The 142,765-nt window shown below is 48.1% G+C and overlaps 4 protein-coding genes and 2 pseudogenes across 4 annotated transcripts; 2 read left to right on the forward strand and 4 right to left on the reverse strand.

The window, feature by feature from the left end:
• Positions 1 to 28,051: 28,051 nt before the first annotated feature.
• Positions 28,052 to 45,772, forward strand: HJURP (Holliday junction recognition protein). Its single transcript, XM_028105371.2, has 9 exons — positions 28,052 to 28,197; positions 28,549 to 28,615; positions 31,937 to 31,992; positions 34,536 to 34,638; positions 36,965 to 37,026; positions 38,333 to 38,425; positions 39,407 to 39,485; positions 41,311 to 42,883; positions 45,488 to 45,772. Exons 1-9 carry the CDS (start codon positions 28,102 to 28,104, stop codon positions 45,522 to 45,524), a joined length of 2,166 nt encoding a protein of 721 aa, XP_027961172.1. The 5' UTR covers positions 28,052 to 28,101; the 3' UTR covers positions 45,525 to 45,772.
• Positions 45,773 to 47,619: 1,847 nt separating this feature from the next.
• On the reverse strand, positions 47,620 to 90,238 carry MROH2A (maestro heat like repeat family member 2A). Its single transcript, XM_088021946.1, has 43 exons — positions 90,163 to 90,238; positions 89,081 to 89,179; positions 88,655 to 88,836; positions 85,530 to 85,661; positions 85,146 to 85,308; positions 83,385 to 83,483; positions 82,764 to 82,915; positions 82,123 to 82,266; positions 80,705 to 80,797; positions 80,364 to 80,442; positions 80,113 to 80,226; positions 78,482 to 78,558; positions 77,397 to 77,516; positions 76,988 to 77,098; positions 76,015 to 76,201; positions 75,772 to 75,774; positions 75,192 to 75,232; positions 74,406 to 74,547; positions 74,096 to 74,148; positions 73,537 to 73,644; positions 68,860 to 68,979; positions 68,471 to 68,593; positions 67,130 to 67,282; positions 65,866 to 65,988; positions 64,841 to 64,920; positions 63,077 to 63,185; positions 62,182 to 62,277; positions 59,867 to 59,971; positions 58,633 to 58,756; positions 57,971 to 58,089; positions 57,018 to 57,170; positions 56,462 to 56,616; positions 54,194 to 54,353; positions 53,921 to 54,114; positions 53,419 to 53,556; positions 52,808 to 52,922; positions 51,533 to 51,679; positions 51,207 to 51,389; positions 50,496 to 50,651; positions 49,333 to 49,464; positions 48,587 to 48,689; positions 48,259 to 48,324; positions 47,620 to 47,741 (listed from the first exon to the last, which is right to left on the reverse strand). Exons 1-43 carry the CDS (start codon positions 90,236 to 90,238, stop codon positions 47,620 to 47,622), a joined length of 5,151 nt encoding a protein of 1,716 aa, XP_087878072.1.
• Positions 90,239 to 95,685: 5,447 nt separating this feature from the next.
• On the reverse strand, positions 95,686 to 107,953 carry LOC114210832 (UDP-glucuronosyltransferase 1A1). Its single transcript, XM_028105246.2, has 5 exons — positions 107,090 to 107,953; positions 99,951 to 100,082; positions 99,108 to 99,195; positions 98,599 to 98,818; positions 95,686 to 95,999 (listed from the first exon to the last, which is right to left on the reverse strand). The coding sequence occupies exons 1-5, from the start codon at positions 107,951 to 107,953 to the stop codon at positions 95,702 to 95,704; spliced, it is 1,602 nt and encodes a 533-aa protein (XP_027961047.2). The 3' UTR covers positions 95,686 to 95,701.
• Positions 107,954 to 112,202: 4,249 nt separating this feature from the next.
• LOC114210833 (dnaJ homolog subfamily B member 3) lies at positions 112,203 to 113,009 on the forward strand. The gene has a single exon (XM_028105247.2). It carries the CDS (start codon positions 112,290 to 112,292, stop codon positions 113,007 to 113,009), a length of 720 nt encoding a protein of 239 aa, XP_027961048.1. The 5' UTR covers positions 112,203 to 112,289.
• Positions 113,010 to 118,703: 5,694 nt separating this feature from the next.
• On the reverse strand, positions 118,704 to 119,662 carry LOC114210724 (UDP-glucuronosyltransferase 1A3 pseudogene; annotated as a pseudogene).
• Positions 119,663 to 127,753: 8,091 nt separating this feature from the next.
• Positions 127,754 to 128,752, reverse strand: LOC114210723 (UDP-glucuronosyltransferase 1A6-like; annotated as a pseudogene).
• Positions 128,753 to 142,765: the final 14,013 nt, after the last annotated feature.

Raw genomic sequence — 142,765 nt, forward strand, 5'->3', positions numbered from 1 at the left:
AAAGGGCTCAAATGTCAGAAACAAAAATAGCCAAGAGACCCCAGGTGATAACTGAGCGTGTGCCCCAAAAGTCACGTGACGGGAAAGATGTTTTCCGAGGGGAGAGTGGGCACCACGGCATGCTGGCCCCTAGAAGCCCCGTCCCCACTCATCAGGCCAGAGCGGCTGGCTGCCCGGTCCTGGGCGGGGGGCTGCCAATTCAAACACGCTGACGGCAAAGCCCGGCACATGAGGAACGCAGTCCAATAAAAATCGTGATAGGCAATGGAGAAATCGGAGTCTTTCGTGCGGTGGGATGCTGGTCTGTTTCAGTGAGGCATTCCATCCAGAGACCAAGGATAGGCTTTCCGTTAAGTTTCTTCCCTTATATCCATCCTATAATGATGACATCTCAAAAATGGAAAGTATTGGACCATTCACCCAATAAAGTAGTCCTATTTTTAACCAGTGTACAGTCATAAACTCCCTCCTGTCTGTATGTCCTGTGCACATGTCCACACACACCTGGGACATAGGCTGCCATTTATTGAGCGTCTGTTCTATGCCAAGCAAGGTTTGAAGTGCTTTCCACGTGCTGACTCACGGAACCTCCCAAGAAACCCACAGGTAGGAACCATTGGTATCATCAGCCCCATTTTACAGGGAGTAAAACCGAGGCACAGACAGGGTAAGTAATTTGCCCAAAGTTACATGACTGGCAAGTGGTAGATCAAGGTTTGAAATCCAGCCTGTTTCCAGGGTCCTTTTGTGTAACTTCTGTGCCACAGGCACACATCACACACAGACACACACACAGACAGACAGACGTACACAGAGAGACGTGAACACAGATACACACTTACCTACACACACACACACACACACACACACACACACACACACACACACACACACAGTTACTCAGATAAGAGGCACAGGGAGGCAGGTTGGCCCTAATAAAACTCAAAGAAAGGCAGGGCTGTTCGGCTGCCTTCTTCAGCCACACTTTTGTGGGACACGTTATGTTTTCAGGGATTTCCAAGGAATCTGCTTGATATCTCACTTCCGTGTCTAGTAAGCATCTCAGACTTAACAGTCCCAACCAGAGCTCTTGAGTCCACAGCGCCCCATCCCTAACCTGCGCCTCCCCCAGGATGGCTGGTGACTGTCACCCACCACCCTTGAGTTGTTCTTGGCTCTCCCTTCCCACAGGATCCAATTCGTCAGTAGCTCCTGTGGGCTCTGCCCCCAGTCCCGATTTTGTGCACCCCAAATCCAACCATTCCTCTGGTCGCTGCTGCTACCTCCTCCACCCAGGGCACCACTGTCTCTTTCCTGGAAGCCGACACGGTGTCTACCAGTCTGTTCTCTTTCGCTTGTGCTCCGTGGCCCATTCTCCACCCCTCTTCCCAAGCCATCTCCTCAAAGCCCCCGTCAGATAGCATCAGTCCCCATTGTGGAATCTTCAGAGGGCTTCCCACCGTAGCCAGGATAAAATCATGTCTGCAGCAACCTGCGAACCTCCTCCCGCAGCATCGTCTCTCTTGCCCCTCCTCAGGCTCTTGGCACGTTCCATTTGCCAGGTCTAGAACTCTCTTCCCCCGGGTCTCCTAGCACGCGGCTGCTTTGAGGAGGACTAGAGCAGAAGTTAAGAGCGCAGTCTTCAGAAGAGGACTGCCCGGCTCCACCCCAGCTCCACCATTTCACCTGTGTGAACTCACAAGTTGCTTGACCTCTCTGTGCCCACTTTTCCCATTTGTAAAAGGGATGTAATTATTACACCATCCTCATAGATATTTTGTGAGGATTTCATTAGTTAATACATGTAAGGCATTCAAAATAGTACTTGGCACACAGTAAACATTCAGAAACCATCCCCTCATTTGAGAAGCCCACCCTGATCTCCTACCCCCATCACTCTGTCACATCCCCCGTCTTGGTTTTCATCATTGTGTTGATCACTACTTACATTAGCTTCTTTACCACGAAACACAGTAGAAGAAAGCCTTGAACTTCCTTTTGAATACGTCATCTTCGATCAATTGCAAGCTGTGGATCGAGGATCAACACCAACGTATATATCTTTAGTCTTTACACAAAGAAGGCTATAACTCTGACAACAGCCAAGACTGGCCACACATTGACGTGCGGTCCTGGGAACTACAGGTGTGTTTGCTAGGTGGTTTTGCTTTTCTGGCCCCTCACTAACTTTTTCCTAATCCTAGAAGAAGATAAGATATTTAAGACTCAAATCCGTTCAATGCTTTCTTGTTCATTTTCTCATAAACTACAAACAAATGGAAAATTAGTTGCCGTGTGATGCTATATCTCAGGTGTAGAGAGGGTGATGACAGCATAATACCCGTGCTTCCCTTAGCTGCTGGTATGGCCAGCGCCCAATCCATAGTGGTTGATTGATTCATCAGCACATCCACCAGGCTCCTCTGAATGACATTTCTCTAAAGAGAAACTAAGGCCCAATAGGCGCCCTTCCTGTGCTCCCACCTCCCCAGAACACGGGCTCCTTTTCTACTTCATTTGAAAATAAGAAGTCTCAGGGCACCTGGGTGTTGCAGGCGGTTAAGCAGCCGACTCTTGGTTTTGGCTCAGACTGTGATCTCAGGGTCTTGAGATCAAGCCCAGCACCAGGCTCTGCACTCAGCCTGCAATCTCCGCTTAAGACTCTCTCTCCCTCTGCCTCTCCCCCCACCATGCGTGTGTACTCTCTCTCTCTCTAATATAAATAAATAAATCTTAAAAAAAAAAAAAAAGTCTCCTTCATCGAGAGACTCTTATCTGCAAACAACTCTATTTCTGGGCTCAAGTCATAGAAAGTCATCAGTTGTGGACTAAGAACAAGCCCATCCTATTCAGGCTGCAAAATAGAACAGAAATGCATACAGGGACTTTTCTTCCCACCATGATTCTTTCTCTGTGAAGGACATTTCCTTCTCTCTGTCTGTCTCTGTCTCTGTTTCTCTGTCTCTCCCTGCCCTTTTCACTCCTCATTTTGTACCTTCTCTTTCACCAGTGTGTTGGGACTCGGCCATTCCAGTATCACCTCTGAGCCCAACCGCTGATACTCAGACTTGAAAGTTGCTAGATCTTTCTCTACCCTCCATGGCATATCTATTATATTAGAGAACTTGGGGAAACGTTATTCACCAGATTTTCTAAAGACATCAGCCTGTTTGACTCTCTGCTACAAGTAAATGAAAACCCAGCCCAAACTCAAGTTGGCATAAGTAAGTGTGGGATTTATTGGCTCAGGAAACTGAAAGTGACAAGGTCATACCATCTTAAGGATCAGCTTGGTCAGGGGCTCAGATAACATCACCAGGATCTGGCCTCTGTCTGTGTATTCCTCTATCCAGGCTTTGTTCTCAGACATGTTTTTCTACTCATGATTCTAGGATGACCACACAGCTAGATCTACATCATCTCTTGTGCAAAGCACATAGGGGAAAGAGTGTCCACTTCCCAGACCACATAAACAGAAGTCTCAAAATGGAATCTTTAGATTTCTGATTGGCCTGACCGAGGTCATGTGTCTACCCTAGCCAATTACTGTTACCAGCAAATACAATTCAATGGTTGGCTTGTGCACAGACCACAAGCCCATTTTGGGGGATGTTGTAGAGCAGCGGTCACCAGCTGGGAGCTGGTGGGCTGAACCCAACCCAATATATTTCTTGTTAGGCCAGTACAGTGTTTTGAGATCTTCCATTCGGGCATCTTTAGCTGATTCCCCCAGTCTCTGGTTTCCTACATCTGCTCACACTGACTTACACACTGACATCATTGCCTGGTCCTGGCAGACAGTTGATTTGTGGGCACCATTGTAGATGGAACGCGAGAATTCAGTGTAGCTAAACTCATGATCTTTGGGCACCGATTCATCTTATGTCTTTAGAGCTTGTAAAAATATTGAATTAGACTCATCAATCTACCAATCAACAAACAACATTACCTTCTTAATCAAGAGTCTACAGGACTTGGGGATTGGGTCCACTTAATCAGATGTAACCATGGGCCTTGGGCATATCTCTGTGCCCCAGCAGACTTCCATGAGGATAAAATGATGTGTGTGTGCAAAAATGCCTGGAGACTATTTCTGTAATGGTAATCCCTTGTCAACATGTTCTATCTCTGAGGATTAATGAAAAAAAAAACAGTTTTTTTAAAAAATGTCTTTCTCCTTCATGCCTAAGTTACACGTGGGTGTTTAGGAGGCAGCTGCCCACACCGTGTTCAAGGACCAATCTCCATCATTCTGTGGCTCTGGCATCCACTGGGCCCTGCAGCCCTCTGTTCGATCACCTGTGAAATTCAGCAGACAAAAGGGAAGTGGGAAATCGTGAGACTGGGCCTAGACGTGACAAATATGGCTTCCAACTACATTACACCAACCAGAACCTCGTCTGTGAGCACACCTACCTTGAAGAGAACCTGGGAATGTAGTCTAGCTGTGTGACCAGGAAGGAAAGAAAATAGAGTCTGTGAACAGCTAGCCAGAATCTTTGAGAAGCCATCATGCAAATGAAGGGTTACATTCGCTTGGATCATAGTCTCCACATCCCTTATCCCTCAGGAGGACACTTTAAAAAAAAAAAGATTTTATTTATTTATTTGAGAGAGAGTGAGTGGGAGAGGGAGAGGATCTCAAGCAGACTTCCCGCTGAGCACAGAGCCTGACGTGGCTCTCGATCCCACGACCCTGAGATCATGACCTGAGCCAAGAGTCAGAGGCTCAACTGGCTGAGCCACCCAGGCGCCCCTCAAGATGACACTTAATGCCTTAAGTGCCCACTTTGGAGACAGGTCTTCTCAAAATGACCGATTTCAATTGTCCTGATTGGTTGTCAAATACCAGCTTTTAGTCACTGTACCAAAAGCTTTGGCTGTTTCAGTTCATTTGGTCTCTGATTCACCCCATGGAGTGGGCATCATTATTGCACTTCACAGATGAGGAAATTGAGGCTCAAAAATATGAGGTAATGTGCCCACGTTTGGCTACAAGTGTCAGAGCCAGAAACCGAACCACAGTCTGTCCAGCTCCAGAGACTGTGCTCTTCACAACAAAAGTCAGTTTCCAGATCAGGTCCGGGTGTTGGTTGTTATTGTTTTGCCTGAATAATTGTTCTTAATTGTTCTAAATTGCAGTTAATTTAGAACACTAGCTGAAGTCTCAACCACTGCTTAAAATGTTCATTTCATTGTGAAATCATATGTCTATGCTGGACCCAGTGGAACCGTCAGTCGGTTTGGCTGTAAACTTGTCCTCGTGCCAACCCCGGCCTTAGCTCCCACAAGCTTCTGAAGCAACAACATTCCCCCCCGAGGCTTGATGAGAGCCTCATTCAGAGCTACAGTCACCTGAAGCGTGTGCCACAGGTGTTCCTGGGCATCCCAAATCCCTTCTTTTGCACCGCTATTCCAGGTGAGAGCCAGGCAGGATCAGAAGATAAGATAGGAACACCCAAATCACAGGCTTCTCTGATGCCCATTTTGACAGAGAAGCTCAGCCATTTGAAAGCAGTTGAAAGCAATTATTGAAAACAATTTAAATTCTAAATACACTGAATTTTAGGAAAAAAAAGACTGCAATGAAACGACACTTTTATGAAAAATAGATGAGGTTGCTTCCAGTAATTATAGATCAGTGCGGATATGTTTCTTTCATTGGCCATTAATTTATATCAATTATTTATCAATTCCTCTGATGCTGTGTGCTTAAAACCACTTAGGACTGGGTGCTTTAATGTGTTCTTTAAAGGGACAGACTATAGATTCCACTTCAAGACAGGCTTTCTCTCTTGTGACTGGCATGGAAAGAAAGAATAAGCTGTTGGGATCAAAATCAACCTCATCCTTACAAGGAACTTATTTCTCCTGCCCTCCACCCCCTAAAGTTATGGTGAGAATTTTTACAACTTTTTTGGGAGGGGGAAAGGGGGAAGCCATTAAGTTCCTTGATTACAGAGATGATGCTATTCTTAAGAATTGGTGGTCCGACACAATGGGCATCTTAGGCAGTGTCCTGGCTCAGATAGCATCCTGATTAGATGGCCCATTGGATGTCCTGGCCACACCCACGAGCATGAGATCAGACTTGTCCCTGGTTTCTTTATGACATCTGGTCAACCCCCCCACCCCGCCCAGGGAACATGAACTCAGAACTCAAGTCCAGGTAACGGTATTTAACATACGGCTGTTCTAGTCTCTTTTTGCCTTTGTGCTGTTTCCTGTTCTGGGATCTCTAGTGGTAACAACAGTGCCAGCTGTATACAGCACAGAAACCTCCCCAGTGCCAGGGGAGAGGTAGGAAAAGTGGTGAAGGTGACTCAGGATAGAAGTAGTGGTGATGGCGGGGAAGATGTTTTCACTCCAAGACAAACTCAGCTGCAGGTGCCAACTCATTGGGAAAACCATTTGCCAGCCTGGCTCAACCTACTAAACTCCAACCTGCCTTCTTATTTAAAAACCAACAAGCTGGCTGGCCAGTGCATCCCTTCCCTTTTTTCTCATGACTGCCTTTGATCTCATGCCCCCATCCGGCTGAACAACCATGACCTGATGCCTTCTCTCCTCCATGCTTTTCATGTCGGCTTGCTCTCTTATCAGGGCATTTTCTCTCTCACCTTCTCTGCCTGGCTAAGGCCTACACAGCCTTGAAAGGCCCAACTCATTCATTTCCTATTTCAAGAACCTTGTTCTCAGTTCCCACCCTTTGCTTCCCTGAGTCACACCTCATGTGACCATCACTGCCGCTACCCCTGTCCCCCACTGTGTTGTGACTTCTGTGAGGACAGGGCTGATGTCTTCTGGCATTCTGGGACACCCAAGACAGTCAGAGAGTGCTTGGTCTCTGTTGTGTAACTGATGCACCGCCCCAAAAACTAGCGAGCAATTCCTAGGGGGAAACTGTTCCTGTTGACTAACTTAGAAATGCCTCATCCATTTCAAGTCTTGGGATTTGAATTCTTTTCTTCTGTATAATTCACATGCTAGACTCTTTCCCCAGACATTCTCACCACTGCGGTTTCATCTCAAATTTAGATAGTTGGTAAAAATAATCTACTAAAAGAAGAGAAGATTTTAAGGCCTTATTTCTAAAAAAAGGATGAAAAACCTGATATTGGTCAAATCATAGATACCATTCAGTAAAAGAATAAGATTTCAAATGGGAAATTGTATGACCCTAAATAATAATTTCTCACATTTAAATAGTTCCTTATCAGTTTATAAAGTACTTTTGAATAGACTGTACCTTTTTAGTTACCCATATTTCAGCTAAATGCTGACCTGGATGGGATGAAACCCAGGTATCTGGCATGCCAGCATGGCACATAGCCAGATAGATCTCATTTAAGAGGGTCGCTTTAAAGCCAGGCTGCCTCTGTTCCAGTCACATTCATCACAGACAAGCTGTGTGACTTTAGGCAGGTTGCATAATTTCTCTGAGCCTTAGTTCCTTCATCTATAAGATGAAGATAATAGTTGAATCTTCCTTTGAGGGTTGTCATGAGATACAAAATTAGTTAATGCTGTGGTTCTCAACCTGGGATGCATATTAGAGCCATCGGGAAGGGTATTTTTTAAGATTTATTTATTTATTTGAGAAAGAGAGAGGGAGAGAGAGAGAGCAAGTAGGCAGAGGGGCAGAGGGAGAGAGAAAGAGAATCCTCAAGCAGACTCCCCACTGAGTGTAAAGCCGGACACAGGGCCCAATCCCACGACCCTGAGATCATGACCTGACCCGAAATCAAGAGTCAGCTGCTTAACTGACTGAGCCATCCAGCTGCCCCCGTCAGGAGGGTTTTTAAAAATACTGATGCCCAGGCACCCAGGGCCAATGATAGCAGAATATCTGGGGTGGAGCCTGGCCATCCAGACACCAGTATTTTAAAAGTTCCCCGGGGTGATTCAAATACACAGGCAGCATTGAGACACCCCTCCCCCTAAGTTAAGTGACAGAATCACCTAGCACAGTGCCTGGCACACATTCCGGAGTGTTTAGTATGTGTGGCAGATGTGTGCAATCACCAGCAGGTTTACCTGCATCATCGTGGCACGGGGCTGCCAGTGACTTTTGACTTCCACTTTAATTATTGATTTTCCTTGCCTTTTAGCTATTCTTGCAGGAAAGGTCTTTAAAATATGCTGCATACTTTCCCTTATTCTTTTTTTCTATTAATAACTTTTTAAAATTCACATAGGTAATTAGAAATTAGAAAAGAACAGTCCATAAAAATGCATTTAAATTTCCTATAATCCCACACTAGAGAAAACTACTATTCGCATGTCATTGGATACTTGTCCAGATTTTAGTAACCAGGTATATGTTCCAAAAGTAGAACATTCAAGGGGAGCCTGGGTGGCTCAGTCGGTTGAGCAGCTGACTCTTGGCTTTAATTCAGGTCAGGTCATCATCTCAGGGTCCTGGGGTCACCTCACAGCAGGCTTCCCACTCAGCGGGGAGTCCGCTTCAGGATTGTCTTCCTCTGCCCCTCCCCCTGCCCTCTCTCTCTCTCTCTTTCTCTCTAAAATTAAAAAAAATAGATCATTCGAGGTATACTGTTTTAAAATCTACATTTTCTACTTTAACATTTCAGGAATATTTTCATGTTGATAAATAATATTTCTAAGATTTATTATTCTATTCTAGAAGCTACCATAATATATTTAGTCATGCCCTCTCTTTTTTTGAACAAATAATCTGTTTCCAGTTTCTGTATGTTATAAACAGCATTGCAATAAACATTCATTCATGTGTTTATTCATTCTTTGATTTAAGAAATATTACTAAGTGTCTGCTTTATGGCAGGCATTGTTCAAAGCAATAAGGGTATAGCAAGGAGCGAGAAAAATCCCTTCCAACCGGGGAAAAGTGACAGGAAAAAAACAAACATAAAATCTGTGGGACAGCGACAAGGGCTATAAGGGAAATCGAATGAGAGCAGGGGGGAGGTTGGTATGTTAACCGGGTGACCAGGTGAGGAACTTACACCTGAGCAGAGAAATATATGTGGTGAAGGAGGGAGCCAAGCACATATACCCAGGGGAAGCACATCCAGACAGAAGGACAGGTGCTCAAGTTACACCAAGGTGGCCCCCGTGTCTGGAGTGGAGCAGGCAAGAGGCAGAGGGGATGGGAGAAGCAGATGACACAGGACATTGGAGAACGCAGGTCAGTACTTGGGATTTTACCCTACGTAAGAGGGGAGCCGCAGAGCGTTCCTAACAGAGGAGGGACAGGACTGAGTTGTGTTCTTCGCAACTGCTGCTTATGGAGAGCAGAGCCACAGGAAGGCAGGGATAAAAGCATCATCACCCGTGGGAAGGTAATTACAAAATCCAAATGAGAATGGTGGTGGCTTAGCCAAGGTCAGGAAAGTGGGCATGGAGAGTTCTTGCAACCAAATCTTTGTTCACACCTTTACCTTCTGTTACGGGTTGAACTGTGCCCTGCCCCCACAAAATTCCTTTGTTGAAGTCCTGATTTCCAGTATCTTAAAATGTGACCTTATTTGGAAAGAGGGTCAGTGCCAATATAATTAGTTAAGATGAGGTCATACTGGAGTAAGGTGGGTCCCTCATTCAATATGACCGATGTCCCACAAAAGGGAAAAATTGGGGGACAGAGGTACACAAGGGAAGGACACCATGCAAAGAAGAAGACAGAGAGCAGGTGACGCTTCTATAAGCCGGGGAAAAGCCTGCTAGCAAATCACCGGATGCTAGGAGAGAGGTGTGAAACAAGTTTTTCCTTCAGAGCCTCCAGAAGGAACCAACCCTGCTGACACCTTGACCTTGAACTTTCTAACCTCCAGCGCTGTGAGACAATACATTTCTGTTGTTTGAAGCCACCCAGCTTGTGGTACTTTGTTACAGCAGCCCTAGCCACTAATAACACCTCCCTAGGATAAATTCCTACAACAGAATTGCCACTTCATAGGAAACATCTATTAAGGTTTTTGATACATATTGCTATCACAAAGGTTGTATCTATTTACATTTCCAACTGCAACATCTACAAGAATCCATTTTATCATATTCTTACTAATCCAGGAAATTAGAATTTGTCTTTTTTTTTTAAAAGATTTTATTTATTTATTTGAGAGAAAGAATGAGAGAGAGAGAGAGCACATGGGAGAGGGGAGGGTCAGAGGGAGAAGCAGACTCCCAGCTGAGCAGGGAGCCCGATGCGGGACTCGATCCGGGGACTCCAGGATCGCCTGGGTGGCTCAGTCGGTTGAGCGACTGCCTTCGGCTCAGGTCATGATCCTAGAATTTGTCTTACAACATTTCACAGTACGATAGGTAAACCTATCTTATTGTATTTTAATCTGCCTTATTTGATCACTAGTACTTGGAAATCCTTATATGTTCATTGATTCGTTTGTGAATTACTTGTTCCTATCCTTTACCCATTTTTCTATGGGTCTACTTGCCTCATACACACGCGAAGAAAACACCTTACCTTTCCGAGTTTTCATTTGGCTTTTAATGTTTAATAGTTTATACTTGTACTATCTTGTTTTAAGATTTTATTTTTAAGTAATCTCTACACTCAACCTAGGGCTCAAACTCACAACCCCGAGATCAAGAGTGACGCGCTCTACCCACTGAGCCCACCAGGGGCCCCTGTATTTGTGCTACCTATTACGGTAACCTCTAGAGCTGCATATGGCTATTGAGACTTCACATACGGCTGTTCCCATGTGAGATGTGCTGCTTGTATAAAATACATACCAGATTTTGAAGACTTGTCATGAAAGCAAAGAACATAAGATATTCCATTAATAATGTTTTCTTTAGCTTCTTATTTAAATTCAATTTTGTTAACATATAGTGTATTATTAGTTTCAGGGGTAGAATTCAGTGATTTGTCAGTTGCCTATAACACCCAGTGCTCATCACATCACGTGCCCTCCTTAAAGCTCATCCCCCAGTCACCCCATCCCCCCACCCACCTCCCCTCCAGCAACCCTCAGTTTGCTCCCTATGATTAAGAGTCTCTTATGGTTTGCCTCCCTCTCTGATTTCGTCTTGTTTGATTTTTCCTTCGCGTCCCCTATTTCATCTGTTTTGTTTCTTAAATTCCACATATGAGTGAAATCATATTGATTACATGTAGAAATGGTAATATTTTAGGTACATTGAATTAAATGAAATATGTCATTGAAATAACGTCACCTGCTTTTCACTTTCTTAATGTATCTACTAGTAAGCTTACAATTACATATGTGGCTCATACATGTGGCTCCCATTGTATTTCTGTCAAACAGAACCATTCTATATCATAAAGATGTAATGTTTTGTGTATATAAGTTCTTAATTTTCTTTACTAAAGTAAAATCTATCTGGTGTTTCCTTTGTGGTTTTGGTTTTCAGTATCAGGCTTATATACTCCACACCCCACAGTTATATTAATGCTGGCCTATAATTTGTCCTAATACATTTTATATTTAAATATTTACTTAATTTGAAATGTATCTTTTGCTCGTGGTGAGAGATTAGAATCTAACTTCAATTTTTTTCTAAATAGTTATTTTGCTTTGTTTCTGAAACTTGGCTTGTCTACCCATATTCTAATCATTATAGCTTTAGAAGGTATTTTAACACCTTGTAGGACAAATATCCCACGTTGGTTTTCTCTTTGAAATATTTCCTGCCTAAACTTGTACATTTGTAATTCCAGATGCACCTTCTGTCCCTTTTATAAATTAAAAAAAAAATCCACTAGGATCGTGTTTGGAATTATGAAAAATATATAAACTATTTAGTATGTAGCATTTTTAATTACAGAAAAGAATAACGACAATGCCCAAGAATAGAGAACCACTTGTGTAAATCTTGGTACATCCCAAGGGAATGCTGTGATGATGTGGTTGTATACTTATTTAAACTGGAAAGATGTCCGTGATGTATTATTGAATGAAGAATACAGGTTCTGAAATATGAAGTTCAGTAGTATTCTCCTAATGTGAGCTTGTATACATAGATCTATATATGTCATATTCAGAGACACCTGTCTGAAAGAGTATTAAACCTATTATAATAATTATTTCTACATAATTCCCTTCAGCTTCTTTCTCTTTTTTGCACTTTCTACATTACTTGACTAATTTTTTATAATTAGCCATTGTTTAAAAAACAAAAAGTTAGGGTGCCTGGGTGGCTCAGATGCTTAAGCATCTGCCTTCGGCTCAGGTCATGATCCCAGGGTCCTGGGATCGAGTCCCGCATCGGGCTCCCTGCTCCTTGGGAGCCTGCTTCTCCCTCTGCTTCTCTCTCTCTCTCTCTCTCTCTCTCCCTCTCTCTCTCTCCTCCTCTGTCTCTCATGAATAAATAAGTGAAATCTTTAAAAAAAGTTATATAGTTAAATATCCAATTGACCAGTTAGTTCATTAATCCTGAATTAACAGTTGTACTATACCACATTTTGTCTAGCCATTCAAGGACATGGTATATCACTCAATTTTAAATTTTTTGCCTCCTTCAAAAAAATTTTGCAGTTACAATCATATAGACTTTATATATTATTATTTATATTCCAATTTTTCTATTTTTCTACAATATATTATAGTTAGTGGTTGATATGTGAGAAAACTAGAAAATTTTACTTATGTATTTAATTTTTTTTTATTTCAGTTACGTAGAAAAGGAGGGAGACTAGGGGGAAAAAATTCAGTCACTTGATAAAATCTTTAATTCTACGTGTTTCTCAGTTGATTTATTCTCTTGAATTTTCTCAGTAGACAATTGTATCATCTGCGAATCATCGGTTTATTCTTTCCTGGTGTTTAAACTCTTTCTTTTTTTACACACAATACACTGGGTAGTTCTTTATATTAATGTTGATATAATCATATGCTGCATAGATATAATTATAATGTTTCTAACACACAGACCTGTCCCTCTAAATAGTAATACCCCTGTAATTTTGTCATAGTTACCGCTGTGGGCTCCTGGCTCCTTTTGGAACATGCTGTCTTGGTGTTGCAGCCTGTGGCATACCCAGCGCAGCACCTGCTAGGTTTTGTTTTGACTTAGCCCTAGTTACAGCCAAGCGCAGGAGAGGCTCCCGCTGTCCGGAGAGGCTAAAGACTGCATCGTCTCCAAGTAAAAGGGGAGGGGGTCCTCACTCATAAGGACCAGTGAGCTCTTTCCAAGGCTCTGGGAATGCCAGGTTGCTGGAGACACCAGCCTGAACGTCCCATTCATTCCCAACCAGAGGCCTGACCTGGGCACAGTACACCTGCCTTGTTTGGGGATTTCACTTTTTCCAGAGCTCAGCCACACTGAGCACTCAGTCCTGGGCCTGGACCTCAGCTCTCTCTGCCTTCCTCCTGCAGGAGATGAGCCTCTTTCCATGCTACCAAGGAGACCTCTGCTCTCAGTTTATTATCTATGCCCAGAACATCAGTCCAGTTATCATAGCCATCCTGTTCCATTGTTCTTAGGGCTGCTACTTCCCGCCATATGTCCCGACTGCCTGAAACACTGCACCAGTTAACACATTCCCTTCCAACACTGCACCTTCCTCATCCACCGCCAGAGAAAGAAGCAACAATTAGACCTCCACTTGGTACCCGGCTCCCATCAGGACAAGGTCCAAAACCCCATCTTATCACCTATGTAGTGGGTTGAGCAGGGGTCCCTCAAAAAGACATGTCTCCCGGAACCTGTAAATGGAACTGGATTGGAAAAATCTTTGCAGTTGTCACTGCGGTGAGGATCTTGAACTGAGATCATCCTGGATTAGAGTGGACCCTGGATCCAAAGACATGTGTCTTTATCAGAGAAGGCAAGAAGACAGAGGTGAAATGAGGATGGAGACAGAGACTGGAGCTGAGCCAAGCATCTACAGGCCAAGGACACCAAGGATTGCCCGCAGATTGTGCTCCAGAGCCTAGAGGAGGAGCCAACCCTGCTGACACACTAATTCAGAGTTACAATCTCCAGACTGCTGTTTTAAGCCATCCAGCTCCTCGTCACTTATCAGGGAAGCCCTAGGAAACTGATACAATCTTCTTTGTAGAACCACCTTGGAAATAACTATCTCAAATTGCGTCCCCGAGGAGGCTGACTTTGAGATGGAGTTTAGAACACAGAATAATTATTGAAGACTGTCCTTGGAACCAGTACCTGTGCAAGGGAAGATTGGGGGCAGAAGCAAGAGTGGACAGAGGGTTGAGCCACTGCTCAGGTCCAACTCCAGCCTTGGTTGACCCTTGGAGTTGACTCAGATTGGGTCAAGATGGGCACAGTGATCAGTCATGGGTGTGGACCACCCTGGCTGGGTGTGTCCTTGGCTGAGGCAGCTTTCTATAACTGAGGCGACCCCTGGAGGAGCTGCCTGCCCCGGGTGTGTCTGCCAACCACCTTCCCAGTGGCTGAGGCATGGAGCCCTTCATCACAGAATCTAAGTGGCACGTCACAGTGTGCAACACAGCTTCTTTGGCCCAATACTGTTTTTGTAAATTTTAAATATTGTAAAATTCAAAAAATACTGTTTTATAAAAATCCCTTGGCTCAGCACTGTTTTTGTAAAAATTCATCTGTTTTCTCATTATGTGTAGTTCAGCTCTTTGTACTGCAATAGGTGTCCGTGGTATGAATATGCCACGTGTCTACTATTGATTGACATCCGGTTTCGGTTATGAGATGAACTGTGTGTGTCCCTCCCCACCCCACCCTGCCCCCGCCCGAATCCAAATGTTGTAGTCCTAACCTCCAGTACCTCACAAGGTGACTGTGTTTGGAGATAAGGCCTTTAAAGAGGTAATCACGTTAAAGTGAGATCATTAGGGTGGGTCCTAATCCAGTTAGGAAGAGGAGATTAGGACACACACACACACACAGAGATGATCCTGTGAAGACACGGCCACACCTATAAACCAGGGAGAGGGGCCTCAAAGAAAACAGTCCTGCCAACACCTTGACCTCAGACTTCCAGGCTCCAGGACTGTGACAAAATAAATTTCTGTTGTTTTAGCTACGCACCTGGTCTGTGGTCCTTTGTTATGACAGCCTAAGCAAACTGATGCAGTATGATTCCAGTTTGGGGCTGCTACTAATATTCTCCTATGTGTTCCTTTCTGCACATGTTCACGAGCTTCTCTAAGGGTATATATACTTCCTCTGGGGCATACACTCCTTAGGCATGGAATCGCTGGTTGAAAGTACGTAGATAATGTCCAAGTGTTTTCCAAAGTAGTGGACCTAATTTACATTCTCATCAGCAGGGTGTTCAAATTCTAGTTGCTCCATATCCTTGCCAACACGTGGTATTATTACCAGACTTTTAAATTCTTACCAACGCAATAGTGCATAATGGTATCTTATCGTCATTTTATTTTATATTTCCCTATGAATGAAGCAGAGCGCTTTGTCATGTGTTTATCGGCCATTGAGAGTTCTGCTGTTGAGAAGGGCATGTTCAAATCTCTGCCCCATGTTTGACTGATTGATTCATATTGATCTAGAATAAATACACTATATATTATTGTGTCATTAAATATGCTTTTGTTTTAGCTTCTCCCACTCTGTTTCTTTACTTTATGGTATCTTTTGATTTATCTTAAGTTTAATGTAGCCAAGTGTATCCATTTCTTTTTACTGTTAATATTTTTCTGTGCTTGGCTTAAGAAGCCCTTCTGTCCCCACTCAACTCTTTCGCCCCTCAGCTTTGCTTCTCTGAGTGATGCCCTCATTCTCCCCTAGTGCACATGGTTTCCTGGATGCCAGAGGGCAAAGCCTGGGCACATGTGAGCCACAGACAGCTTTGGGGGCTGGCAACTCTAGAAGGAAGGAGGCTTCTCTCCCAGCGTCCTTCCATAAAGGAATGTCACTGGCCCATCCTAAGTAACACCCTCACCTCTGCAGCAGAGGTGAGGCCATGTGATTGACAGCCCCACCAGAATAACAATTCATTCTGAAATAACGGGTTGCTGAGCTCATCCACTAGAACCGGAGGGAGAAGCCAGACATTCAAGGACCTGGAAGAAGGCCAGTATAGCTGGAGCACTCTAGAAAGAGAGAAGAGTCTTCTGAGATGAGGCTCGATATGTAGGCTGATCTAGATCACACAGTGTCTCATGGACCATGCTAAGGATTTTGGATTTTTATCACTAAAGCAATGGGCTATACCATATCTGTATGATGGCTTGGGCCAATGCACATTAACAGAGCTGCCATCAAAGCATTCATCAACTAAAGTATCATTTGAAGTTCTGTTGTGAGAAGTTATCTCTGGCTCAAATGTAATGACTTGCCTTTGTGAACTCCATCATCTTGAAAATTAATCATTAGGGTAACAAATTTTTATGACATGCTTAGGCCATGGGCACGAAGATGTGGTCCTTGTCTATAAGCACTGACAGTCTTGTGGGGAGATAAAATTAATCTTTAAGGCATTTAGAAAGTAAATTCTTACTGGGTCTGAAACTGTTCACATCAAACATTGTTATGAAATTGAAATCAGGTCCTCCCTTATTGGATAAACAAATCTGCCTGCCTCTACTTGGAGAATTTATTTCAGAAAAGTGAGATTCAATGAGACTAAAACATTAGTTATCATATAAGACCATTAGTACATACTCTTCCAAGTTAAGTTAGGAGTCCTGGTTTAAAATACAGATTCATCAGTTACCTGTCATGATCAACCATCTGGAACAGCCTGTCTAACAGAACTTGATGATGATGGATAGGCCCCTATCTGCTCTGTCCAGTATGGTAGCCAGTGACCAGGCCACATTTGGCTATTGAGCGCTTGAAATGTGACTAGTGTGACAGAGTGACTGAGATTTAAATATTAATTTTGATTCTAATAGCCAGATGGCTATATGCAAGAGCACTGGACAGCTCAGGTCTAGAACATGGCCAAGAACCCAGGAAGAAGTGATTGCTCAGCAGCCAAAATAGGTATTCCAATATTTATGTATAAAAACCATTTCATCCATGGAAAATTACCTCAAGCTCTCATGGAGATCATAAAGAATCAGTGTATGATTACTTTTGACACACTTCTAATAAGTTTTACTACATGGTTTCTAGTCTGCCAAAACAATTAAAGTGGCATGTTGACAACAACAAGGAGTAAAACCTAAAATTTCTAGGGAAGAGACCAAAAAATGAACATATTTTAGTATTCCTTAGATTGTGCTCTGCAGGACATGAGGGTCTTACAATTTTGAGAAGCGAGGAATCTGTTAGTGCCTCTTAAAGATGTAATTAGAATACAAATGCTCTGAGAATCTTGTAAAGAAAGTGGTTTAACTTAGCTTAAACCAGTGTTTTCAACCAGGGAAACATTTTTTTTTTTTCTAAGATCTTGCAAAACAAGTTTTCCATGAAGCACCGTTTGGGATTTATAACCTTAAAAAACCAGGCAGGAGACATTTATTGCACGCTAAACACATCTCAAATCTCACAGAGCTTTATCATAAAGTTTTACCAATTTTGCTAAACAGATAATCCCCGTGTCATTTATGCTTTTTCAAAACACACACACACACACACACACACACACACACACACAAAAGATGGAAAGTTTCCCAATTTATTCAACCAAACAAGGAGTTGCTAAGACAACAAAAACCTGACTAGGATAGGACAAAGACAGAAAATTATGGAACATGCTCATTTACAATGACGGATAAAAACGAAGTCCAGCAGCAGGAGAAGGGGCAAAGCTCTTTGACCGAGTGGGATATATTCTGGGAATACTTAACATTGGGAAATTAATAAGGACAACTCACAGTACTAGGTGGGTGAAGGTAAAAACCAACACTATCATATTGATAGACACCAAAATGGCAGTTGAAAAATTAAAGATCAGGGCGCCTGGGTGGCTCAGTTGGTTAAGCGACTGCCTTCGGCTCAGGTCATGATCCTGGAGTCCCGGGATCGAGTCCCGCATCGGGCTCCCTGCTCAGCAGGGAGTCTGCTTCTCCCTCTGACCCTCTTCCCTCTTGTGCTCTCTATCTCTCATTCTCTCCCTCTCAAATACATAAATAAAATCTTTAAAAAAAAGAAAAATTAAAGACCAAAATGTTGATAAAATTAAAGATCCAAATGTTCAGCAAAATTGGGGCATGGGGCGGTGAGGAAATTTCTTAATAAAATAAAAGAATTATCTGGTGCCAAAAGCAAATGCCATGCTCACGGACTGCAGGGGATGCTGTGCTGTACCACCCAGACCCCTGTAACCCAGGACCCAACAAGGCAGCATTATGACTTTCATGTGCCCTAGGTAATGTTGCTTTCATGATGGGCCTCTTCCCCTATTAAAAAAAAAATACATATATATTAAAATTTATATTTTTATGGCTGCGTGGGTATAAAGACTTATATAATTCAAGCTGGACTATATCCATTTTTTTTCTTCTGATTTTAAAGGAAATTTAAACATTTTTGTGGCCCTTGAAAGTATGGTGATCCTAAGCAGCATCTTCCTGTGCTGATGGAGAAGCCACCATTTGAGCTCCTTGGTGTGTAAGTGCCTTTAGCTGCAGCCTCTTCTTGGCTCACCTCAGCTGTAGAGAGCGACCACCTGGCCCAAGGTTGTGCTCCTTCCTGGGGGGTCCAGATCCAACAACCGATCGATGTTGAAAGGCCTGGCTATTTTGGTCCAACTCAGGGCAATCCAGAGACCCATCTAGCACCAGAACTGCCCCAGGGGCAGCTGACTTCTCCCTCTGTCCACCCCCATTGCCACCCCCTCCCTCCCACAGGGGTCAATCCTGAGTACCCCAAATAAACCTCCTGTCTCAGACTCCATCTCAAAGTTCTCCTCCCAACCTGATAGGACAGCACATTACAAAGGAAACCATACTGCACATTTTTAGCTCAGAAACAGGCCAAAAGAACCTATCATTTAGGGGTGCATTCCCAGTCTGCAAAACTGCAGGAGAGCGAGGGTGCTATCACCACAACATCAGAACAGAGGTCACCTAAGTGGGAGGGGGCACACAGTGAGTTTCTGGGGGGGGGGCTGGAGATGTCTCATTTCTTGATCTTTGTGGGGTTCCAGTGGTGTTTGCTTTACAAGTATTCTTTCCACTGTACATGGATGTTTTATGCAGTCCTCTGTAATGTTAAATCTCACATTAAAAAAAGAAGAGATTTAACAACAAAAAAGTAGACTTACTCTCATCATTACTGTCACTGTTAACATTTATTTGTGGCGCTGTCCACTGTTCTGGATTCTGTCCCCTCCAATAGGCAGGAAGAAAGAAAGACCATTTATTCAGGCTTCCCTGTAAATATAACATATAGCCAAGGCTGTGTGACAACTGTGTTCCCAAACGTTGGCATCCAAGTTTCCTAACAGAGAGGAATTGTAAGTAGAATCAGTGTAGGTGAGTAGCAATGAGGGTTTTTTTTCAGGTGGTCTGACAAAGTCATGCCTGCCTTCTTGACCTGCTTCCACGAATGATGAGATCGGGTCTCGTGTTACCTGCTCTTCCCAGCAGAAGGATGTATGAGCCCAACCCCAGGATGTTAGTTTCACATCAGTTGACCTTCTCTGTGACATTAATGGACATTCTCCCCTTCCTGAGACTTGTATTCAATAAAAGAACAAGTAGACACCAAGATGGATGTAAAAATCCCCAACAAATGGAAGACAGCTGAACCTCATCATTCCAACAGATGAGCTGCTAGAGGAAATGCAGCCCAAGGAAACACCACGGCTTAGAAGTTTCCTTGCCATCATCCTCAAAGCCATCAGAAAGCTTAGTACAAGCCTCACACTCCAATAAGGAAGAAAGCCACAGCCTGAAAGCAACACTGCCCATTCACAGCCATTCAAGCTTGCGGCAAAGAAGTGTGATATTGTTAGACCTTTCTGAGGCAAAATGGTCCATTAGGCTCCATCCACAACAGGGTAGGTGTCCTGTAAAAGCCAAGAAAGCAAGCACAAAGTAGATACCTGGAAAATGCAAAAGGGCTGCCCTCCAGAAAGGGGAGAAAGAAAGTAATTTAGCTAAAGCCCCCGCTCCAGAGCCATTTAGAAATCTCTGTCTTTATACTTGCGCTAATACTTATTTGGTTTCCATTTGGCTCTTCAAAACCTTAAAGCTAGATCCAAGAACTATTCTCTGAAATAAATTGGTAGTTCTTTCCTGGCCTGAGATTCGGGATGCTAATTGGAAAATGGCGCCTCCACCCAGATTCCACTCTAACTACGTACCTTGGATCAACAGGCTTCTGTCCCTGCCACTCAGGGCATTGCAAGGAGACTTAGAAGTAGCCCCTCTCTTCTGCCTGTTCCCCAGCCCCACTCCTGCAAGTCAGCAAACTATGCTCCTTAGCAGCCATCGCAGTTCAAGTCAAGCACTGGATCAGCTGCTTTTACATAGCTTGTCTGATTGAATTAACACAACTCCATGAAGTAAACACTATTTCCATTTTTCAGATGATGGAACTGAGGCTCAGATAAATCACCCAAGGTGGTCTTATCACAAGCAGAATTGGGACTTCAACATGGGTTGTCCTCTTCCTTTGCCGAGATGGTTGAAAGACACAATGTAAGCAGCTTAGCCCCGTCTGCTCCATGACCAGGATTATTGTTATTAGTAATTTATAGGAAATGGATTGCCCCAGGACCCACCTCCCCATCCCCTTACATTACCCTTTCAAAGAGTCATTCAGTCAGGGCCACCCTTGAGGTCCACTGATCCCCTAAGCAGAGACTATCATGGGCAAAAGGCCAAAAAAAGGACAGTTTACAGAAAAAGAAAAAAACAGTGGCCATTAAACCTGTAAAAATATGCTCAACATAATAAGGAAAACTAACATGAGCTAAAAGTTTATCTAGATCAGCAGATTGGAGGAGCAAAGGTCAAAGATTTTGATAACACTAGACATTGAGGAGTACATTTCTTCTCAGACTGTCAACTGGTAGACCCCAAAGTCGGCAGTTTGGCAAGGTCTATCAAATATTACGTGCAATCACCGATTCATTATCTCTGAATTAACTCTGCTCACTTCCACGCACTTCTCAATCTGTGGCATGCAGGGACAAGGAAAGGCAGAGCTCTGTTTTTTTCAATAGTTAGAGATCAAAGATGAGAACCATCTACTCATCAGTAGCGAGCCAGTTAGACAAAGGGTGACACATGCATGCTATGCCATTCTCAGCAGCTGTTAAAGACCCCATGAGAAGGGTGCTTTTCCTATCCCCAGATGAGAAAGCAAAGGCACAAAAAGGGCAAATACTTTCCCAAGCTCACACAAAACTAGGAAGTGACAGAGGCAGGCTCTGAATCAGGCAGACTGGCCCAGAGTCCCACACACCTGCTACACTATGCTGCAGACCCCATCAAAATTATTTTTCACACTGAAGACCAAACGAAGAGCTTTTCAGACCCCCCACAAAAAAGCCTAGAAAAAACATATACTTTTTAAGGCCAAGAAATGTTATTGCCAGTAGTCATATTATAAGAAATGTCAAGGGGAATTCTTTAGGGAGAAGGACAATGATAACAGATTAAAAAAAGAATAAGATCTCCAGAAATGGTAAAAATGGAAGTACATATAAAAAAATAATATTCTCATTTGCTCTAAAAAACAATTAACTGTCTGAAGCAAAGATAGAAACAATGAGTTATAGGGTTTATAATGTGTAAGTTTTACTTTTACATGATAATAATAGCACAAAGGATGGGACGGAGGAATTGGAAGTATACCATTTTAAGGCTCTTATGCTATATTTGAAGTGATATGATATCATTTGAAGGTAGACTGTGAGAAATAAAAATTATGTTGTAAACCATGCACAACCATTTAAAAAAAAAAAGGCTTATGCCAGTAGCTGGAGATAAAATGGAATAATAGAAAATAATTAATCTAAAAGTAAGCTGAGCTAGAGGAAAAGAGAACAAAAAGAAGATGGGACAAGAGAAAACAACCAGGAAGAAGGGAGATTGCATTCCAACCATATCAATAATTACACTAAATGTAAATGATCTAAACTAACTGAATAATAAGCAGAGATACCAGATTAAATTTTTTAATGCAATATCCTACTACAGTCTGTCTATAAGAAATCTGTCTTAAACATAAAGACATAAATAAATTAAAAGAAAATGAATGGAAAAGGATATACCATTCAAACACTAATCAAACCTAAGATGGTATGGTTACATCAATAACAGACAAGTTAGACCTCAGGGCAAGGATGTGCCACAAATAAAGAGGGACATTATAAAATGGTAAAGTGATCAATTCACTGAGAAGATATAATCATCCCAGATGTAGATAGCAGCAGAGTTTCAAAATACACAGAGTGAAAACTGATAGAACTGAATGAAGAAATAGACAAACAATTTTAGTTGAAAAATTCAAAACTCTTCTCTCCATAATTGATAAAGCAAGTAGACAGAAAATTAGTAAGGGTATGGAAGACCTGAATAATCCAATCACACTGGACTTAACTGACATATAACAACAGCAGAATATATATTCTTTTCAAGTGTGCAATCACCAAGATTGACCATATTTTGGACCATAAAGAAAAGTCCTCAACAAATTTAAAAGAACTGAAATTATGCAAAGTGTGATTCTATGACCATAACAGAATTACACTTGAAATCAATAACTCTAAGGTGGTGGCCTGGGCCTGGGGGTGGGTAAGGGTTTGACAACAAAAGCACAAGGGAATTTGGGGAATTGATGAAACTCTTCTATATCTTGATCACTGGGGCTATTACATGACTATGCTTTTGTTAAAACTCATAGACCCTACACTGAATCAATAAATGCTACTGTATATAAATTATACCTAACCAAAACTGACTAAGATTTTTCATATGATGACAGAAAAACTCTCTAAAGGTCTGATATACAAGGGAAGTCATTTTAGATTTCTTTCCAAGTCAACAGGACTGCAAAAAATTTTGTTCAAACCAAAAGCCTGGTTTATGCCCTGCCACAAAATAGTACAACTGCTTTGTGAATGAGTTGCCTTAAGGAAAACCATCTTGTCCTTGGGATACAGACTGATGCTCCTACTCCCTGCATTTCTTGACAGGGAAACTCCTAATTCCTGCCTATGTGTTAATCTATAATCTTTTGAGATTTTACAAGATGTAAAACATAAATAACCCTGTAAAAACTGTTCATTCCCTGGAGCACTTTCTTCCTGTGAAGAGTGTATTTCCCAGGCAGCTGTCCTAACTTGGCCTCGAATAAAATTCTCTTTCCCACTTTTAGAGATTCTAAAAGGTTTGCTCATTTCGTGTCGACATCTTCATGATATGAGGAATTCGCAGTTCCTTCAGGGATGGACAATCAGGCTCAAGGACACTTACTGCAAATAACTAATGAATGTTCCAAATAAAGGAGACAATGGTTTCTGTAGTTTCTCCTCCTCTGAACAGTAGCAGATTATATCATTAATTTCAGAGGAATGACTTGCAAATGAAGAACATAACATTTTCATAATGAACTCAATGTGTGGTAAAAAAAACAAAACAACAACAACAACAAAAAAACACTACTCATGGACCATGGAAAGGAGTAGGAATTGAAATGGGAGTTACTATTGTTTTTGTCAAATACTTCCAAAACAATAGAATTAAGAAAATTCATAAAGAGTTCTAAAATACACATTCCACTCAGCAATAGAAAAAAAAAACCTGGGATATTAAGCAAGACATTTAAAATATGGAAGATGAGAAAACAGGTGAGAATTCTTAAAAAGCCTACATTCTGCACATTTTACAACAATGTTAAGAAATCATTGTGATAAATGAGAGAGACACAGAAATAATTCTTATCTCCTGCAGGAAATAACCTTACAAGAATGGTGACAGTAGTTAAATATAAAAAGGTAAAGGTAGTTGAGAGAAGAGCTACGCTATGAATGAACGTAAAAGTTCACTTTAAGTAAGGACTGGATGCACCAAAACTTTGCAAAAACCAGAACAGGGTGTTTTCTGTGCAGAGGGGACTGCCTTCGACCCTGGGAGGAAAGAGAATTGCAATGACTTGTCAAAGAAGAGAGATAATCCTGGAACACTTCTAAGGTAAGTAATTTTTTTTAAGTATCTAGCAAGTTATCAATTAACCTGGTGCCTCCTGTTTTAAAACTATTCACACATAATGACAGAAGAGCTGATCCTTGAATGTTTCAGAGAAAGATGTCCTCAGAGTTTTCAGATCCATAAATAATGGGGTTGATTAAAAATAGGTCATCCAAATCAATCTAATTGCCTTCTATTTTTACTATAAATTCTTTTCATTGATTTTTAAAATGGATAGTCCATTAAAACACATTTATCATGACCCTAAAAGTGTGCTTGTATTGCAAAAAGCCTAAGGTGAAGAATAAAAAGCAATTTCCCACCACATGAAGCTGAGGCGGGAATATCACCAAAGAGAGCTGGAGCCCTACTTTTCCCGGGGAAAAAAACCATTTCCGGGTAAAAGCTGGGAGGTGAGGTATCATTATGATAAAACATTGTCCAGCTGTATGATAGCAGTTTTAGAATGTTTGGAGCCACGGCATGTCTTGTTTGGATAAGTGGTCTCTAACTTTGTAGAGCCAAGGCAAAAACCTATGACTAGATCTGCTGTGTTTTCTATTACATGCACGCTCATAATTGCAGAATACCCGTTTGTTCTAGAAAATGTAGCTAAGGAAAACTAATATTAAAAATAATCCATAATGCCATCATCCAGAAGTAACACTAGAAACATTTTGATACATAGCCAAAGTTTTAAAATATACAATGTATATTTTAAGTGCAGATATATAATACCAGCCTATAACCTTTTATACTAAAAAATAACATACATTTCAGATGCCAATATACAGTTTCTCAAAATTGTTGTGAATGGAACACACTGCGTATCTGTGACCATTTATTCAGCCACCCATCTAGGGTTGGACTTTATAAACAGTGCTTCACTAAAGGTCCTACAGCTAAATCTTTGCCAACATCCTTAATTACTTAAAATAGATTTCAAAAAGTAGACTCATTAAATCAAAGACAAAGCACCATTTGTGAACTTGGACTGACACCTTTTGGAAAGCCAACTTGTCAGCCACTACAGTCTCTTTCCATCAGCTCCAGAGCCACCTAAGAGAGTGAACCTTTTTCTTGGCAGCCTAACGGATAGAGCTTTGACGCTTGTGGTTGATAATTCATCTCGGACCGATGTTTTCACTGGTACATAGCAGTTGCTATATCAACTTTGGGACCAGCCCAAAACTGCTTCTCCAACCACAGATGGTGGTGACATTTCCACACCTTTCCAACACAGAATTATATGCATGAAAACTCTGAAGAACAAATACCCATCTACTATATAAAAATTTTATAAAATTCAGACACATTTTTTGAGAGCAGTCATAAAATAATTCCGGTGAGAATTATTTCCTATGCCCATAATTTTAAACAGCACTTGGAGGCTTGAAAATTCTGGCCAGGCCAGCAGAGGGCGCTATGCAGGTGCAACCAGAAGCGGAGATCCTGCGGCAGGGCTGAGCACGCCTTCATCTCTGTTGCTATGGAAACCCTGTGAGACCCTGGGTGCTGCACCCAGCCAGTTCTGCTACCAGGGAAGGAGCTGACTTGTGATCCTCCCCCGTTACATGGAAGCGGTGCGGGGTGGAGTTTGCGTAGCCACTCTGGAATCCTGAGGTCACATGTTTAGGCGGGTTACATAGGGGCAGGTTGTTTGTAGGGAATGGTATCAAATAAGAAGCATCTTGCAGGGCTCCTTGCTTAGCCGGGCCACCATTTTGGACCATGGGATGGGTAAAACTCCCATCAAAGATCTCCGCTTCTGGCCAGAAGGAAAAAAGCCAATGCCCTGGCTTTGGTTGGTTCACAGGGGATTGGCTAAGGGTGGGTGTGTTTGGGGAATTTCAATTAAAGACATGAACTTGAGATTAAGAAATTGTTCCCCTGAAGCTGCCCATGAATCCCTGGGATGGAGGCAGATCTTTGGACAGTCAGTGCAGTGAGGGAGGTTAGCCCTGAAATCTGGGAGTGGTTTCCTAGGAGTGGGCACCAAGCCCCAGGAGAGGCCAATTTTGAAGTCTCAAATCTCTAAATGCGATGAGTTAAATGTTTGAAACTAACTTGTGTGTTAACAGGGAAGAGCATGTTAAATTTCTGAACACTCCCAAGGGAGGGGGAGGAAGAAAATGTAGCCTATCTGCAAAAATTCAAAAAGCGAGAAATTGAATGTGTAGATTCAGCGGCCACTTGGGGCAAGGTCCTTGTTACGGCAGAGATCAGACTGGAAGACTGAGTTATTGTGCAGGGTGTTTGTTAGGAAGTGCCCTTCAGGTTGACAACTGTCGAAGGGAGGGAAGGTATCAAGATGGGACAGGTTGCCTCCACGGATCCCATGGAGAGTTCAGGAGCTGGAATGAACCATCAGAACTCCATTGGAGTGAAATGGCCCACTGAAGTCCTCCATTGGAGTGAAATGGCCCAGCCCTCATATGCCCATCTAGATCGGTCAGTGAATTTGGGCCACCCTCGGCTACACACCATAGGTGAGGAGGTCCTCTGCAACTGAGGGGCAATCCCTGAAAAGGCTGACAGCTGAGAGTACCTGCAGACAGCCCTCCCAGCAGCTGAGGCATCTCGAAGGCAGATCCAGGTGGCATATCTCTGTGCCCATCACAATACATTTCCTGGACACTTAACACTCCATGCTCTCCAAAGTTCTCACCCCCTACTTCTCCCTTAATCTCTGCCCGATGTCCTGAGAGGATTGGGGTGCAGGCTGAGAGGAGGTGAAGAGCCCCATCTAAGGGACCGAATGGTGCTCAAAGTTACGGAATTTTACGGTGTTCTCCATGGAATTGATTTCTAGTTTCAGTGGTCAGAATAGGTGCTTGTTGATTTCAATATTCTTGAATTTATGAAGACTTGTTTTCTAACTTGTTTTCTAACACACAATCTGTCCTGGACAACGTTCCATGTGCACTTGAGAAGAATGTGTATTGTTGCTTTTGGATGGAAGGTTCCATACATATCCAAATCCATCTGATCTAACACATCATTTAAGGCCAATGTTTCCTTATTGATTTGTGTCTGGAGGATCTATACATTGACGTAAATGGAATATTAAAGTCCCCCACTATATTATCATACTGCTATTTCTCCCTTCAAGTCCGTTAATATTTGCTTTACGTGTTCGGGTGCTATGTTGCGTGCATACATATTTACAAATGTAATGTCTCTTATTGGATTGACTCCCTTATCATGTAACACCCTTGTCTCTTATTACAGTCTTTGTTTTAAAGTTGACTTTGTCCAATATTAAATTTAGCTACCCCCCCCCTTTTCAGTCACACGCTGCGGTAATCACGTCGGCACAAGCACATAAATATGGCCAACCTATGAAGCTGAATAAAACATCTAAAATGTCAATCATAAAACAAATTCTATCAGCTATGCAAAAGACTGAATTATCTTTCCATTCTCTCTGGAGAAAATACTACAAAATTAGTATCAATGAAGAGGCTGAGTAAGCACTCGAAAATATGCAGGGGAAAAAAGGTGCGCCAGGACGTTAATAAAAATATTATATTTTCTTGGATCCTGTGACATTTATGGTATTTCTTCTTAAACATACGTTCGCTCTCCTCCTTCTGTAATGGTAATTTGGTGGTGTCTTTCTTGGACTCCCCCCCCCGCGGGGTCCTAACTGCGCACGGCCCTGAGAGGGGCGGCCCCCACACTGCGGCGAGACCCACCCCGCAAGTCACCCAGACGGCTCATGTGCACAACGGAAGAATCGTACGTATTTCGCAGGATTCTCGAGTAGCTCCGCGGATTAACAGGCACTTCACCGCAGACCTACCCCCGGGCCACCTCGGAGCGCAGGCGCGGTGGCAGACCCACCCCTCTCCTTTTGGCCCCGGCGCGTTGGCGGGGCGGGGCCGGAACTCGGGCGCGGATTGGCCGGGAGTAAGATGCGCAGATACGTTTGAAAGGCCCAATCAGCGCCCGGCCTCTCCGCGCCAGCCAATAGGCAGTCGGAGGGGCCGACAGAAAGGGCGGGAGTCGCTATTTGAACCGGGGCGCGGGACGGGCTGCGGTTCTGCTTCCCGCTGGAGTCGGGTGTGCGTCTCGGTGAGCCATGGAGGACCAGCTCCTGGGGGAGGACGCGCTGCTCTGGAAGCTCCGGGACAGCCGCCGCCGCTTCCAGAGGCACATGCAGCGACTGATAGAAAAGGTACGCCCCCCCCCCCACACACACACACAGGCCCACTGGAGTGGGGGAGTCGGGGCGCGAGGCCGATGGAGGAAAACGGGGTTGGGGGCTGGGGTAAGGATGGAGGCGGCCGAGCGCGGGGCCAACAGGGCGGGAAGGGTAGGGGAGACGGGTATGGAGAGGAGGAAGCGCGGCTGGGGAGATGGGATTGGGGGGTTGGGGTGGAGGGGGGAGGTGGTTGGGGGGCGAGAGGGAGGGAGCGGGGTTTGGGGTTCCTCCAGACTTCCAGCCTCGCGCTGGCGCCTCCTGCGCCCGGGTCAGGACCCCCTCGTGGCCCTCGGACCTGAGGGGACGCCCCTGTCTCTCCCGCAGTACGACCAGCCCTTCGAGGATGCCCCGCTGGTGCAGATGTCCACGCTGACCTATGAGACACCCCAGGGTACGGAGTCATTCCCACCTTCTGAATATTTACAGTTAAGAGTGTGAACAGAATAGCGTCTTCCCTGAGTTTGAAATGCTGTCCTGGCCCTCTTACGAAAATAAACTTTGTTCACCCAGTAGGAACTAAAACATTACTAATTCCCTCGAACCTATAAGATACTTAAATTACTAATTTCCGGCAGAATTACTTGTTAAAACAGATTTCTGCAGACCCATAGATGCATGCTGGTTAAAAATGCCCCTGCCTGGCCACTTATCCTGTCAGCTTAGGCTGGTTGCTTTAACTGTGGGCCTGTCTCTTTTTCTTCGTTTGTCCAATGGGTTATTTGATGGGGATGTTGTAAGTCACATAAGCATGTTTGTGGAGCTCTTGGAACGGGGCCTGGCCCTAGTAAACACCCCTATTGACTGTTATTTGACCTATCTGACTTGGAGTATTAACTGTCCTCTTCGAGGTTCTGAGCACTTGGAACTTGACCTGAATGTAGGGAGAAGGAGCCATTCCGTTTAGTGGTTGATGCTGTAAGCTGACTTAAATCTCATGGATTCTCTTTGGTAACTAGGTTAAGAGGTCAGTTCCACCCACTCAGTCTTATTACCCGCTCATTCTGACCTACTAATGAAGGCAAATCTCGGATCCAGTTCTGTGCACGGGACAGACAGGCACTAAAAGTTTCATAGGATCAACTTCTGAAGTTAAATAAAGTGTTAACTGTCTGCCTTTTTAGGTGAGCCAGCTGCACCTTGTGTAAAAAGTTCATGAAGACAGAAGCTAAGATATTCAGCTCCAGGTTTCACTTACTCTGTGGTCTCTGTCGGGCGATGACAATCGCTTCTCGGCCCTTTGGCTGAGATCAAGTGTAGTATCAGGCGATGAAAATCTAACCAGAGGGCAGGACACAGGGCCACGTAGGAATCATTCCTGAGGGTGCCATCAGCAGGCTTCACTCTGATCTTATGCACTGTCTCCCGCAAGGATGGGCGGTGCCAGGAATATTTTGGCCCCTCCATATACCTAGAGCACCACTAACTCCACCAGTGAAACTCACTCTGACTCTGGTTTGAGGAGCACGGTAATTGAAGCATCAAACAGCTTGAGGGCACTCGGACTTTAGAGCACCAAGGCCTCCTGGAGAGCTCATTAAAACACAGATTCCTGGGGCCTCGGGCAGCAGTGCTGGGTGTGGATTCAGTAGATCTAAGGAACTCCTGGCTGATGATAACGCAGTTCCACTGACCTGTTGCTTAGCCTGGAGAGGTACTTTCTGCTTAGAGCTAGCAGACCACCTTGTGGCAGGAATTCCCGATTTAAAAGCAACGCCATAGGGTGTAGAGTGTGGCTAACTCCCACACCGCTGATGATGAAGACAGTAGGGGAATAATAGTTGTCCACATGGGTTGACAGCCAACCGTGTGCCCTATGCTTCTGAGAGTCTCATGTTTTTGATTCTTAGCAACACTTTGAGGTAGGTACTGTTCTTAGGATCATTGTTTCCTAGCAGAGATGCAGCAGAAAGAGGTTTGGGAACTAGCCCCATGTCACTTAGCCACACCGGCAAAACCTTGACTTGACTCAGCACGGTTGCTCAGCATCACTCTGTTCTGGAAAGGCCACATGGCACAGTGGGCAGGAGCACAGAGAGTCACTCCCCTGGGTTCACAGCCTGGCCCCGCCACTTGGCTAAGCGGCCTGGGCTTGGTGACTTGACCTACTTCTTACCTCTCTGTCTCCATCTGTACAATGAACTTGGTGAGTGCCTACCCCCTAGGGAGTTAGGAGTAGTCCACAAGTTCCATAGAAGTGAGTTGTAAATACTAAATGTGATATACATGAGAAGTGTTTAGAATAGAGCCTGGGACATTGTAAGCACCATGCAAACGTTTGCTGCTATTATCATCAGTAGCAACCATCTCAACCCAATGATCCCTCTTATTCACTTTGAATTTACCTGGGAGCAAAGGGAGGTTTAGGGAGAGATTAAGTATTGTTTCGGGTTTTTTTACTTTAAATTTTTATTGTTATGTTAATCACCATACATTACATCATTAGTTTTTGATGTAGTGTTCCATGATTCATTGTGCATAACACCCAGTGCTCCACGCAGTACGTGCCCTCCTTAATACCCATCACCAGGCTAACCCATCCCCCCACCCGCCTCCCCTCTAGAACCCTCAGTTTGTTTTTCAGAGTCCATCATCTCTCATGGTTCGTCTCCCCCTCCGATTTACTCCCCTTCATTCTTCCCCTCCTGCTATCTTCTTTTTTTTTTCTTAACATATATTGCATTATTTGTTTCAGAGGTACAGATCTGTGATTCAACAGTCTTGTACAATTCACAGCGCTCACCATAGCACATACCCTCTCCAAAGTCTATCACCCAGCCACCCCATCCCTCCCACCCCCCACCACTCCAGCAACCCTCAGTTTATTTCCTGAGATTAAGAATTCCTCATATCAGTGAGGTCATATGATACATGTCTTTCTCTGATTGACTTATTTCACTCAGCATTACACCCTCCAGTTCCATCCATGTCATTGCAAATGGCAAGATCTCATTCCTTTTGATGGCTGCATAATATTCCATTGTGTATATATATCACATCTTCTTTATCCATTCATCTGTCGATGGACATCTTGGCTCTTTCCACAGTTTGGCTATTGTGGACAGTGCTGCTATAAACATTGGGGTGTACGTACCCCTTCGGATCCCTACATTTGTATCTTTGGGGTAAATACCCAGTAGTGCAATTGCTGGATCGTATGGTAGCTCTATTTTCAAGTGTTTGAGGAACCTCCATACTGTTTTCCAGAGTGGTTGGAGATTAAGTATTCTTGTCCAGGTCCTGCTAGCTAGTAAGTGGCAGGACTCCCATATCTCAGTGCTCACCTGCATGCTTGGGCCGTGCTCTGTACATATAGATTGCCCTCAGAAAGCACTCCGTACACGGGATAGAGAGATTGCCTTCAAACAGTGCTTCCAGTCTATACGTAATACATAGTTTGCTCTCAATATATCTATTTTAAGGACAATACTTGGCCTATGTGTGTTCCTTGTTCGCGTTTAACTCTGGTTTAATGACAGAATTGGACAAGCTGCTGCCTACATTAATGACAGGTTTTTGTCTAATCTTAATTTAAAAAAAAAAAACCTTCAACCTCACAAAGATGAAAAACAACAGAATATCAGAAGTAGGGCTTTCTTTCAGTGTTACATCTGTCTTTTGCCCGTCACTTCAGTTTTCTTTGACATAGATTGAACAGAAATTCAGCAGCCAGGATTGCTTAAGTGGTAATTTTTATTTTATTTCTTTTCTGAAGGATTGAGAATTTGGGGCGGAGGACTAGTAAAGGAGAGAAACAAAGGACACATCCAGGTATTTAATGTCAAATGTTATCGCCAACACATGCTGCCGTGCAGGAGTATCAGTGTGAATAAAGGTGTGGCTCAGCTGTGACCGCGCCGGGAGCCTCCGGAGGTCACCGCAGGGCTCCTGATCTCTGGTTTCTCGCCCAAACTACCCCATTTTCCTCTAAGGATTTACTGAGAAGCTTCACTTCTGTTGCTTGTCAGGACCAGTCCCCTCTGCTGTAGGCCGAGGGGCTCTTGACAACAGCCCCACGTTCAGGGCTGGCCGGCGGGAGAAACCCACTCCTGCCCCAGCTTCAGCCACAGCTGCGAGCTTACTTTGTTGGGTCCTTAGAGAAAAGACCCGACCCAGTTCCTCTGAGGAAAGAAAGTGGCCTCTTTTCTCTCCTGCAAGGGGAAGAGATTAGGGAGAGGGTGCAGGATCACGCTTCTTTCTCCCATGGAGCTACCTTCCAAAACCCGGGTGTGCTTTTCCCCGAATTTATCCATGCACACCGCAGCAGCTTGCCTTCCTGCTGGGACACCCACGGAGCCTTGCTACAGTAATTTTTGCAAGGACGTCCGGTATCCCCTTAATGACTGTTTCTCAGCCAAGAAGCCTGTACCCTGGAATGAAAACATCGGGTAGGATTCCCAAGTCATTAACAGCAATTCTGAAACAAAATTTCTTCCCAATTATTTTCATCACACACATCATGTATTTAGTTGCAGAAATGTTAGAAATACATATAACTATTAAAATCAACCTGACTCCCATAGTCACTAATGACATTTTAGTATAATTCCTGCTCATGATACACGTTTTTCATCCTCGTTTTTCCACATAATATACATTGTGAACATTTCTTTTCATCATCCACTGTATAATTCAATTACCTTTTTTAAAAAACTGCTCTCGTGGATAGGCATTTGGCTGTTTGCACCTTCCTTTATTATAAAAAATTGGGATCAGCACACTTCTGACGAAGGGCCAGGTGAGAAGTATTTTAGGCTTGGTCTGCCGTGTGGTTCCAGCTACTCTGCTCTGTATTATGAGAGGAAGGCTCCCATATGCCATATGTGAACGGGCATGGCTGTGCTCCTGTGAAACTTTATTTATAAGACCCCTGTTAGAAATGCTCCTCGGAGGACCATCCTTGGCTCTTCCCAGCGCCAATATTATCCCTTATATAATAGCTGCCAAGAAGTGTGATTATCAGGTCAAAGGATACACACTCTAAATTATGCGTAATAGTGATGCCCACCGATCAGACCAGTGCTTGAATGGCTCCGGTAGCCAAGTGTTTTCATCTGGACATTTATTTAAGGTTTTTGCTTGAAGTGTAGGACCACCCCTGCCTGGGGTATATAGAATTTTAAGCTCCTCTCCTAGGATTAGAAAACTGGGCATCATCTGTGCTGACCACTCAGATGTCTGCAACCCCCCCGAAGTTACTCTGTGTGACTGTGCCCAAATCTGCCTTCTTTCCCCAGCCAGCCAGATACTCAGCTGGCCCCCCACCGCACCCCCGAGATGGTGCCTGGAGGCTGTGGGAGGCAGTAAGCCCCAGTGGGCTGTGCGTGTGTTGACCTGTTGGTCTGGTCCTAACACAAGGCCTGCGCTCTCTTTGTAGCCTCCAGAGCTTCCAGTTGCTGGGAGGTCGGTGTCCATGGCTCTGCTTCCCCCTAGTTCTCAAATCAAGTTTGGCCTCACCTCCAGACACAGAGGCCCCTCTAGTCTCCTCTCTGTTCTAGGTGGTTCAGTCCCTTATTACCTGAGGCAAAGGAGGCGACATTCCCCAAGGCAAGATTCAGTTACCACGCTGTGTTCACAGCCAGCCACAAATGCCCCCTGATGACAGCTCAGGATCATCCCTGAAGGGACAGGCTTCACCATGTTCTCACTCCTGTTCTTGCAGGGCGGGGGAGTTCCTAAGAAACTTTAGCCAGTCTGGTGTCTTGAATTCTCAGGTTTTACTAATGAGAACCCATTGAGGGCATTTGTCAGGATTGTTAGCGAGGCCAGTGGTAGAGACCAGGCTGTGGAGAGAAGCTCGTGGCCTGCTGGTCGCCCCCCCGTGGCGTGAGTCCTGGTCAGGACGGCTGACTGCCCCCGAGAACTGACTTCACATGCACGGGGTCACAGACGAGGTCACAGGAAGTCCCACAGGGCCTCTCAGATTTCTGGGTTCTACCTGCCGATCTAGCGACAAGGCTGTCCTGTGGCGTCTGGGTTCTGTGTTGCCACCACACCTGGGCCGCGGTCTGGCCCCTGCATTCCCGCCTTTTCTCCTCGCTTCCCCTGCTCTGCCCCTCACCATCCGAGTGCCTCTGGGAGCAGTAGCCCAGGGCACACCTGGAGGAAGAAAGCCGTTCCTTCTCTGAGGGGGGCCCCTCCAATCGACGGGGAGTCTCGAGGCCCTTTATGCGGGAAAGTACTAGAAGAGAAGCACGCAAAACCCTGTTCTCTCACATGCTAAAGGAAGGACTATAGGGTTGTTACTTCACAGCGGCTTTGAGGTGTGTTATTACTGAATCAAGGCTGTCTTGATCCACTTCTGTGCTTTTGAGGACTCCCTGGTGGAGACGGTCGGCAGGAGTGGTGGCAGCCCCACGGAAGCGAGCGCCAGCGGTCCGGCACCTCCAGTGCCCGGCACACGGGTCCTGGCAGTGGGTGAGTGTCCCTGTGCTGGGTGGCGGGGTTGGGAGGGGCACGGGTCCCTGGTACAGCATCTAAAGTCCAGATCCCTCACTAGGACTTCTTCCAGGGCTGTTTTAAAAACCAGAGGGTCCTAAAGTGCCTGCTACTTCCTTCTGTCTTACTCAGTTACATCTGTGGCACCTGACACCTAAACAGCACTCAAACCTTCTTGAAGAATGGACGTGCACCCCCCCGTTCGTTTCTTAACTTATCGCCCCCCCTTAAAAAAATTAATCTCAGGAATTTCATGAGACTTCAGATTTGCGCCATGGGGCAGTGTTTGAACTGCTGACTTCTGTGTGACATCTTCCTGCCTCTGCACCGCCGTGTCCTCCTTCCTTGTCCTCAGAGGGGCCTCGTTTCCTTTCTCAGGCCAGTCCTGCTGCCCAAACCCCGACCCAGCCGGTTTTCTGGGGAATCTGTCGATCTCCGCCATCTTTTTCTCTTTGGTGTCTCCCTCTGCTCTGGGTGCAGCCCGTCGGTGTTGAACGTGCTCACATTTCACCTCAAGCACACAGAGCATAGTTGACCAGTCTCCCCGCCCCGTGCCCCTCTCTCTAGTCGCCTGCCTTTGTTCGACTTCCCTTCACAACCCAACGTGTAGGGCCTGCTCATGCTTACCACCTGCCATGCACTCCACCAGCTCCGTCTGGCTCCCGACTCCATCTGGAAGGCCTAACGCTCAGTGGTCCCAACCACCCCATTGCTGACCCATCGGCATTCTGTGGCTTCTATCCCATTGCCCTCTTGGTAGCATTTGAAGCTTCTGGAAATCCTGGCATTAGCCAGTGGTCCTGTTCTCTGTGGATTTTCTTCCTTCTCCCCTGTCCTGCCAGCCCACCTTTCCTCTCCACCAGATGCCCTTTCTTGAGATTGGTCTGAGCCCCTCAATCTGGTGGAACCCCCAGCCCAGACCCTGTCAGCTTCTCTTCTTGAATACTTTGTCTAAACTTGGCACATCTAAACTGAAAAGGTCAACCCAGCAGAATTGCCCTCGGCACATCTGTAGGATGAGCCAGAAACCCAGCCCCTCCCTCCCTCCTACCCAAGACATCACCCTCCTGTGCCTGTCTCCCCCCCCCCATCCCTTGTGCGGCTCTGCCCCCGTGTCCCACTGCACCCCCGACAGTACCAGCTCTGCCCCCTGGCATCTGTGACCGTGCCCATCTGGTCACGCCACTTCTCTGCTCAAAGCACGGCAGTGACTTCCTGTTGCTCTTAGGATAAAGACCAGAATCCTGACCTGCCTGCCATGTTTCACTGCCCCCAGGAAGCCCCCTGACCCCCAGATCCGAACAGACTCCCACCTTCACCCAGGCTCCATACACCAGCTCTTCTCCGGGTAGCGGTTAACTAGACTCTATGTCTGTAATGTCAGACTTTGTAACGGGTCCAAAACCCCCATCTCCTGCCGGCACTCGTCCTCCCCAGGCTTTGTGTGCTCTGCCCAGCCCGCCGGGCCAGCTGTACAACGGGTTCAGTCCTTCGGGGAAACACTGGGTAGTCTTGCCAAGTAGAACTAGAAAGCCCTAAATGAAGGTGTTTACTCTTTGATCCCGATTTCAACTCCGTAAATCCTTAGGTCCATGAGTTTCTGGACCATTTGAAATAATTAGAAATCGTTTATCCCAGAGCTGCACTGTCCAGCATGGTGGCATTCGTTGCCTGTGGCTATTCAAATGAATTGAAAATTAAATAAAATTTAATCATTAAGTTCCCTGTCCTCATGAGCCACATTCCGAGTGTTCACCAGCCACATGTGGCCAGTGGCTGACATACCAGACAGCAAGTAAGGAACTTTACATCATCACAGAGTAGGACAGCCCTGGGCCAGGGCGACTCAGCTCCTAGAATCAGAGGCCACTGAAGGAGCTCGAGGTGATAGAATGCTCTTCCAGGGGCACCTGGGTGGCTCAGTCGGTTGGGCGTCTACCTTCATCTCAGGTCATGATCTCAGGGTCCTGGGATCGAGTCCTATGTCCGGCTCTGCGCTCAGCAAGGAGTCTGCTTCTCCCTCTCCCTCTACCCCTCCCCCTGCTGCACACACTCTCTCTCTCTCTCTCTCAAATAAATAAATAAAATCTTTAAAAAAGAAAAAAGAAAAAAGCTGCTTCTCCCGTCGTATTCCTGTTCTGATGGGTTTGTTGCATTCCTAGTAATCAGGACAGCGACAGATAGCTGTGTCCTTATCAAAGGGAGCACTCTAGAACATACTCCAGTGGTGCGAAAACTATCCTTAAGAGGAAAATGCAAGCATTTCTTTAAAATGCTAATTTAGATTTCCTTTTTTTGCTTTTAGATTCAAAAAGCAATGATGATACATCTTTATATCAGGAAGATGTGGTTGCTGGGTCCTTCATGGTAAGACCTGCCTGTTGGAACGAAGGGGCTGAGCCAGGGCGCGGAGGTACAAGGGCACACCCTCGTTTCCAGGGTCTGTCTTGTGCTCTTTGGAGGCTCGCTCTTTGCTGATACTACCCCTCATGTCTGGCCCCCCTTCAGATCCCCCAAGGCAACGAGGGGCTCCTTCTGTCTAGCATGCGGCAACCACTACTGCCCCCGGTTCAAGCCCGGTTTACTGAACTTTCATACACGTTGGATGATGTTCCGTCTGCACACAGACCAGTCACAGTTCACAGGGTGCCCATGCCTTTGATCGAGCACGCAATACTGAAAGTTAGGTTCTAAGTTGGCCTTTGCCCGAAGAGGCAATGTCATAAGGAGGCTGTTTCTGGGAGGTATTTCCAGACCAGCCCTTGGAAGCCTGTGTGGTCATGAGGTCATGTCTTCAGGCCGTTGTTCTGTCTGCCTCCCCCGTGGCCCTAGTGGGCCCAGAACCACCTGTCCCCTCCCGATCCGTCAGGATCGGACCTCACCTTCCCTCCACTGGGATACACGAGAACACACAAAGAACATGGTCTAAAGGAGCGTCTTTCCTGGCCCCAGTGTCAGATGCTGGAATAGCTAGTGTGTGGGTTTTCTCTAAAATTGCTCTTTTCATGCAGAGTTTGCCCATATACCCGATGTGTGACTTTCTAGTGCCTAACTAGAGTGGGTCGTGACCCTGGGGGAGGAGGGGAGGCACTTTGTGAAGTATTACATAGGGGCGGCAGTGAAGGGGAAGTAGGTGGCCCCAGCAATAAGGAACATTCTGGACAAGGTATGTTTGTGTTATGCCCCATCTGCATCCCACTCGGGTGCAGAGTGAAGGTCGAGACGCCCTCTCCCCGGCGCGAGGCAGAAGGGGCATGGAGAGGCGGCTGTTTTCCCTCCTGAGCCAAATGCTGAGCGTCTTATAAACGTACTGATCGGGGCCGATTCTCATAGTTGAGTCCTGAACTCACCTGAGGATATTCAGATTGTTTTAAATTATTTTCTGTTCTAGTAATTCTGTCCTAAACCTCCACAGGCTTCTATTTTTTTTTTTGTCTTTTTTTACTTTCTTTTGGATGGTTGCCACGGGGTAAATTATCTCAAGTTTGATTTCTGGGTCAGGTGGCTTTTCAGAGGGTCTGGACCGCTTTGCACTAACAGCAAGGAGCGAAAAGTGACTTTGAGGAACTTCATTTACCGATGTGTAATTAATGAACTTGCCAGTTTGCTCCAGAACCCAAGAGCTCAACCAGACCCAAAAGCTCTTACGAATCCTGATTCTCTTCTTTACCAGCCTGCAGTGCCTTGGAGCCCTTTGAAAAATGAGTTAAGGAGGAAATACTTGACCCAAGTGGATGCACTGCTCCAGGATGAAGGGTGTTCAGAGGTAATGTGCTTCCCGGCATGCATCTGCTGATAATTGAAGGTCCATTAATCAAGTTCTTGTTCACCTTCCGTGGGGCCCAGAAGGAGCCTCCTGAGCAAGTGTATAAACCATTTCATTCCCGGGCTTGCAGACTTCCGCTCTTGAGGAAGCGCTTGGGTCCCCAGGGTCAGCGACCATCAGGGAAACTCGTGGGGTGCGCCCTCCGTTGCCCTCTGTTCTGGGGCAGCTCCTAGAAATGTAAGGGGCCCCACCTTGGGGGCAGTGATGGGGAAGCGAGAGCTCCCACCTCCCCGCGGCTCTGGGGTGACCGGGTATCGGCAGCAAGGTGCCCGCTGCACCTGATCTGCGGTTGTGTGGCGGGGGGTTCACGCTGGGGTCTGGGCTGCCCCGCCGGGCCCTCGCCCGGGGGGGGGTGCCCACTGCGCTCCTCCACAGCCAGTCTCCCAGAGCTTGGCCCGACAAAGAACCAGGACTCCATCTCTAGCTTTTGAAGTTCTGTCAGGGTCTTCTCATAAAGAAAGGACATTTTCATATCCAGTAACTAGGAGGTACAGGTGGTGGATTGAGTCCTTTACCTCAAAGGCAGCAAACTTCACAGGAACATATACCTTATCTTATTGGGCTGCTGACCAGTGAGAAGGCCGTGGCTGAGGACCATTGAATGGGTTGATGTACTGGAAACGGCCTTTCCCTTAATCCTAGAGCAGCGGGGGGCGGTCCATGGCGGCGGTGGCCCTCTGGGGGGTCCCTGGGGACCATGTGGAGCAAGCTCCCAGATTTTACTAAGACACCTCTTCCGACCACCGCTGGAGGCTATAGCCACTGTGATTGTGGTCACACTTGTCACGTCTGCTGCCGAGCTCAGATGCACAGCCTGTGGTTGGGGAGGAGCGGCTCACACCATCCTGCGGGGCACGGCGCTGGCGGTGGGGGGCATCTCAGGACGCCCCCACATGTTAAAATCATGTGCTTCGATTTCAGTGTACTGATGACGGAGATGGAGAGGACACCCGTGTGACACTGACCCCTTCCTTGGCCTCGCCTGCCAGGCCTACCCATGGTGAGTGTGACATAGAAACTTTGCATGAACCGTGTCCCTTTTGCTTACGTGCATGTTTCATTGACATAAACAGTTAGAGACACCAGCACTTAATAGGTAAATAATTCACATTTAACCAATGAACTGCTTTTTTTCCCTAAGACTCCGGCATGCTAAGTTCTGATTAGCTCTTTATCCCAACCTACCGTTCTGAAACTTTTTGAATCTCTGGAAACTCAGGGCTCCTACAATAAACATCCTTTGCTGGCATGTAACAATCCACATTTTGTGGCATTTGCTTATCCGCCCGCTGCACCCACACACGCATCCCGTGTACATCGACTTGCTTTCACATATGTGCGGTCCCTAAGTGCCCCCCGGTCTCCTAAGAACAGGGAAACCCCGGCACAGGCCAGGGTGTAGCTGTCCCTGAAGGCTAGAGGGCTCCTGGGCTGTCTCCTATCACGACTTTCCTGAATAATCCCAGCCACCGGTAGTTTTGCAGAACGTCCCTCAATTTGGACTTCTCTGGACTTTCTCAAGGTTAAGTTCATGTTAACCATTTTTGGCAAAAACACTGCGTAGACGACGATGTGTTCTCCGAGGATGGCCCATCACTCTGTCCCGTTGTTGGTGACGCTCGAGCCTGAGCACTTAGCTAAGGGAGGACCCTCCAGGTTCCTTGCTTCCTCAGAGTCGTCTGTGGGTGCCCCTCTGAGATTGCCTGGTTCCCCACAGACCCCCCACCCTGTGGTTTTGGCTTCGGGCCCTAATACCTGCCTGAGTCCATGCAGCAAACCCTCCCTCTGCCAGTCCTGCCCTCCCTCCTCGGGTACACCTGTTGGCATTCTCCCTTAAACAAGCACAGTCTCACTTCTTTCCTGAATTTTGTTCCTTTATCCCCACATGGTCTTACTTTAAAAAAAAAAAAAAAAAAAAACTTTTCTAGAATCAATACAAATCCCTGAACTTTTTCTTTTTTTTTAATTCACACGTGTTAGAAGCCACTGATGCTCAAGTTGTCCCACATGTAGGCTGCAGGAGCCCTTCTCACTGGCTTCCGCGTGCTTTGGCCCGGCCCGGCAGTTTTGAGCACTTTGTGCCCTCACCCTGACTCCACAGCTGCCCCCAGCCCCCGTGATCGCCGGCACCACAACCCTCCGCTTGTCTGGTTGGTTGTGCGGCACGAAGCCGTTTCAGAGTCACGGCCCCTGCTACCACGTGCTTGACAACCTGCTAAAGAAGGTTCCCGAGTTCCAAGCCGCTCTTTGATCCTCAGTAACCCACTGAGGCTACGTGTTTTGGGTATGGTGTTCAAAGTCATTGGGCTGCTTTGCCCTCTTTCCGTTACCCTCAATTTGATAAGCACTTGAGTTCTTTCTGGGTCTGTTTTCACTTTTAGAGTTCTCCCTTATCCTTGTTGGTTTAATTTTATTTTTTAAATACATAAAACATTGCACATGATGTGAAAGTCAAATCTGCCCAAAGGGGTGTATCCGCAAGTCCTGTGTCTTCCGCAAGTCCTGTGTCTTCCCCACGCCCCAGCCCCGCAGGTAAACAGTGTCATTGGTTTCTCCTGAGACTTTGAAAAGGCATCCAACGTGTACACCATCACCTGGGGAGGAAAGACCTCATTGGGGAAATTTGGGTGGAAAGTAGAAATTTAAGTTTGATAGCTAGAAAGAAATCTCCGAGAAGAATCTATTCCCACATTTTCATGGAATTTTTCTCTTGCTGTTTTGTATTGCTTAAAAAAGCCTCGTCACCCTCCACCCTTTAGTTCTGGGGTCTCTGCAGATGACAGTCTTGAACAGTGGCACTTTACCTTGTGTGTGTTTTCCTCCAGGAAGCCGTGGCCGTGTGCCTGGAAGGAGTCCTGGCGGCCCAGTCAAGCCGGCTTCATGTCCCAGAGAGTGTGATCCTTCACGCCCCTGCTCGGCAGACCTGGCCATCATGCCGAGGAGCGACAGTCTCTCGTTACGTGGGGCCAGGGGGAACAGCTCCTCAAGCAGCCCAGCCTTCGAGGCCGACAACATCTGTGATGTGACCATCAGTGACCTGTACGCAGGCATGCTGCACTCGATGAGCCGGCTGCTGAGCACAAAGCCGTCGTGCATCATCTCCACCAAGACATCGTTCATCGCTCACAGCAGGAGTTCCAGAAGGAGGCATAAGTATAAGAACAGAATGAACAGGACGCACTGCCAAGGAGGTGGGCCCTCTCGAAGGGGTTCCCAGGAGACACCCCCCCCCTGTTCTGAGCCACTGAGGGACGGGGAAGTGTTAAGAGATCGCGAGAACTTACTAGATGCTTCTGACTGGAAGGCAGGTTTAAAATTGGAAAAAGCTTTCCCTGAAGTAAACAAACCCGAAATCCACGAATTAGAGCCAAGTTGGAAGGAGCTTAAGGGGTTGCAGAGTTTAATGCCCCGGAGGTGTTCTTCGTTGACGTATGGAGGAGCCAGTGCGATGCATCATCGTGGTCAGGAAAATAGACTTATGGCACTAAAATGGTTAATTTCTCCTGTAAAAATCATTTCCAGACCCAGAATACTGCCAGGCAAGGGAGGGAATCGTTACAGGGAAATTGAAATCAAATTTGATAAGCTTCATCAGGAATATTGCCCACGTCCCGGGAAGGAGCCCTGCCTGACCTGCCTCCCGGGACCCTCGGCTGTGGCCGTGTACAGGGGCGGTCCAGCGAGCTTCGACGCCCGCGGGCTCAGCAGACCTTTCGGCAGAGCAGAAGCTAGGAGGTTCCATGAGGCTTTTGAAGACCTGGGTGAACGAGCTATTGGAGCGGCGAGATGCCTGCCGAAGAGGGGTGCCCCTCCCTTGCTTTCAGAGACCAGCTCCGTGCAGAGCCCAGGCTGCTCGGAGCAGACACTTGACCTCCTTTTTCCAGGAAACGATCTTGGAACACTTGGAAAGTCCATATCACCCAGCAAAGCTACTTCTGTAGCAGGCGGACAGCCTCTGCACTGTGGAAGGAATCGTTACAATGCAATAAAGGAAAAATTTGACAAGTTCTATCAACAGTATTGCCAACAGTCACTGCAGTGGACACGGGCCCCTTTACGTAGCGGAACATCTCCAGACAGAGCAAGTGTGCAAGTTCAGTATCCCAAAGGAGGCACCTTGGAAAAATCAAACCCAGACTCTGGCTTCCAGGGTCCCCCAAAGCTGTCAGCATCACCCCAGTGGAGCGTAGAAAGTCCACTGAGCTCGACCACACTTGAGGCCCAACCATCTATGCGCTTTGGGCTCACTGCCAGGAGGGGCCGCCAGTCCCCTCTGAAGAGACGCCGATTATCAGATTCCCAGCTGTACGGACAGTGGGCCAACTCCCAGGATCCACCATGTGTGCTGGGCCGAGCCATCGAGCAGCCAGCTCCCAACAGCCCCCCTGGGAAAAGAAGGTGCGTTCCTATTGGTTGAATGTGGGTGTTTTACAAGGAGGATTCTTCTGTGTCCGTTTTCCAAACTTTCTCCCAAATTCTTTCCCTTCCTCTGAAAGGAGTGTGTATATCCAGAACCTGTGCATGTGTAAGATGCATCAGGGTTGGGGCTGAAAGTGTTCTTACCGGGAACATTTTACACCTTTCCCACTGCGATGCACTTAGGGGGTTTTCTAAAAAGCCTCACTAGGGTGCTCTGTCTGTCCTTATCAAACTGTCCTTCCCAGCCTCTCCTGGTCTCACTCAGAAAACAGCTGTTGTAAAGCAGAACTGATCTGCGAATAGTGACTTTGCTTTTATTTCTGGATTCCCTAATGGGGCCAGCGGGGGCGGCCGGCTCGGGCCACACGCTGCTGCCCTGAGCACGATCTCTGCTCGGCACGGAGGTCCCACCTCGTCCCACAGTCTGGTTTGTGCGGCCCACTTAACGTGCGTGCACCATCCTCTTGGGAGGCGAGCTGCAAGAAGGTGGGGTGGAGCAAGTCACCGTGGGTTGTTCAGCGTCTTCCCATGAGCGCCAGGCTTTCCAGTGCCTGCCTCAGTGTTCCCAGGCCGGGATTCGGACGATGTGACTCTTCTGAGTGAGCGCACATCTGGGGTTTTATGCATCGGTGGCGTGGGCAGGTGAGGCCGCCTCGACAACTTCTCCCTCCTGGCCCCCAGCAGTTGGGAGGCCCCACTCAGCGGCCGTTCAGATGGACCCCATCTGCCCTAAATGTCCCGTGTTCTCTTTCCGCTGCTATGATCCCTCCCAGGGACAGTTACGTTCCTCTCAGAGATGAGCCCCGAGTTGTCACTGTCGCCACCCCTGAGTGACCCCACTGGTCCTTCCCTGCCTTTGCCTCCTCACGCTTCTCAGCGTTCAGACCCCCACGGCTCCCCTCTTGGAGAGTATTTCCAAAAACCTTAGAGCGCTTTGGGTGCAGGAGAGGATGGCTCCCTCCTGCATGGGCGCAACGCATGGTGGCCGGCGCCGGCTGCTCCCGGCCAGAATCGTGGCCTGGTCTCTGTTCCCTCTGCTTCCACGTCCTTCGGCGGCTCCCGTTTCCTTGGCCTGCCATCTAGCTTGCGCCCCACCAAAGCCACTCTCTCCACCAGCGCCTCCGTCGGCCACGTCCTGTGGCCTTAACCACGCCATAGCCTTGGTCAGATAAGCAGACCTGCATTGTGATTGGTCTTTCTGGTCAAGGAATGAAGTCAGGGACCTTAGGTGAGGCCCGACGTGGAGCTGGAGCAAAAAAGGAGGGGTCCACCTGGCCCAGCCAGACCAGGAGAGCGGCCCGCACCCCAGAAGGCCCCACCATGGGCAGGGTCCTACTGGGTTGGTGGCTCTTCCCCTCACAGCACAAGGCTTCCCCTTTTGTCTGGGCCTGGAACTCTTTGCCTGCAGCCATCTCAGACCAGACCACCCGCAGGGTAAGTCGGAGCCACATTCTGAGTCCTGTGGGGTCGAGGCTTTCGGGGATCATGGCAGGCGCTCCCAGGAGACTTGAGAGCGAAGCTCCCGTGTGACCTCTCAGGATGACCTTCCTTCTCAGTGGAGAGGGGGTTGTCACTGAAGGCAGCTCCTCAAGTGGGAGCCAGCCCCGCTGGTCTGAGCCTGCAGCTGCTCACGCGGCATTCCCCCTGACCTGTCCTCTGCATCGTCCGCTCCCTCAGGCTCACCTCTCTGGCTTTTCCCACCTCGCCCCCAGATTTGCGGCCATGTCAAGCCACCTGCTGGCCCGACCCCTGGAGCTCAGCAGGGTCACTCCCCCACCCTCTTCCGCCTCAGCTGTGCCCGACGCACCCCTCCCGCCTTCGGAGATCTACCTTCTCAATGCCTGGCAGCCTCCTCTCCTTCACCTGCCCGGCGAGGGTGCGGGGAGCAGGGTGGGCCCGCCAAGGTCACAGCCGTGAGCCATGCCTTGTGCCAGGCAGTGGAGCACCCGGAGGAGAATTCAGCCCTCTGTGGGGCCCTGCCGGCTCCCCTGGAATTTGACAAGTCATGATGGCTGCCCCCTGGAGGGTTTTGTCTTAAAACTGTGATATAAACATACTCAACCATTTTCCACATTTTTCTTCTTTTTCTACTTAAACTATAAATGTCTTGAGGAAAGGGACCAAATCTTCATGAGCTGTGACTACAGAAGGAATGTTAATGGCTGATGTCTGGGTCCCAGGCCGTGTAGAACCTTCTCACGCCCTCCTTCCTTAATCCCCACACGAACGCTTTGATGAGATAGGTCTCATCCAACGGGCAGGTTCTGTCTCTCATTTTATAAATAAGGGAGTGTAGCTGAAGTCTCATGACTCCTGAGTCCACCCAGGCATGGGAGGCCAGGCCGGAGTTGAAGCCTGGCGGCGCAACCACTAGGTGGCGCTGCTGCCGGGAGGGGGGTTACCCTCGGGTCGGTTTTTACATCCTTGACACTTAAAGCATGGTGGCATTTTCTCTAGTGGCACACAAATGCTTATATATATGCAGTGGAACAAATACAAAACAGTTAAGCTTTCGGTGGCTTGGGAATGCTAGTGGAATTTTACTGAAATCATTTTCCTTGTCTTTTTTTTTTTTTTCTAAAGGAAAGAACACACCTTTCAAGATGGAAGAGAAAAGTGACTTTGTACTTAGAAAAACTGAATGCTGAAGATGTATAACCAAGTTATTTTTAAGAGTTTGTCCCTGTTGCCCCTTACTCTGTGTGTGTGTGTGTGTGTGTGTGTGTGTGTGTGTTTAATCCTCAAGAATATGTGAGAACTGGCTTCGCTTATCTGCCCTTCAAAGCAAATTTCAGTGAAACTGGTCCCATTGAAATGACTCTGAGTTCTTGGCTTAGAAATTATTTGAATAAAGTTGCTCAATTAAAATTTTTCATGTGATCCTTTATAGGTCTATTTTCCCCATGTGTTCTTTTTAAAATCTAGACACGTCCTCAGAAAGCTCTCCATTCCCATTTGTTAGAGAACCGTGTTTGCTCTAAAACCCGTGTAAGCCCCAGATATGATGGTTTAAGGTTTGAATTCAGAAGCAGGGACTTGGTCTCTTCCATATTAGCAGTAGAAAATTGAAACATTAACTCACCCCTGAAAAGTAATTCCTAACATCTTAATGTTTTTGGCTAAAAACGTGCTGTAGTCAGACAGTCCTGGGATGGTCCCAAACCTTGCAGCCACACGGCGTCCCTGACGAAGCACTTGCTCATACCCCCACCGCCCCCCCAGCCCCCCCCCACCTCCCACCTCCTACCCAGCGGGCTTATGCTACTGTTCTCTGGCCCAGCCAGGCCTCACTGCTGGAATGTCAGGGGTTTGGGTGTCATCCAGTGGAAGAAGGCAAGGTAGATGAGCTCAGGCATGGGTCTTGGGTAATTTATAGGATCTGCCAATAAAGGACGCCATAGACTGTATGTGGGATGGTCTGTATTTTTAACATGCACAGTTTAGTACTGCACGTATTCTGCAACTTGGCTTCACCACAAGGTGTTTGCACTGGACAGGAGCTGATGGGTGTGGGTGTCTTGTTTTCCAAGAGTCTAGGTAGCTGGTCTCCACGGTCCTGCTGGGTCTGCTGCTAAGGACGCGTGCAGCCACGACCCTTGAGTGCATACGTGGGTTTACCTGTGGCATACATCTGGAGGTGAGCTGGTCGTGGATAGGTGTGTCTTCAACTTCTCTAATTATTGCCAAATCGCTTTCCCAAATGGCTATTCAGTTAGTGCTCTGTCCAGTAATAGAAGAGAGCCCCTTTCCCACATTACTGCCACAAGTGGGCGCCACTCTGGGGAGGGCGGCGGAGGGTGGGGGGCGGAGGTGTGAAACGTATTGCAGGTTGCATTTCTGGGGTACTGACTTCAAGTGTCCTCTCAGGACTCTCTCTCTCATTGGCCTTGTTTTTTCTGATCTGGGTATATCCTGGATGCCAAGTTGATTATACAAACCAATGTAGTTTTGTATAAATTGCAAGTAACTTCTTCCATCTGTGACATGTCCTTTAACTTTATGGCATCTTACTGTACAGAAGTTATATTTTAACTGAGTCAGATAGCTTAACCCTTTCGTTTTTTCTGGCATCTGCTGTTAACTTTTTAGAGAAAACCAGACAAGTCTCAGGATTAAAAATACTCTATTGTCTTGCATCTTTGCTTTTCAAATTAGGTCTAGGAACCATCTGGAGATGTTCTGCTTGGGCACCAAGGGGAGAACACCTGCTTGTATGTCCCATAGCTCTTTCCTCCGCCGCCACCCCCCCACCCCTGCACCCTGGCTGCCGCCCTCCTTACTCGGATGCCTATCACAGTCCCTGGCAGCAGACACCTCTTTTCCCTTCAAGGGTGGGGCCCTGGAGGGCCGAGGCTGGACAGCCGCCTGCCTCCCCTCACCGTCTGGCACGATGCCCGCAGCGGACTGCACCAAGGTGGATTCAGACCCTCTGGGCTGAGGGGGCTGTTGGACACACGCACACTCCGGGGAAGCATTGGGTCCAAATTCTCCCTCTGCCCCACTGTCTTGGCTCTGGCGTGTTGTCACCTTAGAGTCAGAAATCTGCACTCCCAATGGCAACGGAGGTTTATTTCAAGGGGAGGAAAGAAAGGGATGCTGATTATTTTAGAACAATGCTTTTCTTAACAAACTAAATTAAAAATGTTTTGCCTTGCTGCGGTGCGGCTTTGGTTTGGCACTCGGAGGAGGCAGTTTACACTTTACATTCGAACCATCTAGCAAAGTCCTCCGGAGGAAGCCAAAAGCGGGTGCTGGCTACATGTATCCAAGATTTTGAGAGTCTCCAGGGCCGCCTTGCGGACCCCAGGATCCAAGTCGAGCTGCAGCTCCTGGAGAGCTGAGAGTGAGCGCAGAGGAGAGAATCAGGGCCTGGCGTGGCAGCGCCCTCCCCCCTGCGCGGCTGAGCTGGTGGGAGGCCTTGCCCCCCTGCCCCCAGCCACCTGTGCAGCACGGGGCTCACGTGGGCTGCAGAGGGGAACCCCGTGTCTGCAGGCAGAGGATGGCAGGTGGAGCTGTGTCTGTACACACATCCCCCCATCCGAGCTTCCACTACTTCTCCTCTACCAGGGACAGAAAGATCACCCACAGAACCCGAGCGCCGTGGGGATCAGTGGAAGGAATCAGGGTGGAAACGTTTCGTAAATATTTATGATGGGGAGGCGGGCCGGAGGCACGGGGCACGAAAGGACTCCACGCCCAAAGAGCTGTCTTCCTGGAAAGCCCTCTGCAGGCCCATGCGTCCTTCCGTGCCCCGATTACACAAGGAAGGGTCGGCTGGCTCTTCCCCTGGCGGTTTCTCTAAGCTCCCCAAATGAGGTTAGTGGGCTCGGTATGAGTGAGCCTCTACTACTTACAATTCCTTAATGTCGGAAAGTCCAGTTTTCTCAGATGATGTGCAGACATCTGCTTCATAATAATTCCTAAAATGAGAGCCAGCGAAATGCTCATCACACAAATATTAGGTCAGCGAGACAGTCTGTTTTACCTTTTGAGATAACTGTTTAGGACTCCACTGAAGATGCCTAATTGAGAATCAGGCAGGTGTGAAGCAAAGTGGGAGAGGACGCAGAGAAGCGAACTTCCACTGAGTCTGGCCCCTACCCTGCTGCCTGTCCCCCTCCCACTCCAGGTCCGGGGCTGGCCCTCAATGTCCCTCCCGCATCAGGAGACATCCCCACTCACCTGCCAGGTTGCAGGCAGAAATTCTGATCCTTGGCAAGTTACTATTAACGTAGGTCATTGTTTCTAGCAAGAAGCTATAGAGCACAGCAGGTTTTTTCTGAGTCTGCAAAAGACAAAGGATGGACAGAGCCATGGAGGATGAGGTCCTAGAGATCGGCTACTCACAGAGTGTGTTCCCATCTGTCTGATGTGGGAGGGTCTGCCCAGAAAGGGCAAGTGCTCATCCCAGCACCACACAGCAAATTAGTAGCTGGACAACTTAAGGACCTTCAGACTCCTGTTACATTCCGTCTGACCAGAGGAGAGATGATATTGTCTGCAAATGGCGTGGCTGTCCAATACCATGGCCGCTGGCCACATATGGCCCTTGAGCACTTGAAATGTGACTAGTCTGAACTAAGTATGAAGAGCCTCCTGCATTTTGATGACAGGAACTCAAAAATGTAAAATATCACACCAATAATTTGTACATTGATTACATTTTGAAATGACAATGGTTTGGATCCACCGGGTTGAGTCAAATCTATTATTCAGTTTGGTTTCAGCTCTTTCACTTTTCTTAACGTAGCGGCCAGAAAATGTACGGGTATGTGGCTTGCATTGTGGCTCTGTTGGAAGGTGCTGGTCTTGATGCTTCACGTCCAGAAGGTGAGCACAGGGTCGGAAGTCTACGGCAGCCGCGACCCTAAACCCCAAGCCCCAGAGCGGCCAACCTCCAACAGGCCCATGGCCCTCAGCTTCCTCACCAAGATGGAGCACAGCGTTGTCTGGAACACGGTCATCTCATCAGCCGCACTGCTGTCCCTTCGGCCCGAGCTGCTCTCCAGGGCCTTCCAGCCCCAGAAGTGCACACACTGAAACATGGTGGCCATGCAAGCCTGGAGGGACACCGGGCCGAGGATGGAGGGAGGGCGTCAGGCAGACCAAGGGGGCTCACATGGCAGGGCTGACGTTCCACCGATAGGCCAGAGGGCAGCCCTGGAGAACCTTCAGGAAGCCACAGAAGGGTACCTGGGACCGGAGCCCTGCCAGCTTATATAGTGGCTGTGTGTGCATTTACGAAAGACCCCTTGGGGGCAGATGTAGCCCACTTGCGCCCTCAGCCAGCACCTCGGTGCCCTCAGCAGCCCTGCCTGGGACCCGCCCCTCCAGGATGTTGGGGTCAGGAGCCCGGCGGGAGTCGGGAGGGATGCCCTCACCAACCTACGGGTGCCACCGTCCCACCCCGCCCCACGTGGACACCCGCAGGATTCGTGGGACCCCAGAACCGGAGACCGAGGCGCTAGCTGAGCACGAGCTGCTGAGTACCCCACAGCTCACTGGGAGGCGGCAGAACAGCCCCTAATCTCAGCCCCCTCCCCGTGTCCCTCCCCAGTCCCCCCAGGAAGACGGGGAGAGAGAAGACAGACGTCAGGGTCAGGGGCCCGCACGGGGTGAGGGGCAGCCATCGGACAGGTGGGAGCTGGGGGAGGAGCTCAAACAGCAGAGGAGATGGGCCTCCGTCGGGAGGAGAACCGCGGTGTGCAGGGCCAGGCCGGGCACCCCTCCCTCGCCACCCCCAGCAGCCCCAGCACTGGCCTGCCCCCCGGGGAGCCGCTGAGGAGGGATTTAAGGTGAGCTTTAAGCGTCACCGAGTCATCACACCCAAGAGTGATGGCAAGCTCTAGAATCCACTGGAAGAGAAGGGCGCTGGGGCAGAGGATGCCTGCAGGCAGCCACCAGAGAAGAAAACTACACCGTGTGCCCCCACAGAGCGGTTTGCGGGCTGTCTGAACGGCCCCCTCCCCAGCCTGGCATGGGGAACTGGGCCGGCCAAGGGAGGCGGGGCAGAGACCCCCTCACACATTCTCCTTTTGGGGGCCAGCGGCCCCGACACTCTGGAGGGAGGAGGGGGGAGGGCACGTCTTACCTGGGCTGCGTCCGGGCAGGGGTCCTGGCAGTGCAGCATGAGGGGGATCCAGGCTCTTCTCACTTCCTCCTTGAAGAAGTGCTTCTTGGAGCTCCTGACCACCTTCGCCAGCTTCCCGAACAAGACGAAGGCTTTTAAACGCAGCAGCTCGCTCTCCTGTGGCCGAGATGCACAAACGTGTCCTGAAATCCGGGACGCAGGGAGCCCAACAAAGCCCTAGCTGCTCTCCGTGGACCCTTCCAACCACCTTGGCCCCTGCCAAGGCTTCTGGATCGTTCCACCAGCGTGGAGGCTCTCCTGCAGGGCTCTCGGGACTGGGCACCATTCTGGCAGCCGTGACCTTCTCTTCCCCAGAGGAGGGCCGAGTCGGAGGTGAGCGCACACCGCCGCCTGGCAGAGGGCCTGCCCAGTACCTCACAGGCGCCCGAAGAGCAGCTGTAGGCTGCAAGGAATTCGAAGGGGAAGCTCACACCCTAAGAGCGGGGGAGGGGGCCCATGAGTCCTAGAGCAAGAGTTTCTGGTGTTCTTTCACAAGATCCCACGATCAGCTAGCGGATGCATCGACGCCAAGGCAAACCTGCGACCCCTTCTGTCCCAGAGCATGCCTTTTCTTTAGGGGAGAAGTGCTCAGCCATTGGCTGAGGAGGCATTTGGGGAAACCCCCCCCAACCCGGAGAGCCAGGGCCCAGTGAGGCAGTAATCAAGACTCACGTTGTCAAAGAAGGCCCTGCAATGCTCACAGATGATGCCAAACGAGGACCCCATGTCTCCCTCCCGGAGCTCAGCCAGGATCTTGGCCAGGGCCTCCATGCCCTCGGAGGTCACGCTGGTGTTCACGGGCTCCCTCAGGGAGTCCAGGCACTTCTGGAGCAACAGCTTCCGGTACTGCCTCACCTGGGGCAGGGGGAGGGGGAGCGCGAGGAGCTTCAGGCTCCACCTGCTTCACCTCCCTGCTTGACCAGAACACACCAGCCCCAGACCCTCAGCCCGCCGGGCCGTGCACGCCGGGCCCCTGGGCTCAGGGTCGGGCGCAGCACCTTCTTGGGGGCACCAAGGGCCATGTTGCCGAGGGCACGCAGCGAGAGCACCCTCAAAGCCTCGTCCTCCTGGTCCGCGCCCTTCTCCAGCATCCACACCGTGGGCTTCAGCAGCTTCTCCTGGTACAGAACCGGGTCGCTCATGAACTAGAAAAGAGAACTTTTTGACAGCTATGCCCCTTGTGGGCCCCCTTCTCAGCCACAGGACCGGACGTGTGACTAGATCCAATGCACAGAGCGGTCTACTGTGAATAGGAGAGGACCCAGAGCCCCAGCTCCTCAGGACCAGCACGTGGCTCCAGCTGGGGCCCCTGGCCAGTCACTTAGAACCCCTCCGAGCCTCGGCCTCCCCACCTGCAAGAAGGGGCTTGACACCAGAGCCTGCCTCACAGAGCTGTTGTGAGGCTTCATAAGGAAATGTGTGGGGAAAGCCTCGTAAGCGTGACCTATAGGAATAGGTTCATTCGGTGAACCTGGCATAGCAGCTCCCGTGAGCAGGAGCCCGGCCCCCTGGGTCTCGGCAAGGGCATGAACTTCACTCCTCCGGGACTCAGAGAGTCACAACCAGCTCCCAGCACTCAGGGTGTCCGGACCTCAGGCCAAGGGGGACGCCTCTGGCTTGTGTGTGTGCATGCATGCACACATACGCACATTTTAAATAAACCTAAAGCAAACTAAAACTAAACACCAAATTGGTGACCCCAAAAGGAAATTTACTATCCAGCCCTTTATAGAAAATGTTTGCCGACCCCACCCTAGGAGGATGTTGGGCTCCTAAGGCATGTTGGGAATCATGCAGTCAACACAATTCCTCCTAATATTTTTCTGGCAGGACCCTGTAAGAGCCTCAACTGCTCAGGAGGGTCATTGGGCCCCAGTGGCCGTCACCACCACCACCACCCTTCCCTGGACTTCACGCCTGGCAAAGCCTTGTTGGCTCCTCAAGGCCTTCCCACAAAGCCTTCCCCAGCACCATCGATCCCGGCAAGAGCCAAGGTGCCCTCATCCGGGCCCCTGGGTGTTGCCGGCACTCAGCACAGCACGCCTCACTTAGCTGTGCACCCCAGGTCTCGGGACCACTTTCCCCACAGTGTGCACCCTGAATCACTCATGTCCCCCGAGGGGTGGGACAGTCACCTGCCCCTTGACTCAGATGGCCCTCAGAGCCTGGGCTCCTGCCCCTTGGAGGAGCCAGGGCAGGGCACTGGGGGCGGGGGGGGGGTAACAAGCAGCCCCCGCCCCAGCTCACCCAGCCCTCTGCGCCCCAAGCCTCACCTCCACGCAGACCGCCGTGCTGCTGATGCGGCAGCTGAGGACATCCGAGTCCATGCCTCTGAGCACCAGCTCCGACAGTCGCTGCCTGTACCCCTCCACGCTCCGCATGCACAGCCTGCAGGGGGGATGCAGCCGAGGGGTGGGGAAGGCCTCTCAGCTGCTGCCTTGCAGAGCTGCTCTGCGGGCACGCACCCCCCAGGGCACATCCCTTAACCTCTCTGGGCCTCTCCCTCCTCGCCAGGGGGGTTTGGTCAGGGTGTCACTGGAGTACCTACTTTTCATTATTTTTTCTAAAAAGGGACCAGAATGAGGGCCACTCATGAGTGACCAGGACCCAGGAAGTAGCTTTCCGTCCTGGCCCAGCTTGGAAGCCCCGTGTGGCCTTGGGTGAGCCCCACCCTGCCTCTGACTTCACATCTCCTGTCTTGGAGCAGAAAGCGTTGGAATAAAAGATTCCCTTTGCCCTACATGCTGCCGTCCCAGAGTCTGGAACATGGGTCAACTTGGCAATCCCTCAGAAGCCAGGCATTCAGCCGTGACCTAGACCTTCCAGCAAGAAGACGATGGCCCCGCAAGTCCCACTGCCCAGGCCTGGGAGGCTGGGTGCCCACCTGGCGAGCAGGCCCACCCCTCGCAGGAATGTGGAGCTGCTCTGCAGGAGGGCCCATACGCCCTGCTCCTCCAGGGTGTGAACCAGCTGCTCATTGTTGAGTCTTCTGAACAAAAGCTGCATGGACTTGATCGTGATCCTGGAAGAAGGTGCAACTATAGCCCAGAGAAACTGCCCCGCTGGGAGCACCCACCGCGGGGCAAACGCCGCACCCAGGTTAGAGAAACAGGGGTCCCCATGCCTGCTGGGCCTAGCTTAAGGGGCTAAGGGAGATCACATGAGGGAGTGCGTCTGCAAACAAACAAAACCACACCGTGCTGGACTCATGTGAGGGAGGGTTGTAAGATCTGCTTCCAGAAACTTCTCTCCACCAGGAGAGGACCACAAGTCCTCTTGGAGGTGGTGGAGGTCACTCTTGGGGTCCTTGACTTTGAAGAGGCAGCGTCCAGCTCAGGCCCACTGCCTTGCACCCCGTGCCCCCCCCACCCCACCGTCGAGAACACCTCTGCAGATTGATCTCCTCGGGCAGCGTCCCCGTGTGGACCAGTCTCCATGTCTTCAGGACAGGCGACACAGCTTCTGGCCCCTGGCTACTGCTGAGCTGCAGCAGGAGGGTGTACACAAGGTCTGGGAAGAGGTCCAAGAGCTTGTCGTCCATATCCATCTTCTGGATGAGAAGGTGGATGGTGCACAGGGTCTGCAGGGAGAAGGGGTAGGGTATCGGGGCTCCTACTCAGAGCCCCCAAGGAGCCCTGGGGCCTGCCTCTGTGACTCACCATCAGAGGATCCACCGCGGCCAGACGCCAGATGTCAGCTTTGGACGTCGCGTTGGCCCTGGGGGTGAACCTCGACTGCAGCCGGCCCATCAGCCCGTGGAGCATCGTCCGGGCAAAGGGCACATTCTCTGCCACAGCCAGCCACACCTCCGTCAGGTGGCTAACCAAAGACAGGAGACAAAGCCACTGTGGGTCTCCCACCTTGAGCCCTGGCAGGTAAGAGCCTCTTTGGACCCCCAGGCAGCCCCCTGAATAGCGGTTGAACTCTGGAGGCTGAACCTCAGGGCGGTGGAGTGCGTTGCCAAAGGTCACATAACCAGAACCCAGGTCCATGACTCCGTGCTCAGCTCCCTTCCTCTGCCACGGCGCCCTCGGACACACAGCCCCACTGCTAGATGACCTTAGAGGTCCCCACCAGGCCTCCTATCTGATGACTTCATAGGTCCATCCAGCAACAGCTGCCAAGTACCCAGCTTGTCAGGCTGGTCCTAAGCGGCTGGCTGATCACAAAGCACCTCCTCCTCCTGACACACCTTTGAGGAAGATGCTTTCAGCTCCGTAGCCCACACAAGAGGAAGGGGGGCCTGCAGAGGTCAGGGGCCAGATGACAGTTTGAAGCAGACCCCCATCCCCAAGTCCAAGCCCGTGGCTCTGCTGAGAAGGGAAGGTCCCCAGGACAGCGACTTCACAGGCCCCGTGTGCATAGGCACAGGGGAGTGGGGAGCCGGCGGGGGGGGGGGGCTCTAAAGGGCTAAAGCGGCAAGTCCACTGAGATCAAATCAAACAAGGAGAGGTGCATGCAGCCTATGTGAATCCACAAGGCCAAATGCACAGGTGCAGGGAGGTGAGTTTGGGGGTTCATGTGGCGGGACGCCTGGTGGTAGGAACTGAATGGACGGTGGGCCCATGAGCTCACCAGCAACCGCTTCCCATGAAGAAGCCCTTGGGGTGTAAGGAAGCAAGAAAGCAGGACCTCAGCCTGCAACAGCAAGAAATAACCACACGAGCCTGGGGGAGCCAACGCCCCAGCTCCGCCGTCCCCAGACCCCTGGCCACGGACCCTGTGAGGTGAGGACAGGGCTTGTTCTGAGCTTCCAAGCTCGGGGCAATTTGTTACACAGCGAGAGCTAACCAGTGCAGGGACAGCCAGCACCACCCGGCCACCGAGGCCATGCTGCACACTGTCCCCCACCCCAGCACTGCTCTGAAAGCCACTAACCCCCACCAGATCAAGCAATCTGCCCTGTCCTCACTCCTGATGAGAAGCCAGCCTTGCGTTTCACACAGGGCAGCCTTTGAGGTCCTTGACCTGAGGCCTCTCTGTTCGTGTCACAGCATGCTGAGTGACATCCACCACCTGTCCCTCCCCCTACAGCCTCAAGGCTTTTCTTCCCTCGGCAGCCTTGGCTGGTCTGGGGACACCTGCCCACCCCCTTCTGTGAGTCCTGGTCCCATCCTAAACACACTCCCCCAGGCCGGTGAGGTCGTGCTGGCTGCCTGAGTGACACCGGGACAGAGCCACAGGGACTCAGCCGTCTGCAGATAACACCGAGAAGCAGGGGGTCAGGCTGCTTTAATGTGAGACCTCCCTCTCAGGGCCGCCGCATGTGGAAGGAAAGAGGGACAGAGTAGGGGCGCCTGGGTGGCTCAGTCGTTAAGCGTCTGCCTTCGGCTCAGGTCGTGATCCCAGGGTCCTGGGATCGAGCCCCGCATCGGGCTCCCTGCTCAGCGGGGAGCCTGCTTCTCCCTCCCCCACTCCCCCTGCTTGTGTTCCCTCTCTCGCGGTGTCTCTCTCTGTCAAACAAGTAAATAAAATCTTAAAAAAAAAAAAAAAAGGAAAGAAAGAAAGAAAAAGAAAAGAAAGAGTGACAGAGTGGAGCTCCTCCAGAGGCCCGCTCAGGCCTTGGTGACCACATCCTCGGGTGTATCCTGGGGAAGCCCAAACTTGGAGAGGGCCCGGAGCTCTGTCCTCTGCAGGGAATGAAAGGGCTGCTGCGGGCAGAGTCCCGAAGGGATGACCAGGACTCGTGAGAAGCTACGGGATCTGGACTCCAGCTCCAGAGGACGGAACTGAGACGCTGGGGCTCTGGGTCCGTGGTTCCCAGAGGCTGTACCTCCCACAGGAGATGCAGGGAGAGGCTTGGACCCATCCCAGCTTCAGACCTGGCACTGCTCGAGGGCCCTGTCCTCTGGGACACGTCCATGGTGGTGAGGTGGGCCTGGTCTGGGGTGCAAAGGGGGCTGTGACTCCCTGTCCAGGGCACCCACCTCTCCATGGGCAGGGGCTGCCTCAGGAGCGACGTGAGGACAGTCTCCTGGTGGTAGTGCGCCAGCAGGAGGATGCCCTCAATGAGGAGACGCCGCACCTCCAGGTGATCCACCACAGGCAGCTGGACCAGGATGGCGCCCAGGATCTCATCCACCTGGGGAGGGGCGGGCATCACCGGCACAGACTGGACCCCCATGGCCCTCTGCCCTTGCCCACTGCACACCCCTCCTCCAGGGCCCCTTCCCCAACTGGATGATGGGGAGGCTAAACCGCCAGCGCATCATTTGGTCTCTTCCTGGATTTGATCAGGTTTTCTGTGTAGAAGGCAGTACGCTCCAGGAGAGCGAGCCACGGGCCTCTAGGCCACTGTCCACCTACTAACTGGGCTACCTTCACCTTGTTTCTTTCTCATTCTAGAACTCTACTTCCACCTCCTCTTTACAAGCAAGGGTTTGGGGAGACCTCAGCAAGCGTAGCTGGGCCCTTGCTTGTCCCTCTAGCCTGGGTATAGTGGACAGCCCCAGGCCCTAAGTGGCCCAGCCACGGCTCTGCCACCTTGTCCTCCAGTTCCTTGGCCCGCATCTGGAGGAAGGTGCCTATCCAGGTGACGGAGGCCTTATCATGCTGTAGGTCCAGGGCCCCGATGTTCTCACAGAGCTTCCGGATGAGCGAGACCACCTCATCGCAGTTAAATTGCATGCAAGCCACCTAGGACCAGAGCAGACCACTCCTGGGGTCCAACAACCAAGTTGCCACCACTGACATCCCCCCCACTTCTGCCCAACACCACGGCCCCAGCCCAGCCCCCCATCCTCTCTCAAACCATTGCCGGGGCCTCCTCCCCGCCTCCCTGCCCCACCCAATCGCCGACCTTCTCGGGATGTTACTCCTCTACCTCAAAGACTCAAAGCTCAGCCCAGCTTTCCAAGGCTTCTGGCATGTGCCCCCAACTTCTCCCACACCTCACTTACCTGACACCACCCGCCCCACCTGAACCCCGCTCAGGAAGCTCCACCCAAATGTTCCCCATCCTGTCTCAGGGTGCGCCCTGAGCCCTGACACCCTGCAACCTCCTCCTGCCACCCCTAAGCCCCCCTGCTCCAGAAAGCTGCCTCTGCCCCCCAAGGCAGAAGTGACTCGGCCCCTCTGCAGAGCTCGGGTGGCTCTGGGCATTCAGCCATCAGTGTGCCCATGTGCTGACACCTCTGTGCGAGGCTCTATGTTTAATTCTCCATGGGGCCCTCTACCCCAAGTGCAGCACGCCATAGGGATGGAGACAAGGTAGGCGGGTAAGTACCTACTATGTGCCAGGCACCGCAGTGGGGATCTTATACATTGCAAGCCATTTAGGTACAGAGGGCATGAGCTGGGCCAAAAGCCATGGGAACTGCGGCCTTGGGAGGAAGGGGAAGGCTGCCTGGCCAGGCTAAACAAGGTCCCACACCCCAGAGATGGTCCAAGCACCAGAGTCCAGCCCAGGAGCCCACACCACATTCCCAGCTCATCACCTTGGCGATTCTGGAAGATGCACTAAAAATCTTCTCCACATCCAAGCCCTGGAGATCCTCCTTACATTTTGCAAGCTCCAACTCCTTGGAAGGGCCCCATGAGGAGCAGGTCTGGCTTGCTGTTGGGAAAATAAACAATCAGAAGGACAAAGGGCCCATCTATAGGCCACATCAGGGTGGCCTCCTGGCCTGGCCCACAGGGCTCCCCGGCTCCACAGGCCCGGACCACCCTTCAGTGTCTGGACATCCCATCCCTTCTTGCTTTGGTTTTCATTGTCCTACCCCCCCCCCCAACCACCTCTACACACAGCTCTGGGAGGCTACCAGCCACCAAGCCAGAGACGAAGTCTCCCCCTTTGAAGCTCACCACCCTGCATTCACCCCTGAGCTCATCTCTGGTCACTTCTGCTGTGTCCTTGGTATCTGTGAGCTGATCTTTTCCCGGTGAGGCCCCTTAGTACCCAGGACATGCCCTCAATGAGTTGTGTGCCAAACCAGTGAGCCTCTCCTTCTGGAAACTTCCACGGCCTCTGAGCGAGCTCTGCACCCTCTCCACCACTCAGCCAGAATCCATGCTCCCCCAGGATGGCCCCACAGCTAACTCCCCTGCTCTCAGACCTCCCTCCCAACCTTGACGTCCTGATGTCTCGCCCTCCCCATACCATGAAGATCCAGCAGGCCGGACAGGACACCCATGGAGGCCATGCGTGTTCTTCTATGGGAGTCACAGGTACAAGGGGCGACGAGTCCCACCAGCGAGCCAAACTGCCCCAGCTTCAGGTGGATCTGAGAGACAGGAGACCTCAAGGCTCACACCCTCTGTCTGCTCACGCACACTTGGCGCTGCCCGGGGGCAGCGTAACAGGCAGCCAGAGAGAGTGAGCCCCGCTGGAAAACACCCCAGCAGCGCCCCTGGAGCCTCAGCAGCCAGGATCCGGGGAGGTTGGCTCAGGGCTTGCCCCTCTGGCCTCAGGCCCAGGCTGTGTATCAGGGCACCTGCCTTGTTCCTGTAACTGAGCCCTGGGTTCAAATCTGGCCTCCCCCACTCACTAGCTGTGTGACCTGGGCAGGGTGCAGAGCCTTGTGCCCTTATGTTCCTCATTCATAAAGGGGAGATAATTCACGGTGTTTCCTCTTCCAGGAGATGTTGAGAATTGTGTCAGAGACTCCAGACAATGCATTCTGCACAGGATCTGGCTCCAAACCTAGCATGAGGCTAGGCTCTGGCCTTGCTTTGCTGGGCCCGGGCCTCCACCTGAATGGTGCTCCCAGACCACCAGGGGTGCTGTCCATCTTGTTCTCACCAGGCACCAGTCCCCCGGCCTGAGGCCGTGCCCACACCCCAGGCCCCGTGCCCCAGGGACACCATTCTCCCAACGCCATCACTGAAGGCCAAGCCATCAAAGAGCATGAGGCCAACAAATGTACAAAGAGCGGTCTCATTGAGCCAGGTCAGAGAGTTAATCAACAAAAACACCTCATTGTTTTTCCAGATTTCGTGATGTTCGTGGTACTTGTCAAGCTCTGTAAAGTTTGTGATTACGTAGGGGTTTATTTTCTAAGTAGATATTCCCTTTCCTAACCAATGTGATATTCGTAAGTGTGTGTTCTTTTTCTTAAAAGAGGGCCCTCACCGCTGTATGAGCCTCAGGCCCCACCAAACCTGGATCCATGCTGAGCCATGGTCCACCCCTCTCTTGGCACCCACAGAGCCTCAGGGTTAGCTCCTCGTAGGGCCTCCTCTGCCATTCCCAAACAAGACAGCCTCTTCCCAAGGGACTCTGCAGGGAGCAGAACTTGATTTCAAAAGTGTTCCCTCTTCTCATGAATAGAGACAGGAACTTTTCTGTGGATGCCAGAGCAGCCGGCTGGGGGATTGGGTGCTCGGGGACTCACACAGACACCGATGCTTTGCACATAGATCTGCATGAGATGGAGATGGAGTTTCATGGCCTTCTCCCGCTCCCCTTCTTTCTCCGACAAGATCCACTTTTCCAGGAGCTACGGGTAGAGCCCAGAACACAGAAGGGGCCATTAAAATCCCAAGGCAAGCCTTTCCCAGCCAGCCATTGCCCACCTCGTCTCTCCACTCGGAGTCTGACTTTCAGAGGTGTTGGTTAGCTCTAGACACTTCTGGTTCTCTTTCCAGGCACCCCCATGAGGGAGATGAGGCTGTGGGCAGAGAGGGTATCCCCACTGTCCTCACCAAGATGGCACTTGGCAGATGTGTTTGGCCCTACTCCAAATGTTTGCCTGCAGGTCAAAGTCCAAGAGCATAACCCGCCTTGCACTCCAGGGCCTAGATGTTCATGCACACAGTAACAGAGCTTAACAATACATGAAGCAAAACTACCACAACTGAAAGAGAAAGAAACAAGTCCATGGGGAGAGTCAGAGATTTCAGTACCCCGTTCTTAGAAACTGATAGAACAAGAAGACAGAAAGTCAGGAAGGACAGGGAAAACCTGAACAGCACTACCAACCAGCTTCCTGATATTTAGGAACACTCCACCGGACACAGTACACAGGTGCGCAAAGAACATGCTCCAAGATAGACCATTCTGTGCAATAAAGTAAGCCTGGGTTGATTTAAAAGGATATAAGTATACAAAGTGTGTCCTCAGACCACGATGGATTTAAAACGGGACTCAAAAACAGGAAGATCTCTGGAAAATCTTCAAACATTTGGGATGTTCTAAATAACCCAAGCGTCCAAGAAGAAATCAGAAGAGAAAATAAGATGTATTTTGAACTGAAACAAAATGAGAACACAACACATATGAATATTTGTGGGATACAGCAGCAAAAAACAAAGTCAGTGGACTCATACTACCTACTCCTGATCACAAGACTTATTATAATGTTACAGTAATCAAGACAGGATGACATCGGTGTAAAGATAGACAAATACAGCAGTGGAGCAGAAGAGGTGCCAGAGGCAGACCCACACATACATGGTCAATTGATTTTTGACAAAGACGCAAAGATAATTCAATGGAGAAAATTCTCTCGAACAACTGGTTGTGCACAAACAAACAAAATTTGCTCCATACCTCACAACTCATACAAAACTTAACTCAAAATGTACCCTAGACTTCCTTGTGAAACCTGAAACTACAACCTCCTAAAAGAAAATCTTTGTGACCTTAGGTCAGGCACAGATTTCTTAGATAGAATATCAACACCACGATCCATAAAAGAAAATGAATGGTAAATTAGACTTCGTCCACATTTTAAAACTTCTGTTTTTCAAAAGACACTGTGAGATCAATGAAAACACAAGTCACAGACTGTGGGGAAAGATTTGTAAATCACATATCTGATAAGGACTTGTATTCAGAATATATAAAACCTCCGAAAACCCAATAATAAGAAAGCAAACAACCCAATTAAAAAAAAACAAACTAGCCAATACCTTTCAAAAATGCCAAGATTATGGAAAATAAAGGAAGACTGAGGAATTGTTCCAGATTAAAGGAGATTAAAGAGACGTGGCAAGTAAATGCACTGTGTAATCCAGTTTAGACCCCGAATTGGGGAAAATAGCTATAAAGGATATTATTGGGACAATTCATGAAATTTGAATATTGGCCATAGATTAAAATACAGCATTGTATCGACATTACAGTTCCCTGATTTTGATCACTGTACTGTTGTGTTCTTGTTCTTTTTTTTTTTTTAAAGATTTTTTATTTATTTATTTGAGAGAGAGAGAGAATGAGAGATAGAGAGCACGAGAGGGAAGAGGGTCAGAGGGAGAAGCAGACTCCCCGCCGAGCAAGGAGCCCGATGCGGGACTCGATCCCGGGACTCCAGGATCATGACCTGAGCCGAAGGCAGTCGCTTAACCAACTGAGCCACCCAGGCGCCCTGTGTTCTTGTTCTTGATGTCTGCAACTAACTCTCCATGGTTCAAGGTGTGTGTGTGTGTGTGTGTGTGTGTGTGTGTGTAAAACAAGAAAGAGAAGGGAAGAGAAAGAGAGGAAAAGAAAATGTGACAACCTATTAAGAACTGTGAATCTGGGTGAAGGGTATACAGGAGTTCTTCATACTGTTCTTGCAACTTTTCAGCAAATCTGAAATTTTACCAAAATAAAATTACTAACGCAATCTTAACACATTCCCCAGTTTTCCATAGACTCTGGCCCTCAGGCCAGCCTTCTGGGAGGGGTGGCCATCCCTAGCTCCTAGCCCTCCACCAAGGAACTCACATGTACCATCTCCTGCAGCCCCTTGGGGTCCAGCTGCCTCTGCATAAGGCTCTCCATCAGCTGCTCCAGGGCATGCTTCGCATTCGCATACAGGGTCTATGGCCAAGAGAGGAGAGCACTGGGCAGCAATGAGGGGTTGTGCACAGTCACCCACCAGGACTCTGCAAGGATCCATGCCAGGGCTGAGAAGTATGAGTGGTCTGAAAATCATCCCTTTACTTCTGCTCAGACTGGGTCATTTATACCCAGAGTCTCATGTGACATATGAGACAACCTCTGAAGAAGAACCCATTTTACAAAGGAGGAAACTGAACCCCCACAGCCCAGTTCTTCTGACTCCTCATCCGGGACCAGGACCTCAGGGCTACCTGTCCACAAAAGGTCTGTCATTCTCCTCCACATTGTTGCTGGGAAACAGCCATCCAGTCAGGAACTACATTTCCCAGCACCCCTTGCCTCTAGTCATACCATGTGACTGAGTTCTGGCCAATGAAAGGTGGGCAGAGTGGCTCATAAATCCTCCATACTCTTGCCCTTCCTCTCCAGGCTGGATGTCAGTACCCACAAGGGACCTACGGCCACGCACTGAAGATAGTGGGGCCTCTGTCAGCCTGGTTCCCAAATAACTGCCTGCAGCAGCTCCATCTCCACCCCCACCACCAACTGGACTTCACTTGAGTGAGAAATAAACTTTCTTCCTGTTAGATCATGGAGACTTGAGGGTCTAGCTGTTACAGCAGTTAGCATCACCTTATACTAACTAATAGGGCCTACTGCACTTTGCTGCCTTTAACCACTCACAGGCGGTTCAGGATGGTGGGCTCTCAGCACTGCCCAAGTTGTTGTAAACTTCGAAGTCCTGACCCAGAAAATGAGGTGGCCCCGAGGGACCTACCTGAATGGACTCATTGTCCTCTGCTGGGGGCTGGAGAGAAATTACAGAACGAATACTGATATCCATCAGTTCATTGTTTTCCTCTGTGGAGTAGAAAGGCTTCAGATTGCTAAGGAAAGAAGTGACAAGAGGAGAGGTCAGAGGGGAACTGAGACCCTACTACCCCACTGCCCCGGGAGGGAGGGAGAGGCCAGCTTCCCTGGCTGGGGGTGCAGGCCTGCATCCTTCCCCAGGGGGGCTGGGTCCACCCAGCCCCCAGTATCCAGTGACTGGGTCTGTGATGGATGGGGAGAGCCAGGGGCCCAAGGTCAGCTCTCCCACTTGCTGCCTGCTCGGAGCCTGTCCCTCTCCTTCTCAGAAACTTTCCATTGCTCCTCCCTGGCTATAACCATAGACTCCGCTTCCCAGGCTGGCCCTGGCCCAAGCATTTTCAAGTGTAATACCTGCATCAGCAGGACCATACCACCTTGGAGCTTCTTAGAAATGCAAACTCTCTGGCCCTACCTCAGAGCTACTGAATCAAAAAGTCCGAATGGAGCCCAGCCGTCTGAGCTTTAGTGAACTCTCAGGGGTGGTACTTGGTGCATGCTAGCTCATTCTTCTCCTACCTCTTCAGCAATAGTTCTCAAGCCTAGGTGCATACTAGCATCACCTACAGAAGGTCCGAGGTGCCCAAGGGCCACGTCCAGGCTCCAGGGATCCTTATTTAAAGGTCTGGGTTGGAGCCAGGGTACCGGTATTATTCACAGGTCCCCGGTTGGCTCTGTCGTGCCTCCAAGATTGGGAGCCACCGTTCTGCTTAACTTTAAATTCCTGCCCCCTCAAAGAGGTCCTATATTTTGCCCAGCCGGGAGCTTCTAGCTCCTACCCAAATCCTGCTATTTTGTGTCAGATGCCAAAACCTTCCGATCGCCCCTGTCATATCGACAAAATTGTATCTTGTTAGTAGCCCCCCCACTTTTTCTGGTCTTAGATTTTTCTTCTTGTTATTCACCCACAAACACTCAGCTCTGACCTATAATTCCTTCTGTATGCGTTCATCTTACCTCTAAGTCCCCGAAGAGATGTTTGTGAAATTTACTTAAAATCTGCCTATGTGCTGTCTCTTAAGGCAACAGGGGGGGGAAAAAATGCAACAGGGAAAAAAAGAAGTGAGGGAGTCGAGGTGGGTGTTGGTGGAGCAAGAAAAAAAAAATGCAACAGGTAGTTCTGCTACGAGCCCAAATAACTCTGCCCCACGGGTGCAGAATGCCCAGAGACCACCCAACCACCAAACACTAGTGTTACATAACTTCTTCCCCCTTCCCTGCCAGTGAATGGGCAGCTCCAGAAAGGCAAACCTGGGGTATTATATTACTTTGTATTAACTGTATCCGTACCATATCAATCAGTAAATTCCTTGACCCCGCCCAACCCAACTAGAAGGGTGCTATCTCCCTGCTGTCCTATTCAGTGTCACTGTGTGATTTCTTGCTCAGAATATCCCCTAATGGACCGAGGAACAACCCAGCCACCTGCCAGTCACCTCCCAACCCAGGAGAAGAGCCCAACTTGAACTACGGCTGAGAATTAGGGAAAAGACCTGGTGGAAGCAGACCCCACCTCCTAGGGCAGCCCACTGCCCCCAGAGCTGCCCCCCAAGAGCCCTGCTACAGAGGTGGGGAGGCAAAGTAGGTGCGACCCGCCAAGGAGCACTGAGGGGTTGTGTCAGACTTTGCCCCTACCCTTGGAGACACTTGGGGCTGGAACAGGGGCCCGGCTCACCTCAGGTGCGAGAGGGCCTCCATCGCCATGGTCCGCACCGGAGAAACCAGGCTGTCGGTGGCTTCTGCCTTGATGGTGGCCTGCCCGGCACAGCAGGGCGGTGAACGAGCCGCCCAGAGCCCGCCAGTGAGGACAGTGAGCGTCCTCGGGGTCTGGCCCTCTATGGGGGGGACACACCCCATACCACATTCTCTCTTTTTAGGATCACCTGGCCATGAGCATTTTAAGGGAGGCAGCCAAATCTGGTGTGGGAAGGAGGGGGGCTCCAGACAGCCCGGGGGCTTCTCGTCCAGGCCTGCTGCCTCCTTGCTGTGTGTCCTTGGGCAAACGCTTCCCCTGCCCGATCCATCACATGCAAAACAAGGCCTGTTTCTCGGGGCTGTGGCCAGCTAGCATGAGATGGCACACGGACAGCTTCTGGCCCAGAGCGGGAGCAGGAGTGTTCTCTCCCTTCTCGGGGCCTCCTGTTCATCCACCCCTCGCTTCTCTTGGGGTCGGCTTCCGACGCAGGGGCAGCATTTCCAGGGACCACGGCATTGGAGGGGGGTGGGGAGGGTCTGGGGCTGAAGGGCAGTGGCTGCCCACACCTCCATCCGCCTCTGCCAAGGCTTCTTGCCCTTAGTCAGTCGACGTTTTCTAGAACTTACTGAAGCTCTGTGCAAAAAGAGCTTTCAGACTTGCCTGCCGCCGAATCTGCCCCCTAGATCGTCCCTATGGAGAAACACGGGGGCTACGGAGGGGCAGACCCAGTGGACCTCCATCCCCCAGCCCTGAACCAGCCACCTCCAGGCACCACCGGATTCCTGGCCATCACACCCTTTGTCAGATAGACAAATCTCGTACTCAGAACTCCTATAGTGGGATGGAAGCAGAATCAAGACGGGGAGGGGTTTCAGGTACTCCTACAGCCCCCTTGTCCCTCAGACGCCCTGAGGGACCTCTAAAAGCCTCTGACCAAGGAGAAGTCATCCAGCAGTTAGACCCCAAAACCGCCCAAGACCAAGGAAGCCCCCCACCCAGCTTACCATTATAATGCCAGTAAGCGTCATCTTTTGGGCAAATTGAAAGTCCTCCAGGTCCTTGATGTTTTTGATGGCATTGGTGACTTGCACCACACTCTTCATGAAGGCCATTTTGAGGCAGATGTCCTGTGCCCAGACCAAGAAGAGGAAAGGGAAGGAGCATGCTGTGAGTGAGCCCGAAGACCCCAAGCCACAGCCCTCATAAGGACCCTCCGTCCGCGCCGAAGAAGAGGCAGGGTCAGGGGCACTCTGAGAGATGGCAGGCCTCATTCTGTCCTTCAGCCACCTTGACCAAGCATCTGCCACATGGCCAGGATGCCAGCCAGGAGCCGGACAAGGCATGGATCTCTGCGCCCCGCTGAAAACACCATCTCTGTCCGGCCCCCCCAACCTGTGCCCGAGGACAGCCATGCCCGCCAGGGGGAGCCTTCACTGGCCACGGACACCAAGCCCTGTGGGTCACCACAGAGACAGAAGAAGTTGAGATAAAATCGTTTTTGCTTTTAAAACATGGATGAGCCTTGAGGATGTTGTGCTAAATGAAACAAGCCAGTCACAAAAAGGCAAACACCGTGTGACTCCAGTTCCTTGAGATTCCTGTAGTCAAATTCATAGAGACAGAGAGTAGAATGGGGGTTGCCAGGGGCCGGGGAGAGGGGGCATGAGCACATGGTCAATGGGTGTGGGGTTTCAGTTCCAGAAGATGAAGAGTTCTGCAGACAGCCGGTGGGGACGGTCGTGGGGGACAGCAACGTGAGGGTACTTAGTGCCATTGAACCACGTGTTTAAAAATGATTACGACGGCAGATTTTATGGTATGTGTATCTTACCACAATTTTACAAACAATAATGAAATAACTTTTGCTTTATTCTGTGTTTCTGCCTCCTTGCCATTCCAAGAAAGCAGCAGGTCCCTCAGCCTCCCTGAGGACAGCCCCACTTCTTGTCCCTTGTTAAAGGGCTTGGGTCAGGTGTCAGGAGGGAGGAAGGCAGAGGGAGCGAGCGAGGCTGGGAAGAGGGGGTGCTCATCCTGTGACTTCTGGGACACACACTCACCTGCCCAGCAATGCGGGGAAAGGCAGTTCCCCACTCCCCCCCCCTCCACAGCAGAGAACACCACAGTTTGAGGCAATGGGCTTCCCAAAAGCTGGGTGTTGGATCGGGCTCCTGACTGTCTGCTGCGTGGGGATGGGGTGTGCAGATGAGGCAGGTGACTCTCTGCCACCCTGGCTCTGGATGTGGGGGGGGGGGTGGCATCCGGGGTTACCTGGCAGCTGCTGGAGTAGTGATGAATGATCTTCGCAGTGATGGGGTTGTCCACGTGGGTGAGGAGCATCTGGGGGTGGCAGTACAAGGCCACACAGCTATACATCACCATGAGGGTGCTCTTCACTGTCTCCCGCCTCCAGGGCTGGTCCTTCTGCGAGCCCAACAAGAAGAGGAAGGACCACTGGAGGTGCGTGTGGGAAGGGAGATCTGTTCAACTTGCCCCTCCGAGGGTGAGCAGGGCCGCCCCAGCTGCACATGGACAGTCTCTGGTCACGTGGCCAAAGGAGCCGTAGAGTCAGCCGAAAGTGCGTCAGCTGATAGTTTTCTGGGTGCCTGAAATGCTCATTCATTTACTCATTCATTCAACATAGCTTTATTGAGCACCTACAATTTGCTGGGCACTGGGTACACAGTACCCCCACGGAGGCTTCAGTCCAGCCAGATGCCAGGAGCACCCATTAGCTGGGAGCAGGTGGTTTGTGTGGACACCACTAAACAGAAGCCGCCTGGGCACTCCTCCACGCCTTCACCTGCCAGGCACCTGCTCTGGGCCAGGGGCTCTCTTGATACTGGGAATCCAGTGGGAACAAGCCTGGGATGAGGAGTTGCAGGCCACCAAACCCACCATGGAAGGTGGGCAGGGGTGCCCATGCCCTGCCAGGCCTCGAATAGAAATCCACATCTCAGGGAGAAGCTGGGCCAAAAGCCTGAGACACTCTTAGTTCTCTCCATCCAAACTACCGGACCCCCAGGGCAAGGGTCCTAGGTCAAGGCCAAAGCCTGAGGCATCGATGACTCTGGATGGTTGCCCACCGGGGCGTCAGCCAGCCTGTGGCTCTGTGGCCCGTGGCGGAGAGGGGCAGCCTCCAGAGGCCGGCCCATGGCTTCACCACTGGCCAGCTACATGCCTTTGGACAAGCTTCAGCGTTCTCTTAAATTGGAGAGTGGGCATGAAAACCCCTCCCCCCGAGGGCCATTGATTCACTGAGGCAGAGCTCCCAACACGTGCAAAGTACCCACTGAGCACTACCTGAGCAGCTTCTTCAGATCCACTGGGTCTGCGTGAGGCCTGGGACCCTGCATCCGCTCCAGCACCCAGGGGTGCCCCTGTTGCTGCTCTGAGGAGCCCACGGTGAGCACTCCTTTGTAATAGCTAGGTCCTGAAAAAGCCCACCCTGTGCTCTTGCGATTACCCAACAGCAACAGCTTTGCTGGAGGAGGCCTCCAGGTGATCCTGAGGGGAGTTGGCTCGTAAGATCGAACAAAAACTGGGCAGAGTGCAGAAGACACCAGTCTACGAGGCCCCTGGAGACTGGACTGTGGAGCGAGGGTGACTTACCTGCCAAGCACCTATCTGCCAGGACTGCTCCGACTCCTGGATCCTCTCCTCGAAGTCATGGAGCACATTCAGCACTGTCTTCACCTGGCCTCGGGCACACAGGCCAAAGCACAGAATCACGCCCTGCAGGGAGACCCAGCCAGCTGGGGTGAGGGCGGCGGGCGGTGGGCAGGGGCCAGAGGAGGAGCCCCCCCCCCATGTACCTATACACACAGGCACACACATGAACACATGTGCGCACACGCGCACACACACACACACACACACACACACACACCAGTATACACACATGCACGCATACACTCATGCACACCCAAGCATGCATGTGCCCATAACCCCTAGCGTCAGAGGGGTCTGGTGGATAGAAGGGGGCTGCAGGGCACCCTCACCTCCCGGTCAAAGTCATTGCCATAGTCTGTCTTGTACAACAGCTCCAGAAGCAGCCCCTCCACCTTATCGGCCTCCAGGCCTGTGGCCAGAGTGAAGCCCAGGGCCCGGTACAGAAAGCCCTGGAGAGGCAGAGGGACAAAAGGAGCTTCTGGCCTCTCTGCTCTGCGCTCCAGGGGTTGCCGCCGTGGGGAGTCCCCCACCTGACACTCTAGATCGTTTGTTTTAAGGCGCCGATATCCGCGCATTTCGTAGAGTCTCTAAAATAAACATTTAGGTTATTCTGGAGGGTTGGACTGCTTGCAGGCCAGCGTGTTATAAGTAGGGGAGGCCAGATTTCCTTCCCATAGCGGTTGAACCCATTTTCCCTCACACTAACAAGTCTAGGAGCACCTGCTGATGAGCCACGCTGATGACCTTTGCGTATTCTCACCGTCCAGTCTCTGAATCCTTGCTGTATTCTTGGCCCGTGCCTGTTGGCTTATTCTCCCTGCCTTTTCTTCTACTTGTAAGAGCTTCGTGTGTATAGTTGGAAAAACAAGAACAAACATATCTTATTTCATTTAACCCACGCAGCAAGTCCAGACTGTAGATGTGGTTGCTGTTTTGGGAGATGGAAAAGCAAGCAGGAGGTGGCAGAACCAGGACTTTTTTATTTTATTTTATTTTATTTTATTTTATTTAAATTTTATTTTATTATGTTATGTTAGTCACCACACGATACATCATTAGTTTTTGATGTAGTGATCCATGCTTCATTGTTTGCGTATAACACCCACTGCTCCACGCAGAACGTGCCCCCCTTAATACCCATCACCGGGCCAACCCATCCGCCCTCCCCCTCCCCTCCAGAACCCTCGGTTTGTTTCTCAGAGTCCATCGTCTCTCATGTAGAACCAGGATTTTAAATCAAACATTGTCTGGGGCACCTGGGTGGCTCAGTGGGTTGAGCATCTGACTCTTGGTTTCAGCTCAGGTCATGGTCTCAGGGTCATGAGATGGAGCCCGGCATTGGGCTCTGCGCTCAGCACGGGGTCTGCTTAAGGATTCTCCCTCTCCCTCTGCCCTCCCCCACTCACTCTAAATCAATAACAAATAAAATCTTAAAAAAAAAAAAATCAAGCATGGTCTGAGGCTCCTTTCTTAAGGATCGCGTACCAGAGGTCTCAACCCCAGATCACTCTACTGCTGTATTTCCCCCCAGAGTCTCCGTTCCTTTTTGATTTTATGTATTGTGACTTTGTTTTGTCACACAGAAAACGTTCATTTTCACAGAGGAAAGTGTCTTTCTTCCCCTTTGTCTTTCTTGGTTTCCTTTCATGCATATGAAGGCCTACCCCATGTCAAGATTAAAAAAAAAGCTATTCATTGGTGTATGCTCCTAGTCGTTCCATGGTTTTCTTTCATTTCGTACACTTCAATCTTTGATCTGTTCCCAGAGAGTAAATCCTTCCTTCTCGAGCTTTACTGTCAATACATTCTTAACAATTCAGGTGAACTTTGGAAATAATCTAGTCAAATTCCATAAAAGTGCTCAGTGTCCACAAAAACTCCTTTTGGGAATTTGATGGGGAGTACAATGTACGGCACATTAATTTGAGCAACGTGGACACCTCTCCAACATTGAGACTTCTCATCCAAGAACAAGATTGTGTCAATGTCATCCAGTTTCTTTCAGTGTCCCTGCACCTCCTTGTCATTTTGTGCTCCTCACATATGTCACGTAGTCAATAATTTATTCGATTACATATTTACGTTGTGTTGCTACTTGTAATGGGATCTTTCTTCATCAAATCATATTTTTGTTTTATTTGTATGTGGGAGAGAATGATTTCTGCATATCAATTTTGGGAGAAGACTGGCTCTGACCACTGGGGCTGCAGGTCTGGAGGCTACTGGTGATCACCTTGCCCTGTCGTAGAGGTGCCAGTTGAGCGGCGAAGAGACAGGAGGGTTCTGGTGAAGTTCCTTAAGCCACTGTATCCAACTGCGCCTTCCTAAGTTTTCTAATCCTACTTGCTGATTTACCTTCCCTAAGCTAGGTGATCTGTTGAAATATGATTGAATTCTATGCATTTGCTTATCAAATACTATATACAACTTTCTTTTTTAAGAAAGGCAGATTACCGCGTGCAGCGCCTCATTTGGATGTGTCTGGGGTCTTGGAAGCCTGACTATGCTATGTTCTCTTCTAAATGGACCTTGAGAGCTTGTTGGGAGGGTCTAGCCAGGGAAGCTACTTCTATACCCTTGACCAAGAAACGGTCCTCCTCTGCGGAGGAAGGTCATCTTCTTTTACCAGGCATTCCGCTTCAGGAGAGACACGCATGGAGCAGCGAGGGAGGACGGGATACCCAGCTAGCCAGCCAGATAATCCGAATCAACCCAGCAATCAGTGGGGTAACAAATGTCGCAGCCAGATTGCCCTCACATCCTATATACAACTTTCTTCCAAATGGACATCTGTCCTTAAATTGATATTGGATAAAATCTTAAACCTACAAATTTATGTTTAGCTATAGAAGATTGTCTGTAAGATATCCTTGCTTTTTGTTATTTTACATGCTCACCTATAAAGACTATCTATTTGAACAAACACAGTTTTGGGTTGAGACCTGTAAATACCTTTTCTTAGACATCTCATTGAGATATAATTCACATACTATAAAATTAACCCATTTAAGGTTAACAGATTCAATGGTCTATTCACAGAGTTGTGCAACCATCAGCACAATCTAAACTTAGAACATTTTTATCACACCAGCCCCCACCGAGACTCCTGTTGGCAGTCACTGCACATTTCCTGCAGCCTCTGGCAACCACTAATCTACTTTCTGTCTCTAAAAAGATGTCTATTCTGGACATTTCAAGTAAACAGAACCATATAATATGTGGTGGTTTGCATTCCTTTGTGTCTGGCTTCTGTCACTTAGCATAGTGTCTTCAAGGGTCATCCTTTCTGTACCATTAATCAGTACTTTGTTCCTTTTAATGAATAATATGCCATTGTACGGATAGACCACGTTTTGTTTATCTTTTCATCCATTGGTGGGCATTTGGGTTGCTTCTGTTTTTTGGCTTTATGAATAACACTACTGTGAATATTTATGTATACACTTTTGTATGGATGTATGTTTCCATTTCCCCTGGGCATATACAACTCCGAGCAGAATTCCTGGGTCATATGGTAACTCTGTATCTAATACTTCAAGGAACTGGTTTTCCATTCACACCAGCAGTATACGAGTGTTCGAATTTCTCCACATTCTTACCAACACCTGTTATTATGTCTTCTTTATTACAGCCATCCTAGTGGGTGTGAGGTGGTATGTCCTTGTGGCTCTGATTTGTGTTTTCCCTAATGGTGATAATTTTGAAAACTTTTTTTTCATGTGCTTATTCACCATGTACGTACCTTCTTTGAAGAAATGTCTATTCATATAGTTTGCCCGTTTCTTAACTGGGCTTATCTTTTTGTTATTGAGTGAGGAGAGCTCTTTATATATTCTAGATACAAGTCCCTTACCAAGGACTTAATTTGTAAATATTTTCTCTCATTCTGGGGGTTGTCTTTTCACTTTCTTGATGGTTTGATTTTCAACATAAGAGTTTTTAGTGTGATGATGTCCGAGTTATCTATTTTTTTCTTTCCTCACTAGAGCTTTTGGTGTTATATCCAAGAAGATTTTGCCCAAAATTAGCTGACAGCAAGTGTGAGGTTTATTTCTGCATTCTTGATTTTCTGTTACATCAACCTGTCTGCCCATCCTTATGCCACTACTACACTGTCTTGTTTACTGTAGTAAAAAGTCTTGAAATTGCAAAGTTTGAGTCCTCCAACTCTGGCCTTTCTCTTAATCATAATTACGTTGTCTGTTCTGGGCCCCTTGTATTCCCACATGAACTTAGGATCAGCTTGTCAGTCTCTAAAAAAAACAAAACAAAACAAAACAAAAAAGAAATGCCAGCTAGGGTTTATGACAGGGGTCACAATGAATCTGTAGAGAGATTTGGGGAGTGTGCCATCTTGACCATATCATCTTCCAACCTGTGAACATGGGATCCCTTCCGTTAATTGAGACCTTCCCTGATTTCAACAACGTTCGTAGTTTTATGAAGACCTTTTTACAACGAAATACACACACGTGATCATGAGCCAGTAGCTGGATGGGTCAGGTGTACACAACGACACCCAGCAATCTGCCAGTGAGGTGGGGACAGTTGAAAGTCATGCTCCAAACCTCAGCCTGCCTACTCTTTCTTTGCCCCTCCCAGCCTCATCAACTTCACTGCCGAGCTAGAACTCAGCAACCGCTTTAGGCTTCTGTGGTTCAGTGTCATCCTCATCATTTTCACTGCCAAAACCTGTTCAGACATCTTGATCCTTGCCTGTTGGACTCTGCCAGGAGACCACTTCAGGTGGAGAGTGAAGTGAGAAGATCAGGAAGACTGGAGAAGACACCCTCCGCCCCCCGCCAGCTTCCACAAAGCAGGTTCTTAGAGGAAAAACAAAACAGAACAAGACACGGAAACCCACCGGCCGGAACCCCCCACCTCTCCTACCAGGACCCTGTAGACAGCCACAGGTACAGCTGGTCTCACACACAACGTGAGCCTCCACTCCACCAGCCCTGAAGTCCCCTCCCCATCTGAACTGCCCTGACGCTGTGAGCACAAACCTTCTCCAGGGAGGGGCTGTCGAAGCTTTCGATCTGGTTGTTCAGCTCTTTGCTCAGACGCAAGCTCCAGTTGGAACCTCGGGTCTTCTTAAGGGAGTTTCTCAGAAACTGAGGAGACAGAAGACGTCGGTGGGCGGTGCCAGAGGCCCCCAGTCCTGTTCTCTCCCAGGCTCCAGGAGTGCTGTGTGACACTGAGCAGTGACTCACCCTCTCCAACCCCCTTCCCCAATCTCTAGATTGCTCGACTTGTCGAACCCCAACGCACTGCTAACAGTCTGTGGGCCTGGCGAACAGCTGTGGTTTTGGGGCTGGAGGGAGAAGGGTCACCCCTGTGCTGCTTTCTTGAACACTTGGTCCCCCAGGATAGAAGGCTCTCTGTTCTCTCCTGCTGATGGATACAGCTGTGGACATGCTTGGTACTCCCTAAGTCTTCTGTGACGGAAGAGGTGTCCTTTAGGGACTCCTAAGCTCTTCACGTGCCAACGCCACCAAGGCTCTTCCCATGCACCCCTCCCCTTTCTCCCAACCCAACCTCAGCAAAGCTGGATCACGTCTTTACCTGAATCAGCTTGTCCTCCCAGGCCTTCTGATTCCAAGTAAACTCAGTATGCTCTGCAGAAAGAAGGTGCACACATGCTGCTTTCTTCTGCTGCTCCCCTCTGGATCAACCTCCTCAGTCAGGCATGCGAAGCCCTCCGTGGATGGGCTCAGCACATGGTGCATTTCCCTCCCCACTTCCCCAAGGACCTAAGTAGGCCATACTGGTCCACCTTGAGCTTTGGTTCCTATTATTCAAGCCGTGTGATTCGTACTCCAGCATGCGCACTGAGAGGGGAGCTGACTTGGGGTTGGTGCCCCGGATGCCTCACCTTCCAGGTACTTGACCAGCAGTGGGATCTCCAGCTCCCACATGTCAGCCATGGAGGGTGCAATGCTCTGGCTCAGGGTCCTCAGGAGGTTGAGCATGGCTATCCCACGGCCCTCCCCCTTGTAGGGGGATGACATCAGCACCTGGGGAACACCAAGACTCCAGTGGGGCCCTGCCCCAGGCTGGGCAGTGCCAGGCATTTTGTTCCCAGAAAGAAGAAGAGGGGTAAGATAGTAGGCTTTCTCCCCACCCAGGCTTCCATGGAGTGTGGATTCACGCCCCCAGTCAACATAAGGAGGAGAACCGGGGCGCCTGGGTGGTTCAGTCGGTTAAGCATCTGACTCTTAATTTTGGCAGGTCATGATCTCAGGGTCATGAGATCGAGCCCCATGTCGAGCTCTGTGCTGGGCATGGAGCCTGCTTGGGATTTTCTCTCTCCTTCTTCCTTTGCCCCTCTCCCCCCCGCCCCCTCTAAAAAAAAAAAAGGAGGAGAAGGCGTAGGTACAGGACTCCCGGGGGCAGGCAGGCCATTGACAGTGTCCTGGGGATGCTTCGGGCCTGCTCGAAGGCTGAGCGGAGGAATCCGGGAGCATGTCCTCACCAGGTCCCTGGGCATCCGAGCACACTGCCCCTGCCACGTCTACCCAAGAGGAATGAGAGGGACCCAGAAAGATCTGTCCTACCAAGTGTCTAGCTCCCTCCTCCCTCTGGAGGCTTTGGGAATTAGGAACTAAAGGGAGAGGGGCCACAGGCCATGGTCTCAGTCAGGCCTGGGTGAGTCACTCACCAGGAGACGGGCCAACAGTTTCTGGGGTGCAGGCAGGTCCACTAAGGAAGAAGGAGATGCGAACCTGCTCCAGTCGCCAGGTTCATACCAGGACATGCCCCCGTGCCCCCATGCCCCTGAGCCCAAGAATGGTGCTGCCCTGGAAGGTACTTCCCCAACATCATCCCATTGCCCCCAGAACAAGAATGGATTGGCACAGGAGGGACCAGTGATCTGTCCATAAGGAACAACATTTTAATTGGTTTATCCTTGGAAGAGGGGAGAATAATGTTTTGGGTTAGGGCTTAGAAGATGTCAAGGGGGTGGCCGAGGCCAGAGTCCAGGTGAGGTCATGAAGAAGACCCCCCCCCCACTTGCCATCCCTGGGTCCTACAGGGCTCCCAAAATCACACCCACCACTGGCGACACCCATCCAGCCAAGCTCCAGGCCCATGAGAACAGCCGCCTTGGAAGAGCAGTGTCACCCCACCGTTAAGTGGTGACAGTCACTTTTTTGAACGTCTGCTGTTGACAGCACTGAATCGGGGGCCAGGGGGAGGGGGAGCACAGTATGATAGTTTGCAGAGGACTCGGATGGGACCCGCTGGCTCACAGAGACCCAGACAAGCCACACACGGGGAAAGGCTGCACCTCCACAGGGAGGGGTCCTGGGACAGGGTGCGGGAGGAAGGGACATGGGGAACGAACTGCCAAAGGAAGTTTGCCCAATTTTAACACCTCCTCAGACACGGTAAGGGTGGGCCTTTGGCCTGGCTGGCTGGGACTCCCGGCCGCTTCCTGAAAAATGCAGAAGGGAAGCTTCCCAGGACACAGAGCGGCCCACCTGCCCAGTCCCACCGGCTAGTGCCAGGATGCTGCCCACCGTGCCTGCTTTTGTGGGCCATGCCGGCCTCCACGTCCTCGGCGTGGACCTGGCGTTCCGCCAGGTTTGTGAGGCTGATGCAGATGGGGGTCAAGGCCTCTGTGTAATCCGTCTCCATGATGTAGCACAGGAGCCTCACCCAAAACTCCTGGGTCGGGGGGAGAGGGCAGCATTACCTGGGGCATCTACGGCCGTGTAGGAGATCCGTCAGGCTCGCCGCACAGCCCACCTGCTCTAAGCAGCTGCTGGACGACTGGCGGCTCCCATGATTCTTCTCAGTACCTCTGGTAATAAGGTAAACTGCCCCCCGGACAGGGAGCATCCAGCCCAAGGCCTCACTTAATGGACAGTGATCCCTTCGTTGTGCTATCATGGTAAATTTTTTCTACTTTTCTTCGCTATGTCACACTGTATTGCAATGAGAAGTTGGCACATCTGTTTCCCCTTCCGCCTGTGACCTCCTTAGGGTTATACTGAGCACTTCTAGCATATGCCTTCATGTCTTCACATGGTAGGAACTCACTGGATGCTTGTGGAATTAATCCGTTAAAATCATCTCTACACACACACACACACACACACGCACGCACGCACACACGCACCTGGACTGAAGGGGCTTTAAGGTAATCGACACATTACTGGTTATAAGTCAGTGGATACATATTGAGGCCCCGCTGTGTGCCAGGCACCGCCTCAGCCTCTGGGGGACTAAGTTCCCATCAAGGACCCAGCTCTGGAACCAGATCTTCAAGAACAATAGCTCAGGCAGTGGGAAGATCGGGGCCCCTCCAGGCATCTCCGACAGTGGGAATGGGAGAAGCAACAGCGTGGAATTCTGGGCATGCACCGTTCCCTTCTGAGCCCGGGGAAGGGCGCACACAAGTCAAGCCGTCAGCTGCAGGGGCCCGGCCCAGGGGGCGGGGGGCACACTCACGTTGGTCATCCCACTGACGGAAGAGGTTATGATCTTCACGGTGTCCATGGTGACCTTGTGGACCATCTTCTCCTCCAGGTCCCTCTGATAAAAGCTCTCTCGGTGATTTGTCTGAAAGCCAGAATCGAGGGGGTCCCGGCTCGTGTGCCGGCCGGGGCTTGCTGCAGTCTTGGGTGTGGTCTCCTCACCCCCGTGAGGCTCCATGCCCGGATACTGGGTCTCCAGAGTTTTCTGGACGGACTGCACACACCCCTACCTACAGCTGCCGTGTGCCCAGGCGCTGGTGTCATGAAGGCAGATTCGTGCGGGATCTATAGCACAGGTGCCGCAGGCAGACTCCTTCCTCAACGCTCTGGAAACCACTTGCACAGACCAGCCGCACCCTGGGCTGCCCATCAGGGCCACTCACCAGTTTGTAGGTGGATAGAGTCAGCTGCACCGACACGTACTTCAGGCCCCAGCCTTTGATTCTGTCCTGGTAACCGGACAGAGCCAACTGGCCGATGACGCGGAGAGTAGCCACCCTCACCTGAGGGGACAGGGCGGCGGACAAGCGGGAATTGGGGTGGGCTCCAGGGTGGGGGGCTTGGCACCTAACACCCAATCCTGTCCCATGAGACAGCTAGGAATTGGGGGTGCTCCGGGTGGGAAGGGGCCTTGGGGGCTACTGCCCACTCCGTCCACCACCCCTGCCCCACCCAGGGACTCCCCGTGTGCAGCATGGCCACCCAGGAGCCTTGTCTGAGCCTAGAGCACACTGCCTTCTCGACAGGCTGCTCCATCCTCAGGCAGAGGGGCAGGCTGACTCTCATCCTGGGCTCAGGCTTGCTACGTGGGGGGGGGGGTGTCTTCCCTTGACAGCCTCCACATTTTGAGAAGAGCTCTGCGTTAAATCTCCAGCCCAAATCCCTCCCCCGCCCCACCTCATGCCCTCTCCCATTTGTGCAGACCCTCACCCTCCCGGACCTCCCTTCCCCAGAGGCCGTGCCGCGGCCTCCAGGGCCTGCGGCCAGACCTGAAGCTACATTCCAAGGTGGTCGTGGCTCCAGTGGAGCCTGGACGGTGGGGTTTTTTGTTTTTTGTTTGGTTTTTTTAGCTTTTATTTGAAGGGTACAGGGTGTATTCCTCCGTTGCTTTTTTCAAACATAGGAAAGGTTTTATATAAAACCCTGAGGCAGCCACGTGGCTCTGGATGAAGCTGGATTCACTCAGCCTCTCCTCTGTCCAGGACAGTGTCCGAGACCCTTCATTGGGAAACTCCAGGTCCTTGACGAGAGCAGATGTCTCAGGAGCAGGACCACAACTCCGGGGAGCCTCTCCCCTCCAGCCCTACTCAGTGCTGGCCAGGAAGCTAGGTTTTCTAGCAAAGAGCCTTCGGCAGGCAGCCCCCACCCACAGAGCAGGAGAAGAATGAGGGCCACCTGCAGGACTTCCCTCTGCTCCCCCCGCAGAGTGCCCTGAACACCAACCCCTTCCAGGTCTCTGCCCTGTTACCTTGAAGCGGGTGTCACAGAGGGTGTTCTTGACCACCCGGATGGCCAGGCAGATGGTCCTGATATTCATTCTGGGCTCTAAAAGAGGAAAACCGGCCTCTGTAAGAGGGCTTACATTAAAATCTTCTCCAAATTGAATGTATTTTGATGTAAGCAGTAAGAAAACACATTGTCATCCTTTTTTTCCCTAAGGAGTTAGAAAATTATTCAAAAATTATTTTCTGAATAAAATCCATCCAAATAAATAAATAAATAATAAAGATAAAATAAAAATAGTATATGCTCACTGTAAGGTTAAAATAAAAACCACTCAACAGTTCAGGTGCGTCCCTAAGCTCATTTATAGATTTCTTGCAAGTAACCAAGGTCATGCTGCATACACTGCCCCATACCATGCTGGGGCACTTAATATAGAGAGGGCATCTTGTCCACGAAAAAAGTATAAATTGACTACGCCCTTTATGGTTGAGTCATATTCTACTCTGTGGATAAACTATCATTTGTTCCAGAAATTCCCTATAGAAAAACAGTTAGGTTGCTTCTAATGTGTTGCTTTTATGCACAACGTGCTAATGAACATTGCTGTCCAGTTACCTTTGGGCAATGAGTTCCTTTGGACAATGGTCAGAAAGTTAGATGGTTGAGCCCAAGTTTCGGTCCCTATGCAACTGAGCACTCAGAATGCTTTATCAATCTACACCCTTGTCAATAAAGTGCAAGAAACTAGTTTCTTATTATTCTAGCACAGGGATTAGCAAAGTATAACCCGCAGGCTAAAACCAGCCCTAAGCCTGTTTTTGTAAATAAAGTTTTATTAGAACACAGCCACACTCTGCAGTGTATGATCGCTTTTGCACACTTGAGTAATTGTCACAGAGATCATATGGCCTGTAAAGCCAAAAATATTTTTACTATCAAGCCTCTTAAAGAAAAATGGCTAGGCCAACACTAGTCATTATCACCTCTGTCTGTCAGACACATGAAAATGGTCTCATTGTTGCTTAAATTTGCGGGTTTTTTCAGAGAAGACTTTACTGTCAGTAGAATGTGCTTTATATACAGTTGCCCAGTCTGCGTACTGCACAAGGGCACCCAGTTTTCAACTGGGTGGCCCATGCTCTTCTAAACAAATCATGTACTTGCAGGGCCACATGCTGCCAGCAAGGGGTGCCTTGTTCCAATTTCACACAAAGGTGCTGTCTGAGCTGGTGTCATCGTTGAGGACGGGATTTCCCTTTTGATGGCAAGGCCAGGTTCAGAGTTTGGGCTTAGGGATTTAGAATCAGGAGTTTTGACTACGTTTGGGCATTGGGGCAGTGGGGCTTTAGGACTACACCTACACGATATAACTAGGCCTTATTTAAGGCCTTTGATTTCACATTTGGGGGTAGTTCTAGGATTCAGGTTAACAGTCTGAAATTCAGACTCAGGTGGAAGGTGGGATTCAGAGTTTGAGGGGAAGGTTGAGGGTGCGGGTCATGGGGGTCACAGTGCTGGTTAGGTTCAAGGGCAGAAAATATGAAGCAACCTTGGTCCACCCAGTCGTGTCTATAAAAGAGGAAGTGATGAAGGCCCAGATATGGGTGAGACCTGCCTCCCCGGCCTCCCGCCTGGCTTCCCGCTCTTGCTCACCATCTGCGCTCACCACTGCCCTAATCAGTGTCAGGGTCCCCACGCGGATGGCCTCCTTGCTCATCTCCATCTGACTGAGGAAGAACTTCATCAGCTCCTTGGGGTAGGACCGGGCTGCAGGAGGAAGGACAGCTTTACTCATGCCCTCGGAGCCAGAATGAGCCAGAAAAGGCAGCCCTGGGCCCAGGCCTCACAGGGGCTGGGGCTCCCGTAGGCTCACAGTGGACCTGGGGGGCGGGGGGGGCGCTCACCGAGGGCTATGAAGCAGTGTATGATCTCCGTCAGGTTTTGGCTGCTGTACCGCTGGTGGGCAGGAGCCCTGGCACACACCTGGGGAGCGGGCGTGCAGGGAGGGTGGGGAGATCGCACCTGGAGGGGGACGCAAGTGCAGGGGCGGCCCAGCGCCGTCGTGCCAGAGCCACGCGCGCACCACCGCCTCGCACCCCCGTGGGATGCAGGAGCCAGATGGGCGAGACGGGCGCTCCACCACGATCACACCCTTTCCCCTGGTCGGCCACACCACCTGCTGCAACCCACTTCCCACTGATCCACCCTGAGAACACCGGTTCTCAGCCAAGCTTGCTGGCCTCACCTGGGTGTGGAGTTCTGTGAAAATGGTGTGAAGCTGCATTTGGGGGACCGGAGTGTTGGTGGTGACCGACATTTCCAGGATCTGCCTCAAGACCTACAATGGAGAGGCGGATGATTGCAGATGACCTTCTGCCGATTCAGGGTCAGTTTAACTCTAGACTCTTGCTACTCAGCGTGGCCCATCAGCCGGTGGTATCAGCATCCCCCGGGAGCTAGTTAGAAATGCAGCCTCTCAGGGCACCTGCGTGGCTCAGTCAGTTAAGCGACTGCCTTCAGCTCAGGTCATGATCCTGGAGTCCCTGGATGGAGTCCCGGGATCAAGTCCCACATCGGGCTCCCTGCTCAGCGGGGAGTCTGCTTCTCCCTCTGACCCTCCCCCCTCTCATGTGCTCTCTCTCTCTCTCTCTCTCTCTCTCTCAAATAAATAAATAAAATCTTTTAAAAAAAAAAGAAAGAAAGAAAGAAAGAAAGAAAGAAAGAAAGAAAGAAAGAAAGAAAGAAAGAAAGAAAAAGAAATGCAGCCTCTCCGTCCCTGCTTCAGACCTGCTGAATGCAACCCTCCATTGCAGCCAGCCTCCCGGGAATGCCTACACACAGTAAAGCTTGCAAAGTGCTGTGAGGCCACTGAGCGTGGCATTCAAGGCCCTCTTCTCCTTTCTCTTCTATCCACCTGGAGATGAATCCCATTCTTTTGTCAGAGCGATCTACAGGCGGCCCCTTAGATCTACCACATTAATTTCTGCTCCTTGCTTTTAGAGTTGAGGAGCACGCCTCGTCTGCAGATGAGTGATCCCCTTACAGTACATTCAGCCTGGGTCACACCTCCATGCAGAACACTGCCAAGACTCCATCTTATGTGGGTTAAGGGCTGTCATGGCTTAAAGGGTCCCCCTAAAATGCATGTACACCTGGAACCTCAGAACATGGCCTTATCTGAAAATGAGGATTTCCAGGTGTAATTAGTTAAGGGTCGCACATGAGACCATCCTGGATTTAAGGTGGGCCTTAAGTCCAGCAACCGGTGTCCTTATAAGAAAAGGAGAGGACACAGAGGCAGACACAGAGAAGAGACCACGTGAAGGAGGGGGGGCAATCACACTGGAACGATGTGGCCACCAGAAGCTGGAAGAGGCAAGAAAGGATTCTTGCCCAGGGCCTATGGAAGGATCGCAGCCCCACCAACACCTCGACCCCTGGAACTATGAGAGAATCCGTTTCTGTTATTTTAGGCCACCCGCTTTGTGGTTCTCTGTTATGGCAGCCCCGGGAAACTAACACACAACCTCGCCGTGGCCTCCAAGACCCTTAGGGATCTCATCCCTTCCGCCTGGAACAGCAAAAACCCCACAAGTACCAGGCCCAACTTCTCCCCGGGTGACACCCAGCCTCCAGGCCGGCTGCCGCCCAGCAACCTCTCACCTGCGTGATAAAGAGCGCCTCCAGGTTGCCTCGGTACTCCGCCAGCAGCAGGGGGATATAGTCGTACAACTGATCCCGCAGGTCATCGTTGGGCAGGAGGAGGTTCAGCATGGGCTTCAAGGACTTGATGACCCCCAGCTTCACCTACCCAAGGAGCCCAGGACCCTCAGCAAGGCCCAGTGATGTCACCCCATCCAGAGAGTCAAGGACGCGTGAGAGAGGGGACCTAGGAAGTAGTCGAGGCCCCCGCCCGAGACCCCACAGGCAGGCAATGAGGCCGGACTGTCCCTGCGAGTCCCAGCTCTGTCACTTAGGAGAACCTCTCTGAGCGCCTCAGTTTCCTCATCTGCAAAACAGTCCCATCGCACAGAGTTGACGTGGAAATAGCTCCCCTAGGTAAAAGGCGCTGTAACGGGGACCCTCATCCAGCGATCCCGGGGCCTTTCTCAAGCCGGCCCCCTGAGGATCCAGGGCCCACACGGTTCAGCAACTCTGTTTATCAGGTCACTGTCTCTCTCCCGGGTTCTGGGAATGAGGCTGGACCCAGTGGTCTCTCAGCCCTCCTGGCCACACCAGCTGGGGAGCCATGACCTGGGGGGACCACGGGACCTTCCTCCCCACCCGAGAAAGGTGTTTCTCACCTCAGGGTTGTGGTTCCTCAGCCACACGGTCACAAAATAGCGGTACATGGGGAACAACTTCATGGCAAACTGATCCTCGGTCATCACAGGGTACACGCTGTCCTCCAGATGCTTCAGGTAAAACTGCACTGTCTCACAGAAGGTCTCCATGGCTGCCGAGTGGGGGGGAAGCAGTGAGCCCAGAGGGGCAGGAGGGGGACCAGGTGTCCCCAGACCACCTCCTCCAGCAGAGTGCACTCGCACACTTCTGGAACCAGCAGGTGACCCCGATGGCCTCAGCCAGCCAGGAAGACCCTGTCTTCGGCCTGACTTGGGCAGGCCCACCATAGACCCATTTTCCCTGGTTCCTCTCCTGTGAATCTCACCGTCCTGCTTGAAATTAGAGCCAGCTAAACTGAGTCACAGTGACGACTTGCTCCCACGAAGCCGCGTTCTCCCAAAAGCACGCGCCGCGGTGCTGCCACCCGTGCCCTGCCCCCTCCCCGAGAGGCAATCAGAGGCCACGCGACGCAGGCGATTCGGCCAATGTTCGGGAAGAAATGAACAGCCCGCCTCCTGTTCAATGAACCCCTCCACCTGTTCGCCGCAGCCCCTCCTCCCGTGACCGGGCCGGACACGTACCGCTGCAGATCACCTGGCGCATCTTGGCTTCAGTGGCGAGTCTCAGCATCGTGAATATGGTGGCCAAGGTGATGCCCATGTATGGCATGAACTCAAACACTGTGCAGTGGGGCGAGAGGAGGCAGGGAGTCAGCGGGGCCGAGGCGAGAGGACAACCCGCCGCCTGCCGCCTGCAGCCCCCACCGGGCAGAGCGCGTGGCCAGGGCCGCAGGAAACAGCATGGACGTCAGTGTGTTGGGAAAGAAAGGAGCTAGAAACAAGTGGCGGGGGAAGGAGCCAGGGACGAGGAGACAGAAGGAGGTGGAAGAAGCAGAGACAGCCGCAGGGAAGAGTGTGCAGAGCTGCAAGTTGGGGAGGGGAGACCCAGCGTGGCTCACGGGGGTACACGCCCGGCTCTTTAGGTGTCCCACAAATGTCCTTGGGTGAAGGAAGAACCTAGGAGACAGCCAGTGAGGAAGACGGACCAGAAGAGAGAGAGGAAGGAAACCGAGAGGTGGGAGGGGGAGTGAGGAGGGGCTGGGGGGGGATGGAACCCCCCCCAGGCCCGGTCCCTCCAGCTGCCCCCTCAGAGTGGCTAGTCCTCCCGGGCCCACTGCCTCTCTGCCGTCTCTCTCCATCCACCCGGCCCCGTGTGACCGGAGCCCGTGCCAAACGGGACACACGGGCCCCTGGGCCCTTCCTGAGTCACTAGCCTCGCAGGCTCCACGCCAAGCACTGTCCCCGAGTCCCTGTCAGCTCTCTCCCTGCGCTGGGCTTCCCCGGCAGGTGCTGGCCTCGCCGCTCCTCTCTCTGCGCCACTCCGCAGGCGTGGGCCGCTTTGAGCACCACCTGCATGCTGAGGACCCCGTGAGGAAGGCCCCCCCCCTTGCCCTCGAGTTCTGCATCCGCACACCCGCTGGCTCCCTGTCCCCATTCATCAGACGTCCCACATGCATGTGAACTCAGGGCACGCACCGTACAGCCAGCTGCTCAAACCTGAAGACTGGGAGTCATCCTTGGCCATTTCCAATTATTCCTTCACCTTCAGCACACATTTCATCAGCAAGTCCCATCCACTGGAGTCTCCCTTGTATCTCCCTTCTGTCCACCGCTCCCCAAATTCTCCCCAGCCCTAGCCACCAGCGCCTCTCAGGTACACACCTCTTATCCCTTCTCTGTCCACACAACAGCTAGAATGGTCTTCCCAGAACCTACCTTCCACAAGGCAACTGTAGCTTTGAATCCCTCAACAGCTTTCCAGGGCCCTCAAATAAAGTCCAGACACCACCACACGGGCCCTCCCCCCACCGCCCCCGAGGCCCTGACAGGCTCTCCAACCCCTCTTTTTTTTTTTTAAAGATTTTATTTATTTATTTGCGAGAGAGAATGAGAGAGAGAGAGCACATGAGACGGGGGGAGGGTCAGAGGGAGAAGCAGACTCCCCGCCGAGCAGGGAGCCCGATGCGGGACTCGATCCCAGGACTCCAGGATCATGACCTGAGCCGAAGGCAGTCGCTTAACCAACTGAGCCACCCAGGCGCCCTCTCCAACCCCTCTTTACACCATCTCCCCCACCCTAACTACAACCATGGTAACCCCTCAGTTCCTCAGAGGAACCAAGCCTTTTCCTGCCTCAGGGCCTTTGCACGTGATGCGTATCATTTTAAAAGTAGAAAAGAGAGGAAGGGGGGGTGGTCAGAGAAGAGAGAGGCAGAGACCAGGAGGGGGCGCCGGGCAGGCCCTCGGGGCCGGACACAGGGCTGAGGACCCGCGGGCACCTACCATTGCCGTTGGCTAGCTTCGCCAAGGTGATGATGACAAATTCGTCCGTGAGGTTGAGGGGCTTGAGGTGGTGCTGCAGCTCGTACATGACCATGCTGAAGTGGTTTCGGGACAGAGCCACCAGCGTGTCACTGGCCACCTCTGCCTTCACGTAGCCCTCCACCTGCAGGGGACGGGAGAGGGACGTGGGGCTCCACCATCCGCTCGGCCTTCATGAAAACCCTCCTGCCCCACACCTGCTCCGGCCCCGTGTGCTCCTTGGGCTCAGCCTCTTCTTGCCCCCTGAGGTCACTGGACAAGGGCCTTGCGCATCCCAGGCCATGCCTGCGGCCCAGCCCCTGGGCTGGTGGGGGTTTGGGGGGGGTGGGGGGTGGGCTCTCCTACCTCCAGGGTCTGCCTCATCTCCTTGGAGGCGATGGTGACCAGCCGCTGGACTCCCTGCTCCTCCAGCTCCCCCTCCTGCTGGATGATCTCCTGGAGGATGTTGTAGATGTTGACTGTGCGCTGGGTAGAAATCTGGGAAACAAGTATGACGAGTGGCAAGATCCTGCACCCCGCCCCGCGCCCAGCACCGTCCACCATCATCTTCCTCCACCGGCCCTCCTCCCATGTACCCGTGATTTGTAAGATACGTATATGTGATCTTTGCCCCCTTTCTGGCACAGACCTCCTAAAACTTGGCATTTCCTAAGTGAGGAGGGCAATCTAGAGTGTCCTTTGTTATGTTAATGGGGTGACTTGGAAAGCCTCTAAGGACGGGGGCTGGCTGCCTGGAGAACCAACCCTTCAATTAGAGGGTTGGACCTTTCAGAGGGGCTGGAATCTGAATGGATGAACCATAGCCAATGACTTGATCCACCGTGCCTCTGTAATGAGACCTCTGTAGGACGGGGCTCGGAACACGTGGAGATTCCGGGAGAGAGGTGCCCTCCAGCACCGGCCCCCTTGAAAGTCCAAGAAAGCAGACTGCCCTGCCCTTCGCCCTGGTGTGGGAGGACCTGAGGTCAGGAAGTGTGCCTCTTACTCTGCTTTGATTTCTAGATAGCCTTATCACCATTTTAAACGACCTGGTTTAGGACAGAATTGGACAAATAGACGGTACAACCCAGACCACGCCTGCAGATCCGCATTTGAGAATAACTCTTACTTAATCAGGTATGATGAGCCGCTCTTTAAAGGATGAGTGTGGGCCATGGCCTGCAAAGCCCTGGGAAGGCGACCTCTGCTCTCAGGTGATAGGGCGGTCACTTCCCAACAGCCCAGGGGCCTTGGAAAGTGTGGGCACCTCAAGAAGAAAGGAATTCACCCAAATGTGTATGTTCTCCTAGTGAAATCTGCTCCAGAGAGTTTTGGCCTTGTTTGCCTGGTCTTGGCATAGCAAAAAAACCAACAATTCTAAACTCCAATCAGAGATTCCTCATGAAAACCACTGGAAGGAAGAAAACTGTGAGGCCTCGGCTGTGCAGTACTGCCTGGCCCTGGACCAGTGTCCTTCTATCTTTTTTTTTTTTTAATTGCTCCCTAAAGATCCTTCTTAGACATTTTTTCCTGATTTCCCCCTCCCCCACCATGAAACCTTAACACCACAATATAGCATGTATCTGTTTATGGGCTATATACATCTCCGTGTTTTATACATAAAAAAACTAAGGTTTTCTTCATGTCCCCTCCTACCCCGGGACCCATTTTACCCACTTTGGGACAGTATCACCCCTGTTGAGAACGCATGCACTAGATTTCCAAAGAGAACACAAGGAGGTCTGTATGTTTAATTAACACTCCTGTAGCACCTACGTTAACCGTCAGGTAAAGTACAAGACCAGGCTTATCTGTGATCAGGAGGAATCTCTGGAGAATATTTATGGTCACGAGACAAAAACTGTCCAAGCCTTGGAAACTAGTATAAAGCAGGCACCCGAGGAGGTCTGGGTGCCGCCTGCAGAGTCTGCAGACGCTCTCAGATTATGGGGCCTCAAGGAGAGCATGTCCTTGATCTCCCGTGATCCTCTAGGCTAGGTTATGGCTCCATGGGGACAGAAGCTCAGTCTTAAGAAACTGATATCAATGCAAATGTTTCCTCCGTAGCAACAAACATTGTTCCTGTACATGGCAACGTAAATGAGTTTTGCCAGGTAGAGTATATAAATCTCTGTAAGTAAAATGCTTATCTTAACAGATTTTAATATGTTGCCGGTTCCTTCACTATTTAATGAATAACAAATCTTTGAAACATGTTCATTTTTAAAATACGCCTACTTGTTTATTGTCTATTTATTGCCGCTTATCACTGATTATGGCCTGGGTATTAATCCTGTGCTTAAATTTCTTTTATATTTCCCGACATCTTGGGGCCTCGCTGATCCTCGGGAGACAGCCCCTCCCAGGATGAGCCAATTAGCACAGGGAGCAAACAACTCAGCCCAGAGCATGCTTTTCAAATGCAAACCAACCAATCCAGAGCCTGCACCCCAACTTCCTCCCCCATCAGACTCTCACACTCGGGAGCCAGACGTCAGATGACCTGGACAGTCCTCATGCCCCGTGCCCGTTATTACTCAATTATTCAAATTGCCCCATCCTCCCCGACAGAGACCACAATATAGACCCTTGTCCACATTTTCTCCTCACTCCCTCTGCCTCCTGGCCAACCCTGATGCTGGCTCCTGGGGTCCTGCATGGTGTGGCCTGCCCTCACCTCCTGAGTGTTGACATCAGCATAATAAGAAAACCTGCATTTTATAAATCTGTTACAAAAACCCTTTGCCTGTGCTCCCAGACTCTGGCCCACCTTCCTCTCAGCCTGCACACATCTTTCCACAAAATCAAGAACTCCTACAAAGAACTCTTGTGCTTCCCACCCCCAAAGGCTACAGGATAGTCTAAAATCCAGCAGCTCTCCAAGTGTGGTCTCCAGAGCAGCAGCAGCAGCATCACCTGGGAAGGCGTTAGAAATGCTGATTCTTGGGCCATCCCCACAGACCTTACTGAATCGGTAAGTCTCAGGGCGGGGCCCAGTCATCTGGGTTTTTGAGAAGCTTTCCAGGGAATTCTGATGCTCTGATCCAAACTCTGCCCTGTCTTAACAAGACTCACTGTGATTTTCCATTACACTTCCCATCACTCCCTCCAACACCCTCCACCCCAGCCCCGACTCCAGCTAGTCTCCCCACTGGCCAAGTCGACCCTGTATCCAGCTCTGTTGGGTCTGTGCTGCCCTGCGTCCACCTGCTTCAGTCCTGCTCAACACCTTGTAACTAAGTCCGCGCGCCCTAGGACAATGGCTCCCAAATCCACTGTGTCAGAATAAGGCAGCTTTTCAAAAATTACGAAAGCCCCAGGCCCCTGTCGGCCCTCCGAGTAAGAACTTCACAGTCTCGCCCATCTCTGTGCCCCAGCACCTGGCCCCATGCTTGCCATAGTCAGTAACGTGCACTGAACCGTGACTGGGCACACAAGCAGGCCCCAGGTGGCCGGGCTCAGAGGGGCAGCCGAGGGCGAGCAGGACCCACCTCCGGCACCTGCAGGCAGTGGATGAGAGCGTTCATCACCACCGAGGGCTCTGTGGTGGCCTTCTCCGTGATTATCACCGAGGCCAGCGTCTTCCGCATGTCAGGACCTGCCCCGGCAGCGTCCGTCTTGGCTGACCCGCTGTCCATGATGTTGAGGAGGTTTGTGACTTGTTGGAAAGTACCTGAGACAAAGTGGCACAGGTGTGGTGCTGAGAGGGCCGTCACAGGAGGTGCTCCCGTGCCCAGGCCTTCCCAATACCGCACAGCTTCAGCTCCACCTGCCCCGTGATTGAGCCGGGCCTCCCTGTCCACCGTGCAGAAGGAGAAACTGAGACCGAGGCTGGGACCTGCCCCCAAAGAGTTGGTGGCCAGGACGGGGGGTAGGGGAGGGGGGCAGGAATGCAGGGTTGGGGCTGACTTTCTCACCCCTGTTACCTTGTTCCAGAGGTTTCAGGTCCTCCATTTCCTCTGATGGGTCCTCATTTGAGTCTGCAGCTGCTTCTGTCATCTCTTCCTCAACCTCCTCTAAGGGAGACCAAATTTGTAAAATAGTTGGTGCGTCAACACACCCTAAGATGACCCCCAGTGAGTCATGCCCTGTATGACCCTCTCCCCTTGAGTGTGGGCAGAACCGTGACTTGGTTAGACCCATGTTCTTTTTTTTTTCCCCCAAAGATTTTATTTATTGATTTATTTATTTGAGAGAACGAGAATGAGAGAGAGAGAGAGAGCACATGAGAGGGGGGAGGGTCAGAGGGAGAAGCAGACTCCCTGCTGAGCAGCAGGGAGCCCGATGCGGGACTCGATCCCGGGACTCCAGGATCATGACCTGAGCTGAAGGCAGTCGCCCAACCAACTGAGCCACCCAGGCGCCCTAGACCCATGTTCTAAGCAGTGGACCGTGGCATAGGTGATGGGAAGCCTCTCCCATGGTCACACAATCTCATACAAGACTGGAGAGGGATTCTCACACTAACATTGAAATGGAAACCGAATGACACAAACTGCCTGTGGAAGGGGCCATGTGGCAAGAAAGTGAGGGCCCCAGTCCTACAACCACAAGGAACTGGATTTTGCCAACAACCACATAAGCTTGGAAGAGAACCGAGCTCCAGAGAGGACACGGCCCTGTTCACACCTTGAATGCAGCCTGTGAGACCCTACCCACCCAGAATCCTGACCCACAGGAACTGTGTGATAATAGATGGGTGTTGTTTTAAGGCATGAAGTCAATTCACTTGTTACACAGCAGTAGCTAACTAATACACTTCATTAAGAAGGGCTCTTCCTCTCTCTTCTCTCGATACTGAAAACTAATGATTAACAAGAAATCCACCTTAGCTGCCCTCATTGCTCCTCTCAAGGGGCTTTTGCAACATCAGCAGCTTCTTAAGGGTTGGCAAACAACACAGATGTCAAAATGGAGGGCTGAACACTCCCAGATCTGTCCTGTGCTCGTTCCCTCCTGGGAATCCTTTAAAGAGCTACTCTGGGACCTAAATACTGACCTTTCCTTGGAGTCCTTTCCTGGATGGAACAAAAATATACCACAAGAAAAAGCCCCGTTCTTTGCCTAATACACATCGATGGTAATGTGGACAATAGCAGGAGGGGTTGTCGAAGAAGTGGGGCAGTTGGCTTCTCAGTTGTAATGCGGGTGAGGAATGGGCCCCCTGGTCAGGTGGGAGGGTTTCATTAGAATCATCACCGTTAGGTCGCAGACCCTTGGAACTTTGAGATCTAACTGCCTTCCTGAGTCTTTATCAAGTGAGGGCTTTGAGGAGTGCACAGGGCCCTGTGATTAAAACCTCACCTTATGTTGTCACTCAATGTTTCTGTTACCCACATGTGTGGTGAAGTACGGTGGCCTGTTTGGGAAAGGGGCATGGGGGCAGTGGGGGCGATTCACTACCAAGTCCCCTGGGGATGCACTGTTGGTTTGCAAGCTCCACGGGGGCTTCCTGGGTGAAACCTGAAGCTGGCCCCTTGTACTCAGAGGGCAGGGAGAGACCCAAGAGAGGCCACTCCAGGTTGGTAGGTGGCAGCTTTAATAAGCAAGAGAACTTACATGCAATGATCATCCTGGGCAGCAGCAAGACCAATGGATCCCTGCACCTGCCAACCTCATCTTAAAAGTTCACACAGAGGCCTTAATTGGGTTCAGTCACGTATACCATCCAGATGACCTCAACACCATATCAGCACCTCAAGGCCGTGTCCTTGGACCAGCCTCTGGTAGTGGGAAGGCAAGCAGAACCTTCATTCCAAGGACAGGAGAGGGTATGGGGAGCCTCCAATTTCCCAGGCCCAGCTCACAGGCCAACTGGCAGTCATGTCTTCTCAGTGACCTCTTCCAACATGTGGTCATAGGACCTCAGGGTGGGAAGCTGTGGTCGGGGCAGCTGGGGTGGGCTGGGTGAGAGAGGGCTCCTGGACAAATTACAGGATGGGGAAGGGGATTCCCCTGGCAGAATACTTAGAAGATAAAGCATCCCAAGGACAGGGGAGAAGGTAGGGACCCTGTTTCCCTGAGCCCGAAGTGGGGCCCAAGGATTCGCCTGTCAGTTGTAGCTGTGAGACAGGCCAGATCAAGAGTCTGAGCAATGAAATATTGGCCTTTGGAAACCTTTCTGTGCATTACAGGGCAACAGAACAAGACTCAGAAGCACCTAGGTCCAAGACTGCTTTATTAAAATTCCCACTCGAAGTTTGTTCGCCCTCCCGAGAGGAAGTTCCTCAGCTTGGACACCTCTGGTACCAGGGTGCTCGTGACCCTTCCTAGCCCAGCTCTACTTCACTGAAGCCGGATGCTTGGAAAACAAGCTTCCCCAGCATAGTGCCAAACCCTTCTTCCCCATAAATTCCTGCACTGTTCCTCTCTCTGCCCTTTGGTGACGTACTAACCAATATGGAACAGGCACAAGAAGACCGTTATCCCCTGCCCCTCTTTCATAGCTACCTCTGCCCTACCGCCTTCCACTCCCCTCTGGGCCTGCTCTTCTCCTTCACTTGGGATCACTCAAGTGCCATGGGTGCCATTCCATTCCGCAGACCCTAGCTGCCTGCCTGTTGTGTGCAGCTGACATAGCTCTCCGGGTAGCAGTGGATACAGAGGTGGGTAGGACACCTGTGTCCTCTGACAGTCGAAAGACCCAACACATGAAAGACTGTGGACTGAGAGCTAGGACTGAACGTATCCGTTAGCTACTGCTGTGTAACAAACCACCTCAAAGCTTAACAACTGAAAACAACCATTTATCATTGTTCATAAATCTACGGGTCAACTGGGTGGTTCTGTTGATCAGGGCCATATCCAGCCATGGAGTCACTCTTCCATCTGCAGTCAGCTGGTGGGCTGGGCGAAGGCTGGCTGGTCTAGGACAGCCTCCCACAGCTTGGCAGGTCTGGCAGTTGGCTAGCTATTGGTTGAAGTGCCTAGGGTGATTGGGACACATGTCTGTCCCACAGCAGGGCTAGCCCAGGCTGTTCTCACAGAGGCAGGTGGGCTTCCACGAGAGTGAGCAGGAACACGGCACCCGCCCCTCTACCACATGCTACTAGCTAAACACAGGTCCCAGGCCAGCCAGGTCTCGAGGCAGTGGGGAAATGGATCCCGCCTCTCGATGGGAAGAGCTGCAAAGCCGCATCGTGACGGCTATCAGGAGGGGTGGAGTATGGGGCCATTTTGTGGTTGCATACGTAATGAATGTGTTAGCCATGGCCAAAAGTGAAACACACTATCCAGAGAAGACACTGAGACGGTGAGATCAGGGAGAGAGAAGTGGGTTCTGCTTGGTTTTCTGAAATAAAAATACTTCTCAGGGTTTTTTTTTTTTCTTCAGATTAGGACAATAATATTCGACTCCCATACAATCCATTCATGAAATCAGTCACTCTTACGTGCTGTTACTCAACTGAGCTTCCCACCTTCTACAGGAACTACCTTGAAAACAAGAAAAAACTGAATTGTAGAAACCTGTGGGTTTAAATGCATGAAGTTGCCAAGGCAGGAAGTAGAAAAAATGGACACAACGTATGTATGGAGTGGACACATTTGGGAATATCTCCTCCAGCTCACTGGGCTCCCTCTTTCCTGACCCTTGGGGTCAGTTATGGCTCCCCGAGGCCATGTTTTCCCTGTGCAATCCCTCCCTCAACATTCCCGATTGGATGGCCGGGAGTGGACACCTGATCTGGACCAATCGGATTCTTCCCCTCTGGGTAAGAGAGAATCTGGTCAGTCTCCCGCGGTCCTGTGGGATCTTGGGGACGGAGGAGCAGGCAAGGCCAAGAGGAGAAGGAAGAGCAGGGCCAGCCCCTAGAGTGTGCAGGGACCGGGCCAGGCAAGAGAGGCTCCGCTCGGCACCACTGGGGCCCGGCCATGAGCCCCACATCCTTAGGAAGTCTGCCTCCTTATAAAGAGGCCCCCTTTTTTTGCTTAGGATATCCCAACAAGAGGACATACGGGCCAGAAAAATAGAAGTGTGAAGGAGTACGAGCTGGTGGAGGCCAGAGCAGCTCAGGTCCGGAGAGATGGGGGTGGCAGGGAACCAGGGGCAGTAAGCCCAGGAACTGGTCCCTGGACGGACCAAGAAGGGCCTTAGAGGACGGTGGACGTAGTCCATGAGTCCCTGCAAGGCTCAAAGATGTGGGGAGGGATCTGGCGTGAACAGCTTCCCAAAAGAAGCCAAGGGAAGGAATATATGGGGTTGGGGTCAGCTAGAAACTAGCTATCCACGTGACCCCAGCTCCAGTTTGAAGCCTACACATTTAAAACTTTCACTTGTAACACACAAACACGCAAAAAAGTGTGAGCCAAATTAAAGGCACAGAGCAAGGGGGAGAAAATACAGTACAAGTCGGAAGGATATTTTCATTAATGCAGTAAACTCTCTGAACAAATCCTCAGGGTAATACACCCCATAGGAAGACAGGGAAGGATATTCTCCAAAAAAGAAACACAAATGGCTCAGAAGCTTTAAAAACAACAACAACAACAACAACAACAACAACCTTTGAAGTAATAATAGTAATAGAAACACATTTAAAACAAGACCCCAGCAGGGTGCCTGGGTGGCTCAGTCTCCATTAAGCTTCTGACTCTTGGTTTTGGCTCAGGTCATGATCTCAGGGTCACGAGATCGAGCCCTATGTTGGGCTTTGTGCTCTGTGCTCAGTGGGGAGTCTGTTTGAAATCCTCTCTCTCCCTCTCTCTCTGCCCCTCCTTCAGCTCACCCTCTTCCTCCCCCTCTCTCTCTCTCTCAAATAAATAAATCTTTTAAAAAAATTTAAAACAAGATCCCACTGTCCATCTACCAACTGATACTTTCCTTCAAAATAATACTTTACACCAAAGAGGGTGCAGGAAATGGCTCTCCCACACACGGAGAGCACCTCTCTGTGTGCAGTCTGGGAATAACTCAAGCCATCCGCTCAGGGTTGCAATGCTGTGGTGCCCGACCCAGATCCCTGTGTCCTTCTGTGTTAGGGCCCGCCTCCAACGCCACACCTCAGTTTCTCTCCCGGGGGCTCTTTCCGGCCTTTAGGGTCCCCTTGCCTGCCCTCGTGGCTGACTGGAGGCGAAGGGAATTTAACAGGACCTGGGAGCAGCCGGTCATGGACAGGGCGGGTGCTCAGACTTGGCGTCTCGCTAAGATGGGATAAGTCTGGCGTCTTACATCGGCCCCCAGCATCAACAGAGGGATTCAGCTCCAGCCGCCCACGGGAGAGCAGCTTCTTGGAGGCCCTCACTCCCGGTCCCACTCCCCACTCCCATGTCAGGGCTTCCTTCACTTACCAAATAAGCTACTTGCCCTGGAATCCTTGCCTCAAGGGAACCCAGGCTTAGACAACCATGGAGTTGATGGAGACAGTCACAAAGATGTGCAAAGATCTAGCCATTGGGCTACTCAAGGAGGGCTCCTTTATCAAAGAAAAATAAAAGTGAATCCACCCAGAAGTCTTAGTTAAATCAATCCTGCCACATCCAAGCAATAATTACTTCTTGGCCACTAAAAATGAATTAAATGTTATAGAAAAGTGTGGGAAGGGCATTCCTGGTAGGGTGAAGTGAAAAAGAGTGTTAGAAAGTGCTAGATATATTTGGTGTAGCTGCAGTATTTTATAAGAATATACATTTGCCAAAATAGTAACTGTGGTTATTTCTGGGGAACATGATTACCAGATTTTTATTTTCTTGTGTGTGTATGTGTGCACCTCTATATTTTTCTAATTTCTGTTGTAATCATGTATCATTTTTGTAATCAGCACATGTAGTTAACCAAGAAATGGTTACAACAATGAAGAGAAGAACACCTAAGAAATATAATTTATATGAATTTATTAATGTTTTCACTTGTGGGAAACATCAGAGAAAATACACTTGTGAGACACTCTACTTTGGGCTTTTCTCAAATGACATCCATTTGCCACAAGCCATGATTATCCTCTTGAACACATCACTCATCAGTTTTATACACCATTCTTTTCCCTAAAGACAGAAATCAGACACTATTCTCAAAAGATCCTGTATCATTCATTTATTTCACGTACAAAGCACTATGCCCTGGTGTCTCCTTCTTTAAATACACAAAGTGACATCTGTGAAGCGCGAGCATTAAGTTAAGACCTGCCGTCACTGGTGAAGGAATTGATCACAACAGTCTACAGAAGCCAGACGATGATGTTAGAACCGTCCGCCCAGGTCGCGGGGTGGGGCTGGGGAGGAACTCTGAAATCTGTGCCCCCCAAAGAGGCCTCACTTCTAAGTAAGAAAAGTAATGCAAAGTGCAGGAGGGACCTGTCCGACCCTTTTGGCAAGTCATTTTAAAGATGACAAGGGTAGTCCAGATTAAAGATACCAGAGGGGGGCAGAAACGATTCAAGTGTCTCGACCTGTAGGTGTCACTAGCAATTAGATTGTTTTTATTTTTAAAAAAACACTCAGGGGTATCTCATTCAGGGCTAAGTATTTCTTTAATAAGCAGAACATGAATTTAACGTTGCCTGTGGTTGCAACTTTGGGTCATCTCATTTCCCACCTACTTCTCAGTGTGCCTTGGATTTGTGAGATTTCTTAATTCGTCCTTTCTTCCCAAAGCACTTCCGGCAGCCCAAGGCGCAACATTTATAAGTGATGAAGACAACCCCCAGCACAATGGCCAGGAGGAAGCCGATCACATCCAGAGAGTGGTACTGGTACCAGGTGAGATCGTGGGCTACAGCGCGCAGGTGTGGAGCCCCCTTGTGCCTCATCACAAACTCCACCCAGAACACAGCCAGGTCCAGGGGCTCGATGGGGCGGTCCTTGTGCAGCCCGGAGAGGTGCATGATGTTCTCCTTATAGCTAAACACAGAGACAGTTATGAGTGTCTGGAACGTTGGCCTCAGTGAACCATTCTCCCTTTAGGCTTGCTGTGGTTGGGAAGTTGCTAACCTTGGCAGAGGAAATATGTTTCCATTATAGACAGAAAACACACACACACACACACACACACACACACACACACACTAAATGGTCTTTATCTCTGAAATTTAAAAAAAAAAAAATGTAGAAAGAAAACTGGAAGCCAAAATTATAATGTTAAATTATTTGAACCTTGCTTCCTATTTTCTTCTTTTCTTTTTCTTGGTATTTTTGTAGGAAATTAGATACTTTTACAGTAAGAGAAAGAAATAAAAGAAAAGGGTGTGTCAGAAATTAGGAGCAGTTTTCCTTTCACGGTTTTAAACAATCACATCTAGGGCGCCTGGGTGGCTCAGTTGGTTAAGCAACTCCCTTCTGCTCGGGTCATGGTCCTGGAGTCCCGGGATCGAGTCCCACATCGGGCTCCCTGCTCGGCGGGGAGTCTGCTTCTCCCTCTGACCCTCTTCCCTCTCGTGCTCGCTATCTCTCATTCCCTCTCTCAAATAAATAAATAAAATCTTTAAAAAAATAAAAATAAAAAAATAAACAATCACATCTAGTCAAAGCAAAAGTGATTTATAAGTGCCATCTGCAAGTGGTGACACATCACACCACCCAAGCGCTAACGTGAGCACGAGGCTGTGTCTATGCAGCCTGTTCAACAAACAGATTTTTGTTGGTTTTGGACAGTGTGGATAGCTGAATCGGAACATCCAAAGCCAAACTGGGTTAGATGACTTGACCCTTAGTGTGGATGCCCTAGAAGAAGAAAGAGAGAGAGGAGGAAGAGGGAAAAAAAGGAGAAGAAAGACCAGAGTAAGACACTCTTATTCAATCTTATTCAAGAGCAGTTATGACAACCGCTATCTTTAAACAGGCCTGTCATTATATCTGGATACATTACTATACTGTGATAATAATATTTGGCCATAAGTCTTGTTAAACATCTTCCTTTTATATAAATCTCCACTTAAACAAAATAGATTTTCCAGAACTTTCATTCATTCATCCACCATTTACTGAGCACTTGTTATGGCCTGGGTGCGTCATCTGATGTTCAAAATTTTTCCATTTGTCTTTAATTTTATGTCCCAGCTTGGCATGTTGGGAATAGGGTTCACGATTAGGCAGAGATGACTCCCGAGCAAATAGATGAAGTTTGCTGGTAACTTAAGCTGATTGATGAAGGTTTTTTTTTTTAAACATAAGAGAACCTCTACCAAGTCATTTGTAGGTTCCAGGTAGTATATGTACCACTCAACAGAAGATCAAAATTGTACTACTAATGCGAACCTCAGGAATGAGTTTTTTCGTCAGCGCGTGCAGAGAAGTCGGGGTTTCAGTGCATTCGACATGGGGGCAGCACGGCCTGATGCCGGCAAGCTGGACTGTCCAAAGAGGCCCATCAGGATGGAGGGATGCCACCCGCTGCTCTGGACACACTGGGCATTTACCCCGGGGGTTATGTGGACTTTTCTTTCTCATCCATTGGCACCACACACGTGAGTGCCCCATTTCTCCATTTTTCCTTCCCCAGGCTCACCGTGCCCCCCTGTGGCATGTCTCCTCCCATCTGAACACACTCCAGTCTTTTCACACCTGTCCCTCTGATTGACATCTCTTTCAAAATGAAGCAACTATGGGTCAAGACTCCTGACACGCTCTTAGACACACACGTATGCACAGGCACCCACACATGCACACACGCACACATTAATGGTTGGATGAAGTCCACCCCTGGCCGTCACTTCTTCCATAAGGTTTTGGCCAGTCTATTATTACTAGGGAACTTGACAGCAATACGATAAATTTCATGCAGAGATCACTTGATCTGATGGCTTTTGCCTCTTGAATTGTTTTCAGAGCCACATTTGAGCAGACTGATCTTTGCTCTTATTATAAGCCTTTGTGCGATCACATGACCCATCCCACTTATAAATCCCCATGAACAAAACTTCTCATTTGCTTCAGTGCTAGAGAGGGATGTACTTCTAAGCTCCTGGCTTGTTCTTATCTCATGGACACTATGCTTCTTGTAATGGAATATTTCTCTCTTTGCAGGAATTTACAGATCAGATGTCTACTTGGTGACTATATTTTTTAATTAATTGAAGTTTTAATCCTACCGAGGGAAATAATATTTAAAATCATTTCGGGGCGCCTGGGTGGCTCAGTTGGTTAAGCGACTGCCTTCGGCTCAGGTCATGATCCTGGAGTCCCGGGATCGAGTCCCACATCGGGCTCCCTGCTCAGCAGGGAGTCTGCTTCTCCCTCTGACCCTCTTCCCTCTCATGCTCTCTATCTCTCGTTCTCTCTCTCTCAAATAGATAAATAAAATCTTTAAAAAAATATATTTAAAATCATTTCGATGATAAGTTCTATAGGAGTTAAAGCATCCTTTTATAAAATGAATAATAATAATCCCCAAATCATCTTACTTATAAATTGGGTTTTTATTCATTTGTTTTCGCATTTGAATATTTGTTGTGAATGACATGGCCAAAATACAGGCAATATTCCTCTGTACCTTCTCTCTTACCTTTTGTCATTGATGACAGTTTTTATGGCATTTGCTAAATCTTCAGAAGTCATTTCCAGGATGTTCAAGGTCACTCCAGCCCCCCGGGTCTCCATGCGCTTCGCGTTGTCCATCTGATCACCAAACAAGGGCAGCATCACCATTGGAACGCCGTTGCAAATTGCCTCATATATGCCATGGGAGCCAGAATGTGTGATAAAGGCCCGAGTTTTCGGGTGACCTGAGAAGCAAAGCAGGGAGGGACGCCAGCGGTCAAGTCACCAAGTTTCACAGTCTGACACCATCTAGGTTCTGAAAGCGTTCTGAGGACTCAGTGCCATCCACATGTGGCTCCTGCAGAAGTCTGCAGAGGAAAATGTGGGTTGAGTTGCCCCACTGGATAAAAAAGCAATGTGGAATACTTTGGCCATAATATTTTCCAGCTAAACAATCCTTTAGAACAGCCCAGCGTGAGCCACTTCCCTAATTTCACTTGGGTTTGACCAACACGCCAAATCCTGCCCACATACCAAGCAGATCATTCTGGGGCAGCCACTTGACAAGGATTGTATTCTTCGCGAGATTTGGTGGTGGAGTGCCAGTATACCGCCACAGGACCTTGCAGAGACAAGAACAGAGTTTAAGGAACACAATGATTCAAAAACATCTGCCATCGTAGCCACAATGTGGAGTCCTCTGAATGAACATAACCTTGGCGAGGGTGGGAGGTGTCAGGACTGGGAAGGCTTTGGGGACTGGTAACATTCTGTGTATTTGTGCAAATTCATCAAGTTGTACAGTTACAACTTTTGCACTTTTCTGCACTTCAAAGGGAATTTACTTAATAAAGTGAGTGGATGTAGAATTATAGAAGCAGAAATATAAGAAATGAATCCAGTGTCCTGACCAGCAGCTTTTTGTGGAAATACTCTTACATAATATGAAGAAACACTATCCTGTACATTACCCTGTTTACTTTATCTTTAAAATAAATTCTCCTTGGGGCCCCTGGCTGGCTTAATCAGTGGAGCATGCCCCTCTTGATCTCGGGGTTGTGTGTTCGAGACCCAGGTTGGATATAGAGATTACTTAAAAAAATAAAATCTTTACAAATAAATTAGTTAATAAAATAAAATAAAATAAATTTTCCTTAGTACACTTTTGAGTTTCTTAGAGAAGATGAGACCTCCATGTCACGTAGACCATGGTTTAACAGAGTAGTTGAGAGTGACATGGCAAAAAGAACTTTGGATTAATAATTGAGAAGTTGCAGGGAAACCCAAACCAAAAGTCCAACTAATAGGATTAACATCGATACTAGAAGTCTGGGGTTCCAACTCTTGGGAAGATAGAATGGTATGGAATCTTCTTACTGTCTGAGATATTTTGCCCAGAGCATCAGCAATTTCCATAGCTTTCTTCTCAGGAATCTCTGAGACCATGGAGCCCAAAGAGAAAACCACAATTCCATGTTCTCCGGAAGCATTAACATAGGTTTCAAATTCCTAGAACCACAAGAGAAATTTCCAGTTAACTTTTTTCTCACCTTCTTCGGGAACTGCATACATTCAGCTATGAATCAGATGTCTTCATCTTAACAAGTGATTAAAGGTGTGTGTGTGTGTGTGTGTGTGTGTGTGTGTGTGTGTGTGTTAGAGATACAAAATATTAACGCACATTACAGCCTTCCTCCCCCCTCCCCTTACTCCCTTCCAAAGGAGGAAGGCTTCTTGCATATTGGGTTGTCTCCTGGGTTCTCCTCTTCTTCTTTGAGATGCAGAATCCAGGTAGTATGCTAATTTCCCGAAGGAAAAACAATCAGAGATAAGACCAGATCCACTTCCCAGGGGCTTCAAGCAGCTGGAAGGGTCTTGGGAGAAAACAGGCTTTCAGGAAGGGAACTAAAGGAGAGAGCAGAAGGCAGTACGGAAGGAGGAGGGAAAGGTGAATGAGCACCACAGAGAAGGGAGAGAGCCATTTAGCAGATCAGTGACAGGAGACCTTGGGAGAGAGGAAAGCTGTCCAAGGAGGATTTCAGAAAGCTTTCTGCAGACTCTAAAACTCCTGCACCGCCCCTTTATGAAAATCTACAGTAAAGATGTGTTATTATTTTCCAAGGCTTCTGGAATATTCCTCTTATGTTAAAAGAATGAATGGAGCCAAAGCAGAAAGCTGCAAATAGTGTTGAAGATGAGGCTCATGGTTAAGAAAAAACCTCAAATAGCCAGGACAGCCTGTAACAATTCTTGCTTCCCCACAGCCTACAGCAGTCTTCCATATGGCAGCCAATACACTGGGGTGATTAGGGATCATATTCATGTCAACTCCGTGCTGAAACTTAACCAGTCAACCAGGCAATTTCCTACCTTTCCTGGAGAAGAGCTTTCTGAAGAGTCTAAGTCAACTTTCCTACCTTAGCAAGAACATACAGAAAGATACCTGAATCTTTGTTTGCTGGCTTCATAATGTACTGTAAAAAGCAAAATATTTCTCTCTAGATATGAGAGGTGCAAAATGGGACAGAAAACCTTGCCAAGGGTGCACCAGAATCTGAGACCCTTCTGCAGAGTTCAGAGAGGGTCAAGGGCATGTGAGCAAACCCTGAGTGCCAGCCACCAGTGGGAAGGACAAACAAGCAGTGAGTCTCAACCCACCCAGCACATGACCTCTGCAGAGTGTTCCTGTCCCATTCCAGAAGCTGGTCCCTTCTAGCAATATATCCATCACCATCATCCGAGGAAGACTGCAACTCTAAGGCTGCTCCGACTCCTCCAAACAAGACCACCATTGGGCATTACAGGCTTGGCTATATAAGGACGAAACTCAAGACAAAGCAATGGGACTTGTTTCTGAAGAAACTTCCGAGCCAGATGACCCAAGGAATAAGGAATGAACTGTGAGTGGTTTTCTAGGCAATAATGAAACTTAAAACTACTAGAAAATGGACAATCCATGGTTCCCTTGGATGAAGCAGGTGGATGGGATCTTCAGAAGTGTCTGCATGTATAAGGGTGAGAGACAGTGATGGCTGGGACCCCACTAGTAAGTACAGATCACAGATTATGACCTATCAAGCCTCTACCCCTAAAGTAACAAGGAATAGACTTTAGAGATGAATGTCAGACAAAAGCTCTGAGAGGAAGCAACAAAAAAATGATCCAATCAGAAGAAGAGCAGCATTAAGGGGAAAGAAGCCCCCAGACTCAACCCTCAGCAATAATCTCAGCCTAGCCTGATCTGGCCCCAACCTTCAAATGCCAACTCCAGTGCACTGTGGTCTTCAGGAAACATATACACACTTGGGCATACACACATGCACACACACAGGCACACACCTGCATACACACGTGTGTGGGGGGGCATGCACACACACAGTGTGGCAATTCCACATAGAGGAAATAGAGTAGGTGCGAGTGTGGCAATTTCCCCCCAACTGTAGGTTTTCATGATCTAATGAACTCCCCTAGAGTCTTCCAAATGGTTTTATGTTTCCCAAGAACGCCAAGGACTTTAATGAGACTGTGTGATGTGCTGGGGTTTGCCCAGAACTGAGGGGTTTCCTGAGATATGGGACTTTCAGTTCTGTTCAAACCAGAACACTGGCCACCCTGAGTGTGACATGGAAAGCATTTCCCACAGGGCTCAGCACATGTGATTTTAAGAGACTTCTTTCAGGGGCGCCTGGGTGGCTCAGTCAGTTAAGCGGCTGCCTTCGGCTCAGGTCATGGTCCCAGGGTCCTGGGATCGAGCCCCGCATCGGGCTCCCTGCTCTGCGGGAAGCCTGCTTCTCCCTCTCCCACTCCCCCTGTTTGTGTTCCCTCTCTTGCTGTGTCTCTCTCTGTCAAATAAATAAATAAAATCTTTAAAAAAAAAAAGAGAGAGACTTCTTTCAGGTTCGGTTCAGAGCGTGACAAATAAAGCCCAAACACTGCAGCCCCCCTCAGGGGTGAGGCCCCAGTCTGGTCCACCCCCACCAGCTCTCTTCAAGGCCTCAGGCTCCTAGCAGGTGTGCGCCAGCCTTCTCCACTGGGCTCATCTGAGAGGTCAGGGAGGCCAGCATCATCTTCCCCACCACCACGCTGCATTTCTGGTCTATGACAAAAACATCCTAAGGACGGTTTTCCTGAAGTCCTTCCTCCCCTGGATTGCACCACATCCTTCTTTCCTCGGAAAGAAGGCTCATCTCCAAGTACATTTTGAGCTCTTTTTTCTGAGTGAAGGTAAACAGATCACCTCGCTTCCTAGGACCTTCCCTCCTTTATGAAACCCACTCTTACTTTCACCATATCTACAAAGGGCCATGTCTGATTTCCCCTCCTTGTACACTCTCCCACACCCACTCGGCACCCAGCAGGGTGTGATTACCATAAAATGGAACCCACAGGTCCATAAACACCCAAAGGTACATAGCAAGACTGAAGTTTAAATGTCACAGAGGTTCATCTACAGATCACAGAAGGGCAAACTGCAGAGATTGTGTTATTGCGACCAATACCTCTTCGGGGCCAGCTCTTCTGGAATTCAGCAATGGTGAGGTCCACACTCTACTTGGCAAAACTTCCCCAAATCTGGCCCTGACTTCACAGACTCTAGAGTGGCCAAAGAGGGAAGTGACAGGTTAACGAAAATAACCCTCGACTGCCCCACCTCTTACCCCTTCCAAAAAGGATGAGGTCCCCTCCGACGTGAAAGCACTTGCCCACCTGTCGATGACTTTGACACAGGTCCTAACTTTTGCTGAGAGTTTAGTATTTTGAGCTCCAGGCTTCTATTAGATTTTCTCTTCCCAAATGTCATCTGTTTCTCAAAATGCTTGGTAAGCACTTAGCATGTTGGAAAACTGTTGCTTTATCACTACGGATTCAGAGCCACGGACAAAGACTGCCAGCTTCCCCGCTCACCAGTGTTTCTTCTCCTTGCCATTGTCAAGTCTCTGTTCTCACTGACCTTCTGTTTGGCTGTTTCCCTCAGACCCAACATGTCTGGATGGATATCATCTCTGAATCCCCACATGTCCCCAAAGATGGTCTCTCACCCTGAGTGGGGAAGGACATCTTAGAATCCTTGAGCTTTGTTCTTAATACTGTCCTACTATCTTTTATCTGCCAGGCACCCCAGACATGCCCAACACCAGGTGTGCCTTCCACATGGACTCTCTTTATCAGCTAAACGTTGTATCTCTATTCTTGAAGTTCAGGACTTTGACCAAGAGCACTGGGACCAGGATGATTTCCACTAGAGTAATGGGAGCCTAGAAAAGCATTCTTTAATTAACCAAGGGGGAAAAAGAAAATAAACAGCCACTTGCCAAGAAAAGGGATAATGACCAAGTAAAATAAAAATAAACTGGTAAAGTTAGAATCAAATCTAGCAATTGTTAAATTAAGTGCAAACAGGCAAAAGTTTTCCAACGAGGTTAAAAAATATCAGCTCCGTGTTGTTTAAAAAAAAAGAAAAAATCTTGAAGACAAAGGGGTACCAAAGAGGCACTAGGGAAAGGTAAACAAGATAATACAGGAATGGTAATATTAGTATCAAAAAAAGTGGAATTTCAAATTAAAAATACTAAGTAAGACAAAAAGGGTTGCCATCCGGTACAACTTACAGAGACATTCTCACACCAAGGCTTGCTTGCACCAAACAAAGCTGCAGCCAGCACATAATCATTACAGCTCAGCACTTAGACAAATTTCAGGCAAAGAAAATATGTCAATAAATGATGACAAAACTATGATATTGAGAAAGATGGTAGATAAAGTCCTGTAGCCCCTCCTAGTAAACATCCTAAAGTAAAGAAAGAAATTACCTAAATAAATAAAGACTATTTGCCAAAAAAACAATGGCAAACATGATATAAAATGATGAAATGAAAATCAATCTTCATTATAATCAGGAGCAAGACAAGAATCCTCGCGATTGCCAAAATTATTCAACTGTTTTTAAACATTCTAGTGAATTCAATAAGACCAATACCTGGCATAGAATTCAGAACAGAAGAAACCATATTTTATTTACGATAAAAGTCTGCATGCTAGTTTTTTTTAATGATGAAATCAATATTTTGATTAGGCTCAATTTTGATTTGGGGCTGAATAGTGAGTAGATAACCAGCTACAAACAGAAATGGAAAAACTATCACATTCACAGGAGTGACCAAAAAAAAAAAAAGTGTAAAATACTTAAGAAAAACTGAACAAGAAAGGAACAGAACAAATATGAAGAAAACTACAAAGAGCTTGATCCTTGGTAAGGTGATATTTGAAGTAACAACAAGAGCAAGGCCCTGGAATATAAACTTCAGTGCTCTTCCTAGGGAACAAGATTACGTGGTTAACAGAATACAGGAGGGTTGTGGAATGGAGGGGAGTGGGGGGTTGGGGTACCTGGGTGATGGGCATTAAGGAGGGCACGTGATCTGATGAGAGCACAACTAATGAATCATTGAACATTACATCAAAAACTAATGATGTACTATATGTTGGCTAGTTGAATTTCAATTTTTAAAAAATCACCTAAGAAAAAAGAAAAAAAAAAAAGCACATATGTTTTATGTAATTGTAGGAGTATAAAGAACGGGGGGAGATTACTGCCTATCTGGTGACTAGTCCTCAGTTCATACCCGTTCGTGGTTTTCATTCATTCCTTTAACAAACTCTTAGGAAGTGCTAATTATATGCCCAAGATGCTGATATTTACGAGACACCAACCACGTGCAAACCCATTGCCAGGTGTTAAGGGCATGGTAACGGGCAGCAGTGGTCCCTGCCCCCACATATATGGAAGAGATGATCAATAAACAATTATCTAAATGAGATGATCACAGTACTTGATGTGTTATGAAGGAAAGAGCATAGGACCCTATCTTAGAGAGAAGGACTCCCTGAAGAAGTGCCATTACAGCTGACCTAGAAAATAAGAAGACAGCCACCTCACAAATTCAGGCACAGCATCCCAGAAGGACAGAACATCATGTTCAAGGGTCCTGAACAGTGAAAGATTTTGGAATGTCCCAGGAATAGAAAGAAGGCCAGTGTAATGGAGGATACCCACACAGATTTATAAGCAAGCCCTTCTATTTCAAGTGGAATTTTCGTTTATGCATGCACATCTCCAAAGTTTTACATTTCAAAGTAAAGGTGAAACACAATTGTTTTCACTTAGATCCTATCTAATGATGCCAAAAATATTCCTCTTTAATTCCACTCTAACTTAGACATGCTGACTAGCTCTCTTTTCTTTGATCTGTGATGTGACCCTTGGTTTGGTAATATTTCACCTTTTCCTATATATGAAAGAATTATTACTGGTTTTCTATAACATGAGGTTTTCTCATTTTCCTTTCCAAAAAATCAACACCATCTCCTTCTTTCTTAACCAGTCCACCCCATCAGACATATCCTTCTCCAACAGGCCATGGGGTGTCAGAATCTTACTGGTGGGAGATCTGAGGAGGTCACCAGATCGCTCTTCACATTATAGGGGAGGAATCAGAGCCCCACAGAGGGGATCTTGTCACGCAGCAATGGGGTGGAGGCATCCACACAGCACCGGATTTCTCACGTGGTGTTTTTTTTCTGCCATCCATAGTTTCTCCACGCCATGACAATGACATGATCATTTAAGATGTGAATCACGTTCGAGTCACTCTGGGAATAAGATTCAGTGCTCTCCGAGGGTGATGACAGTCCCTTAGTAGTAGCCAGACTCAGCACCTGCAAAGTGCCTGGGCCTACCAGTTAATCCTCAACCAATACTTGAAAAATAAATGAATGCCCACTGAAATGTCACCTCCTCGGAAAATTCTTCCCAACCCCTCATCTGACAGAGGTTCTCCTGTTATTCTCTATCACCTCCGTTGAGACTGGAAGAGGATGTGAATGCTACTTTTTTGCATACCTCAAATTCTGTATGGGAAACAATTAATTCATAAGCATTGCAGAGAATGAAACTCAGGACCTTTCTGCCCAATGCCAGAATCTGATTGTATGGTATTTACTTATTAGAAGAGAAGGGACCACAGGAGCGAGCTTCCTATCAGAATATTTAGCAACTGGATCTTTAACCAGAAACATAACGGCGACTTTTGCCATCAGGACCCATAGATGTCAAAGAATTACTTCAGCAGTCTTGACCCTTGTGTGTCTGACCCAATCCAGGGCAAGGTGCATGCAAATTTGTGTTCTCTGCAAGGATCCCTACACTCATTGCTCTGTGCTTATGACAATTAGCCTTTGTCGCAGCTAATTGATTACTGTTCAGTGGAGCACACAGAAGAAAATGCCCAAAGTATACTTTCCTAAAGTGTCCTATACAAAGAAATAACCCAGAAGAGGATGCCTAAGACAGATATAAATTACAACCCAGACCCGGGAGATTTGTAAGGTAGAAACTAATGAAAGAGGGCATTTGAGACTATTTCAGCATGCTCATTCAGCATATATTGGAGGCAAGTTCATCCATCCAAAGTACTTGCAAGGATATGGACTTGTAAAGTTCCCCCTCAAATACACACCTTGGACAGTGGGCTTTTGCTGGCACAGTTGATCCCACCAACAAAAACCATGTTGGGCATGATGGGCCTGGAGTAATCCTTGACAAAGTCACTTCTGAGAAGCCAGAGAGATGCAGAGCCCATCAGGTCCTGGACAGTCATATCTTTCTGAAGGACTTCAGAGGCAAGTGGTCCGTACGGGGAATAAACCACATTGCACAGAAAGCTCTCTGACAAGAAAATGAGCATGTTCTTCACCCGCGGTAGGAAGGTCATGTGATCTGAGTTAAGGGACAGAGCCCTGGGCACATAGGATGGTGGGTTGGGACACAGGGTACCTTGAAAATCTAGGCCACACGGCAGCGCATTCAAGAAGAACACGGCAGGCAGACCCAGGTACAGGGCCACGATGGGGCCACAAGGGAGGAAAGGGTCTGTCAACACGGCATCGAAGCTGCTTTCCACCAGCGAGGCCATTAGCTCCTTGTTGTGCAGTAAGTGGGAGCAGGCAGACAAAAGCAGGGCAGAGTCCTCCTTGACTTTCTTATACATTTTGACCACACGCTGCAGCAAAGACTCATTCTCAAAAACACCGTGCCCAAGTCTGATAAAAGCCGCTTCCACGTCCTCCCTTCGGAATGGCACAGGGTACCTCTTCAAGGTGTATAATGCTCCTTCTTTGATGTGCACGGAGGCCTCGTGAGCTAGGACCACTATGTCATGTCCCCTCTGGTGCAGCTGCTGGACGATCCCGAGCATGCTCAGCCAATGGCTGCCATCCACCGGGACCAACAACAGCTTCCCACCCTGGGACACAGTGGGGCTCAGTGCGCACAGCAGCAGACCTAGGACAAGCGGACGTGGACCCTGGGACCCTGCCGCCATGGTTCACCTGCCTTTGCCACCAAGACTCTCTCCTGCCAAAATCTGCCCTCTCCTACTTTCCTGTCGCAAGAATCAATCTATACTCAAAGTTAATGGTTGATTGTATCACATGATTATAGCTGGTCAGTCAGCTGAAAATAGCAGGAAGTTTACCTTTAGAGCTAACGAGGGCAGAGCTTTACTAGGTTTCTTTTCTTTTCCCCAAGATTTTTAGTTTTTATTTATTTACTCAAGTTTTTCTTTTATTTCCAGTTAGGTTAACATACAGTGTAATATTGGTTTCAGGTGTACAATTCAACACTTCCATCCATCACCCGGTGCTCATCCCGACAAGCGTACTAGCTTTCTTGATAGGCAACAACAGTTTAACTGGCTGGAATTCTTTACCAACCACTCAAATCACATTCTTGAGGGGCCAGAGAAGGGAGAGCAGCTCCAGCACCTTTGAATGCATTAAATGAGTATTTCCATGGACCAAGAGGGGAGAAAAAGGTTATGTGGTGACAAATTAGACTTCTTTTTTAGGAATGAAATAGAAAGCAGAATATGCCTTTTAGAAAGAGAAGAGCATGACACTGCAAGCCTACTTTTGGCCCATAGCAGTCTTGCAGGATGTCCTTCCCCATGGTCACTCAGGGTCTTGCCCAACCCATCATCATTTGGATGCATTCATCCAACAAAATACTTATTTAGTCCTACATGGCACCGGGTCTAGGGAGTGCCCACAGAGACCACCACAAATGAGTCTCCCTCTTCCCCAGAACTCGGGCTCCATCAGAAGAGACAGACTGACAATGAAAGTAGATAAACAGACATGTCAGAGGCTGTGAAGCATGTCAAGAAGGAGACGAATGCTGCTGGCTAGTGAATGGCAGGAAGGGAAGCCCACTCACGCATACATGCGCAGAAGGCCTTTCTCAGGACAGACGTGCCTTCGCTCAGACAGGCAGCAGTGAGAGCAGACACTCTGAGAAATTCTGATGACCCGGTTGAAGCAAACTGGAAAGGTGAACAAAACCAGTAAGAACATATATGTATGGAGTATGTACTAGGTATCAAGTACGGGGCTAAGCACTTTACAACACATCTTACGTAATCCCCTAAAAGTATCCCTTAAAGGCAGATACTATTATTCCCATTTTACGAAGGAAGACACTGAGGCTCAGAGAGATAATACGACCAACCAGAGTCCTGCATTTACTAAGTGACAGAGCTGAGACGCAGGCCCTGAGCGTCAGAGCGTGGAGACCCTGCTCTTAACCACAACTCCCCATGGCCACTATCCAGATCTTAGGGCCAGGTTGGAAATTTACAGCCAACTAGGAGCCAGAAGTAAAGCTGTGATCCCCACGGTCACTACCCAATCGAAATAAATGGGGAGAAGGCAGATGTGCTCACACAGTAATACCCAGCACTAGCTGGTGCCCCAAAAGCTCCAGGGTAGGGTCAGGGAGCAAGCATGGTAGTCGCCAACAGAAATGCCCTTCCCGAAGAAAAGGCAAATCTGAGTGCAGACAGAACTGATCATCTCACCCTGTCCTTTGGGGATCTGTTGCTGTACGTTACAATCCCAGGATGGGAGCGCAGATCTCAATATTTTGACTGTGGACATCACTAGCCACCCATATTCAGGGACCTGATAGGAAGGTCACGGAGAAACTGCTAACTCTTAAAATTGTGATGTCCTGTGGGGCATATTCACAGGGACTCCTCCATTCTGGTACTTAGAACAGGTACGTAGAGTACCATACTCCATACATATCCCTTTTCCCTATACATCCTTCCTCCACAGATCTCCAGGCTCACATACGCTTATATATGGGTGCACGCGTACACACATGCTCAAACACACATGCACTCTGAAGCTCCCCACCCACACAGAGCCCCACCCCACCCCAAGCACTTCCCCTTCTCCTGGGCTAAGGTTCTAGGTGGCTAGAAAAGAGGCAGCAAGGCTTCAACCCATTGGTGTGCCCCTATCCGCAATTCTGAAATTCATAGTCCAGTTTAAACATTAGGGGCAATAATTCTTCTCAACTCTCGATGTCATAAGAGTTCACGTGTAAATTATCCATAGCAAAAGAGCTGTAAACACACAGTCACCATTATAATGATTTTATGACTTTTCTGCATCACACAGAGCCTCAGGACTTTTTGAGGCTTCTGTGTACCTGGACGGTTTGGGGGCATGACTCTGCCCTTACAAGCAGGGTTTCAGCCTTGGAATCACTCACTTGGGTGCCAGTCCATGGTTTTGCAGACAGTAAGCACTCAGTAAATGTTTTTGTATAGATGTGACCCTTCCCTCCTTCACTCTAGGCCCCATATCCAAGCAAGCAAGTGCTGAATCCACTGTCTCTGAGACCCAGCTGCCATAGTCCTGTGTGGGGGCCCCCAACCCCTATCTACCCTTTCTGAGTCCCAGCATTCAGCTGCTCCCTGCACTGTCCCACCCCACCACCATCCCTGAAACCTTGGTCAACAGCTTCCTAGGATCCAGGATAATATTTAGACTCTTCAGCCTTGCCCTCAAAATTCCCTGGAATGGACCTTCAGCCCACCTGTCCAAGCTCATTCCTCCTCTCCAGCCCTTTCACCTGACCCCTCCCCCTCTGTCCCTTTCCCTCCACTCATTCTGGATCACTTGACCTTCCCCAAACAGGCTTTTCCCACATGGCTTTGTTCACACTAGACTCTACTCTCAATCCACTTCCTACTGCTGTTTATTGCATGACTATAAAGTGCCAGCTCCAGGATCGTACTCGGCCCCTCAAGGTGACATGAAGTTTGTCCTGGTGACATAGAGTGCCTCATTGGATCTACTACCCTTCATGATGAAATATTAGAGTTCACTGGTTAATCATTTTCCTCTTAGAACTAAGTGACCTTTATTGGTATTGCCTTGCCATTTATCAAAGCAAAAAAATATAGTGTCAGAGAATAAGGAGAAAGTAGGGAGAGGTCAAGTGTCCAAAAATGCCAAAAAGAAAGTCATGGTCACGGTATGGCAGTTTTAGTGGAAATAATTACTGCAGCAACGTTGACCAACAGCACTACAAGCATGGCCGGCAAGTTTTAATCGTTTTGATAAACTAGACCAGGAGTTCTCAAACTATGGGCCAGGACACCCTGGGGATACCCAAGAATTTTTTAGGGGAATTTTGCAAAGTCAAACTATTTCCATAATGATATTTGGCTTTTTCACTCACATGCTCCCTTAAGGGTACAGTGGAGTTTCTGCGTGGCCACATCACCCGTGATATAGCCATAGATTGACTGCAGAAGCAGATAGAAGAGTCCCCTTCTCTTCTTTAAAACCAGAGAAACGTGGAAGATGTAGTATGATGCCCCTCTTCACTAATTTTTTTGCTTTGAAAAAGTTATTTGGGGGCGCCAGGGTGGCTCAGTCAGTTAAGCACAGGACTCTTGATTTCGGTTGGGGTCATGACCTCCAGGTCCTGAGATGAAGCCCCACGCAGTCTCTGCGATGAGAGCAGAGTCAGCTTGGGGATTCTTTCCCTCCCCCTCTCCCTCTGCCCCTCCCCCACCCTCGCGCTCTTTCCCTCCCCCTCTCCCTCTGCCCCTCCCCCACCCTCGCGCAAGCGCATGCGTGCTCTCGCTCTCTCTAAAATCTTTTTTAAAAAGTGATTTTCCCCTAAAAATATGATTTATGTTACCATATAAGGTTTCATTGCTATTAAATTGACTAACGAGTTTTTTCCATTGCTTTAATTTCTAATGGGGTAGGTGTCGATAGATACAACCTACATTAAAAAAAAGCAAAAGGGTCCTGGAGACAAAAAACCAGAGAACTGCTGTTCTGGACAAATGATGCGGCTGTCCTTGAGCACGAGGTCAGACGAAACGCGCCCCCATCACTCTACCCCCACAGGCGAGGAGAAGCCTGACAGAAAGCCCACTTCAGCACAATCCTTCGCCCCGGCCGCCACAGCCCCACGCCGCCTTCCTCCCGCTAACTTCCTCTTCTTCCTGCGCCGGCAGGGTGGGGGCGGGGGGGGGGGGGCGATTTGGAGATCCCAGCTCGCTTTGGGGGCAGGTGGGGCGGGGCCAGAGGGGGGCGGGGCCTCAATGGGCGGGGCGTCCGCGCCAGGGCGAAACACGCCACACAGGCCCTCACGGAAGAGCGGCAAGCCGCGCCCCCCACCCCGCAGTGCATTCTGGGATGCCGTCTCGACCAATGAGATGCGGGCTCCGTCACAAGGGCGCCTCTTCTGGACGGCGTGGGCTCGCGGGGCGCTCGGGCCCGTGCCCCGGGGGCAGCCAGCGCCACCCGTCGTCGTGCCAGTGGCCCGCGGGTCGTGCTGGGCCTTCCGACATGGTGGACTACTACGAGGTGCTGGGCGTGCCCCGCCAGGCGACGTCCGAGGCCATCAAGAAAGCGTACCGCAAGCTGGCGCTCAAGTGGCACCCCGACAAAAACCCTGAGAACAAGGAGGAGGCGGAGAGGCGGTTCAAGCAAGTGGCCCAGGCCTACGAGGTCTTGTCAGACGCCAAAAAGAGGGACGTCTACGACCGGTATGGCGAGGCGGGAGTGCGGGAGGGCGGCGGCGGCGGGCCCTGCCGCGACCCGTTCGGGTACGTCTTCACCTTCCGCGACCCGGCTGAGGTCTTCAGGGAGTTCTTCGGGGGCCGCGACCCATTTTCGTTCGACTTCTTCGGAGACCCGCTGGAGAACATCGTGGGCGGCCGGGGGAGCTCCCGGGGAAGCAGAAGCAGAGGAACCGCTCCCTTCTTCTCGGCCTTCAGTGAATTTCCAGCCTTTGGGGGTGGTTTTTCTTCTTTTGACACAGGATTCGGTTCCTTTGGTTCCCTGGGGAGCGGAGGCCTTTCTTCCTTCGCCATGCCTTGTGGTAGGGGTGGGTCCCGCAACTTCCAGTCCGTGTCGACTTCCACCGACATCGTTAGTGGCAAAAAAATCACCACCAAGAGAATCGTTGAGAATGGCCAAGAAAGAGTGGAGGTGGAAGAAGACGGAGAGTTGAAGTCCCTGACGATAAATGGCAAAGAGCAGTTGCTGCGCATCGACCCCGAGTAATTCCAGGCCACGTTTGATTTAGAGCACACTGTGAGGAATGGACTTTCTTTTCTTTTCTTTTCTTTTTTTTTTTGTTTTTTTTGAAGCTTACAAGGGCACTCTACTTTCAGAACAGCTGTTCTCAAGAATTTATAAACAGTCATGCCAGTGCCTCTTTGTTGTTATTGTTGGGACTGCACGCATGGGACCTCTGTTTGTCTTTAAAACTGTTGTAAATACCTGTATGCACTTTGCTATTTATTAAACATAATCCCGAAGCGGTGATTATTTCTTAGTACTAGGACAAAATGTTACAGCACCTTGAACCTTGCCTTTCCATTCTGTTTTGAAATGTCAGCCAGGTAGTTTTCTCTGAAGTTAACGTTGCCAAGATAAATCGTTTTACTTCAGTTTTTTTCAACACATAATAGTAAAAGATGTGAATACACCAATGGCTCTGGCTTAAGGATGGTTTTTAGTCCCACATAAATGCTGGTGACTAGTGAGAGTTCTCCGTTTGAATATAATAAGCCTAGGCTTTTTAAAAAACGTAAACCTGGCAAAGTGGATGTATTCGTTTCCTATGGCTACTGTAACAGATTACCACAAATTTGGTGGCTTGAAACAACGCAGATTTATTCTCTTAAAGATCTGGAGGTCAGAAGTCTGAAATCCGTTTCGGGGGACTGAAGGCAGTGTAAGCAGGAACATGTTCCCTCCAAAGGCTTGAGCAAAATGCTTAAGTGAATTACAGTTGTATGATTAGTTAAGAGCATCCTGTGGACTTTATTCAGGTCACTTAAGCAATAAAAAAAAAGAACCAGTGGTAGTGATAACTCAAAGCCTTAATACAAATCTGATTGCTAGCCTGTACCCAACTTGGTTCTACAACTATGATTGATGAAAATGTGGAAAGTGTTTCTGTAAGGCTACACAAAACTATCCCATTGCTGTGTGCAGGATGTATCTCATTTCAAATTAGGTTGACAAAAGCCAAGAATATTGGAAAGCTTGGAGTACAGTTTGGGTGAGGCAGCATACATCTGAGAGAGTACATCTCTGTTGTGCACAGTTTATACCCCCAGTGAAAACCGTTTTGGGCATGGTTGCCTTGGGATAGTCCATCACAAATTGTGCCATCCCCTTTGGTCATGTCTAAGGAAAACTTTGCATAAGGCATGGGAGCAAAAAGGCAACTGAACTAGGCCGACTAAAAATGCAGCATACCCTTTACAGGAAGGTCGTGTGACTTGAGCACAACCAGGAATATATGAAATCGAATTTGATGCCTGTAAAGCCCAATTCCCATGGAATGGCATGCGAACAGTTACGCAGCAGGAACATAGGATTCAGCCACTACTGTCCCACGAGGGCACACAGTCTGTTAAAACTACATCAAATGGTCACTGAGGTACCCAGGCAGTGCTTCTCACCCACTAATTGTACAAGAAGTATCAGAAAAAAACAGAGTACCGGGGCTTTTAAAAAATCAGCTCATTTGCTTGCTAGGCTAGGGAACTCAGACCAGTGAAGACATTCATAGTTGTTGGTGGGGAGGGGAGGAGGAGCAGGGAGAGAAGGGATGTCAAGAGTTTTGAAGTGATAAGAAAAGAGGGTGCACAATTTCATGGTGGTTATGCTAATTAAGGGTTAAAAATCACCACTCTGTATGGGACAGAATAAGTGCATTTGTGTCTGTACAATTGGTTAACATAAGTCTCCATTGGTCAGGAAAGTCTTCAGGTTGGATCCAGTCATGGATCTTAACAGCTCTAGTGGAAGCAACCTACAAGTCAATGGATGAATATATAGGCAAATGCGGTCAATTCATACAATGGAATATTATTCAGCCTTTAAAAGTAAGGAAACTCTGGCATATGCTGCAACATGAACGAGCCTTGAGGACATTAGGCTAAGTGAAATAAGTCAGTCGAAAAAAGACAAATACTCTCTGATTCCATTTATATAAGGTACCTAGAGTGGTCAAGTTAGGGAAGACAGTAGATTGCAGGTTGCCAGGGGTTTTAACAGCATTTGTTGAAACAAACAGCATTCAGTTAGAGATCTGGATTAGTGCTGCTAAGTGGGAAGCTTCTCTTTGGCAGAAATATAAAAGCATTTTATCTAAAGAATTTTCAAAACTGAAAGCTGCTTTTAAAAAATGTCTTGGCTCCAAAATTACAGTCCTGTATATCAGTATTCCTCATTTATGGAATAGCTTGAGTAGGCTTTCAGAGCGGAGAAAACAGCACTTTCTCTGGTGCAAAGATGACCATCTGGAGGACCCTGCAGTGGACTTTTTCCAAGGACTCACTACTAGCCCCTTCCCATGGAGCACACCAGTTAAATAAGGAAGTAATTTAAGACATCATTTTAAGAACTGGGCATATTGAGGTTTTTTAAATAAAATTTTTAAATATGCATCTTTTAGGGGTATCTGTGGAACATTTACAAAGGTTAACCGTATCTTATCCAATACAGTAGCCACTAGCTACACGTGACTCCTAAGCACTTGAAATGTGGCCAGTCCAAATTGAGATATGCTGTAAGTGTAAAATACATATCAGATTTTGAAGACTTAGTATGAAAGCAAAAGAATGTAAAATATCTCAATAATTTTATATTGAGTATATGTTGAAAGTATGTTTAGATATATTTGATTAAATAAGATATAATTAATTTTAGCCCCCTTTTTGCCTTTTTTGTAACATGTCTACTAATTTTTTTAATTATATATATGGCCTGCATTATACTTCCATTGGGCAATTCTGTACTAGACCACAAAGAAAACCTATCAAATTATTTAACGTAGGGATTTCATAAGAAACATTCTCTGATTAAAATCTAAAATAATTAGAAAAAAGAGAGAGATAGCTAAAATAAACTTTAACTATGTGGGAATAAACAGGTTTGAAGATAGCCATGGACCTAAAGAAATCCAAACCAGAAAATTAAATGACCAAAAACAAAACAAAGAGAAAAAAAATGATTAATGCCAAAACCTAGGAGACATAGAAAATGTTCTATGAACTTCAATGTTTCATTATTAAGAAAACTCTTACAGAAAGGAACTTAATGCTTACCTAAGGAATATTAGAAAAATAACTATAAAATAAACCAAAAGACACAAGAATGACCATCATTAATAAAAAGCAAGCTGGGATTAATGAAATAGAAAACAAAAATAGTAAAAAGAATAAGCAATTCCCAAAATTATTTCTTTGAGAAAACCAATAAAATAATTGCACCCATCATAAAAAAATTTTTTTAAGTAGACTCCATGCCCAGCGTGGAGCCCAACGTGAGGCTTCAATTCACGATCCTGATATCAAGACCTTAGCTGAAATCAAGAGTCACATGCTTAACTGACTGAGCCACCCAGGTGCCCCTCACCCATCATAAATCTTAAAGGAGAAAGAAAAGGAGCAAAAATATGAAAGACTTAGACTCCAATCTTTCATACTTGGAGAAAATTTCCATAAACTACTTAAAGAAGTCACATTTAAGGGTAAACCAAACCAAATAAATAAGGGTGACAAGATCTGAAAGTAAAAAAGAATTTAGTGGAACAAAAGCGATAATGGTATGCTTATCACCTATAATGCTTGAGAATTTCAATATAAATGATCTCTCGTGTGCCCAATAAATTTGGCACAAACATATCTAAAGGTCTTCAGATGACATACCTTGTCCTGCTGGGCACTTTTTAAATAATGATAATAGAAAATACTTATTGTGTACTCATTGTGACAATAGTGAGGTCAGAATAGTTAGGTCACTTGCTCACCTGCCCATTCAGCTAGAAAAATGGGAGAATTTGAACTAGTGCAGTTAACTCCAGAGAATATATTCACATAGGAAAACTAAAAGATGCAGCCACTCTGGAAAACAGTATGGAGTTTCCTCAAAAAGTTAAAAACAAACAAATAAATAAATAATAAGAAAATTTTTAAAAAGTTAAAAATAGAACAACCTTACAATCCAGCAATCGCACTACTATGTACCTAGAGAATACAAAAGTACTAATTTGAAGGGAATCCATGCACCCTGATGTTTATAGCAGCATAATCTACAATAGCCAAATTATGGAAAGAGCCCAAATGTCCATCAATAGAATGGATGATATAGTAGCAATAGCCAAACTGTGGAAAGAGCCGAGATGCCCTTCAACAGACGAATGGATAAAGAAGATGTGGTCGGTCCATAGATACGATGGAATATGACTCAGCCATCAGAAAGGATGAACACCCAACTTTTACATCAACATGGATGGGACGGGAGGAGATGATGCTAAGTGAAATAAGTCAAGCAGAGAAAGTCACTTATCATATGGTTTCACTTATTTGTGGAACATAAGGAACAGCATGGAGGACACTAGGAGAAGGAAGGGAAAGATGAAGGGGGAATCGGAGGGGGAGACGAACCGTGAGAGACTGTGGGCTCTGAGAAACAAACAGGGTTTTAGAGGGAAGTGGGGAGGGGGGATTGGTTAGCCCGGTGATGGGTATTAAGGGGGGCACGTACTGCATGGAGCACTGGGTGGTATACGAAAATGGATCGTGGATCACCACATCAAAAACTAATGATGTATTGTATGGTGACTAACATAACATAATAAAATTAAAATAAAAAAAATAGGGGGCGCCTGGGTGGCTCAGTCGTTGAGCGTCTGCCTTCAGCTCAGGTCGTGATCCTGGGGTCCTGGGATCGAGCCCCGCATCGGGCTCCTTGCTCGGCGGGAAGCCTGCTTCTCCCTCTCCTACTTTCCCTGCTTGTGTTCCTTCTCTGGCTGTGTCTCTCTCTGTCAAATAAATAAATAAAATCTTTAAAAAAAATAAAATAAAATAAATAGAATGGATGATAAAATAAAATAGGTGAATGGATAAAGACGTGGTATAGGGGTGGCGCAGTAGGTTAAGCGTCCAACTCTTGATTTCCCCTCCTAACATCCCCTTTCCCCTTTTAGACTCTGTTCTCTTCATCACTGCCCGCCCCCTTCACTGGGTTTATAGGCTCATAGTTTGATCTTCCAAGTCCCTCCCACCATCCTTTGATGACTTCGGCATCCCAAGTATAAGACCTATCCAACCTGCAGTCCAACTCTGATTGTCCCCATGTCATATCCCTGACATCAACTCCTGGTCAGAAAACTTCGTCGGCACAGCTCCATCTCTGAAAAGTTGAACTCACTTACTTCTTTCTTGGACCACACAGACCCCTTCTTATCTCTTCCACATTTTCTCACTTCCACTTAATTTATTCAAGCTCTCTGACACTTCTGCTTCCTTTTGGTGTTTAGGTCTCCTGTGATCAGATCACACTCTAGTCCCTTCTGAGACAGGGCCACTAAAAACTATCATGTCAACAAACGCAATTTCCTGGTTCCTTTGTCCTCCTGAACAAGCAAACACCCCACAAGCAAAATCCCCTGATGGATCAGCTCACAACTCAGCATCCCTGCTCCTACACAGTTGGAGAAAATTGCACAACCACGAAAATGGTGCCTTTACGAAAGGACAGTCCTGGTTGACTCACACCAGTGCTTGTCAATCCTATCGCAGACCCGCACCCCTGCCTCTCATTTCTTTTGGTGACCATTGCAAACCTTTACTACCCTAGTGGAGGTACTTTAACATTTATCTCACCAAACTGTTAGGAGAATGAGAAGTAGAAATCTTAGAAAGACTGGCAGATAAGTAAGCACCTGGAAGTAGATTAAAAACAAAAACAAAACAAACAAACAACAACAACCACCAAAAAAACGTGTTCCACCTGGAACATCGATTGGACATAAGCACTAATACAGACCTGAGACAATGGCTTCCTTTGACCACAGTTTCTACCCCCACTGAAGACCATGTTGGGCATGATTGGCCTGGGGTAGTCCAGGACAAACTCTCCTCTGAACAGCCACACGGATGCGAAGCTGAAAACGTCCACCATTGACACCTCTCTTCTGAAGAAGCTCAGACGCAAGGCTTGCATAAGGAGTGAAAGAAATGTGGCAAATGTACTTCAGGGCCAGAGGGTAGAGCATGTTCTTGACCCTTTGCAGGAATGTCATGTGGTCTGAATTCATTGTGAATAACCTGGGAATATATGAGGAAGGGTTTGGGCACTGTGTGCCCTCAACATCTAAGTCACATGGAATGGAACGCAAAAAAAAACACAGCAGGTAGTGACAGGTACTTAGCCAGTACTGCCCCACAGGGGTAAACGGGATCAGTTAAAACCACCTCAAAGGAGCTGGCATTCAGGTGCCTGATCAGCTCCTTGTTATGCAGCAGCTCCTCACAAGACCTTTGAAAAACCAAAGCAGCACTCTTCAAACTTTCCATAGCTTTCAAAAACATCTTTAGAAAATGCATTCTTTCAAATATCAGATAAGTCTGGCCCAGCAGGAGATGATTAAATTCATCCTGGGTGTACGGAGAGGCATAGGTTGTCAGGGTGAAAAAATCCTCTTCTTTGATATGCATGTTCAACTCTGGTGAAACAACCACCATTTGGTGGCCTCTAGCATGGAGCTCCTGCACGGCCTCCTTCATGCTGAGCCAGTGGCTGCCATCCATGGGCACCACCAGCACCTTCCCCCCTTCAGCCCCGGGTCCAACGCACAGGAAAATCAATAGCCCCATGAGTGTTGGCAGGGGAACCAGGAATCTTGCAGCCATGTCCATAGAAGCCCAAAGCAGCTGACTTTTCAGATCAGGCTATGCCTCCTATGCCTTTATTTCCTTTGTCTTTATCTTATCATTGAGCCACTTAGAATGGCAGGTAACTGGCAGGCAGTATGCCCTCCTTGTGTTAATTATTACAGACTAGATCTATCCCTCACTTTCACCACCGGCCTTACCCTTCTGCTTCCACGCAGGGAGAGATCAATCTCCCTTATCATGGAAAAACTCATCTGCCTTGGCTGCTTTCTCCAGGGAACACTCTAATTCACTCTGTTGCTTTTTATCCAGTTCCCAAAACAGGGCTGTGGATGCCCATTTCACTTGATCTCCTCCTATTTCTGAGGTCTGAGGAGTCACCAATGCCCCAGTCTCCAAGGATAACCTCTCTGTTGGGTGTGACCTTACCTGAAATCTCTAAAACTCTTTCCTCCCATTTGTGGGGAACGTGGAGCACACCCAGAAGAATATATAACATTGCTAAGACAGCTTTCTCTAAACAGGAAGGGAGGCACTAGCCCTTTGATTTTGTTCCTTTTCCACACCAGGACATCTCTTGCAATGGTCAGGGAAGGATCTACTTGAAGCGGCCATCAAATATGTAAATATCTCAAAGGATCCTGTGCTGGAGACATGAGGACAACACAAGGATTTGTTGAGGGTTCTATATTTACTTCACAGAATAAGAGTTGCTGTTATCTAAAGCATAAATGGGCAAAACAACCTTTATCGATGACATAGTGGGACCAGAGAGCACCCTCCCCCAGAGCCCGCTTTCCTCGGAACAAGAGGTAGTGGTCAGCCAGCCTCGGATCAAGCTGACTCCACTCCTCTTCTCCCGTCTTCTACTACTCTGTTTAGGGACAGGGGTCTTTCACTAAGGAAGTTACTAATAACTTCCTTACCCCAACCTCCTTCCCATGAAAACCACCCATTTCATACAATGCCTCAGAGCTCCCCTGTACTTCCTAGATGGGATGTTGCCCAATTCATGAATCCTTAATAAGGCCAATTAGATCTGCAAATTTACTCAGTTGGACTTTTGTTCTTTAGCAACTCTAAGATACAAATCTAGACAGAATAAATAAGGAGACGGGATGGGAAGGTTTAACATTGTAATGCTCCTGACACCCTTTCCCAAGGCCCATTTCTTCAGTTTCCTGGCCGGTTCACCAATTGTTGGCTCACGAACTGGCCACCATACACAGAGGGCAAGGAGAGACTGAAGAAAGAGGCAGGCCACTCCAGATGGTGGGTGGCAGGGGTAATACAAAGGGAACTCACTCACAAGGCTTGTCTTGAGTGCCCACAAGACCAGTAGATCTCTGCCCCTGCCTGCCAAATCTTAAAAGTTTACATAGAGGCCTTAACTGGGTTCAGTCCTCTATATGATCCAGATAGTATACCATCAACAACACCTGACTCTCTCAAGGCTACATCCTTGGAAACAGCTCCCACTGGAGAATGGTGGGCAGAACATACATCCCCAGGACAGCGAAGGAGCCGAGAAGCCTCCAATGGCCTGTCCAGCCCCCAGGTAAACCAGCATGAGCATCCCTCCCAACTACTCCCTCCAACACTCAACAACAACAACAAAAACAAATTTTTTAACTAAACAAAGGATTTGAAGAGATTATTGTCCAAAGAAGATATAAGAACAGTCAACAAGCTCAACATCAGTAGTCGTTAGGGCAATGCAAATAAAAATGAGATATCACCTCTTGCCCACTAGGATAGCTATAATAAAAAATTTTAAATGCAAAATAACAAGTGTTGGCAAAGATGTGGAGAAACTGGAATATCCATACCTTACTTGTAGGAATATAAAATGGTGTAGCCACTGTGGAAAACAGTTTGTCAGTTCCGCCATAAGTTACACATAGAAATACTATCTGACCCAGCAATTCTGCTCCTGGGGATATACTCAAAAGAACTGAAAACAACTGTTAAACAAAGAGTTGTCCACAAATGCTCATAGCAGCACTATTCACAATGGCAAAGAGTGTAAACCCATCAACTGATGACATAAATGTCCAGCATCAGGCACCTGTCTGGCTCCGTCAGAAGATCATGCGACTCTTGATTTTGAGATGGTGAGTTCAAGCTCCACAATGGATGCAGAGATTACTTAAATAAATAAAACTTAAAAAAAAAAAAAAAAGAAATGTCCGGGCGCCTGGGTGGCTCAGTTGGTTAAGCGACTGCCTTCGGCTCAGGTCATGGTCCCGGAGTCCAGGGATCGAGTCCCACATCGGGCTCCCTGCTCAGCAGGGAGCCTGCTTCTCCCTCTGACCCAACCCCCTCTCATGTGCCCTCTCTCATTCTCGCTCTCTCATATAAATAAATAAATCTTTAAAAAAAAAAAAAAGAAATGTCCATCAACTGATAAATGTACAAACAGTGGTCCATCCACACAATGGAATATTATTCAGCCATAAAAAGAAATGAAGTACCAGGGCACCTTGGTGGCTCAGTCCGTTAAGCGTCCGACTCTTGGTTTCCACTCAGGTCACGGTCTCAGAGTCCCAGGATGGAGCGCCCGTGTCAGGCTCCACACTCAGCGGGGAGTATGTTCCAGGATTCTCTCTTTCCCTCCCTCTCTCTCTCTGCCCCTCCTCCCCCAAATAAATATATAAATCTTAAAAAAAAAAAGGAATTAAGTACCAACACAGGCTACAACATGGATGAACCTTGAAACATTACATTAAGTAAAGAAGTCAGATACAAAAGGCCACCCATTGTACGATTTCATTTCTGTGAAATATCTAGAATAGGCAAATCTATAGACAGAAAGCAGATTGGTGGTCGCTAGGGGTTGGGGAGGGCAGAATGCAGGGAGACTACTTAAAAGGTATGTGCGTGTCCTTTTGGGGTGACAAGAATCTTCTGGAACTAGGTAGTGGTGACAGTGTACATGCCGGGTGTACCAAACACCACTGAATTGCACACTTTAAAATGGTGAATTTTATTTTATGTGTATTTTGTCGCAATAAAACAAATGGAGCAGGCACTTTGAATAACAATCTGGCAGTTCCTCAAAGATAAAACATAGAGTAATCACACAACCTAGCCATTCCACTCCTTGGTACATATCCAAGAGAATTGAAAACATATGTCCACACAAAACTTGCCCATGAATGTTCACAGCAGCATTATTTATAATGGCCAAGAAGTAGAAACAACCCCAAAGTCCATCAACTGATGGGTAGATACATGAAGTGTGGTATATCCATAGAAGGAAATATTATTCAGTAATAAAAAATAATGCTACAACATGAATGAACCCCAAAAATATTATGCCACGTTAAAAAAGCCAGTCACGTATTCTGTGATTCCCATTTATTTGAGATGATCAGAATAGGCAAATCCGTAGAGACAGAAGAATAAATCAGTGATTGCCAGGAGCTGAAGTGTGACTGCTAATGGGGTGGGAGTTTCTTTTAGGGGTGACTGCAAACATTCCAAAACCAATTGTGGTGATGGTTGCTAAAGATATGCTAGAAACCACTGAACCGTAAACTTGCCATGAATGAATTGTATGATCCATGACTTATAGCTCAGGATATTTGTTTGTTTTTTTAAACCCACTTAATCTCATTCTCTTAGAATTATGTCAATTATTAATCAAGCAAGCTTCTCGAGTTTTTCAGATACTCATGTTGAATACTTTTTCAAAAAAATGCTGACTCCCAGGGGCACCTGGGTGGCTCAGTCATTAAGCGTCTGCCTTCGGCTCAGGTCATGATCCCAGGGTCCTGGGATCGAGCCCCACATCGGGCTCCCTGCTCCGCCGGAAGCCTGCTTCTCCCTCTACCAGTTCTCCTTGTGTTCCCTCTCTCGCTATGTCTCTCTCTGTCAAATAAATAAATAAAATCTTTTAAAAAATGCTGACTCCTGCTAATATTTAGCTACTCTGGATAATTACTTATTAACAGAAACAATACTGTCAAAATGTTCTGCATGTCCGATCAGTCATAAAGATAAACACATTTCAAAATCCTTTTTGAAAGAAAAACAAACCATGAAAGGCATTGTAGACATTGGCCTAAGTCATGTACTTTAAAAAGTACCTATTAAGAATGACTTGGCATTTTGGGGTTTTGTTCCCCTGACTTGCCTGGAATTCAGTCCTCAGCTCAACCAACAAATGTAGAGACTGAAGCCCGAGCAACTATTACTTGTAGAGACCCCTGCAGGGAGACCAGATGGCTCAGGGAGTGGGCAAAGGATCCCTGGGGCCCCTCACCATCCAGCTGGGGCCCTGCCGGGAGAAGTCACTGATAGTCACGTGGCATTGATTTAGATCAGCATTTCTCAACTTCAGCACTATTGGGGGACAGATAATTCTTTGTTGGGTGTGGGTGGGTGGGTATTTCTTGTGCTTTACAAAGGATTTCTAACAGCATCCCTGGCCTCTAAAATTAGACAGTGTCATCCCCTAATTGTGACATCAAACATGTCTCTAGATGTTGCCCCCCAGGGTTGCAAAATTGCCCCTATTTGAGAACCACTCTCTAGATGACTCCAGAACACAAGGCAACCTGGGAACAGAAGAACGAGTCCTGAGGAACTGGGATCTAGTTTTCTGAGAAAATGCTCCCCAAAGAATGGTGTGAGAAAGTCATGTTGTTCGTATCAGCTTGCAGAAAGAACATTTCAGCCTGCATTGAGAGAAGGTCCAGAGAAGAGAGGGCCAGGAGCCATGGCTTCCCCTGATAGTCCACCGAGCCCCTTCACACACTGCCCTCATGATCCTCAAACAGCCTGTGAGGAGTGAGGCACATGCTGTCAGCCCCACTGTGAGATGAGAAGACTCAAGTCCAAGGCCAAAGCTCCTCGGATCTGCTGACTCATCTTTCTGCCTCCTTCCTTCCCTTCATGGGGCTGCTACCCTCCAGGTCTGGTATAGCTGGGAAAAGAGTTCTGGGCAAACATGTGGCCTCCGGGTGGGAGAGTAACAAGGCGGTGGGTTCTACCCTGCCTCAGCCCCTTGCTGCAGCCGGTAGCCTCAGGCAGCTCACTCAGCTTGCCTGGAAAATTTGGTTTGCTCGTGTGTGGGAAAACTGGACTATCTCCTGTCTGAAGGGCCTCCATCCTGTTACTCCAGCCTAAAGCAGCCTGTCCTGCATGTGTTGCATTTACAGTTTCAAAGTTTTCCCATAAACTCTATCTTCCCTGCCCCCAGCCTTGACCTCTAGAGTGTTCCCATTTCACAGATGGAGAAATGAACACCAGAGATAGGCCACCTGCCTTGGCCACACAGCTGGACTTAAAGCCAAGTCTTATAGTCCTTACTCTACTAATGGAATGGGGACAAAGAAGGGATCCCTGGAGCCAGCAGGGGAGGGAAACCTGGTCCTTTCCCATCCTGGCTCAAGCTAGGGCTGGGCTCTGGTGCCTTCCCTCCCACAGCAGGCTAGGCAGAGAGGATGTGCTAGTCCGAGAGCCTGAGCTCCCTGGGACTGTGTGGCCCCTAAAAGGGAGAGTAAAAACCTGTCCCTGAAGCTTTGAGCAGTTCTCTGCTTTGCGAGTGGAAGAGAGTAGGATTTATCTCTGAATTCCTTTATTCTAAGGAAAACACCTCAACGGCCCTTCTAATACTGAAATGTCACATCAAACCCTTCTAAAATGGCTCAGTCGGGAGAGCGTCTGACTCTTGATCTCAGGGTCATGAGTTCGAGCTCCACGTTGGGTGTAGAGATCACTTTCAAACTTTTTTAAAAATGGAGATATTGGAAACCTAAGGAAAAGAGATTAGCCATGGGACAGATGAGTCTCAACTAAGAAACAAGGACAGCGGAGAGAGTGTTCCAGCATCTGGCCTGGATTACAGCCCCTGTGGGCAGAGGGAAAAGGTGGAGAGACCAGGTGACAGGGTGCACGGGGTTGGAAAGGAGGCCCTGGGTGGAGACCGGAATAAGTGGCTTCAGGACATCTGGTCTTCCCAGTGCGAACCATCAGCCAGGTGCCTGAGCAGCTTCTCTGGGAGCATCTTGTGCAAAAACAACCAGGAAGCCCTCTGAGGGGGCTGAGTCCCTCCCGGGGCAGAGGAGACAGGCGAGCTGTAGTCAGTCACGCTACTGTGGGTGTTGGGGAGTGATCTCATGCTCTGTTACACACGCAAGCTTGGCAGCACACAGGTGACCCTGAGAATAAACACACCTCCCCAGATTGTGAATCATAGCATTATTGCAAGGAGTGTTCACCAGGCTCTGGTTTTCAAAAGGCTCTGCACATTAGCAAGAGCATAATAAGAAACTTAATTATATTGTTTTGTAGGTAGGCCAATAGTTACCTATAAAACATGCTTGCCGATTTGATGAGCAAAATTGAATTTCATTGTTTATTAATTTGAATTTCTTAGATTATTTCTGAAGTCAAATATGTTTCTAAACTTTTAGTGGACCCTTGTATGGTGGCTCTGTGTTGCCTGATCGAGTTATTTGCCTCCTAAGGAGTGTTTAGGTTTGTTTTGTTGTTGTTGGTTTGTTTCCAGCTATAAACCAGGTCTTTATTTTTCCTGATCTATGATGTATCTTCTTTTTTAAGTAATCTTTTTAGATGAAGTCACATAACACAATTAGCGATTTTAAAATGGTAAATGCATTTAGTATATTCACCATGTTATGCAACGACCACCTCTATATGATTCCAAAACATTTCCATCACGTCAAGTACACATTTTTCCCCACAGCGTTGAAATGGTTTGATCATCTAACAACAACAGCAAAAAAAACCCTCTGATTTTGATCACTTTAATTCCTAATATAAAAATACAAGTTGATAATTACATATCGTGTAATACAGAAGGTTCTCTATGGTGGACATTTGGGTAACAGCTGAGATGCCAATGTAAGTTCATGATGCTCAAAAAAATGCATTCACTACAGTTTGCTTTGCAATATGACTAAATCTAATTCTTTTTGCAAAAATAGGATGGTCGGGACGAAAGTTACCAAAAAAGCGATTTTTTTTCCTTTTTATGCCAAATGTTTCTTATAATAGTTTTGCTTAATTTCTTGGTTAAGTTTTCCTGGCATGTGGGATTTGTATTCTGTGCCCCACACTTCCTGGAACCAGTCCAATTATGCTCATTGCCCCTGCTCCTGCCAGCTCTCAGGGGTATGGCCAACTGTCCAACGTGCTAACAAAGAAATTGTCAGATGTGAAAGAAGAGGGATGAGGGTCTCTGGGACCTATTTGAGGCTTTCTTTCTGATGAAAAATGCATTGAAAAAGAGAATTCTGCTGGGAAAGAGTGATCTGAAGCCTTTCAAAGGTATAAATATTAAAACAAAGACAAAGAACTCACAAGTTTTTAACTTTCCATAGTAGCTCTGGGCTCTCTTCCCATATGTCAGGAAGGCATCTAAGAACATTTGCCTTAGGTCAGAGGTCAATATACTTTTTCTATAAAAGGTCAGGTAGTAAATATGTAGGCTTAGTGGGCCACATGCCTCTCTGCCACGTATTCTTTGTGGTTGCTGTTTTTAATATCCCTTTAAAAATATAAAAACAAGGTGACTGTGTGGCTCAATTGGTTAAGTGTCTGCCTTTGGCTCAGGTCATGATCCCGGGGTTCTGCGATCGAGCCCCAAGTTGGGCTCCCTGCTCAGCAGGAAGCCTGCTTCTCCATCTCCTTCTACCCCTCTCCACACTCCCCACACTTGCTCTCGCCTTCTCTCTCAAATAAAATAAAAATTAAAACATGAAATAAAAATATAAAAACCATTCTTAGCTCTGGGCCATATAAAAAAAAACAGACCTCTGGGCAGATTTGGTCCACTAGCTGCTGTTTGATGATCTCTGCTTTGTGGGCCCAGAAAAAAGCAGGTTACAGAGGTGGGAGAATGGGTTTCCCCATGGACTCTCCTCTCAGCAATGCATCCTCTTGTTCAAGCCTTCACTTGTTTCTTCAACAGGTGGGTGTATGATTTAGACTGGAAATTTCTAAGGCTCATTCTTATGTTCTGTGACTGTCCCCAGATGACCTAGCTGAAGATAACCTCCTATTGTTGCCAGGCATGCCCCCTGTCTTCATCCAAAGCCTCAGCCTCATTCAGAACCTCAGCCTCAGACTCATACCCTTCTACTCTGAGCCCAGCATCCCCTTCTTCAGGAAGCCCTCACAGGTGACAGTTGGCTAAGAGCGCAATGAGTGAGGGAAGATTGAGCATGTAAGAACAATATCTGCCCATAAAGAAACAGAGCAATCAAAAAGAAATAAAACTACCAACCTGAGACAGGACTCATTTCTTCTTGCAGTTGGTCCCTCCAATGAAAACCATATTGGGCATGACCGGTCTGGGTTACTCAAACACAAAGTCATATCTTAACGGCCAAATGGAGCCCCTCTGATACAAGGTGGGTAAGTGCACAGCTCTCTTGAGGATATTGGAGGTGAGGTCTTCATACTTTGACTACAGGCAGTAGAACAGATAGGTCTCCAAGTAATTAATGAGGTAGTTGGCCACCCGTTGGGGGAACGTCATCGGGTCTGAGAACTGAGTGTAGCATCTGGGAATGTGGGACACAGGGTTTGGGCTCCTGCTCACTGTATGCTCCAGGGAGCATGGGAAGCCCCTGAAGAGGTACATAGAGGGCAGGCCCAGGTACTCGGTCAGGATGACCCCGCAGGATAGGGCTGGGTCTGTGTAAAGGGCATCGAACTTGCTCTCCCTGAGGACACTCAGGGTGGCCGAGTCCTCCAGGAGGCTCTGGCAGTTGGTGAAGTACATGTCAATAACGATTACGCTATTCCCGTGCTCCATCTGAGCAGCGTTCAGGAGCCATCTCTCAGCAAAGTGATCGTTTCCAAAAGAGTGGTAACGATTCTCCAGCTCTTTCTGGTCGAATGGCACTGGGTAGATTTTTCTTGTGTGGTGCTTGGATTCCTTCAGAAGCATAAATTGACTTCTGGTACCAGCACCACAATGTCATGCCCCTTTTCACTGAGGAGCTCAACTATGTCCTTCATACTGAGCCAGTGGCTTCCAACCTGAGAGACCACCAGCATCTTGTCACCTACAACCCCCGCCCAGAGCACTAAGAAGAGAACTTTCTGAAACATGTGGAGGAGGCCGGCCATCTGGGGGAGAGTACAGGTAGCAACAAGAATAAACAGTTCAGGGGCGCCTGGGTGGCTCAGGTGGTTAAGCATCTGCCTTCGGCTCAGGTCATGATCCCAGGGTCCTGGGATCGAGTCCCGCATCGGGCTTCCTGCTCCTTGGGAGCCTGCTTCTCCCTCTGCCTCTCTCTCTCTCTCGCTCTGTCTCTCATGAATAAATAAATTAAAAAAAAAAAGAATAAACAGTTCATGCTCTCTACACCTCATGGCTCCTGGCTCTTTTCCCTAAACAAACCAGTGCTCTTTATAGCCCCTGCCCACCTCTCCTTGCTCTGAATTTTGCCCCTTGTTTTAAAAGAACCTAAATTAATATTTAACCATTTTTATAGCTCAAGTGAACCTGAACCAATGAGGTCCCTTATCAGATTTCACCTGAGCTTCTGGGTTTATTTTTCTCTTTCTCTCCACCACTCGGCCTCCCCTTCCCAAACCCAGTCACACTTGGAGGACAGCTTGCGAGGGCCCTGGAGGCTGGTGGCAGGCCTCTGTCCTGAGTTTTTTGGATTCCACAGTTTGGGGATGAGGTCCACAGATGAATAGCTCTCAGCCCTTCTCCGCTCCCTCAACTTTTCTCTGAAAGAAAGTGACAGCAGATGCCAAATTCAAGATTTGAAACAACAGAACGGAGCTGCCTACTCCAGTTCCTGGTGATCTGGCTACCATAGCCATAGCTGGATTAAAAAGTGGACTGCAGGAAGCTGAGGGGACACAGAGAAGTCTGATCTAGCTCCCCCCATTCTCTGGGGTAAACCACTGTTTGGGGGAGCTTTCTGTTCTATCAGAAGACGGAATCTAATCCTGAAGATACATGCTCTAAAACCAGAATTCCCACGTTGACCGTGGCTAAAAGCAAAAGTTTTGGAGTCAGCCTACCCCTTCCGAGCTGTGCATTCCCACTGCTCTGGGCCTGACTTGCCCATTTCTCAAACGGGAGTTGCCTCTGTACCACCCCCCGGAGGGGTGGGGGGGGGGCTATGAAAATTAGTGAGTCAGTTCGTAATCCGTGGGTGCCCAGGACAGGTCCCTTGGAGGGGCTCCCTCTGGCTGTCATCAGGCAGCTGGGTTCTATGTGATATGAACTAAGGAGCACTCTGGTGGTCAGAAAGTAGCTCCTAAAATCTCAGCAATTGAAAGATCCAGCTCTGCACTGTCAATGCGAGAGTATAGGAGGAATACAAGGGGACAGAAGAGGAGGTGGAAAAATTAAAAGGGAAGAAAATGTAGAAATATAAAACCATGGGAAGGCATCTGGTGACAAGGCATTTGACGACAGCAACTGACCAACCCAGCAGTCAAAATAAAAAGGAGGCTCTAGCTTCAGGAGCCTTGACACCTGCAGAAGGCTTTCTGGCTTGCAAAACAGGTTCCCATTGTCTTAGCGTCCTAGGGTCTCTGCAACAAAGTATCACACACTGGCTGGCCCAAACAACAGAAACGTATTCCCATAGTTCTGCAGGCCGGAAGTCTGAGACCAAGGCATCAGCAAAGTTGAGTCCTGGAGGCTCCAAGACAGAGTCTGTTCCTCTCTCCTAGCTCCTGGTGGTTTGCTGGCAATCTTTGGCATTACTAGATAGATGCAGGCATCACTTCATCTCTACCTTCATGTTCACCCTTCTTCCTGTGTTTGTCTGTGTCCGAATTTCCCCTTTTCATTAGGACATCATACTGGATTAGTGCCCACCGCCAATGATCTCCTCTTAATTAACGTATTTCCAAAAAAGGTCACATTCCAAGGTCCTGGGTATTAGAACTTCAACACATCTTTCCAGGGACACAAGTTAACCCATAGCGCTCATCTATCATCTCACACAATTCAAACCCCAAAGTACAGGTCCGATCATCCTTGTACATGCAAGAAACTGAGGCTTGCTGCTTTACAGAAAGGGCATTTTGGGGGAACTTCTGCAGCTCAGAAGGAAATACAAGAACTGGACCGACCCTTCCAGATCTGCCGTTCTCAAACCTTTCCATCTCAGGACTCCTTTACCCTCTTGGCAACAATGGAAGGCCCCCCCCCAAACTTTTGTTTATGTGGGTCATGTCTATCCAGATGAACCGTTTTAGAAACTAAAACTGACACATATAAAAAAGACTTCCTCACTCATTTACAATAACAAGAATAAGCCCATGACAAGTTAGCATGACCGATATCTTTTGTGAAAAAAATACTCTATTTCCCCAAACAAACAAAAAATTGGTCAGAAGTGCAACATTGTTTTACACATTCTGCAAGCAAGCCCTTGTGATATGAACGTCTGTCTGGCTTGGTAGAGGACAGCAGGACTCTGCCACCCACCTCTGCACTCAGCCTGTCCAACACCACACGTCACGGAGCCTTTAGAAAACTCCACAGTACCATGGTGAGAAGATGAAGTAGAAAAAGCAAGTAACGTCTTAGCACTATTATGAAATCATTTGACCTCAGAAACTCCCGGGAAGGGTCTCAGGGATCCCTCAGTTTCTGTACTTTGAAAATCACTGCTCTAGATCAGGGGATAGCAATTTTTTTTTTCTGGAAAGGCCTAAATAGTACATATTTGAGCTTTTGTAGGCCATTGCCCTAGTTAATGATACAAGCCAAGAGATCACCTCTTCCCTGCCCCCCATATCCACATGGTTCACTCCCTCCCTTCATGTCAGCTTCAGTCAGTGTCATGTCCAAGGGACCTTCTCCGGTGAGCTTATTATTAAATAACACAGCCCAACACTGGGAAGCCCTTCACCCTCCTTATATTTCTCTGTTTCATTCATCACTACCTGACCTATTGTTTACTTATGTGTCTCCCCCAACTAGAATGGGAGCACCCTGAGGGCAGGAACAATATTTGTTTTGTTCTCTGCTGTATGCCCTGTGTCTAGAAGAATGCCAAGCATACAGTAGGCTCTCCATAAATGTTTGCTGATTAATGAACGAGACTTTGGTTTACCTGTTTTGTTCCTACATTTCTTTTCTCTTTTTTCCTTTTTTTTTTTCTTTTTTTAAAGCAGACTCCATGCCCAGCATGGAGCCCATCATGGGGCTTGAACTCACCACCCTGAGATCAAGACCTGAGCTGAAACCAAGAGCCAGATGCTTAACCAACTGAGCCGCCCAGGCACCTCCCTCCTACGTTTCATTTTCATGTTTCTTTCCAAATTGTGAGAATTCACATATGAAATTTAAGGAACCATATGCTCTTTTTTGAGAAGAAACTGGTCAATGGCATTATGAGCATGTGATGGGTCACTTGCCTTTTAGAAAGTTAAGATCTGAGAAGTCTAAGTGTAGCCAGCAGGTGGAGAGGGCCCTGGAGCAGGATTTGGACAGCTTGGAGCCCGCTTCCAGCCCTGCTCCCTGTCAGCCTGGGGCATGACCCATCTCCTGACTGTCTGGTTTCTCAACTGAGACCCAGAGAGAGAGGGATCATGTTTATCCGACCACATGACCGGGGGAGGTCCAAGAGGATGATAGATGTGGAAACAAGGCTGTCTAAGGGAAAGGTGGTTCCTTGCCTGGCTAGAACAGACTTGCCTGCAGATAGTCACGCACAACTGAATTGTCACAAAACGTCTTGTCATAACCCAGGCCTGTTGGCTCCAGAGGCATGCTGGGACCTAGGAAAGGAGAAGAAGCCTGAGGAATGGCACAGAAGGCACCATCCCAAGCACATCCCCAGGAACGCAGCCAAGATGCAAATTCATTGCAACCTCCTCCAGGGAGGGACGCCAGCAGGATTTCCCACTTACAATGATCAGAGTCTGGAGGGGGGCAGCATCCTGGTTTGTGTCCATCTAGATAGCAGTAAGACCCCAAGATGGTTACAAAGTGAGCACATAACAGGTCCACCCCTCCAGAGCAGGCAGGAGCTAAGCAGGTCCTTTCTAAGAGCAGTACATTGGGAGGCAGAAAGGCTTAAGCAAATATGTGGAGGTGGGAGGTGGGAGAAGCGAGATGTGCTACAGACCTCAGCTGCTTCACACCAGACCCCCATTCTGCTGAAGACTTTGGCCTGGGCCCTTCCTAGCAGAGCCTTGCTCTGGTCTTTGTGTTGTTCAGCAAGAAGCCTGGGAAAAGGGGGCGGAGCAAGATGGCGGAAGAGTAGGAGACCCAGATTTGTCTGGTCTCAGGAATTCAGCTGGATAGGGATCAAACCATTCTGAACACCTACGAACTCAACAGGAGATCGAAGAAAAGAATAGCAACAACTCTGAACAGAAAAGTGACCACTTTCTGGAAGGTCTTTTCTGATTTGTTTAGAGTGTATTTTCTGGGGACGTTGTTACCCTGTTAACATTTTGTTCTCTCATTCATCTATTCTCCTCTGGACAAAATGACAAGACGGAAAAAATCACCTCAACAAAAAGAACAAGAGGCAGTACCGACCGCCAGGGACCTACTCAATATGGACATTAGTACGATGTCAGACCTAGAGTTCAGAATGATGATTTTAAAGATACTAGCTGGGCTTGAAAAAAGCATGGCAGTTATTAGAGAAACACTTTCTGGAGAAATAAAAGAACTAAAATCTAACCCAGTCAAAATCAAAAAGGCTATTAATGAGGTGCTTGAGCGACTGCCTTCGGCTCAGGTCATGATCCTGGAGTCCCTGGATCGAGTCCCGCATTGGGCTCCCTGCTGAGTGAGGAGTCTGCTTCTCCCTCTGACCCTCCCCCCCTCATGTGCTCTCTCTCTCTCTCATTCTCTCTCTCTCTCAAAAACCTAAATAAATAAAATCTTTAAAAAAAATGGGGGCACTAACTGCTAGGATAAATGAGGCAGAAGAGAGAATCAGTGATATAGGAGACCAAATGATGGAGAATAAAGAAGCTGAGAAAAAGAGAGATAAACAACTACTGGATCACAAGGGCAGAATTCAAGAGATAAGCGATACCGTAAGACGAAACAACATTATGGGTGCCTGGGTGGCTCAGACGGTTCAGCGTCTGCCTTCGGCTCAGGTCATGATCCCAGAGTCCTGGAGTCGAGTCCCACATCAGGCTCCCTGCTCCTTGGGAGCCTGCTTCTGCCTCTGCCTCTCTCTCTCTCTCTCTCTCTCTCTGTCTCTCATGAATAAATAAATAAAAATCTTAAAAAAGAAAAAGATGAAACATTAGACTAATTGGGATCCCAGAAGAAGAAGAAAGAGAGAGGGGGCAGAAGGTATATTGGAGCAAATTATAGCAGAGAACTTCCCTAATTTCAGGAAGGAAACAGGCATCAAACTCCAGGACGCACAGAGAACCCCTCTCAAAATCAATAAAAATAGGTCAACACCCTGACATCTAATAGTAAAACTTACGAGTCTCAGAGACAAAGAGAAAATCCTGAAAGTAGCTTGGGAGAAGACAGATGTAACCTACAATGGTAGAAACATTAGATTGGCAAGAGACCTATTCACAGAGACCTGGCAGGCCAGAAAGGACTGGCATGATATATTCAGAGCACTAAACGAGAAAAATATGCAGCCAAGAATACTATATCCAGGCTGTCATTGAAAATAGAAGGAGAGATAAAAAGCTTCCAGGACAAACAAAAACTAAAGGAATTTGCAAACACGAAACCAGCCCTACAAGAAATATTGAGGGCGCCTGGGTGGCTCAGATGGTTAAGCGTCTGCCTTCGGCTCAGGTCATGATCCCAGGGTCCTGGGATCGAGTTCCGCATCGGGCTCCCTACTCCTTGGGAGCCTGCTTCTCCCTCTGCTTCTTTCTCTCTCTCTCTCTCTCTCTCTCTCTATCCCTCTGTCTTTCATGAATGAATAAATAAAATCTTTAAAAAAAAAAAAGAAATATTGAAAGGGGTCCTCTAAGCAAGGAGAGAGCCAAAAAGTAACATAGACCAGAAAGGAATAGAGACAATATACAGTAACAGTCACCTTATAGGCAAAACAATGGCACTAAATTCATATCTTTCAATAGTTACCCTGAATGTAAATGGGCTAAATGCCCCAATCAAAAGACACAGGCTATCAGATTGGATTAAAAAACAAGACCCATTGATATGCTGTCTGCAAGAGACTCATTTTAGACCCAAAGACACCCCCACATTGAAAGTGAGGGGGTGGAAAACCATTTACCATGCTAATGGACACCAAAAGAAAGCTGGGGTGGCAATCCTTATATCAGACAAATTAGATTTTAAACCGAAGACTGTAATAAGAGATGAGGAAGGACACCATATTCTACTTAAAGGGTCTACCCAACAAGAAGATCTAACAATTGTAAATATCTATGCCCCTAACATGGGAGCAGCCAATTATATAAGGCAATTAATAACAAAAGCAAAGAAACACATTGACAACAGTACACTAATAGTGGGGGACTTTAACACCCCCCTGACTGAAACGGACAGATCATCTAAGCAAAAGATCAACAAGGAAATAAAGACTTTAAATGACACACTGGACCCAATGGACTTCACAGATATATTCAGAACATTCCATCCCAAAGCAACAGAATACACATTCTTCTCTAGTGCCCATGGAACATTCTCCAGATTAGATCACATCCTAGGTCACAAATCAGGTCTCAACCGGTACCAAAAGACTGGGATCATTCCCTGCATATTTTCAGACCACAATGCTTTGAAACTAGAACTCAATCACAAGAGGAAAGTCGGAAAGAACTCAAATACATGGAGGCTAAAGAGCATCCTACTAAAGAATGAATGGGTCAACCAGGAAATTAAAGAAGAATTTTAAAAATTCATGGAAACCAATGAAAATGAAAACACAACTGTTCAAAATCTTTGGGATACAGCAAAGGCAGTCCTAAGAGGAAAGTATATAGCAATACAAGACTTTCTCAAGAAACAAGAAAGGTCTCAAATCCACAACCTAACCCTACACCTAAAGGAGCTGGAGAGAGAACAGCAAATAAAGCCTAAACCCAGCAGGAGAAGAGAAATAATAAAGATCAGAGCAGAAATCAATGAAATAGAAACCAAAAGAACAGTAGAACAGATCAACGAAACAAGGAGCTGGTTCTTTGAAAGAATTAATAAGATTGATAAACCCCTGGCCAGACTTATCAAAAAGAAAAGAGACCCAAATCAACAAAATCATGAATGAAAGAGGAGAGATCACAACCAACACCAAAGAAATACAAACGATTATAAGAACATATTATGAGCAACTCTATGCCAGCAAATTAGATAACCTGGAAGAAATGGATGCATTCCTAGAGATGTATCAACTACCAAAACTGAACCAGGAAGAAGTAGAAAACCTGAACAGACCTATAACCACTGAGGAAATTGAAGCAGTTATCCAAAATCTCCCAAGAAACAGAAGCCCGGGGCCAGATGGCTTCCCAGGGGAATTCTCCCAAACATTTAAAGAAGAATTAATACCTATTCTTCTGAAACTGTTCCAAAAAATAGAAATGGAAGGAAAACTTCCAAACTCGTTTTATGGGCCACCATTACTTTGATCCCCAAACCAAAGACCGCATCAAAAAGGAGAATTACAGACCAATATCCTTGATGAACATGGATGCAAAAATTCTCACCAAAATACTAGCCAGTAGGATCCAACAGTACATTGAAAGGATTATTCACCACGCCCAATTTATCCCTGGGCTGCAAGGTTGGTTCAACATCCGCAAATCAATCAACGTGATACAATACATTAACAAAAGAACGAACAAGAATCATATGATCCTCTCAATAGATGCAGAAAAAGCATTTGACAAAGTACAGCATCCTTTCTTGATCAAAACTCTTCAGAGTATAGGGATAGAGGGTACATACCTCAATATCCTAAAAGCCATCTATGAAAAACCTACAGCAAATATCATTCTCAATGGGGAAAAACTGAGAGCTATCCCCCTAAGGTCAGGAACGCGGCAGGGATGTCCACTATCACCACTGCTATTCAACATAGTATTAGAAGTCCTAGCCACAGCAATCAGACAACAAAGAGAAATCAAAGGCATCCGAATCAGCAAAGAAGAAGTCAAACTCTCACTGTTTGCAGATGATATGATACTGTATGTGGAAAATCCAAAAGACTCCACCCCAAAATTGCTAGAACTCATCCAGGAATTCAGTAAAGTGGCAGGACGTAAAATCAATGCACAGAAATCAGTGGCATTCCTATACACCAACAACAAGACAGAAGAAAGAGAAATTAAGGAGTCAATCCCATTTACAACTGCACCCAAAACCATAAGATACGTAGGAATAAACCTAACCAAAGAGGCAAAGGATCTGTACTCAGAAAACTATGAAATACTCATGAAAGAAATTGAGGAAGACACAAAGAAATGGAAAAACGTTCCATGCTCATGGATTGAAAGAACAAATATTGTGAAGATGTCAATGCTCCCTAGAGCAATCTACACATTCCATGCAATCCCTCTCAAAATACCATCAACTTTTTTCAAAGAAATGGAACAAATAATCCTAAAATTTGTATGGAACCAGAAAAGACCCCGAATAGCCAGAGGAATGTTGAAAAAGAAAAGCAAAGCTGGCGGCATCACAATTCCGGACTTCCAGCTCTATTACAAAGCTGTCATCATCGAGACAGTATGGTACTGGCACAAAAACAGACACATAGATCAATGGAACAGAATCGAGAGCCCAGAAATGGACCCTCAACTCTATGGTCAACTCATCTTCGACAAAGCAGGAAAGAATGTCCAATGGAAAAAAGACAGTCTCTTCAACAAATGGTGTTGGGAAAATTGGACAGCCACATGCAGAAGAATGAAACTGGACCATTTCCTTACACCACACACAAAAATAAACTCAAAATGGTTGAAAGATCTCAATGTGACACAGGAGTCCATCAAAGTCCTAAAGGAGAACACAGGCAGCAACCTCTTCGACCTCAGCCGCAGCAACTTCTTCCTAGAAACATCACCAAAGGCAAGGGAAGCAAGGGCAAAAATGAACTATTGGGACTTCATCAAGATAAAAAGCTTTTGCACAGCCAAAGAAACAGTCCACAAAAACAAAAGACAACCAATAGAATGGGAGAAGATATTTGCAAATGACACATCAGATAAAGGGCTAGTATCCAAAATCTATAAACAACTTATCAAACTCAACACCCAGAGAACAAATAATCCGATCAAGAAATGGGCAGAAGACATGAAAAGACATTTTTCCAAAGAAGACATCCAAATGGCCAACAGACACATGAAAAAGTGCTCAACATCGCTCGGCATCAGAGAAATCCAAATCAAAACCACAATGAGATACCACCTCACACCAGTCAGAATGGCTAAAATTAACAAGTCAGGAAATGACAGATATCGGCGGGGATGCAGAAAAGCGGAACACTCCTACACTGTTGGTGGGAATGCAAGCTGGTGCAACCACTCTGGAAAACAGTATGGAGGTTCCTCAAAAAGCTGAAAATAGAGCTACCATACGATCCAGCAATTGCACTGCTAGGTATTTACCCCAAAGATACAAATGTAGGGATCCAAAGGGGTACATGCACCCCCAATGATTATAGGAACAATGTCCACAATAGCCAAACTGTGGAAAGAGCCAAGATGTCCATCGACAGATGAATGGATAAAGAAGATATGGTATATATTTACAATGGAATATTTCGCAGCCATCAGAAGGAATGAGAGCTTGCCATTTGCAACGACGTGGATGGAACTGGAGGGTGTTATGCTGAGCGAAAAAAGTCAGAGAAAGACATGTATCATATGACCTCACTGATATGAGGAATTCTTAATCTCAGGAAACAAACTGAGGGTTGCTGGGGTGGTGGGGGGTGGGAGGGATGGGGTGGCTGGGTGATAGACATTGGGGAGGGTATGTGCTATGGTGAGCGCTGTGAATTGTGTAAGACTGATGAATCACAGACCTGTACCTTTGAAACAAATAATACATTATATGTTAAAGAAGAAGAAGAAGAAGAAGGTAGTAGGAGGGAAAAATGAAGGGGGGGAAATCAGAGGGGGAGACGAACCATGAGAGACTATGGACTCTGAGAAACAAACTGAGGGTTTTAGAGGGGAGGAGGGTGGGGGGATGGGTTAGCCTGGTGATGGGTATTAAGGAGGGCACGTACTGCATGGAGCACTGGGTGTTATATGCAAACAATAAATCATGGAACACTACATCAAAAAAATAAATAAATAAATAAAAATTTAAAAATAATAAAAGTCGAAAAAATTTTAAGAAATAAAAAAGGGAATAGATGAACCAGTACAGCAAAATATTGAAAATTATTTAACCTTAAGGATGGATATAGGGGTGTTAATTACTCAACAGTCTCTTCTTTCGCCAATGTTTGAAAACTTTGACAATAAAAAGTTGAAATAAACAATCTTGGTAAGAGGTGCTGTGTTTCCCCACTAACAGATAAATTTGAATTTGAATTTGAATTTTGGAATGGAGCCAGAAGCTGAAAGAAATGAGGAAGCATAGATCTTTCATTGCTGTGTAAACTCATCCTGTTTCCAGTTCTCCAGAGCTGGAACAACGGCCCTGAATTGTATTCTTTCCAGCTGGACCCCTTAATCAATTCCGTGGGAACTCACCAAAAATTGAAAAACACTGAAAGTGATTTCTTTTCCCATTAAAACTATCTTAGTGTTCTCCTGAATGACGATTTGTCATCCTTGTTAAAGTATTTAATTACATCCTTGAATATAATTCCCCTGGACAGACTAAGGGAGATTTTGTTATAGGAGACTCTCAAGAAAATCCCCCTCATGGCACTTGAGACACGGCACACCACCGAAGACACACGTGCATAACACACACTGTTATCAGGCCATGTGTTCTTCTATCAGACAGATGAGATTCAGACTATGACTCCTGTTCTCAAGCAAGGTACAACAAACTATGTGCTTTTTCCAAGAGACATCCTGCCCATTGAAACAAGGCAGGAGACATACGCAATGTCCATAGGTTTTGTGTTTTTTTTTGGGGGGGGTGCATTTTTATTTTTATTTTTTAAATTTTATTATGTTAGCACCATACAATACATCATTAGTTTTTGATGTGGTGATCCACGATCCATTGTTTTCATACAACACCCAGTGCTCCATGCAGTACGTGCCCTCCTTAATACCCATCACCCGGCTAACCAATCCCCCCCCCAAAACCCTGTTTGTCTCTCAGAGTCCATAATCTCTCATGGTTCGTCTCTCCCTCTGATTCCCCCCCCTTCATTTTTCCCTTCCTTCTCCTAATGTCCTCCGTGCTATGCCTTATGTTCCACAAATAAGTGAAACCATATGATGATAATTGACTTTCTCTGCTTGACTTATTTCACTTAGCATAATCTCCTCCAGTCCCATCCACGTTGGTGTAAAAGTTGGGTGTTCATCCTTTCTGATGGCTGAGTCATATTCCAGTGTATCTATGGACCACATCTTCTTTATCCATTCATCTGTTGAAGGGCACCTCGGCTCTTTCCACAGTTTGGCTATTGCGGACATTGCAGCTATGAACATTGGGGTGCATCTGGCCCTTCTTTTCACTACATCTGTGTCTTTGGGGTAAATACCCAGAAGTGCAATTACTGGGTCATAGGGTAGCTCTACTTTTAAATTTTTGAGGCACCTCCACACTGTTTTCCAAAGCGGCTGTAGCAACTTGCATTCCCACCAACAGTGTCAGAGGGTTCCCCTTTCTCCACAACCTCTCCAACATTTGTTGTTTCTTTCCCTGTCCATTTTTGCCATTCTAACTGGTTTAAGGTGGTATCTCAGTGTGGTTTTGATTTGAATTTCCCTGATGGCTAATGATGATGAACATTTTTTCATGTCTGTTAGCCCTTTGTATGTCTTCTTCAGAGAAGTGTCTTTTCATATCTTCTGCCCACTTTTTGACTTGATTATTTGTTTTTTGGGTGTTGAGTTTGAGAAGTTCTTTATAGATCTTGGATACCAGCCCTTTATCTGTAGTGTCATTTGCAAATATCTTCTCCCATTCTGTGGGTGGCCTCTTTGTTTATAGGTCTTTTGATGAACATTTGCTTTTGCAGTTATGCTATATCCAACGCTCTTTGTTAAAGGGTCCTCTGTAAGATCGGAGTTCCTCTTTAAGAACTATACTTACTTTGGGACACCTGGCTGGCTCAGTCAGTAGAGCATGTGATCTTGATCTTGGGGTTGTGTGTTCAAACCACACATTGGGTGTAAAGCAAGAATTATACTTACTTTAAACTTTTATTTATAAATATATGCTTTAAAAATAGAAGCATATATTTATAAATATATAACCTTTCACATATATTAAAAGTTTTCATACATATGCATCCTTTAATAGATATAGAAAACCTTATATATTTTAGATACATTTGTAGATCTATATATCCACACATATATAAAACTGTATATGGTTCAGTACATTTTACAGATCTCTATATAATAGGTAGCTATAAAATCATATATGGCTTTATATATCTCTAAACTCCTCTGAGTGACCTAGTCCACCACTGGCTCAGGAAGCTGCAGGACCCTTGGGTAGAGGGCAAGGGTTCAGGTGATACCCAGGTGGTACTTGGCACTTTTGCTGATACAGAGCAAACCGGGAGGCTCAGCCTCTCAGAAACCTGCAACTCAGTCTCATCGCCATCAAGAGAACCACAGCCTGCTCTTGCCAAGAGCAGAAAGCCATGCCTAATTTTGACAGGCCTAATCACCTGGATTTTAGAAAGAGCATGATTTCACTTTCCCATCTGTTGGCTGAAAATTCACTTATTCACCAAACATCTGCTGAGAATGTGCTGGGTTCTGAGCATGGGACTAGACATTAGGGGCCAATAAGGGTCCAGGGGGTATATGGGATACCTTTGCTCCTTCCACTCAATTTTGCTGTCAACCTAAAACTTCTCTAAAAACTGAAGTCTATTTAGAAAAAAAAAAAAAAAAAAAAAGATGGAGGCTCCCTCCTGGCCTCCAGGAGAGCACCTCTAGCAGGGAAGACAGGCAAATGATGCCACGCAGGTGGCACTGTTCTGCCAGCTCTCTTATTAGGGACTTAGACCCACCTGCTGCACCATCACCACACAAGAGCCACAAACAGGTGCCTCTGGGCAGGCTCTGGCTGGCTTCTACCAGCCTAGGTGTGTGGGTATCAATCCCAAGTTAATAGGAGCTCAACTGAGGACACCACTGACACCTTTGGGCTGTGCTCAGGCTCCTCCTGCGCCCAGCCCCAGGTACCTGACAGCCACTCTGGAGAAGGTTTAGCTCTTCCTCTTTCCCACTTCCCCAAGGCTAGTGTGCACCCCAGTTCTGTCCTACTCTGAGGAGGGGCCGGGCCGGTATGAAACTGGGTGTTTGAGCAACCACTGGCCTATGTCCGAGAGACCATAAAAGGGCAAGGCAGGCCTGGTGCTAGACTATCTGTAAGGTTTAACTCCCCTCCCACTTTTCTAGATAGCCCTCCTGTCGCAGTTCTGAATCACCTCCTCTCTGGAACCCACCCTGATTTTCCCAGCCATGGGATTCCGTGCTCCCCTTTCTGTGCACATCCACACACAGTGTGGACATTTCCACTTCCTGGGTCTGTCCCTTGGACCAGAGCTCAAATGGCCCTTCTAGCTAGAGCACAGACCTAACACCATTGTATTCCAGGTGCAAATATGGAAAACATCAGTGTAGGACCACCACATTTCAGTATCTCTTAGTAATGTGCATGATAGCTTCCCAGCAAGGTCTATGGAATTGAGTGTCTTTCCAGGAAGAAAGAAAAGGCTTTTGTTTTCTACCTTTGCAAAGCATTACTTGAAGCACTCCTGGGATGTGCAAGGGAGAGAAAGCCCAATGACGTGACCCAGGAAATGTCACATCACTTTGGAGGTGAGGGACATTTCTGCCCCCACCCCGGGAAAATCCAAGGAAAAGAACGAAGGAGAAGGGGAGTCAGATGGCCAGGACAGAGACCCCATCAACCACAAAGGTTCAGGGACCTTTGTGCAAAATCCTAAAGGAGTGGCACCTGGGGGTCAAGAGCATTACAAAATAAGCCCTGCTTCCAATGCACTTGTTACTGATGGAAAGATGCATGCA

Source organism: Eumetopias jubatus, unplaced genomic scaffold (genome assembly GCF_037043125.1).
Source record: "Eumetopias jubatus isolate StellerSeaLion01/CBP00866 unplaced genomic scaffold, mEumJub1_p1.0 scaffold_3, whole genome shotgun sequence".
Taxonomy (NCBI): Eukaryota; Metazoa; Chordata; class Mammalia; order Carnivora; family Otariidae; genus Eumetopias; species Eumetopias jubatus.

Coding starts and splice junctions, on each gene's coding strand:
- HJURP (XM_028105371.2), top strand. CDS start 28,102: ATGGAGGACCAGCTCCTGGGGGAGGACGCGCTGCTCTGGAAGCTCCGG. Junction 28,198..28,548: donor TGCAGCGACTGATAGAAAAG/GTACGCCCCCCC, acceptor TCTCTCCCGCAG/TACGACCAGCCCTTCGAGGA. Junction 28,616..31,936: donor GACCTATGAGACACCCCAGG/GTACGGAGTCAT, acceptor TCTTTTCTGAAG/GATTGAGAATTTGGGGCGGA.
- MROH2A (XM_088021946.1), bottom strand. CDS start 90,238: ATGTGTATTAGGCAAAGAACGGGGCTTTTTCTTGTGGTATATTTTTGT. Junction 80,798..82,122: donor AGGCGCTCTTTATCACGCAG/GTGAGAGGTTGC, acceptor TCTCCATTGTAG/GTCTTGAGGCAGATCCTGGA. Junction 77,099..77,396: donor CTCTATCCACCTACAAACTG/GTGAGTGGCCCT, acceptor TCTGGCTTTCAG/ACAAATCACCGAGAGAGCTT.
- LOC114210832 (XM_028105246.2), bottom strand. CDS start 107,953: ATGGCGGCAGGGTCCCAGGGTCCACGTCCGCTTGTCCTAGGTCTGCTG. Junction 100,083..107,089: donor GCAAAAGCCCACTGTCCAAG/GTGTGTATTTGA, acceptor TTGTGGTTCTAG/GAATTTGAAACCTATGTTAA. Junction 96,000..98,598: donor ACTGTCATCAATGACAAAAG/GTAAGAGAGAAG, acceptor CTCTGTGTTTAG/CTATAAGGAGAACATCATGC.
- LOC114210833 (XM_028105247.2), top strand. CDS start 112,290: ATGGTGGACTACTACGAGGTGCTGGGCGTGCCCCGCCAGGCGACGTCC.